This window comes from Bombina bombina, chromosome 3 (assembly GCF_027579735.1).
Source record: "Bombina bombina isolate aBomBom1 chromosome 3, aBomBom1.pri, whole genome shotgun sequence".
Taxonomy (NCBI): Eukaryota; Metazoa; Chordata; class Amphibia; order Anura; family Bombinatoridae; genus Bombina; species Bombina bombina.
The window spans coordinates 162,407,476-162,551,654 of NC_069501.1; positions in this window are offsets into that span (position 1 = coordinate 162,407,476).

A 144,179-nucleotide genomic window follows, 5' to 3' on the forward strand; every position below is an offset into this window, starting at 1 on the left:
AACAAATGGTTTCAGTATCCCTTTAAAAAGACAGTCTATTTAAAAATTGTTATTGTTTAAAAAGAAAAATGATCCTTTTATTACCCATTCCCCAGTTTTGCATAACCAACACTGCTATATTATTATACTTTTTACCTCTGTAATTACCTTGTATCTAAGCCTCTGCAGACTGCCCCCTTATTTCAGTGCTTTTTACAAACCTGCATTTTAGCCAAATAGTGCTCTTTCATGCATAAGTCCATGAGAGTGAGCACAATGTTATCTATACGGCACACATGGAACTAGCAGAGTCTGGCTGTGAAAAGGTAATAAAATACACTGAGATAAGAGGTGGCCTACAAGGGCTTAGAAACATAACAATCTTGGTTGTGCAGAGCTGTGGAATGGGTAGTAAAGGTGTTATCTGTATTTTTAAACAATAAAACAAATCAAGTAGATTGTCACTTTAACTAAAAATAAAACAGATTTGAATGTTTCTCATTTGCAATTGCTCTAATTGGAACTTCCTTTACAAATAAAGCTTGTTGTAAATGTTTAGCATAATTTGCATCTAAAATACTGATTAACACAATTGACAAACAGATTATGTATTATTAATTTATAGTCCATTATATACAATAAAGCTTGATGATTCTATTAAATGGTTCCTCAAAGAAATAGTCTTTTCTGTAAATTAAAATATACTGTAAGTATTGAGTGTCTTATTAAAGAGCAGTGGTTTCTGTACACTATAAATTGTAACTGACCTTATTTTAAATATATTATTTTTTTCCCAGTCAGTTTTGTATTATATTTTGAAACAACTTTACGAGTCTAACAATTTTGAAATAGATCTAAAAACCTGCATAGGTAAACGTTTTTATGAATAGGCTAAGAACTATAACAAAGCTTTAAATATGCTCAGGGAATATCTTTGATCAGCCCACTCGGTGACACTGTATAACCCATTAAACAAAGCATACTATAAAATGTTATATTCCTAGATGTACAACTAGACATAAAATATAAATGATTCCACCTAAAGTAAAAAAAAAATGGGCATTTCATTGGTTATTGTACCACATTGGTCTTTCTTACCACTAAAGAGACAGTGTACGCTGATTTTTTTTCCCCTTTTAATGTCTTCCTAATGATTAGTTTTACCTGCTGGAATGTATTAAATTATTTACAAATATTAATATAAAAAAGTTGTGTTAACAAGTCTCAGTGGGTGGTGGGAAAGAGAAATAATAAAATGTTAATTTTGCAATGTTCTCTCTAAGGCCCTATATTCAAAACATCGACAGACCAACAAGAATTTGTCTTTTTGGGTTTGCCAGGCATGCAGTCAATTGGTATATTCTAAAAAAGTGGGCTATTCTTTGATGTGCTGATGAGTGGCAATGTATCTCCCGTAGGATATAATGGGGATTGCCACTTCAGCAAAAGACCACCGACGTCGCCACTGAGCGGCGATGTAGGCACGTTGCGTGTTTACACAAAATAGACTGTGCATTCACAAATATACAAAAAAGGTTTCTGTGTAGTAACCCTTCAAATTATCCATATGTATATCAAATTTCACTGTACATTCCCTATATTTGTTGCACTGGGAAATATCGCCACTGAAAAGCAGGCAAGATTGATATGGCTGAAAAGGGATAGCTAAGCTGGAGGACAGTGCTTTGAATATTAGAAACCCACTGCAATGTTTACCCATTAACATACAGCTTACTCTCATGGAAAGAACAGTAAACTCCCATAGAAGACTTATATATTTATCATGCCCGTGATCCAAAAAATCCAAAAAACTTCCTATTAAAATCATAGGAGCTGGGTTATTGTATTTTATAATGTTCTTATATATATATATATATATATATATATATATATATATATATATATATATATATATATATATATATATATATATGTGTGTGTGTGTGTAAACTGTAAATGTGAATCTACTTATCTTCTATTGTGTCCAACTCCTTAGGCATATATTTTTACTTATTTTAAGATTGCTATTACGCATTCTCAATATTCATATTTACATTTTGAGAACGTGCATTTGCGATCACAATATCCCTATTTTATAATATTGCGATTGCGTTTTCGCATTTCCATACTTCATAATATTGTGATGTGATTGCACAATCGTGTTTTACTTATAATTTTGCTGTGGCGTTTGCGCAATAGTTTTACTGGTATTGTGATAGCACTGTAGCAAACGTGTTCTATAATAATATATTTTTATACCTATAGCTATAGATATATATTATTATTATTAATAAAATATTATAAGTAAAGCATAATTGCGTAATTGCCATTGCAATATTATGAAATATGAATATTACAAATGCAAAAACGCAATTGCAATATTGTGAAATATAAAAAAAACACTCACAATATTGCAAAATATGGATACTGAGATTGTTAGCGTGTGCTCTCAATATAATATAAATATGAATACTGTAAAAGCGCAATCACACCAGTAACTTAATGTTGGTGTTAACCACAATTGTTTTTCCCTCTGACTAGACGATATACAACATAATCGTTTAGTGGACTCTGATAAATATTTGAAAACTGATAACAATGCGTTAATTTATAATTATGGAAAAAATGCACAAAACTACAACACAGTTTAAAGCCAAAGTAAGTGTTTGCTTAAATGTGAAAAAATAGATACAATTCTAAATTAAGTGTTTTCTTAATGAAAAAAACAAGCTTAAAGGAACACGAAACCCACATTTTTATTTCATGATTTAGATAGAGAATACATTTTTAAACAACTTTTTAATTTACTTCTATTATCTAATTTTCTTCATTCTCGTGGTATCCTTCGTTGGAGAAATAGCAAAGCACATGGGTGAGGCAATAACATGAGCCTACCTAAGAATGATTTTCAGCAAAGGATACCAAGAGAACAAAACAAATTATATAATAGAAGTAAACTGGACAGTTGTGTAAAATGTAATGCTCATATCTGAATCATGAAAGAAGTAATTGGAGTTTCATGTCCCTTTAAGTTCAATGCACCCTCCCCCTCCACACAATAACATTTTAAATTAAAAAAATCTGTTTTTATTATAGGAATCCGGGAAAAGAGAAAGCATTTTTTTAAATTATACTTGCATACAGCTACCAAGCCAATATTTTACTTGCCAATATTAAAAAGGCTCAGGTCAATATACATAATAAGTCTATGGAAATCTAAAATGAAATAAATGATCATTTAAAGGTCAGCCCTACCAGCATTACTTTCTGAGTTATGCTGCTTAATTATTTATGCCAATCTATGATAATTAGTACTATGAAATATGATAAGCTTTTAAAAAAACGCTAGGATTTACCATCACTAAAAATAAAGTGGACTTTCAGTGATCACTTAGTGAAAAAAAAGGGTGTTAAACTTACCCCTTCTGTGCCACAGCTCCTCGCTAAAGTCAGTTGCTCTGGCCGCCCACGGCACAGTGCTCTTTAACAATGAGGTGACTTTTCCACCTCTAAACCAATAGCCGTGATAGCATGTAGAACATTGTCAGATGACTAGCATTGGCGTGGAGTAGTGGCACAGGAAGGGTGAGTTTAGCACCTTTTTTTTTACAAATCGATCACTGAAAGTCCATTTTATTTTTAGTGATGGTAAATCCTGGCTTTTATAAAATGAGCAGTCTTTGCATGACACAACTGTTATGTTAAAGTTGTTCATCCTGATTTTGACCTGGCATGAAGTACATAACAGTTTAAAGAAAAAACTTGATGGACTGCGATTCATTCCACACACATTATTTTTTATATATTTTTTTCTGTGCTGAAATATTCCGTAAAAAAAAAAAAAAGAAAAAATGGAAAACATTTTAAAATGCCCTTTTATAAATGCAACATCAATAAACGATGATTTTAGTATCCTTTAAAGATCAAAATAGACTTTCTGTCCCTTTAATGTGAGGCTGCTTTTTATGCTACATCAAATGACTTAGTAGCACGGAATATTTCTAAACAAACCTTTGCTACATTATTGGGCTAATTATCATATAATGCATAAACAAATAAAGAACACTGCACAATAACTTAATTTGTGTTGCGTGGGTATCAGATATGTACCCCACACACACATCTTTAAGTCATGTTTGAAGATATTAATGTTATTTAGATATTCAGTACAAAGAAAGAAAAAAAAATCTTGCAACATTTGAAGCTTGTCAGTTCAGAAATATATATCAAAGGATTTTCTTGTCAAGACACGTAAAACTTTCAGCTCTGATCTTGAGAGGAAAAAATGGTGTCACATGGGAATAAATAGCTGTCTAAGTTTGGGTTTAGCACCTGCCTCATCATTTTTATATTTTTAACACTTCACATGAAATGAGGTTTGAGAAATGGCAGACATTCTTAATAGAATATTCAATGGTTCATGCTGAAATGTGAAGTTAAAAGAACTGAATCATTGGTTAAGACCCCCAATATGTACATAATGTGAAATTCACTTAGAAAAACAACCTATACATTGTTTAATCACTGCTGAAATAAGCTTTGTGGAGAATGCAAGTTGGCAGTCATTAAAAATGCATTAACATAGTGATATAAGAAACTAAACAGTATGTCCTGTAACAACAAACTCTTACTATTAAAATAGATGTGAATTTCACACAACAGCACCACACAGGATATTGTAATTCTTCGTATATTGTAATTTGCCTGTTCATTTAAAGAAAAGCAGTTTATTTATAAAGCTCAGGCTACCTGCTGAGACTTTTAAATAAAGTTCTTATAAAATACGTGAGACAAAAAAATACTGAGTACAAAGATGTGACATAAATCGTCTGTAGTTCAACATAAATATTGAACAAAACTTCAGAGGTTCAGCTTGCTGAAGGGTCAATGTCAGATCAGTTTCCACTGGGATTAAATACAAGCGTGTATGGATGCTGTTTTTATTACCAAAACCTGACTCTGATTATGTTTCCCCTTAATAAAATGTTCTATGTTAAATGTAGTGTTGATGAGAAATATGATGTCACCAGTTTGCCTGTTTAACTTGATATTTGCTTTTTCTTTGATTTATCCATGGCGTTCTAAGTATTGGCAGCATAGTTCTGATGACATGACCTCTGCACAGAGAGATTCAAAAATCCCTTTCCCTAAAACAGAATATGCTATAACCTCACTCTCTCATGTGGAAACAACTTACCAATAACTGATTACAGATTCAAGTTTGTAGGAAATGTACTTTGCACTCATTTTATAAGTAAACAATATTTGAACTACTTTTTCAGAATTGTAGAAAAGAAGGGTGGTTAGAGATCTGTTTTTTTTAATATTTATTTTTTGAAAGTCATTGAAATAATCATACTAAATCCTTCATATAATTGATTTCTATGGGGACATGCTGAGAAACTCATGTCAGTTATCACTTGAGTTCTAAGCCAAAGGTCATATAATGGAATTTTTTCACTTAATTATAAACTATTGTTTTATATATATATATAACTGTCAGCATCATTACTTTTGCATTTTAGGGCCATTATTAAAGGGACAGTCTAGGCCAAAATAAACTTTCATGATTCAGATAGAGCATGTAATTTTAAACAATTTTCCAATTTACTTTTATCACCAATTTTGCTTTGTTCTCTTGGTATTCTTAGTTGAAAGCTTAACCTAGGCGGTTCATGTGCTAATTTCTTAGACCTTGAAGCCCACCTCTTTCAGATTGCATTTTAACAGTTTTTCAGCACTACAGGGTGTTAGTTCACGTATTTCATATAGATAACACTGTGCTTGTGCACGAGAAGTTATCTGGGAGCAGGCACTGATTGGCTAGACTGCAAGTCTATCAAAAGAACTGAAAAAGGGGCAGTTTGCAGAGGCTTAGATACAAGATAATCACAGATTATAACTGTGTTGGTTATGCAAAACTGGGAAATGGGTAATAAAGGGATTATCTATCTTTTAAAACAATAAAAATTCTGGTCTAGACTGTCCCTTTAAGCAAAATGAAGGGTTATTTTCACAACAACACTGCAATAACGTGGCAATTAATGTGGACAGCGAGAAGAGAAAGCTATAGGCTAACTAGATGCCAGTAAGGCAGACCATAGTGGGTACTTAGGATAAAGAGTAATGAGTCATGTATTTTCCATTTAATATTTTTGGGACGCAATATAAATCTGCAAATACAGGGGTTCTACTGTGTGTGTGTATATATATTATTATTATTATACTTTATTTATTAAGCGCCAACATATTCCGCAGCGCTGTCCATGGATACAAATCATTTAAATAAAACATTACAAGACTTGTAAGATACAGGACAACATTTACAAACACATACAGGAGGGATTGAAGGCCCTATTCCCGTGGGAACTGCCCTCTTCCTTTCGGAATCTTTTATATGGGAAATATTATTGGTTGAGTTATAGTCTTGTGCTGGATAATAGTGGTCTATTTTCTTTTAGTGCTATTTCCATATTTTACCACTACTGTTCACCATTACAGGTGTATCCCCATTTAAGGTAACACTGTGTTTTGTTATGACACTCAGAAAAATGAAACCAGTAGTGCTGATATATAATTAGTCTATATATATATATATATATATATATATATATATATATATATATATATATATATATATATAGTAAAGCAGTTATGGATCCCACGGACGGACTCCGTGTTGCAGCAGGAACCAAGAAAAGCAGGCACACAGGTTTTTTCATAAACACTCCGGTTTATTTGCAAAGTTGATTACCAAACGTTTGGTTTTGTACACCATTGACAAAGGCTTGTGTGTGAGCCGAAACGTTTGGTAATCAACTTTGCAAATAAACCGGAGTGTTTATGAAAAAACCTGTGTGCCTGCTTTTCTTGGTTCCTGCTGCAACACGGAGTCCGTCCGTGGGATCCATAACTGCTTTACTGTTTGTCTCTCCCTAGTGTGAGCACCAGGTAGCTGACATACTCGTGAGTGCCGTTCACCTCTGCAATTTTGTATATATATATATATATATAAATACATATATATATATACATATATATGTAAAGATGAAAGAGAAAATCAATAATAACAGATGGCGCACAGATAAGTATTGTCTCTATAACAAAGTCAGTAATACTTTGAACTGCTGTTGTCAGACAAATATTATAGTCTGTTTCTGGAAATAATCCTATTGTAGAAACCGTATGATAATAGAAATTTCTGCTTACCAGAACTAACCCCAATCTTATGAGGTAAGTATGTAGCTTTAAGGGGAAGTGATGGTAGAAAACTCCTCAGTCAATCTGTTCCAGAATAGATCTGTATTTGCTTGGATCAGAATCCCTCCCAATAAAGTCTGTGTAGTATGCTTGTATCGAATGGAATTGTTGGACTCTTTAATCTTTCATTCTGTGGTGAGAATCTGGCGGTGAAAATCTTGTCCACCTCCGGAGTATGGACAGTGGGGTGGATAGCCAAATCCAAACTCTATGTCCAAACAGTGATACCATTTCAGATGTGTCTGTAGGTGAGAACTTAGGATCCAGTGACCATCAATCTGTTTGGTTTAGTATTCATGTGCAGAAACTGTCCACCCAGACTCTAAAACAATGGGCACTTTTCCTTGCTTAGTATGTGCTAGTTGCAGCACAGTAATAAAGGGCAACAAATTCAAGCTAATTTGTTCTGTCTGGTCAGTCCTGTGGTCTCACCTGCATTCTCAAACTAAAGATCTGTCCGACACCAATATGACTGCACAGTAAAAGCTTGTTTTTGGAGGCGATGAATATTGTCTAACTTTTAGCAAAGAAAGGCACATTCCTTCTGTAAAAGTGTTTTCCAGCTCATATTCTTCATGGTGATGTTGGGCAATTTTATTGAATAATTGATCAAGAAGAGATTGAACAATGGAGAATTCCAGATCCTAATACTGTGCAAGAATTCCATGCCCTATATTACTGTGCTGCAACTAGCACATACTAAACAAGAAAAAGTACCCATTGTTTTAGAGTCTGGGTGGACAGTTTCTGCACATGAATACTAAACCAAACAGATTGATGGTCACTGAATCCTAAGTTCTCACCTACAGACACATCTGAAACGGTATCACTGTTTGGACATAGAGTTTGGATTTGGAACCTCAGTGGCCTGAGAGACGTTTCCACCCCACTCTCCATACTCCTGAGGTGAACAAGATTTTCACCGCCAGATTCTCACCATGGAATGAAAGATTAAAGAGTCCAACAATTCCATTTGATACAAGCATTCTACACAGACTTTATTGGGAGGGATTCTGATCCAAGCAAAGACAGATCTATTCTGGAACAGATTGACTGAGGAGTTTTCTTCCATCACTTCCCCTTAAAGCTTCATACTTACCTCATAAGATTGGGGTTATTTCTGGTAAGCAGACATTTCTATTATCATACGGTTTCTACAATAGGATTATTTCCAGAAACGGACTATAATATTTGTCTGATAACAGCAGTTCAAAGTATTACTGACTTTGTTATAGAGACATTACTTATCTGTGCGCCATCTGTTTATTATTGATTTTCTCTTTCATTTTTACATTTCTAATAGTGACACGGGTACACTACATCAATACTCAGGCAGCACGATTATGATCAAACTATATCATTATTACCATACCAACAAATCAATATATAAGTAGGTTTAGTGCTGGTGACGTTCTTTTATATATATATATATATATATATATATATATATATATATATATATATAGATAGATAGATAGATAGATAGATAGATAGATAGATAGATAGATAGATAGATAGATAGATAGTGAGATTCTATTAAGGGATGTTACTGTAAATAATAATGTGAGTAGTACTTTTCTTTTCACAGAGGAAGAGGTTTCAAGGGCTTTATCAAAAATAAAAGTTAATAAGTCTATGGGTTCAGATAATATTCATCCAAGGTTTCTAAGAGAACTTCGATCCGTAATAGCTACTCCATTAGCTGATTTATTTAATCAGTCACTTCTAACAGGAGTTGTTCCAAAAGACTGGAAAATTGCCAATGTAGTCCCTCTTCATAAAAAGGGTAGTAGGGAAGATTCTGCTAACTATAGGCCAGTCAGTTTGACCTCAATTGCAGGGAAATTAATGGAAACTCTTTTAAAGGAAAGACTTGTATCTTTCATTCAGACAAACAACTTAGAAGACAAAGGACAGCATGGTTTCACTGTTGGAAGATCATGCCTGACTAATCTAATTGATTTCTTTGACCATGTAATTAAAATAATAGACCAGGGAGGAGCCATAGATGTTGCATATCTAGACTTTAGCAAAGCATTTGACACCGCCCCACACAAAAAACTTATTCACAAAATGTATTGCCTTGGAATAGATGCTAAGATTGTTAAGAGGGTAGAATGCTGGCTTAAAGATAGACGACAGAGGGTTTCAATTAATGGAGTACATTCAAATGAGGCATCAGTTACTAGTGGTGTTTCCCAAGGGTCAGTTCTTGGGCCTGTTTTGTTTAACATGTTCATAAGTGATATTGGAAGTGGGCTTAAGGGGAAGGTTTGCTTGTTTGCTCATGATACAAAAATTTGGGTAGATGTTCCAGGAGGAGTTGATCAAATGAACTGTGATATTAATAAACTAGAGGACTGGTTAAATAAATGGGATCTAAAATGTAATATTACCAAGAGCAAAATTATGCATATAGGATCCAAAAACCCAAAGGCCAATTATAGTCTTAATTGTACACTACTGACTGTAATTAAAGAAGAAAGGGATTTGGGAATTATTATTTCAGATGATTTAAAATTTGGTACACAATGCCGCAGTGCAGCCAGCAAGGCCAGTCAAATGCTTGGTTGCATTGGAAGAGATTTTAGTAGCAGAAATAGCAAGGTTCTTATGCTACTTTACAGATCATTAGTAGACCAAATCTGGAATACTGTGCACAGTTCTGGATACCATATATTCAGAAAGATATAAATAAACTAGAAGCTGTCCAAAGGAGGGCTACTAAAATGGTACATGGTCTAAAATATAAAACATACAAAGAAAGACTCTATGATCTAAAGATGTATAGTTTAGAGGATAGAAGGGAAAGAGGTGACATGATAGAAACCTTCAAATATAGGACGGGACTTAATAAAACAGAAGCTGAAAGCATTTTTCACAAAAAAAATAAATGCCAAAACAAGGGGTCACAATCTAGTTAGAGGGTAGCAGATTCAGGAGAAATTTGAGGAAGCATTGTTTTTTATAGAAAGGGTGGTGGATTTATGGAATAAACTTCCATTTGAGGTGGTAAACACAAAGACTGTAAAGAAATTTAAAAATGCCTGGGACATGCATAAGGCTATCCTAAGGAAAAAGTAACATGTAATATGGGTAGACTTGATGGGCCTTTTTGGTTCTTATCTACCGTCAAATTCTATGTTTCTATGTTTTTATATATATATATATATATATATATATATATATATATATATATATATATATATATATATATATACTCAGATCTCTCTTTCACTCTTCACATCCAGTTTTATGCCATCTCCAGCTGTTTCCACCTTAAAAACATCACCAAAATGTGGCACTTCGTTACACAAGAAACAGCTAAGTTATTAATTTACTTTCTCATCATGTCCTGCCTTGACTATTGCAACTCCAACCTCTCTGGTCTCCCTAGCAGCTGCCTATCTTCTTTGCAATCCATAATGAGTGCATCTGCCAGGCTTATCTTCCTTAAACTTCATTCTGCTTCTGTTGCACCTCTCTGTCAACCCCTTCACTGGCTTCCTATAGCCTCCAGAATTAAATGCAAAATTCTGACATTTGACTACTCCCCCCTATATCTCAGTCCTTGTCTTTAGATACTCTCCCTCCCTCCCGTTCCCTTCACTCTACTCACAACCTTGTTCTCTTCTCTTATCATCTCCTGACATTCCCATCTACAGGACATCTCTAGACTGGCTCCTGTTTTGTGGAACTCTGCCTCGCTTCACAAAACTCTCCCCTAGTTTCAAAAGTTTCAGTCACTCTTTAAAGACTCAACTGTTCAGGGATGCATGCAACATACGCTAACCTTTTCTAACCTCAGTTCTTCCCCTCTTTTGTTATCACTGTGAACCCCCTTAGCAAGTAAGAGCTCAGCTGTTTGTAGATCATCTTTATGAGAGCTGATTAACAACAGTGCAAGCCTTGGAGGAGCCCCTACCCACTTCTTCCCTATAAATATTACCTTGCATATCATACCTTTGTTTATAGCGCTTATAGCGGAATCTGCTGGCGCTTTAGAAATAACTGATACTATATACAGTATATATATATATATATATACATATATATACACATACACACATACAAATAGACACACATACATATATACCTGTGAGCCCTTCCTGTCCAGAACCTGTTCAAATACCATATCTCTTTTAATCACTGTTAAAAAAAAAAATCAATAATAATCCTTGAAATTTAAATATAAGTGAAATACTTTATTTTCGTATATTTTTATGTGTTTTGTTATGCATGTATTCAAGTGTTAACATTTTTATCAGGTCTCCAAAAGTGCTACATTTTCCAGAGCGACTTTGTGTTGTAACACTAAACTCAACACTTGTAATATAAATGATAATTTCATACCAGTAGTTATCCATTTAAAGTAAAGGGTGTACTTAAAAAACTATTTTTTTAACTACTTATCATTAAACACTTTAGTATCAAAGTCTATGAATACCCTTAGGAATTGGTTGAGAGAACATTGTCTTGTGGGGGTCAATATGATTATATTTTTCAGTCTTTATTTTTTTTTGCAGTGAGGTGTGCTTCCTTACGTATTTCCCTTTAAATATGTGTATCTCTTGTATTTTTGTGTGACTATAATGTTTTTTTTTTAATAAAAATAATAGGCCCCATGTACTACTGTGTGGGGGACAATGTTCCTGACTTGCATCCTTTCTTTTCCCAGCGAATGGACAGCAGAAACCGTATGTCCGGTGCCTGCGCATACTATTGAACAACATTTGCTTTTACAGCTCCACCTCCTGCTTTTGCACAACATATCACTCACCCTAATGGGGCTGTATACCCCTGTTTCCACGTGAGCCTTTAGGCTCGCCGTAACCAGGAGTTAAGAAGCAACGGTCTTAAGAGCGCTGCTCCTTAACTCGTACACCTCCTCTGATGCAGCGGACAGCAATCCACCCGATCGAATAAGATCGGGTTTATTGACACCCCGTTGCAAGCAGCCGATTGGCCGCAAATCTGCAGGGGGCGGCATTGCACAAGCAGTTCACCAGAACTGCTTGTGCAATGATAAATGCCGACAGCTGTCAGCATTTATTGATGTCTGATGGACATGATCACTACAGCGGATCATGTCTGTCAGACACTTGATAAATCGACCCCATAGACTTTACAAAGCAGCAGTCGTTGTAACTTGTTACATGATCAAGATCGCACCTCAAGGGCTCCAAAGCAACAACAGCTGCTTAGCACACAAAGCCCTATGTGTACATTAATCAGATTAGAAGGAATTTGTGTAAATTAACCAGATTAGAAAGAATTACATTTTTATGGTGTTTTCAAACTTTTTACACAAAGAAGAATCTTATTTTTCTATTCCTGTCTCATACATATACTTTTAATATTAAAATGACTTTTATAATGCAAAAAAAACAACAACAAAAAACAAAAAATGATAATACTAGATTTCAAACTTCATTGATTACAATAAGGATTTAGACAATGTGAGGTCAGGAGGCACAAATCTAATAATAAGCACATTTTCTGAAAATTTGGGAGATTATAATTTAGAAAAATGCACACATCACCTTTTCCAGAGGACAAATATGTGCTCGTCTGCAGTGAAAATATATTTCTTGTTACTCTGCATAATACCAGTACCACCAATATTTTGGACCTGCATAAATCTAATCCATGAAGCTTGTTATAGAAAAATTCCATCCTATGCACATTTTTCAACACTATATAGCAACATAATTTAAAGGATTTACTTAAAATAACTGGCTATGGTTTTCACTCTTTCATTTCAGATCTTTCCAGAGAGGGTGGCATGATGTAAAATAGGATTAGATCAGTCAGCATTTGTAGACTGATTTTCTAGATATGTGAAGGAAATTTTATGGCAAAGGAAGAAATTACAGCTTCTCTAGCCTATAATTAAGAACAGATGTTTGAAAACATAAAACACATTCTTTATATCCCACTCTAGCTATGTTATAAATTGGTTTGTTATGGTTATTACTTTCATGTACTCTTTGCTTTATTCCTGTTAAAATAAATTAGTAGGTTTAATAATAGAAAAAAAGAACCTGAAAACAAAACACTAGAATTGTTAGATACTATAATGAAATATGGATGTAATATCTATCTATCTATCTATCTATCTATCTATCTATCTATCTATCTATCTATCTATCTATCTATCTGTCTGTCTGTCTGTCTGTCCGTCTGTCTGTCTGCCTGTCTATCTGCCTGTCTTTCTACCAGTCAGTCAGTTAGTCAGTCTGTCTGTCTGTCTGTCTGTCTGTTTGTCTGTCTATCTGTCTATCTATGTATCTCTCCATTTCTCTAGGTTTGCCTATCTCTCTTTCCATCTAAATTCAAATATACCAGGTTTGTTTTGGTTTATGTTGCTAAATGGATGAGATGTAAAAGCAAGAGAAGCTATAGCATGACTAAGGGTTAAGAGCCCGAAACGTTGCTGGATTTCTGTTGGATCTGTATTCTGCCAATAAACACTACGGTTTTTTTGCAACACTGTTGCTGTTATTGTGCTGTGAAGCTACTCTGAATGTTTGGATACTTTTGAGGCAAGCAGTGGGCCTCTGCTTCTATGTGCACGTTACATAAAAGGACATTGCTGATGCTTTATATTGATAAAAGCAAGAGAAAACATTTAACATTTGCACAGGTCAATACAAAAAAAATATTTAAAAATAGCTCAAGTACTGTTAAAGTAGGATCTATCTATCTATTCAAGTTTAAAATGCCACATGTTGCATGTTTTAGGATGATATATAATACAAATGGAAAACATTATTCTGCTGTTTGCCATCTGATTTCTTACTACAAATAAATCAAAATATAAATAAATAAATAAAAAAAAATAAGTCTGAAAATTTAAACAGAGTTCAAGTGCTATTAAACTGCAATTAGTAATGAAGTTTTTTTGTCATTATCAAACAAGTCTATCAAAGAAGCTATCTTGATTGTGTACTTATTAATTAGGTAACTGACAAAAGTAGGATCTTACACCTTCACAATTAGTCATAACATTCTAGATACAACATTAGATGTTTTCTATTTAAATGAACACATTTTTTTTAAAGTTATATATTTGCTTCCAGAGAATTTACAAAGGCCTAGTTTTCATTGAGGTGGTGAAATTTGGAAAGTTTGTTTTTTACTACAACAATGGAAACTAGGCCTAAGTAACTGCAACAAAACTTATAGGTTAACTGCTAACCTGAACATTAAAACAATGTAAAAAAAAGGATAATGTGCTTCATTTATCAAGCAGTGGCTGATGCTTTTGAGACCCATAAGACTGCTGCTCCTTAACCTGTTATTTTTTTTAAACTCTATTTGACGGTGACTTTAATGGTGACTTTGGCAGAAAAAAGCATATTTTTTGCTTTTTTTAAAAACATTTTTGAAAGCAATTGAATTGATTCCACAATGCTATATGGACAATAAATCTAAGCATTATGAAATACATTATAACCTGATGAAGGTATCTCTAATCCCCATATCAATAATGCCAAACACATCTTGGAATACAGATTATCATTTTGACACAAGACATCAGCCTAGTGGTATGACTAATTAAAAAATATTTGTGTCCCAAAATATTAGTTGCCCTCTTTTTAAAAAAAGTAGTCTGGACACTGTCTCATCCTCTTAGCCTTTCAGAATAGACTAAGATCTCTCAACTTAGTCAATAGATAGAAATCAGATATTTTAAATATATGAAAGGTGCTTTTGGAGCTGAGGGAAAAAATTGTTTTTTATCTCAAAATTAGGATTAAAATAGTCACAGATGAAATATTAGCTACCATGTATCGGTATATAAGATATATAAGGACCCTATATGTATAGGAGGCAAGCATTGTCCTTGCACGGCGGAAGTACTCACAGCCGCTTCACTGTCCGATGTAGCCAAGACTTTTCCTTGCTTCTTCAGTGTAGCTTGTCGATTTAGCTGAATAAGCCGTTCTTTAAACTGGATCCTCCTGTAGTCTTTCAACAGTTTTTGAAGGTAGGTGATGAGTGCAATAAATCAACAGGTTACTTCTACGCGTTTCAGCACTTAGCGTGCCTTTATCAAGATAGTTTCTGTGGATTAGGTTTCTCCTTTTTAGACGTTTCTAATGCCCGTATGTTGGACCCGTATGTATAAGATGGGTCTTAAAGGTAGTTCGCTATCGTCATGGTTTACTCTAAATTTCTAATTTGACAAACATATTGTTTGTAGCATAAAGATCTCTATTATTAGGACACAATATAAACACAATTAAAATTCAATATAAAATTCATGTTTTGAATTAAAAATTAATATAAACTATTGTATAGTATATATTTAAATATTAATTTATTATACATATTGCTAATTTAGTTTTGTTATACATTGATAACTAATAATTCATCTTATGTTCTATTTTATGAGCCTACTATATACAGCTTATGTGGGTCATAGATTTAAAAAATATATATTAATGGGATTTTCTATATTATTTACTGTTAATAATGGACAGGTTTATGAGGCTCAGAAAAAATTGTTCAGATGTAGAAGATTTTAAAACACAATCAATAGTACTAGAAAATAAATTTATTGAAAGGGGTTATGATACAGAATTGATAAAAAAAAATCACAGAATGTTGCATTATCAGTAAACAGAGAGGGTCTACTAACAAAAGAGAAAAAAATTTCCCCAGGACAACATACATCTTATGAAACAGCATTTATAACTCAATAATTCTGATTTTAAAATTGTGCAAATTTTGTATAAACATTGGCATTATATTCAAAAAGATCCACTATTAAGTGAAATTACACAGTCCAAGCCAAAAATTATTTATAGAAAATCAAAAAATCTTAAATCTATATTAGCCCCAAGTGAATACAACAAGAGAAAACATAACAGAGATGTATTAGGGAATACCCTTGAAGGCTATTATCCATGTTATAAATGCAAGGCATGCAAACACAGTAAGAGAAGTAAATTAGTCGAATCAACTAATTCAGAATTTAAACTAAGAATTAAAGAGACTATCAAATGTACTGATACCAATGTGGTCTATCTGATTCAATGTCCATGTAAGAGACAATACTTAGGTCAAACGGGACAACCCCTCAAAGATAGAATAAGACAACATTTAAACAATATTGAAAGAGGTTTTGAAGACCATCAATTATCTCTCCATTTCAAGAAAGAACATAATCAAGACACCAAAGGATTATTGTATTGGGGACTTAGAAAGATATCCTCAAAAAGAGGGGGTAACATAACACATAAACTATTACAAGTAGAAGCTGAACTTATAGTTAACTTTCCTCTCTGATCCCCGGAGGGCTTAATGCAGAATTGGACCTAAATCCCTTTCTATAGAATATATATTAATTTCCATTATAGTGTATATCATATATATTTAGATCCATTCCTCAAATCTAATATCCCAATAAATTGTCCTCTTTTACTATTCCAATTTTCCCATATAGGAACACAAATATATACTAACGTTAACTTACAGACTCTTGGTGTATAATTAAACCTGTCCATTATTAACAGTAAATAATATAGAAAATCCCATTAATATTTTTTAAATCTACGACCCACATAAGTTGTATATAGTAGGCTTATAAAATAGAACATAAGATGAATTATTAGTTATCAATGTATAACAAAACTAAATTAGCAATATGTATAATAAATTAATATTTAAATATATACTATACAATAGTTTATATTAATTTTTAATTCTAAACATGAATTTTATATTGAATTTTAATTGTGTTTATATTGTGTCCTAATAATAGAGATCTTTATGCTACAAACAATATGTTTGTCAAATTAGAATTTTAGAGTAAACCATGACGATAGCGAACTAACTTTAAGACCCATCATATACATACGGGTCCAACATACGGGCATTAGAAACATTTAAAAAGGAGAAACCTAATCCACAGAAACTATCTTGATAAAGGCACGCTAAGTGCTGAAACGCGTAGAAGTAACCTGTGGATTTATTGCACTCATCACCTACCTTCAAAAACTTTTGAAAGACTACAGGAGGATCCGGTTTAAAGAACGGCTTTTTCAGCTAAATCGACAAGCTACACTGAAGAAGCAAGGAAAAGACCGGGCTACATCGGACAGTGAATCGGCTGTGAGTACTTCCGCCGTGCAAGGGCAACGCCGGCCAGGGAGCGCAGCCAGGTAAGTCTGTCATTAAGCCAAAATATCACATACGAATTACAAGCCCATAAGGAATTACAGAGATAACCATCACTTACACCTGATGCACTAGTTCTAAATTCAGCAACGACTTTCTAACATAGCGATAAGCTGCAGAAATAACTGACATTTTATTCACACGAAAAAACGGATATAAAAATCTGCATCAATTTAACCGTTCACACAATTTTGGAATATGTTAAACGTAGCGAGAAGCTGCACAAATAACTGACTTTTTTATTCACACGAAAAAACGGATATAAAAATCTGCATTCATTCAACCACTCACACAGTCTTGGAATGTGTTAAAACTATCTTTGGGGACAGACTGCACTTTAACATCATCGTAACATTAAAGCATTGGCAAACAGCCAGATTTGGTTACTATCCTAATTCGTATCAGTGTTTAAAGAGACTTATGATGTATTGATACATTCACACCAATCAAAAAAATATACGGACATTTGTTTTAAGAGAATTTTAATTTCTTCACTATTAAGTGTTATTCTATCTGCATTTCTTCACTATTAGTGTTTTTTCTATCTGTATTCTCACAATATTGTTGGGATTATTTCACAAAAACTGAATTGAGTTACAATATGATCCTATAGATTAGGTCCATTAGTACAGTACAGTGTCTATATCGATATATTATGATCATATTTTAGAAGTTGTGGCCACAACATACTTTTTATTGAATTTTTGAACTTTTGTATTTTTATACTGATTAAAATCTATCTATTATTTCAACAAAAGTAGTATGATTTATTATACAAAGAAATTGTATGAAACAGTGAAGTGGAGCGCTGGACTCAACCCACGTAGCCAACCTCTTATACTACCTCCTTCCTAGGTAGTTTTGGTTAAAGGGAATTTGTGTTAGAGTGTAGGTGGCGCTAGAAGTAAATCAAGCAGTGGGTTAATAAACTAATTGTCTAAGCCTATTTCATTCAGCCTCCAACAATGGGTTTCGAATATAATATAAGTCTGGCTAATACCGTTTAGCAAACTAGGTAGTGCAGAAGGGAAATAAATTTCTAAAACTAGTTTCTAAAATCTCATAACAAATTTATTCAAAAAAATTCAAAGCATAAAAATCAACACACACAGTCATACATGTGGCCCATGCTAATCATCCAATCACCTTTCAAAAATCACAATGTCACAATATGTTCAATTAAAACAGTGAAAATACAACAGCATAAAATCACTTTGTATATACAAATAATTATGGCGATAAAAGTGTTAAGGCAATCAGGCTTAGAAAATATAGGCAATATAAAGTCTCTTATATTGATCCTTCCTCGATATAAGATTTTGCTTAGTCCATGGATATACTACTATGGCAATCAGGATCAGGTAACAGCTGTCTCAAATTGATTAGGGCAAAGCCCGGTAGTTCAAGCCGCTCTTAAAATGTGACCAGTAATAGAAGTGATTCCGCAATTACTTTTGTGTATTTTCGGCTCTCACTTTTTTTGTAAAAAGATTCACAGTTGGAACAACAGTTTGTTATGTTAAAAAGTAAGTCTATTTGGAAAAAAACCCCAACGGACTGCTGTGGTCCGGTGTAGAAGTAACTCAGCAGGGGGAACTGATAGCTGCACAGACACTCTCACCTGCTTCTCCTCCGGTGTAGATGTAACTAAGCAGGGGGAACTGATAGCAGCACAGACACTCTCACCTGCTTCTCCTCGTCTCGGTATATCCACTCCTGTATTGATATGCTGTTTGGATGTGTGTCACGGACCTCCGGGTCCTAATTAGTAACTGTCTTCACTTGCGCAAGCCTTACCTCAGTTACCTCCGTATCCAGACTTACAGCATGTAGCGAGTCCTCTGCTCTTTAAGTACTATGTACGCAGAGTTGGTTAGCACTGTGTGTCTTCTTTATAAATACCTTTCAACGCGTTTCACCCCTAAGGTGTGGGGCTTTTTCAAGATCCAGTGTGAGAGTAAAAAGTGCCTTATATCTCCCCTAGTTGTCTTTGATTCGTTGTTACTTTTTCACTTCTATAGAGGAAACACCTTAGCGCTTTACCACGGGAATCCCAGGTTCGATTCCTGAGGAGATATGTATTTTTATTGGTATTAAAAATTTTAGTTTAAAATTTCGATTTATAATATATATATTTGGTTCTACTAATTGTCTTAGAAAACTAATATTAAAATATGGCATAAAAGATGTTTTAGGCAAGCTCCTTTTAAGAGAACTAAGAATACTAACAAAGAAACGTTTGTCCATCTGAACATGAGGATCCCACCTTTCAAAGTTTAACTTCCAGAGTGATCAGAGGAAGTGAAAAAGTAACAAAGAATCAAAGACAACTAGGGGAGATATAAGGCACTTTTTACTCTCACACTGGATCTCGAAAAAGCCCCACACCTTAGGGGTGAAACGCGTAGAAAGGTATTTATAAAGAAGACACACAGCGCTAACCAACTCTGCGTACATAGTACTTAAAGAGCAGAGGACTCGCTACATGCTGTAAGTCTGGATACGGAGGTAACTGAGGTAAGGCTTGCGCAAGTGAAGACAGTTACTAATTAGGACCCGGAGGTCCGTGACACACATCCAAACAGCATATCAATACAGGAGTGGATATACCGAGATGAGGAGAAGCAGGTGAGAGTGTCTGTGCTGCTATCAGTTCCCCCTGCTTAGTTACATCTACACCGGAGGAGAAGCAGGTGAGAGTGTCTGTGCAGCTATCAGTTCCCCCTTCTGAGTTACTTCTACACCGGACCACGGCAGTCCGTTGGGGTTTTTTTCCAAATAGACTTACTTTTTAACATAACAAACTGTTGTTCCAACTGTGAATCTTTTTACAAAAAAAGTGAGAGCCGAAAATACACAAAAGTAATTGCGGAATCACTTCTATTACTGGTCACATTTTAAGAGCGGCTTGAACTACCGGGCTTTGCCCTAATCAATTTGAGACAGCTGTTACCTGATCCTGATTGCCATAGTAGTATATTCATGGACTAAGCAAAATCTTATATCGAGGAAGGATCAATATAAGAGACTTTATATTGCCTATATTTTCTAAGCCTGATTGCCTTAACACTTTTATCGCCATAATTATTTGCATACACAAAGTGATTTTATGCTGTTGTATTTTCACTGTTTTAATTGAACATATTGTGACATTGTGATTTTTGAAAGGTGATTGGATGATTAGCATGGGCCACATGTATGACTGTGTGTGTTGATTTTTATGCTTTGAATTTTTTTGAATAAATTTGTTATGAGATTTTAGAAACTAGTTTTAGAAATTTATTTCCCTTCTGCACTACCTAGTTTGCTAAACGGTATTAGCCAGACTTATATTATATTCGAAACCCATTGTTGGAGGCTGAATGAAATAGGCTTAGACAATTAGTTTATTAACCCACTGCTTGATTTACTTCTAGCGCCACCTACACTCTAACACAAATGATTTATTATACAAATTGCCTCCTATACATATAGGGTCCTTATATATCTTATATACCGATACATGGTAGCTAATATTTCATCTGTGACTATTTTAATCATAATTTTGAGATAAAAAACATTTTTTTTCCTCAGCTCCAAAAGCGCCTTTCATATATTTAAAATATCTGATTTCTATCTATTGATTAGTTGCCCTCTTATTACACAAAGGTTATGTATTGAGTCAGATTCTGTTTCTTTTGGACAGCATTAGCCATAAAACCCAGCCCAGTGATGGAAATATATTGCCCCAGATCTTGTTGTAAAAGAAACAGGCAATAAAAGTAATTCAAACCACAATTTTTAATTGCTCACCAGACCTTTACCGTAGAATGATATATCCACTTAAGCAATTTAGAGAAATTCCCTTGTTTAACCCACACTATCCCAAATACCAGTATCTTCAGGATATTATCATTACACTATATGTTACAGGACCTTTTGCAGACTTTTGAAAGATCAACATGTCTTCAGTTTGTTAAAGTATCCTAACATGATACATTTATAGCGCGTACAATTAACCCAACCTTCAATGAATTTCCAATTTAAAATTTTACAAATGTTCTAATGATCAGATGTCGGAACAAGTTTCAAGTAAAAGGGTAATGCAGTATTCCCTATTTTACATTTTAATACATCCATCATGACACGTTGTTGTTTTAAAGTAAACTAAGCAACTACAAGTATAGCAGCCAGTCGTCTGTGATAATACATGTTCTTTTATGCCATTAAAGATGCATAGAGAAGCAATAATAAAATACATTATATTATTGCACAACAGCTTGTTGAGAACTGTGGGGTTGTTTACAATTCTTTAGAAAAAGTTTCTAATGATTATCAACAGAAAAAACCCATTCATCTCTACGGATTTTTGTAGATAAATGATTATTTAAAAGTTTTTCTAAATTATTGTGATTACCCCTAAGGGCTAGATTACAAGTGGAGCAATATTTTGTGCTTTGGCTATAGCGAAAACTCAGCTAGGATTTTCATTTTTGCGCTAGTCGGATTGTGCCGGTATTTTAAAGTTGAAAGTAAACAGTTTTATTCTCTAGCGGTAATCAAAGTCACAAATAAAGTCGAAATCCGAAAATCGCAATCGTGTTTATGCATTCACCCATAACTTAACACCCCACTATCGCGCAAACACTATTGCATATTCACATTCCCCATAGAAGTCAATGGAGAAAAAAAAATGTTAAAAAAAACACCTCACCTGACTATAGCGCAAACAACAATATTTCATTTTTCATATTTTATTTTCCAATGTTCTGTATATAATGGATACAATACTTATAACATATTTCCCTACGTACAGAATGTGAAATATTTACATTAAATACATAGTTAAAACCTTTATTAAATATGAATATTGCATAAATATGTTTTAAGAAAGGGTGCATGACTAGGAAGCGGCCATGATCGGTCGCAAATTATGAAGCTCCCTGAACAATCCTAAAAATATGCCAGTTACTCTAAAGCATATATCTCATCCCATCTCACACTTACAACATTTAACTACTTCACAACTTGCTGGTTTGATCTATACCGAGATTACTTTATTTGAGCTCCTCTGACCTGAACTAGTCCGTTGTGATCCTAGGCTGCGGCCTTCACTCAAGCTCACAACCCCCACCACCACCACACAGTTACCTGGGTTAAGTAGCTTTTGCTCTGCTGTTGCTATCTTTGAACGTTCTTATATAGTTCTCTATCATACTTGTGCAATATGGAGGAACTTTACCCAGAACTGCATAAGCTGCTAGATCAGTTAGACCGTAAGATGGTTGACGGATATGTCAGCCTCCTAATGTCATTAAGAGCACCGTATATGGAGAAAGCTCACTGTGAATCTACTGTAATGGAGGAGATTGACCTACATATGCACCACATTCCCTCGCAGCTGAACCTGAGAGTCTGCTTCACTGAGACAGTCCCCACATGCTATATAAGAGCCCTGCTTGAGAAAGAGAAATGTCTACCCTCAACATCTACTCCAGCCAAGGAGGATGAGGCCAATTATTCAGAGCAGAGTATAAGAGACACACCAAAGCAAGAGGAGATTTTTCTTTCAGTCAATGCACGGAGAGTGCACACGAAGATTAGGGAAGTGCGGAGCATAGAGCAGTGGATTCAGTTTGGAACCCTGAATAGGTACTTCTCATCAGAGATACCTCCAATCTACTTGGGACAGAAACACAACTACAGTCCTCAGAATGCCTTGGAGCACAAGATAGGTCCTGAACTCTTACCTACCCAGACAGGTTAGAACCCCATGGAAACTAAGAGTGGGTTAAAATACTTAGAACCTGTTAAGGGTCAGGTAGCTCACAATATTAGTGACATACTGCGTTATAGCTGTATAGTACATGGCTATATGGCAGTTGCCTGACTGTAGGTCGACTTAAAAAAATACCCTGCAATGGTGACTTGCGACCTCTGTACTTACATTTTTTTTTATGTGACTTTACCACAGAAATGTAACCTTTCATGAGCACTGTAATATTTAACATTGCAGACTTATGGCTGAGTTCTCTGTTATCTTCTGTGCCAAGTTGATGTATACTTTTCTTTCCTATATAACTAATTATTCCCTCTAGCTTGAGTGTCACTAATTGGTACAAGCTAATCTCTATGACCTACAAGACTGCTCTTGAATTTAGATTGAAAACCCTTCTACACTGTATACATTGCAGAGATTTAGGAGCATGTTGTTTAGTTGTTTTAAAAGTTCACTGGAATGTTCAATATTCCTCAGAGGTATACCATGGCTGATCACAACTTACATTGTTACTCTGCCTCCTAGGAATAATCAGACCTACAATTAGATTCTATCTCATTTACAAGATCTACTCCCCTTGTTTCTGTATTGTATAGATAACCTGCCAGACCCAATACATAAATGCATATTTTAATTACGTTACTTAAGCAGCTTATAAATCCTTAGGAATGCATATTATATTGAAGCCTTTGCACCAACTACTAGTTGATATATATATTTTTAAATTGTGCCATGCATACATGCAGGGCCGTCTTTAATATTGACTGGACCCTGGGCAAAAAAATTCTTGCCCCCCCCCCCACCCCATGCAATTTCGTTCTCCACCCCAACATCCCAAAAAAACAACTAAATCAATTTATTTTATAATTGTTTTCAAAATTATTAGCCCAGTAGTGGATCATCCACTGCTGGGCTAATCATTTAAAAAAAATGAAATAAATTGCAATATGTGAAACTGTACCTAAGCAGTATTAATAAGTAAATAAATATATAAATTCCTCCACTGTGGATTTATTTAATATTCTTTTTAATGTGATTCTTGTGTGAGGTTAGCTGGTTAAAGATATTTAGGGCAGCCAACAGGAGCAAAGCAAGTTAAAGACTGAGGAGGAATCATGGAGGTGCAGACAAATATAAGTTTACTGACTGGAACAGCAGAACTGCTATGGGAAACTGTAAAATCTGAGACAGAGAGAAAACAAAAACTATAAAAATAAACCTTACATTAATGTGTGATGTATCAGCATGACACTATACATCAGCCATAGCAGCACATGTCACTTCTTTGCTAGGAACAAGTTCCCTCTCACCCTGCACTAGACAATGCTGCATAGGGAGGGGCGTGTGTGCACTCACTTATTCTTCCCACTGACACCTTTCTACAAAGCACTGTTCCCCTAACAAACTTCAGTTAGTTGATCTTAGGGCCACAGCAGAAAGAGCAGGGTTAAGGGGACCAGCAGACTGGATGCTGTCTTCCCAAGGCTGCATGGATACAGTGTGAGATGTGTCATACAGCCTCAAAACTGAAGAGAGCAGTGTGTGCAGCTGCACAGATGCTCAAATCCTCATGTGCCTGCCACTCCAGCTTTCTGCTGCACACGCCTGCAGTCAGCCCTACCCAGAAACAATCCCTACCACTAGAGCAGTTACCTGGTAAGAGTGGTAACCCCAGCAGGACCTTTTCTGATGCAGTGGGAATGGCTGGATGCCGAGTTAGGGCTTTGCATTCAGTGCTGCACAGTGCACATCTAAAACAGCACATGGCAATAGCTTGGCATGTCACCGGTCTTGCACAGTTTAAAAAAAAAAATATATAAGAAGAGTACTTTTGACTGTGATAGTATTATGACTGAATGTGTGTGTTCCCCATGTCACATCAGCAGTCTGGTATGAACCATAAAAAAAAAAAAAAAAAAAAATTTTTTTTTTTTTAGGACTCTTGGGCCCCTCAACAGAGACTGGGCCCTGGGCAGCTGCCCCTTTTGCCCTGTGTTAAAGATGGTCCTGCATACATGAGGTTGCTAATACATTATCTGTTTCTCAATGTAACCCTTTTCTGATCCAAAACAGCTTTTATATGATTCAAATATAAGACGGGCATATAACTCTCAATTAGGCTAGTCTGTATCTTAGTGGGTATTATAGGTTCTATTTTTTAGGACTCTTGGGCCCCTCAACAGAGACTGGGCCCTGGGCAGCTGCCCCTTTTGCCCTGTGTTAAAGATGGTCCTGCATACATGAGGTTGCTAATACATTATCTGTTTCTCAATGTAACCCTTTTCTGATCCAAAACAGCTTTTATATGATTCAAATATAAGACGGGCATATAACTCTCAATTAGGCTAGTCTGTATCTTAGTGGGTATTATAGGTTCTATTTCATGAGAAATAGATTCTTCCCCCTCAATTAAGCCCTCTTTCCTGCACATTCATAAAATATCCTGCAACTGCAAAACCCTCCTGTATGAGAACACATTGGAACTCAAACATAGTAATAGAAAACCACAGTGCATAGGCTTTTGTCAAATACCTGATAAAAAAACAAAATGTTTAATGGCTATAACTCAGAAAAACCACTGTTTAAAGGTCCAAGAGTGACCATATACTCCATTAGAATGGTATACGCCTCTTTCAATGTTATATAGTTTATCATAAAATTTATAGTATACCTTATTTATTTTATCAGTTGCTAAGTTCTTTTCAATTTAGTTAGGTCCAAAAGTGACCACTTCAAAAGCTAATATTCGTCTTTTCGATTATAAGGTTTGTTAGGTCCAAGAGTGACCTTCTGTGTTTTACGATTATTATTATTCTTTATTGATAAAGCGCCAACAGATTCCAATGTGCTGTCCAAGGGTACAAAGATATAAGTACAATGCTGAAACAATACAATATAAGACAACATTTTACAGACAAATACAGGGGGAATTGAGGGCCCTATTCCCATAGGAACTTACAATCTAGATGGATAGGAGGATGGGAAACAGGAGGTAGTGACTGCAAAGGTGAGAATGATGTTAGTGAGGAGTTAGTTGAGGGCAACTGTTGGTTAAGTGATAAGTTTCACTGAACAAAAAGGTCTTTAGGGAGTGTTTAAAAGAGGACAGGTTAGGGGAAATTCTGAAATCTCAAGGAAGTGTGTTACAGAGGGTCGGTGCCACACAAGAGAAGTCCTGTAGTCTAGCATGGGAGGGGGTAATGGTAGAGGCAATGAGCAGGTCAATGTTGAATCTTAGGGGGTGGGCTGGAGTATATTTGTTAATGAGGGAGGACAGGTAGGGTGGGGAAGCAATGGTGAGAGCTTTGTAGGTCAGGATGAGCATTTTGAATTTAATTCTGCTGTGAATAGGGAGCCGGTGAAGGGACTCACAGAGAGGTGCAGCAGATACAGAGCATCGGGAGAGGTGGATTAGCCTGGCAGAAGCATTTAGGATGGATTAAAGGGGGGAGAGGCAAGAGGGAGTTAGTATGTTATTACAGTAGTCAAGTCTAGAAATTACCAGGGAGTGAATTAGCTGTTTAGTAATTTCAGCGCTCAGAAACGGACACATTTTGGAGATATTGCATAGGTGGTTGCGGCAGGATGAAGAGAGCAATTGGATGTGGGGAATGAAGGACAGATTTAAGTCCAGTGTGATTTCAAGGCAGCGGACTTGGTGTGGTGGGGAGATAGTGGTGCCGTCAACAGTGATAGAAAAATTAGAATCTGGAGTAGAATTAGAGGGGGGATTTAGAAATAGTTCAGTCTTGGACATGTCTTAAGATAAGCAGTCACTGATGTGAAAATTGTCAGAAGGAGAGAGTGCAGGGGTGGATAGGTAGATCTGGGTTTCATAAGCATAGAGGTGATAGATAAAGCCATAGCTGTTGATACATTTACCCAGTGAAGAAGTGTAAATAGAGAAAAGTAGAGGACCCAGAACAGAGCCTTGAGGTACTCCAATAGACAGAGGCAATGGAGAGTAGGAGTCACCAGCAAAAGAGACAGAGAAGGATCTGTTAAAGAGATAAGAGTGAATCCAGGAGAGGGCAGTATCACAGAGCCCAAGAGAGTTGAGAGTCTGTAGGAGGAGGGGATGGTCAACAGTGTCAAAGGCAGCAGAGAGGTCAAGTAAGATGAGTATAGAGTAGTGGCCGTTGTTTTTAGCAGAAAGGAGATCGTTAGTAACCTTGGTGAGGGCGTTTTAGGGACAGAAGCCAGATTGCAGAGGGTCAAGCAATGAGTTGGAGGGCATGAAGTGGGCTAGGCGATTGAAAAATAGATTTTCAAGGACTTTTGAAGCTAGCAGAAGCAGGGATATGGTGCGGTAGTTTGCAGGAGAGTTAGGGTCGAGGGATATTTTTTTGAGGATGGGGGTGACCCATCTATCATATATAGATTTTAAAAAAAAGGGAGGTTTCAGTTATACCCACCTAATCACCACTTGGTTTACATATAAGTAAATTAATAGGTCATTGTTATATTGTGACAATTGTTCTTTTTTTGTTTGACTTGAGACATGGCAAACCCTACTTGAAATATCATTCTTTCTAAAAACCTCCATAAAAGAAATATGGTAATATATATATATATATATATATATATATATATATATATATATATATATATAAATATATATACACGTATATGTTTTAAGAAGCTCCAATGCACACACACATACACATATATATGTGTGTGTGTACATATGTATTTATGTGTTTATATGTGTATATATCTGTGCATATATATATACACATATAAATACATAAATACATATTTACCATATATAGACACACACACATATATATATATATATATATATATATATACAGTATATATATATATACAGTATATATATATATATATATATATATATATATATATATATATATACAAATCTTTATTTAAACATGTATATGTATCCCAATGTTAAAGCCGTTTTGCTGCTTTTTTCTTACACCTGAGATCTCATGTCTTTGAGCCCTTATAACTTTTTTGTGCAATATTTTTTTTAAATATTTTTTAGTAGACATGGTTAATATGAGTGTAAGTGTACGTTGTAATGTATTTTTGAAGTGCTTTGTGCAACTTTTTATTTTCAGAAAACAGTTAACCACAGACCTGAGATTGTAGTAAAGATTCTCGCGTAAATCAAGATTGTGCTCAACTTGTAATATCAGCACAATGAAAAGGGAGTGCAAACGATCATGATAACGCTAGCGCAATCATTTGGTGCGCCATTTGTAATCTAGCCCTAAATGTTTAGCTCTGCAATGGAGTAAAACACATAGTTAAAGGAACAGGAAACCCCAACATTTTCTTTTATGATATGAATAGAACATACATTTTCCAATTTATTTCTATTATCAAATTTGCTTCTTTCTCTTGTTATCTTTTGCTGAAGAAACAGCATTGCACTACTGGCAGCTAGATGAACGTTTCTAGGTAGCCAATTACAAGAGACAAATATGTGCAGGCACCAATCAGCAACTAGCTCCCACTAGTGTAGGATATGTGCATATTCTTTTTCAACAAGGGATACCAAGAGAACTAAGCACATTTGAAATAGATGTGAATTTAAAAATGTCTTAAAATTACATGCTCTATGTGAATCATGCAAGTTTAATTTTGACCTATCCCTTTAAAGTCAGCTCTAAATTAAGAATACACTGATGATCCAGATCAGAACACAGCCTGTGAAAGTCAGCTATCCATATATACCATCTGGACTGGCTGAGCAACTATGTTCCAGAACAGAAGTCTAGTCTGCAGCTAATGCAAGCAATAGTGCAATAATAAGATGCTCAAAAATGCCAGTCACCTTTAAAGTCACAAGTAAAGGCTTCAACAGATAAGAAAACAAATCCATCAACTGTATCCATCAATTTAAATGAATCCAAACAAGTATAAGTAGGTAATCTGAGACTTTCTTGAAACTTCTTAATAATCTATCATAATATTTTAATATTTACAACACATCAATATGTTATTTAACATTAGTTTGGAGAACACAAAACAAATGCTGAATCCTGCTATACAATCTATATTGATCTTCACTATAACTTGTTTAAATGTAGCTCTTTCTCTCTGTCACCTTGATATACATTTGACCCCTCTCTGCATGAAAGCATACTTATATAGGGCTAGGAACATGAAGGTGTTGTGAGCACTGTATGGCAGCAGTGTTTGCAGCAACATTGTACAAACAATCTCTAGACGGAGCTTTAGCTGCAACTGTGCTGGGTGACAGAAGATAACAACCACAGCTCTCTTTTCACTTACTCCACACACTGATTGGATATAACAAATCAATAAAATAGATGCAATGGGGCATATGTATCAAGCTCCGAATGGAGCTTGATGCCCCGTGTTTCTGGCGAGTCATCAGACTTGCCAGAAACAGCAGTTATGAAGCAGCGGTCACAAAGACATCACCGGAAATCAACCTGATCGAGTACGATCGGGTTGATTGACCCCCCCTGCTCGCGAGTTTGCAGGGGGCGGCGTTGCACCAGCAGCTCTTGTGAGCTGCTGGTGCAATGCTGAATACAGCGAGCATATTGCTCGCTGTATTCAGCAAGGTCTGGCGGACCTGATCCGCAGTGTCGGATCAAGTCCGCCAGACCTTGATAACTATGGGCCAATGTCAGTATGTGTTCAGTCTTCTTTTAAAAACAGTGGCTCTAGCCACTGCACTTTAAAGGGATAGTTTAGTCAAAATTAAACTTTAATGATTCAGATAGAGCATGCAATTTTAAACAACTTTCTAATTTGCTCCTATTATCAATTTTTCTTCGTTCTCTTGGTATCTTTATTTGAATGTAAGATTAGGAGCCGACCCATTTTTGGTTCAGAACCTGGGTAGCACTTGCTGATTTTTTGCTACATTTAGACACCAATCAGAAAGAGCTACCCCAGTGCTGAACCAAAAATGGGCCAGCTCCTAATCTTACATTCAAATAAAGATACCAAGAGAACGAAGAAAAATTGATAATAGGAGTCAATTAGAATGTTGCTTAAAATTGCATGCTCTATCTGAATAATTAAAGAATAATTTTGACTAAACTATTCCTTTAAAGCTCCCTCTACAGTTTACTTGTTTGATATTGTTACACAACGCTGCCATATTGCACAGAACATGTGCACAGTATGACCCCAAGAAAAGTGGATACTTTTCTACCAAGGAGACAAAAATAAACATTGTGTATATATATATAGGGAGACTGACCATCTTCAATTGGTTAAAGCATCCCAACCAAGTTCAGGTGTTCTTATGACAGTGTATTGGAATTGTGTATAAAGCCAGAGTCTCATTCTAATATAAAGAGTTAAAGCAGTAATGATTCAGCCCATAAAGGCAAATAATTGTAGTATTAGGACCAGTAAACATTGGGACAACTGGTAAGTTTGTAACTGGCTAAGCAGAATATGGCCATATTATGTGACTCAGACCCCAATTTCCATATTAAAGCATAGGTGTTTTTGCAGGCAATTTTGAAGCATTTAAAAATGTTTTCTATATTTGCAATACCCTCTGATTTGTATAGAGGCTAGAGGTAAGTCATTTTGGCGAGTCGGGTTGCTCTGGTATTACAAGTTGAAAGTAAAAAATTATTGCTCTAGTGCTAACCCGACTCGCGAAAATAACTTTCCGCTAGAACAATAACCTACTGCTTAAAATTCAAATCAGCCAATAGAAATGCAAGGGTACCCCCATAAAAGGGTTACCTCACATTCACTATTCAGTGTGTGGCTTGAGAACATATAAAGCCTCTATGTTGAATCTTGCAAGATGAGGAACACTGCTGCCACCTGGATGAAGATGGACCACCGCCTGGATGAAGAAGTTGGACCGTCACCTGGATGAAGATGGACTGCTGCTTGGATGAAGAAGATGGACCTCTGCCAGCATCATCATCGTTGACTACCTTTATGTGGTTAGTGTTAGGCTCTTCTTTTTTTTTTAGGGTGTTTTTTTTTGCAGGGCACTTTGTAGTTAATGTTTTTTAAGATTTTCTGAAAACAGCACTTTTTTTATTTTTTGGGGGGGGTTGTAATGTTAGAGGGATTAGTGGTTCTTATTTTTATTTTTTTTAAAGAGCTTGATCGCTTTAGGGCAATGCCCTACATAAGACCCTTTTAAGGGTTATTTGTAGTTTAGTTTTAGTATAGGGTTTTTTTTCATTTGGAGGTTATTTTTTGGATATTAGAATAGGATTACATTTTATATTTTTTGGTACTTTTTTATTTTCTGTAATGTAATAATGACTTTTTTTGTAATGTTAGGTTTTTATTTTTAGTAGTTAGTTTTTTTATTTTTAGTAATGTTAGTTTTTTATTTTCAGTTATGTTAGTTTTTCTTTTTTTAAAAAACGTAAGATAAGGTTTTTATTAAATTTTACAGGTAAGTTTTTTTTTAAAGGAAGTTTTTGTAAATTTAGGGGTATTTTAATGTGGGTTAAGTTAGGGGGTGTTAGGTTAGGGGTTTTAGATATTAGTTTATTAATTTGCGTTGTGGCCGATGACGGTTTAGAGGTTAATAGTTTAGTTTACTGTTTGAAATGTGGGGGTGGGGGTTTAGGAGTTGATAGTGTTAGTTTTTTTTTTAAAACATAAGATTAGGTTTTTATTAAATTTTCCAGGTAAGTTTTTTTTTTAAGGTAGTTTTTGTAAATTTAGGGGTATTTTAATGTGGTTTAAGTTAGGGGGTGTTAGGTTAGGGGTTTTAGATATTAGTTTAATAATTTGCGTTGTGGGGGGATGGCGGTTTAGAGGTTAATAATTTAGTTTACTGTTTGAGATGTGGGGGTGGTGGTTTAGGGGTTGATAGTGTACATAGGTTTTTTTCATTGTGGGTGGGATGGCGGTTTAGGGGTTAATATAGTAGTTTAGAATTTGCGATGTGGGGTGATGGTGGTTTAGGGGTTAATAGTTTATTTAGATAGTTTGCGATGTGGGGGATGTCGGTTTAGGGGTTAATAGTTTAGTTTACTGTTTGCAATGTGGGGGAATGGCCGTTTAAAGGGACACTGAACCCAAATTTGTTCTTTCGTGATTCGGATAGAACATGCAATTTTAAGCAACTTTCTAATTCACTCCTATTATCAATTTTTCTTTGTTATCTTGCTATCTTTATTTGAAAAAGAATGCATCTAATCTTTTTTTTTTTTTTTTTTTTTTGGTTTAGCACTCTGGACAGCACTTTTTTTTATTGGTGGATGAATTTATCCACCTATCAGCAAAAACAACCCAGGTTGTTAACCAAAAATGGGCCGGCATCTAAACTTACATTCTTGCATTTCAAATAAAGATAGCAAGATAATGAAGAAAATTTGATAATAAGAGTAAATTAGAAAGTTGCTTAAAATGTCATGCTCTATTTGAAAAAATTTGGGTTCAGTGTCCCTTTAAGAATGAATAGTATTTTTTGGTAGTTTGCGATGTGGGGGGGATGGCATTTAGGGGTTAAAGGGACACTGTACCCAAAAAATTTCTTTCGTGAATCAGATTGAGCATGAAATTTTAAGCAACTTTCTAATTTACTCCTATTATCAAATTTTCTTCATTCTCTTGGTATCTTTATTTGAAATGCAAAAATTTAAGTTTAGATGCCGGCCCATTTTTGGTGAACAACCTGGGTTGTCCTTGCTGATTGGTGGATAAATTCATCCACCAATGAAAAAGTGCTGTCCAGAGTACTGAAACCAAAAAAAAGCTTAGATGCCTTTTTCAAATAATGATAGCAAGAGAACAAAGAAAAATTGATAATAGGAGTAAATTAGAAGTTGCTTAAAATTGCATGCTCTTTCTGAATTACAAAAGAAAAAAAATTTGGGTTCAGTGTCCCTTTAATAGTGTGTTTAGTGTAAACTATTTCATCTGGACAAACTTTTTACACGACCATTAAAGTTGCATAAAAAGTTTTAATGGTAAATGCGTTTGCCCTTGCGCGATCGCATTTTCTTTCAACTTGTAATACAAGCGCAAATTACTGCTTTACGCTCCCCATACAAAATAAGGGGAGCTTAAATTACTGCAAGTTTGCGCAAACAAATTTGCGGTAATATTGATTGCGCTTCACTTGCAATATGGATTTGAGCATCATGAATACCGTTTTCTTTGTGATTTGTAAAATCTTACCAAGTTGACTAATTTTAACAATAAAGGCCTTATAGATTTTTCTTTATTATTTTTATTATTTTCACAGTTTAGTAATAGGGGATTATTAGGATTCAAATCAATCACGATTACACAGTTACTTCTCCTTATGTGACCCAAGGATTGTATATTTGTGCTGCCAGCATCTTATTCTGTTTATATTTCTGTAAACATGAATTTATTTTGATATTTGGTAATTGGAAATCCACCAATAAAAAAAATGAATGGTGCATGAGAAAATTACTTTTATACATTTAACTTAATTTTTACAGACGTGTGAACTGATCACATACTTAAGGTTTTCCTGTCCTCAGGCTGTTCTGCTTTTTCCTCTCTCTTTGTTTGTATAGGTGAAGCAATTTGGCAAAGTATGGAAGTTCCTGTGGCCTATTTTTTCCAAGACATTTTATGGGAGGTGATAGTAAATCTTTGTATGTGGCCTCAATTTACACTTTCTTAGGAAAAAATACTAAAATCACAACTGGCACTCATGTTCCATATAGGTCCGTAATAAATGTTTATTCTGTTTTCATTTTTTAAATCTTTTTTTTTTTTAAAAAAAATAAAGGGTCAAAACTCAGAAACAGAAATAATAGTGTATTTAGTCAGAGAATATGTGTTGTCACTTTGTATGAAAATACTTTTAAAATTGCTTGCACTATATATTCATTTTATATTTATTTTAAAAAAAATATATAAATGATCTCCTATTAAGTGATCCTTAATATTAAATATTTAATGTGTCTATCCATTGGTCTAATTTATTTGAAAGCCTCACATAAAATAGTTTTTAAAATAGGTAATATCAAATTAAACTGCAATGTTGCTTTGAGTTGGATTTATCATACTTTTAATCTAATTCCGCACAAATATAAATATGAATCATTGGAATAATAGAAACTATGTAAACATAGCAAAGTAATAATTAAGAGATGATAGGATTTCTGCAATGCATACAGAGTTGAAGAAATTGTGTGTATGTGTAGGTGTGTGTGTATACATACATATGTCTATAGGTGCACATATCTATGTGTCTGTGTATATATAAAGTATCCACTGGTTACTTTTATAACCTTAATTTATAATCTTCATCAATACAACGTCTTTGACTACTCAGCCTTAAATAGTTTTCTACAATCTATTCTTAAATCTCAACCTACCCCATGATATAGGTCAAATTTTAAATAGGGTTCCATATATTAAGCAGTGTAGTCTGTTTTGGTGCAATTGTGGTGTAGGCTAACTGATGTGTACCTACTTATTGCAAGTTCTTGCAAGTTCAGAAGCAATGGCCATACAACAACTTCTTGTTAACCTCTATTCCAGGGATCTAATTGACAGGTCATGTGGCAGCTGGTGGCAGCACTGCACAAGAATTATAAATGGGGCCGTAACAATGCATTGGCATTATTAATAAATTGCGCTTGAGTCTTGTTTTACAAGAGTTAAAGAGATTCATTGTTTGACATGGAGCTAAAGAGGAATTGAGCACTCACCACATAGAGCTGATATTATTTTTTTAGGGTTTTGAACAGCTGCTTGCACACTGAGAAGAACAGACAGGTTCCCTAGCTGGAAACTTTGTCCATCTGTCAATTGATAAATGTGGACTAAAGTGTGCTGATTTTACATGCTGTTAGTCCAAAATACCTAATTGTTAGCTTTAATAGATTGTATCTATAGTTACTGATGTAGATTTTTTTGTATAAAGTATATTCTAAATCACTTGTAGCATAATGAATGTAAACTAATAAATAAATGAATAAAATTAAATTAAAGTCAATTTACAACACAAATGCTTTGCTCTTTCTCTTAAAGGGACATAAAATAGTTTGAGATCTGTGCATATCCTAAAAGGGCTAGTTAAGTAAAAAATAGTTTAAAATTAAAAATTGTTTAAAAATTGCTGGCAAGTATTTTAAAATAATTTTCAAAAGTAAGCAAAATCAATTACATAGCTAAGCGGCCTGGCCAGCCGACTCCACCCTTCTTATCAGTGTTTAGACACAGGCATTGTATTTCAATGAGTTTACAGTTTCTAGGCATGGTCCAGCAGACAAACCCTATTCACTTTTGTATTCTACCAAAAGCAACCATAGATATAGATACAGCCATAAAAGGAATTGTATGGGGGGAGTTATAGCTTTACAATTCAGAAACTAAAAAGAAAGGGTTAATGGTGAAGCACTGCAGTATAAATTTGCAGGTAAAGTAATTAAAATACATATTATTACATTTTGTCTCTATCCCAACTTGTTTTATGTCCCTTTAAGTTCTGCCTACAACTCGGAGTAAAACATGAGTAGTCAAAAAAAATCTGCTATATGCATAAAAAATCGTTTGAATGTGGGTGCATGAGGTATACAGACATATGCTCCACATACATGCACAGCAAAGCTATCACTGTCACAGTAATATATTTTATTAGAGGTATTTGTGCTGATAGAAGTGTACAGTAAACATTCTATTAAAAACTAGAATGCACTCATTTAAATTTTGACTAGAATGCCACTTTAATATAAATGTAAGTAAAGTTTTCTGACTGACCCTTGGCCGATAATGACCAACTATAAACTCAAGACCTTTAACTTTCCCAACTATGTGTACTTTTGTGACAATTACAGTAATATACAGAGTCTTCTTTGACAGGGTGTATACAAACCATACAGATTACTGGTAATTTTCCAAAACACTGAAAATACTCAGTAAGATTGCATTTAACTTAATGTCATTGCACCCAGACAGTTATTGCAAACAATACAACTGGTATCTTATATTATCTTTGCTGTGATAAGGAAGCTTATGGAACGCCTTATGATTTTCTTTGACAAGCTATTACAGTACTTGTTCCCACTGAAAGAAGCAATTTCAGAAAATGAAAAAACAAAAGTCTCATTCCCATGCATTTTTCACGCTTTCACACCACTTTGTATTGTTTTCATGGCAGAAAGTTTAACTTTTAACATGAAAGTCAATATATTTCTTCACATCATTATAGCCAGCCTTAACATCATAACCTTTACTGAAACCTGGAATATGTTGGGTTTTTTGCTGCTGAGAAAATATCACAGGTTTCCTTTAAGTTTAATTTCTTGTTTTAGAGCACTGTTTGTAGATTCTTGCTTTTGAAACATTGACACGGTTCAAATGAAAGTTCAGCACCAACATTAAATGCTGAAATTAGTTACCAAAAATGACATAGTAACTTTTTAAGGGATAGAGAAGAACAAAAAAAATAATATTATAACATTTAAAGGGACAGTAAATTCAAAATTAAACTTTCATCATTCAGACAGCATACAATTTTAAACAACTTTCCAATTTACGTCTATTATCAAATTTGCTTTGTTTTCATGGTATCCTCTGTTGAAGACTAAATCTAGGTAGGCTAATAGGAATTTAGGAGGTTGCACCTTTCTATAGCAGTCTATGGCACCAGTGTCATTAGCCAGATGGCTAAAGACACATGCAAGCAATACTGAGTATTACTCTTTAAAAAAAGATACCAAGAGATCTATGCAAAATTGATCATTTAAGTAATTTACACCTAGTAAAGAGAGTTTGGCGTTAGCTGTCAAAAGCAGCGTTAAGGGGTCCTAACGCTGCTATTGGCCGCCCGCTGGTATTTAGAGTCAGGCAGGAAAGGGTCTAACGCTCACTTCCCTACCGCGATTCCAGGCTACCGCAGATCCCCTTATGCCAATTGCATATCCTATATTTTCAATGGGATCTGCCTAACGCCGGTATTTGGAGTCTTGGGAGAAGTGAGCGGTAGACCCTCTACCGACAAGATTCCTACCGACAAAAAAAGTCAGAAGTTAAGAGCTTTATGGGCTAAGGCGTGCATATAAAGCTCTTAAATACTGTGCTCTAAAGGGCACTAACACCCATAAACTACCTATGTACCCCTAAACTGAGGCCCCCCCACATCGCCGCCACTATAAAAAAAATGTTTAACCCCTAATCTGCGGACCGGACACCGCCGCCACCTACATTATCCCTATGGACCACTAATCTGCTGCCCCTAACACCGCCGACCCCTATATTATATTTATTAACCCCTAATCTGCCCCCCCAACGTCGCCGCTACCTTGCTACACTTATTAACCCCTAATCTGCCGAACGGACGTCGCCGCCACTATAATAAATGTATTAACCCCTAAACCGCCGCACTCCCGCCTCGCAAACACTATAATAAATTGTATTAACCCCTAATCTGCCCTCCCTAACATCACCGCCACCTACCTACAATTATTAACCCCTAATCTACCGCCCGCACCGTTGCTGCTACTATAATAGAGTTATTAACCCCTAAACCTAACTCTAACCCTAACCCTAACACCCCCTAACATAAATATAATTTAAAATAAACTAAATAATATTCCTAAAATTAACTAAATTAATCCTATTTAAAACTAAATACTTACCTATCAAATAAACCCTAATATAGCTACAATATAACTAATAATTACATTGTAGCTATTTTAGGATTTATATTTATTTTACAGGCAACTTTGTATTTATTTTAACTAGGTACAATAGCTATTAAATAGTTAATAACTATTTAATAGATACCTAGTTAAAATAAATACAAATATACCTGTAAAATAAATCCTAACCTAAGTTACAAATACACCTAACACTACATTATCATTAAATTAATTAACTAAATTACCTACAATTACCTAAAATAAAATACAATAAAATAAACTATTCTATAATACAAAAAACAAACAAACACTAAATTACAAAAAATAAAAAAGAATTACAAGCAGTTTAAACTAATTACACCTAATCTACGCCCCCTAATAAAATAAAAAAGCCCCCCAAAATAAAAAATTCCCTACCCTATTCTAAAATACAAAAGTAAGCAGCTCTTTTACCAGCCCTTAAAAGGGCTTTTTGCGGGGCATTGCCCCAAAGTAATCAGCTCTTTTACCTGAACTTGAGCATCCTACCTTGAGCCGTCTTCACTCAGCCAAGCCGAATTCTTCATCCCAGGTGCGCAGAGGAGGTCCTTCATCTGGTAGAAGTCTTCATCCAAGCGGGGCAAGAAGAGGTCCTCCATCCGGTAGAAGTGTTCATCCAGGCAGCGTCTTCAATCTTCATCCATCCGGAGCGAAGCGGAGCCATCTTCAAAGGAGCCGACGCGGAGCCATCCTCTTCAACCAACGGACTAACGACGAATGAAGGTTCCTTTAAGGGTTGTCATCCAAGATGGCGTCCCTTCAATTCCGATTGGCTGATAGAATCAGCCAATCGGAATTAAGGTAGAAAAAAATCTTATTGGCTGATGCAATCAGCGAATCAGATTGAAGTTCAATCCGATTGGCTGATCCAATCAGCCAATCTTATTGAGCTTGCATTCTATTGGCAGTTCCAATCAGATTTTTTCTACCTTAATTCCGATTGGCTGATAGAATTCTATCAGCCAATCGGAATTGAAGGCACGCCATCTTGGATGACGTCCCTTAAAGGAACCTTCATTCGTCGTTAGTCCGTCGGTTGAAGAGGATGGCTCTGCGTCGGCTCCTTTGAAGATGGCTCCGCTCCAGATGGATGAAGATTGAAAACGGCGCCTGGATGAACACTTGTACTGGATGGAGGACCTCTTCTTGCCCCGCTTGGATGAAGACTTCTACTGGATGAAGGACCTCCTCTGCGCACCTTGGATGAAGAATTCGGCTCGGTTGAGTGAAGACGACTCAAGGTAGGATGATCCTCAGGGGGTTAGGGATAGGTTTATTTAAGGGGGGTTTGGGTGGATTAGAGTAGGGGTATGTAGGTGGTGGGTTGTAATGTTTGGAGGGGTATTGTATTTTTATTTTCAGGTAAAAGAGCTGATTACTTTGGGGCAATGCCCCGCAAAAATAAAAGAGCTGATTACTTTTGTATTTTAGAATAGGGTAGGGAATTTTTTTATTTTGGGGGGCTTTTTTATTTTATTAGGGGGCTTAGATTAGGTGTAATTAGTTTAAACTGCTTGTAATTCTTTTTTATTTTTTGTAATTTAGTGTTTGTTTTTTTGTATTATAGAATAGTTTATTTTATTGTACTTTATTTTAGGTAATTGTAGGTAATTTAATTAATTTAATGATAGTATAGTGTTAGGTGTATTTGTAACTTAGGTTAGGATTTATTTTACAGGTAATTTTGTATTTATTTTAACTAGGTAGCTATTAAATAGTTATTAACAATTTAATAGCTATTGTACCTAGTTAAAATAAATACAAAGTTGCCTGTAAAATAAATATAAATCCTAAAATAGCTACAATCTAATTATTAGTTATATTGTAGTTATATTAGGGTTTATTTGATAGGTAAGTATTTAGTTTTAAATAGGAATAAATTAGATAATTTTAGGAATATTATTTTGTTTCATTTAAATTATATTTAACTTAGGGGGGTGTTAAGGTTAGGGTTAGACTTAGGTTTAGGGGTTAATAAATTTATTATAGTAGCAGCGACGTTGCGGGCGGGAGATTAGGGGTTAATAATTGTAGGTAGGTGGGGGCGATGTTAGGGAGGGCAGATTAGGAGTTAATACTATTTATTATAGTGTTTGCGAGGCGGGAGTGCAGCGGTTTAGGGGTTAATACATTTATTATAGTGGCGGCGAGGTCCGCTCGGCAGATTAGGGGTTAATAAGTGTAGGTAAGGTAGCGGCAATGTTGGGGGGGCAGATTAGGGGTTAATAAATATAATATAGGGGTCGGCGGTGTTAGGGGCAGCAGATTAGGGGTACATAGGGATAATGTAGGTTGCGGCGTTGTCCGGAGCGGCAGATTAGGGGTTAATAGTATAATGCAGGTGTCAGCGATAGCGGGGGCGACAGATTAGAGGTTAATAAGTGTAAGGTTAGGGGTGTTTAGACTCGGGGTACATGTTAGGGTGTTAGGTGGAGACTTAGAGAGTGTTTCCCCATAGGAAACAATGGGGCTGCGTTAGGAGCTGAACGCTGCTTTTTTGCAGGTGTTAGGGTTTTTTTCAGCCCAAACTGCCCCATTGTTTCCTATGGGGATATCGTGCACAAGCACGTTTTCCCAGCTTACCACTACCGTAAGCAACGCTGGTATTGAGGGTTGAAGTGGAGCTAAATTAGGCTCAACGCTCCCTTTTTTGAGCCTAACGCAGCCCCTCAGACAACTCTAAATACCAGCGTTGGAAAGGTGCGTTGGGAAAAAAAGCAGTGTTAGCTACGCAGGTCTTTACCGACAAAACTCTAAATCTAGCCGATAGAAAGTAATTTAAAATGTCATGCTTATCCAATCAATTTAAGTTTTATTTTGATATTACTCTCCCTTTAAGTTGCTTGTAGTCTTATTAACAATTGTAAATGTATATGCTATCAGATACTTGTAAAGATATACACATATGATTTGTTTACATAAAATACATGTTACATTTTGTAGTTAGATTCAAAACACCAGGAAAAACTATATATATGTCTTTCATTTTTTAGATCTAAATAATACGTACATTGTTTGAAATGTATATAATTTATGTCTTTATTTTGTTACAGGTAAAAAATATAATATTTTATATTAATTATTAATAGACTATCGGCTAGATTTAGAGTTCTGCTTTAGCCGTCCAAACCAGCGTTAAGGGCTCCTAACGCTGGTTTTGGCCGCCCGCTGGTATTTCGAGTCAGTAAGGAAAGGGTCTAACGCTCACTTTCAAGCCGCGACTTTTCCATACCGCAGATCCCCTTACGTCAATTGCGTATCCTATCTTTTCAATGGGATCTTTCTAACGCCGGTATTTAGAGTCTTGGCTGAAGTGAGCTTTAGAACTCTAACGACAAAACTCCAGCCGCAGAAAAAAGTAAGGAGTTAAGAGCCTTATGGGCTAATGCCGGTTCATAAAGCTCTTAACTAGTGTGCTCTAAAGTACACTAACACCCATAAACTACCTATGTACCCCTAAACCGAGGTCCCCCCACATCGCCGCCACTCTAACAAATTTTTTTAACCCCTAATCTGCCGACCGCACACCGCTGCGACCTACATTATCCCTATGTACCCCTAATCTGCTGCCCCTAACATCGCTGACACCTACATAATATTTATTAACCCCTAATCTGCCCCCCCAAAGTCGCCGCTACCTTACCTACACTTATTAACCCCTAATCTGCCGACCGGACCTCGCTGCTACTCTAATAAATGTATTAACCCCTAAAGCTAAGTCTAACCCTAACACTAACACCCCCCTAAGTTAAATATAATTTAAATCTAACTAAATAAAATAAATCTTATTAAATAAATTAATCCTATTTAAAGCTAAATACTTACCTGTAAAATAAACCCTAATATAGCTACAATATAACGAATAATTATATTGTAGCTATTTTAGCATTTATTTTTATTTTACAGGCAACTTTGTATTTATTTTAACTCTGTACAATAGCTATTAAATAGTTAATAACTATTTAATAGCTACCTAGTTAAAATAAGTACAAAATTACCTGGAAAATAAATCCTAACCTAAGTTACAATTAAACCTAACACTAAACTATCAATAAATTAATTAACTAAACTACCTACAATTATCTACAATTAAATCAACTAAACTAAATTACAAAAAAAACCCCACTAAATTACAAAAAATAAAAAAAGATTTAAGAGAATTTTAAACTAATTACACCTACTCTAAGCCACCTAAAAAAATAACAAAGTCCCCCAAAATAAAAAAAATGCCCTACCCTATTCTAAAATAAAAAGTTAACAGCTTTATTACCTTACCAGCCCTTAAAATGGCCTTTTGTGGGGCATGCCCCAAAGAAAACAGCTCTTTTGCATTAAAAAAACATACAATACCCCCCCAACATTACAACCCACCACCCACATACCCCTAATCTAACCCAAACACCCCTTAAAAAACCTAACACTAAGCCCATAGGAAACAATGGGGCTGCGTTAGGAGCTGAACGCTGCTTTTTTGCAGGTGTTAGGTTTTTTTCAGCTCAAACTGCCCCATTGTTTCCTATGGGGATATTGTGCACGAGCATGTTTTGGAAGCTGGCCGCGTCCGTAAGCAACGCTGGTATTTAGAGTTGCAGTGGCGGTAAATTATGCTTTACGCTCCCTTTTTGGAGCCTAACGCAGCCCTTCAGAGAACTCTAAAAACCAGCGTTGTTTAAAAGCTGCGGGGGGAAAAAAACACGCGTAGCTAACGCACCCCTTCTAACGCAAAACTCTAAATCTAGGTGTAGGTGTATGTTACTTTAAATAGACATGGAAGTCAAAATTAAACTTTAATGGTAAAGATAGAGCATGTAATTGTCATATACTTTACATTTACTTCTATAATCAACATTTATTTGTTCTCTTGATATTTATATTTAATTTCAAAACATACATTAAAACATTATACATTTTAATTGAAATTATGGTTAAAAAAGTGAATTTAAAAAATGGTTTTATAGTTCCTCATTCTAACCAAAAAAGGTATGTGTGTGCTCCATGAGAGATGGGGTGCTACAATGCATCATTAATATGAGCAAGGTATCTACACCTCACTTAGTCATGGAAATGAGGTTCACAATGGTTCTCTGTGGTTATGTTTGTTTGTTTGTTTGTTTGTTTGTTTGTTTGTTTGTTTGTTTTTTGTGCAAATTTTGAGCATTCTCTTCTATGGTGTGACCAATAAGAGATCAGATGTCAAGGAGAATTGTACACTGATCTATGCAATCATTAATAATGAATGTGCACTCCATTATTTATTTTTTTACGTTATAAATTAAGTATCTATGGAAGCTTAATTACGGGTTTAATATCCCTTGAAGCATATTAACCCTTTTTTACATAGACCCCCTTATGCATATGTGATGCTGTAAATGACAGCAAGCATTACCAAGGGCACTTTTGGAGAATCAGACAGATCGTTCAACCCAAATGAGACTCATCAGCATGACATTGGGTTCTGGCTGTTGCATAGCAAGGCCGGTAAATGTACTTGACAATTAATCAATCCATATTTTATGAAATTACAATATGCAATTTGAACAGCTGGTTGAAAGTACAAATCTGTACATAATTTATAGCTATAGGAAAAATCAATTGCAGTACAGAAAATATCAACAGCTATCACCATCTTCCTCTGACAGAAAGAATGAACAATATGCTGTCTGGGTCATAGCATAGGATAAGGGATCTTCTGCTAACAATGAGTCATAGATTCGGTCATTGAACAAAGACATATGATTATCTGACCAATCTCTGACTGTTGGATTTTTGTTCTACTTGCTTTAAATTGGCTGTACTGACTATACAAACTCAGCTAAACCAACGTTGTACTTTTGTTCCTTTGTCTTTATTTAAAATAGTTAACGTTAGTTGGTTTTGCTCATCACCTGCTGTTCTCAAGGACATGTGCTCCAGAGTCCAGCTTGCGCGTTACCTTTACTAGATGGAGGCTTTTTGTGTGCATAGGGTTGCGTTTGTATTATGAAAGTAAAAAGCGCGAAAGTGAAAACCTGACACATGCAAACAGTTAAATTTAGAATATCATGACTGCGTTAACGTTTTTCCCATAGACTTCAATTGGGCGTGTAAACTGTGAAAAAAAATTACACCCATACTCATGCAATAACCCGATTGCGTTTATTCAAGTGCACTAAACGCGACATTAATTATGAATATTTCACATTTCAATGTTCTTCACATTGAATAATATGTCCTAATTATCCTTGAATAAATATTTCTATAAAAATCTGATGATTTCTTGGTAAAATACATATATACCTTTTTTTTTTAAACGTAATTTTTATTAGGATTAAAAAAAAAGAAAGAAAATACAAAAAAGAAATAAAGCGTATAGAAAAAGTAAAAAAAAGACAATTACATCAGATTTTACAGATACCAACAATTAACATCACCTGGAGCATATATGAAATTAGAATCAAATTTGAGAATACAACTTATGACAAGAAAAACAGGTTTAATAATGATAATTATCACCATGGTTGGTAGCTCCAAAAATAAAAACAAACACACACCATCTTTCTGTACCAGCACTAATCTAGCTGTATATATCTCTTTGAATGGACAAACAAACAAAAGTAAAAACAAAATAAATAAATAAATAAATAGATAAATAAAAAAATAAGTAAATTAATGCGTTTTCTTCCTGCTCTCCACCCCTCAGCAGAGGTGCTGTCTCCAGAGCATAGGGTAGTTATCTGATAGTAACAATTGTAAAAAGGCTGGTGCCCTAGGAGCTGCAAATGGGCTTCTCTAGGTTGATCTAGAATTACTTTATCCCATTTTACCATGTAATTTTTTAATTTTATTTCTTCAAAAATTAATGGATCATTCTGATCCAAAACCATTTGATATATTATATTATGTACAAAGGAGGCTATGCTGGGGGTCTTCTTATCCTTCCAAGCTCTTAATATCATCTGTCTAGTTAATAATATTGCAGTATTGATCAGCAAATTATTCTGTATCTTTTCATGTGCCAAAAAGAAAATATGCATTGGCTCAAGGTATATCATAGATGGCAAAAATATATTCAGCCAAAATTCTACCTGCTTCCAAAGTTTAAGAATTTTAGGGCAGACATAAAAAACATGGTATAGGTCCGCTGATGGAAATTTACATCTATGCCAAGCCATGTCACCCTTCAATTTACTCATTCTCTTAGGTGTCAGGTATGCTCTATTCAGAAGTTTAAGGTGTGACTCTCTTATTGCCATATTAGAAGAATACTTTCTTACTCTTTTGGAAAATATCCAGATTAATTCCAGGGATATCCCGCTTCCATAGGAGGAAGAGATTATTTACTTTAAGTTCTGCCTCTTTAAGCACTAAGGTTTTGTAAATATATGATAGAGAGTGGTTACCTGAGGAAAATCTACTAATGATTGTATCCAGTGGACCCAGCGACCATGCATCTCCTTCCAAAGGTTTCTGACTGTAGAAAAAGTGTCTAATTTGGAGGTAGGCAAAGAAGGATCTATTATCTAGATTGAATTCTTTAGATAGGGAGTCGAAAGTTCTAATAGGTTTGTTTATTGGATCCATTAACTGAATTAGTAATGTCAGATTATTGTACAACCATTTTTTTTAAACGGTTGATGTATATCCACTTTCAAAATCTGGGTTTCCTCTAATAGGTAGATATTTGGAAAGTGAGATTGCATATCTTGTTCCATGCTAGAATTATGTTATGTATTGTATACTTTAAAGTACATTCCCGGGCATTTTTTAATTAATTTGCATGTAGAAGGGAGCAATTATAGCTTCCTCTATATCGTAATTTGTGACATAGTTGGCTTCCGTCAACCAATCCATTGTGATTTTAGCCATACATGCCAAGTTGTCATTTTTAATATTAGGGAATGCGAACCCCCCATATCCTTAGGATGCATTAATCTTGATTAAGAAATACACGGTTTTATTGGAGCCTAAAGAAAGCGAGAGCAACTAGAATTAAATTTTTGTATGTCCACCTTTTGTAGGAAGGAAGGGGTGTTCTGTAGTAGAAATACATTTTTTGAAAATGTTCGCATTTTTATTAAGGCTATTCTTGCCGAAAGTGTCAAAGGCAATTTACTCCATCTCTGTGTATAAGAGAGGCACTTTTTCCACATAGGGATATAGTTAGCATCATACCATTCTTCTGGATTTCTAGAAAGATTTATTCCCAGATATTTAATATTTTTTCCAGAGAGTTTAAAAGGATTCTGAACAAAACTTGTTTTTGATTACCCACAGAATCTCAGACTTTGAGAGGTTAATTTTATACCCAGCAAACTTGCTAAACTCCGCTATAATATTCAAGAGAATTGGGATGTTTTTACCTGAGTTCCTTATATAGAATAAAATATCATCTGCATATAATGACAGTATAGATTTATGTTGTTTTATCTTTATACCCTCTAATTCAACACAACTTTTTACCGCTAAAGGTTCAATAGCTATATTGAATAAGAGCGGAGATAAGGCACACCCCTGTCTTGTTCCTTTATATAGCTTTATAGCTGGAGAGAGAACATTATTTATACTGAGGTAAGAGACAGGGTTCTGATAAAGTAAAGATATATGATTATAGAAGTGACTTGAGAAACCAAAATTATTTAGGCTTGTAAGTAAATGATCCCATAGGACAGAGTCAAAGGCCTTTTCTGCGTCTATCGTTAACAAAACAAAGTCTTGTTTTGGTACTGACTCTGTCCTATGTGATGCCAGTGCAAATTCAATTAAAGTCATTGCCTTTCTTATATATTTTTTGAACTGTTCTACCCGGTATAAAACCGATTTGGTCTGGATGTATTATGTCTCCTTTAACCTTTTTTAGTCGGGTTGCTATTATATTTGCTAGGATTTTGTAATCATTGTATGAGATAGGCCTATATGAGTCCATTGAATTTGGATCCTTATCCTTCTTAAGAATGAGTGTGATATTTGATGCGGTGAAGCATTTAGAGGATTTATATTGATGTAAAAAATATAGATTCAATAAATTGGTCATAGTAGGGGCAACTGTATCTGAGAGCATTTTGTAGAATTCAGCCTGTAGTTGATCGGGCCCTGGTGCTTTACCCATGGCTGAATCCTTAATTGCCTTTACTGTTTCTTCTACAGTCTTTGTTAATTAATGCTAATTGATCTGCAGACATTTTCGGTACTTTGAGATTATTCCAGAAACAATCTTTCGCCTTTTTATTAATTTCTACTGGTGAATATAATTTTTGGAAGAATATTTGAAATTGCCTATTTATATCTTTCGGAGTATTGTATTTAACCCTCAGAAACAATTGTCCCAATATAGTTATTCTTCTTCATGCTTTTAGATATATTAGATAACATTCTGGCCGTTTTTGGGGAGAAACTACCAAAGATTGCTTTGTTTTTAAACTCCTCTTGGGTCTGATGTTGAGCTAGGAAGATCTCCCTCTCTGTTTTAGCCTTTTGGTAGCTATCCCAGTTATCTCTATTTGGGTTATCTATATATCTTATAAATTTATTTTTAAGTTGATTTGTCAACTGAAGTTCCCTCAGTCTAGACCTTCTTTTCCTTTTAACCATGTATGCCTTTATCTCCCCTCTGAGATAAGCCTTCGCTGCCTCAACAAATATTTCCATTTTAGACTGATATTCTTTATTCAAGGAGGCATACTCCCTCCATTTTTGTGTCATCCAATTTCTGAAGTTAGTACTAGAATACAGAAAAGAGGGGAAGAAGAATTTCCCACATTGGCTATCCCTTTTATACCCCAGCTGGAAAGATACTGAGATAATCGCATGGGCCGAAAGAATTATGCTCTGAATATCTGTATTGATTTCTAGATGTAATAACCTTTCACTTACCAAGAACATATCTATTCTTGAAAGGGTGTGATATGATTTGGACTGACACGTAAACAATCTTTCATCTGGAGTCTAGACCTTCTTTTCCTTTTAACCATGTATGCCTTTATCTCCCCTCTGAGATAAGCCTTCGCTGCCTCAACAAATATTTCCATTTTAGACTGATATTCTTTATTCAAGGAGGCATACTCCCTCCATTTTTGTGTCATCCAATTTCTGAAGTTAGTACTAGAATACAGAAAAGAGGGGAAGAAGAATTTCCCACATTGGCTATCCCTTTTATACCCCAGCTGGAAAGATACTGAGATAATCGCATGGGCCGAAAGAATTATGCTCTGAATATCTGTATTGATTTCTAGATGTAATAACCTTTCACTTACCAAGAACATATCTATTCTTGAAAGGGTGTGATATGATTTGGACTGACACGTAAACAATCTTTCATCTGGATGTTGTATTCTCCATATATCTCTTAGTTTAAGGCCTTTCAAAAAGGAGGCTAAAATTTTAGCTTCTTTTTTGGACCTATATGATATCCTAGTTTTAAGTCTATCCAGCTGGGGTGTAAATACACTATTAAAATCACCCCCAATAATCAGCTGGGTATCTATCAGATTAATTAGTTTGGCATATAACTTGTACCAAAATTCTGTCTGACATTCATTTGGTGCATATAGATTACATAGTGTATAGCAAGTCTCATTAATCTCTATTTCTAGAATCAAATATCTTCCCTCTATATCTTTATATTGTGATACCAGTCAAAAATCTAAGTTTTTGTTAAAGATACAAGTGACTCCCCTTTTATTCTTTATTGCGGGTGCCGCTATTACCTCCCCAATCCAACCTATTCTTAGTTTCTCCGCTTCTTGTAGACTCAGAGGCGTTTCCTGCAGGAAGACGATATCTGGTTTATGGCTTTTAAGATTATGAATTATCTTTTTTCTCTTGGCTGGAGAGGAAAATCCCCCCACATTCCAAGAGAGGAAATTAATATAATTTTTCATTTAAAATAGATATATATCTATATCTATATGATTATATATAGGTAAAGATATATGCGTGTGTATATATATATATATATATATATTTATATATATATATATGAATATCTATTTATAAATAAATATTAATATTGCATAAATATGTCTTTTTAAATGGCTCCAATGCACTTATTTATATCTCTTTAAATGTATACATATGTATGTATGTGTTTATATGTATATATATGTATGTAAATACATATATACATATATAAATACAAAAATACATATGTACAAACAAATAAAAAAACACACACACACACACACACATATATATATATATATATATATATATATATATATATATATACATACATATACACATTTAGACATGTGTATGTGTGTATCTCTATGTTAAATCCCTTTGCATTCCTTTTTTTAACAACTGAGACCTCATATCTTTGAGCCCTTATACCTTTTAAATATTTTTTATCAGTCAGTGTTATATGAGTGTAACTGTACTGGATATATTTGTGTGTATGCATGATTTTTTGTATAATATATACCTATGTCTATATATCTTTATGACTATATGCACACACACACGAATATATATATATATATATATATATATATATATATATATATATATATATATATATATATATATATATATATACACACACACACGTCTATAAATGTAAATACATGTATTTATATGTGTTTATATGTATGTATGTGTGCACATACATATTTATACATGTAAACACAAATACACAGTCATATATAGACATTTATACTCATATATACATACACACAAATATTTAGACATTTATATATAATTTGTAGCCCTTCCCAGTCAAACACCTTGACATATACCGTATGCTTTTTTAACCTTTGCAAACCTTTTTTCAATATTAAACTTAAATTTTTTTAATATTTTTTTTTACATGTGAGTGTAATACTTTTAATATTTTATTATGTTTTACATGTGTTTGTTAAACTTTTACTTTAACTCTTAGGGGTAGATTTATCATACCCCAGGCGGATATGATTCGCTATAGCGAATCATGTCCGCCCTGCATCGCTAAATGCCGATAGCATACACTGTCGGCATTTAGCATTGCACACGCAGTTCTGGTGAACTGCTTGTGCAATGCCGCCCTCTGCAGATTCATAGACAATCGGCCGCTAGCAGGGGTGTCAATCAACCCGATAGTATTTGATTGGGCAGATTGATGTCGGCAGCCTTAGAGGCAGCGGACGAGTTAAGGAGCAGCGGTCTTAAGACTAGGCACCATTCGTGGCATGTTAAATCGGCCCCATAAACTTTACTTCAGATCTTAGGTTAAAGGGATATAGAACCCAGATTTTTTCTTTCATGATTCAGATAGAGCATGCAATTTTAAGCAACTTTCTAATGTACTCCTATTATTAAATTTTCTTTGTTCTTTTGGTATCTTTATTTAAAAAGCAGGAATGTATGCTTAGGAGCAGGCCCATTTTGGTTCAGGACCTGGGTAGCACTTGCTGATTGGTGGTTAAATGTAGAATTTAGAAAATTCACAATTTTAAGAGATAAATTGCATGAGAAGGGGCAAAATAAATAAATTATATTGCAAAGTTGTTTTATTATGCATGACTAAACATTTTATATTAAAATCTCAAGGTTTTTACTGTCCCTTTAAAGAATAATCTGAAAGATGCTGTGAACATTTGCTTTATTGTGCAATAGAAACATATTTTAACATGCAATGTTTTCCAGTTGTTTAACAGCACTTAAAGGGATATGAAACACCATTTTTTCCTTTCAAGATTCAGATAAAGAATACAATTTTTTTTTAAATGTAATTCTATTATTTAATTTAATTCATTCTCTTGGTATCCCTTGTTGAAGTAGCAATGCACTACTGGGAGCTTGCAGTGATGCATTTTGTGAGCCAATAGCATGAGGCATATATGTGCAGCCACCATCAGCAGCTCTTGAGCCTACCTAGGTATCCTTTTCAACAAAGCATATCAAAAGAACAAAACAAATTACATAATAGAAGTAAAATGGAAAGTTGTATAAAATCACAAGCTCTATTTGAATCATGAAAGAAAAAAATGAGTTTCATGTCCCTTTAACAAATAATTGTAAAATATAGAACAGCTTTAAAATGTAAAACAAAAACTTTATTGTAATTGTATAGTTTAGTTTGAGTGTAGTGAAATGTGCTTTACCTAAGTCTCAGTTGGGAAACTAATGAGTTTATCAATTAAAAACAATGCCAGCTGACATATTTTTACTGTACTTAGCTCACTGTTTATATTTTGCATATGCATGATCAGCAAACAAGCTTAGTCATACTGTACAGACACAAACACTATGCTGACAATACCATTTATTATCACTGGCTTCACTGTTAATGCTTTATAATGCTGCAGAGGGACCTCATTATTTTTTGCAGAAAAAGCATCAAAGTCTTTGCCCATAGTTGATCCAGCTCAGTGTGATAAATATAGTTTTACATGACGCATTATTTCATTTTGTAAGATAAATAATTGTTATGATTTCTCTGCTTTTTCTTTAAAATGTTATCTGACACTTTATAAAGGGATATTACACTCAAAAACTTCCTATCACGCTTATTAAAGGGCACTATTAAAAGGGACGTTAATGTCAAAAGTAAACTTTCATGACTCATACGCACATGAAATTTTAAGAGACTTTCTAATTTTACTTCCATTTTCAAATTGTGCACAGTCTTTTTATATGCACACTTTCTGAGGCACCAGCAACTACTGAGTATGCGCAGCACATCACAGTGTACACATATATTTGTTTGTGATTGGCTAGTGGCTGTCACATGATATAGAGAGCTGGCAAATTAAAATCATTTTTAAATTTGTCAGAAAAAAAAATCTACAAGTAATTTAAAATTCAAAGTAAGTGCTATTGCATTGTATTTTTATCAGGCAATATTTGTTGCATGAAAATGGCTAAAAGGACATGAAACCCAATTTTTTTCTTTCAATATAGACAACTTTCCAATCTATTTCTATTATCAAATTTGTTTCATTCTCTTAAAATGCTTTGTTAAAGGAGCACCAATGAACTACTGAGAAGCTAGCTAAACCATCAAATGATCCAATGACAAGAAGCATACATGTTCAGCCACCAATTACCAGCTAGCCAAACAATGAAAGTATTAGCTTAAACAGCAGAAAAAAAATAACTTTCATCAGCTGCATTGTTAACATGACACAGAAAATTATACAATGGAGAATATCACAAAACATCATCCATAACATCAATGGTTACAAAACAAATTCACTAATATCCCAAAATAGTTTGTATTGCAATTTAGGTAGGTATTGTGTTGACTTTCTTTTATGATTTAGAAAGGGAATGCAATTTTAAACATCTTTCTAATTTACTTATATTATCTAATTTGTTTTATTCTCTTGATATTCTTTGATGAAAATCATATCTAGATATGCTCACTAGCTGCTGATTGGTTGCTGCACATAGAAGCCTCGTGTGATTGGCTCACCATGTGCATTGCTTTTTCTTCAACTAAGGATATTTAAAAAATGAAGCAAAATAAATAATGGAAGTAAACTGTAATGTTGTTTAAATTTCTATTCTCTATCTGAATCATGAAAGAAAGATTTTGGGTTTAGTGGCCCTTTAATTTGAAGCAGTGTCTGTCTTCAGCAAAGTTGTGTACAATGTATAAAATAATTAGACAAATGTATGAAGGTCATTTAAATATATCTGTTTTCATGTAGTTTTCAGTTAAATTTGTTTGATATTAGTCAATTAATATATTTTTGAATATATATATATATATATATATATATATATATATATATATATATATATATATATATATATATATATATTCATCTTAAGCCAGTTGTTAGAGAGAGCAACTGAAGATTAAAATGACAATACCTATCTCTCCCACCCCCACATGGAGGTTGATGTCTCCTGTTGTCTATTGTTTACATAGCTATTCTATAGAGAATACGGAAGTATTTGTATTTTTAGTGTAGGTGGAGGTTTCAGAAGGCAAAACAGCTACTTTAAATAACAAAATAAACACTGGACACATAATAAAGAAGAGACATTTTTAAAATACAATGCTGTAATTAGGGCACATTAGAAAGGCTCTGACTAAACCTGGGGCATAAAACTATTATGAAAGGTTACTATCAACAAGGATGCTTTCCAAAATTGTTGTATAGTATATCATACCACATGTCAATCACTTCCCATTTAAAGGACCAGTAAACATAGTAGATTTGCATAATCAACAAATGCAAGATAACAAGACAATACAATAGCATTTACTCTGAATTTCAAATGAGTAGTAGATTTTTTTCTAACAAATTTCAAAGTTAAGTATATTTCAACTCCCCCTGTACCATGTAATAGCAATCAGCCAATCACAAATGCATATACGTAGTCTGTGAATTCCTGCACATGCTCAGTAGGAGCTGGTGACTCAAAAAGTGTAAATATAAAAGACTGTGCACATTTTTTTTTAATGAAAGTAAATTGGAAAGTTGTTTAAAATTACATGCTCTATCTGAATCATGAAAATTTAATTTAACTTTTCTCATATATTTTAAGCATATACTTACTACCTACATTTCCTTTTGAGGCTCAGTGCCTGTACACTGGTCAGAGTTTCACAATGCCCCAAAAATATGGATAGGAGAAGGTGAATATTACTGGGGAACATACAAGCATTGATATACCCCAAGCTCACCAAATCACAAGTGACCCACAGGATACCAGGAAATTGTGAGTGACCCTATGATGCTAAAATAATAACTTAATAGAAAAAAGCATAAATAATAAGCATCTGGTATACAAACAGAGGAGAAGTGCAAGTAACTTAAATATATAAACTTCCCTTTGTATTAAAATATCACAAAGTTTGGGGTTATATATATATATATATATATATATATATATATATATATATATATATATATGTATGTATATCTTAGCTGAGAGCTTGTAAGTGAGTGTTGGACTTTCTCTGTGTGTTGTGTTAATTTGTTTTGTAATTCTCCCTATGGTTCTTGCACCCAGACCTGCCTGGGGTTAACCTCCTGTGACTCTGGGGACAGCACAGCTTCCTGTGAGTGCCAGTGAGCACCCAGGGCTGAGCATGTTGCGGGGTCATGGGATGTGTACCCAGTTCGATCTAATCCCCCTCCGTGTTTTGTATATGTCTAGGGTGATTACATAAGCCTGTGCATCCTTCACTTGTTCCCAGTTTGTTGGATTGAGAGCTTGCATTGTGTGGCTATTTTAGGGTCCCAGGTTTTGGAAGGGACCTTGTTGTGGTACCTGGGCTTGTCCAATTTGGCCAAATGCTGTAACTAACCCTTCCATTTTTGCTTTTAATCTTAGCTGAGAGCTTGTAAGTGAGTGCTAGACTTTCTCTGTGTGTTGTATTAATTTGTTTTGTCATTTTCCCTATGGTTCTTGCACCCAGACCTGTCTGGGGTTAACTGCCTGTGACTCTGGGGACAGCACAGCTTCCTGTGAGTGCCAGTGAGCACCCAGAGCTGGGTATGTTGTGGGGTCATGGGATGTGTACCCGGTCCGGTTTGAGAGTGCAGTCCCCTTCCATGTTTTGTATATCTATACAGTATATATATATATATATATATATATATATATATATATATATATATATATATATATATATATATATATATATATATTGTAATACAGGTAGGACTCCCAGCCTATATCTATCAGGAAAAGAGCTAATTCCCTTACTGAACTGCAGAAAAAGCTCATGAGCTCTCATCACATGCTTGCATCTGGCAATTACTTGCTGGTATACAATGAGTTAATTTCATGTTTATGACTTACTGTTGTCCTACTAAAAAAATGTAATTGCTACCTTAAAAAGGGTTTGCAAATTGGTAAATTAAAAATGACTCCAAATTAGTTAATTTAAAAAAAATTATATATATATATATATATATATATATATATATATATATATATATATATATATATATATATATATATATATTTTACTGCATAACAAGGATTGTCAATCTGTCATTTTAATCAAGCGCTTATAAATATTAGTTACTTTTTAAAAAAGGAATGCATTAATATTTACATTTTTTAAGATTTTTAAAATTCCATCAACATTTACGTGACATTAAATATTCATAAAAAAACAATTTATTGCTGAAATATTATTTCAAGTGAAACAGAGAACAAACATATAGGCTGTGTAAAATTATACATCACAATAGCCGAATATAATACAGAAGAAAATAATTAATTTCTTAATTTTTTGTTGTTTTTTTCTTTTTTTTTCTTTTTCTTACAATAAATAATTCATCCAGAAATATCATTTTTGCCAAATTATGCTTTTTTACGCAGCAACCATTTAATGTTTTTAAGAACAGCTCAAGAAATAGAAGATCAAATATTAGCACTTATTGTATTTAATTTCTCTGATTTTCAGTAAATCTCTGAGAAATAACAATATCAACAAAATACATTTCTGTATTACTCACGATTCTTTTCAACTCTCCACCTTGACCCTGGCTTCATTTTTCTATTGAGGTCCAGAGAAGCATCTATCCTTATCATCCATATTATTATTAGCAGCATTTGTAGTGACAACATGTCAAATTTGTGAAAACAAACAATTTCTACCTGTTTCCCAGATCAGGTAACTTCTCAACAACAACTAATTTATATATCAATGTATTTATATCAGATGAAGAATTTACATGACTGACATTGAATACTTATGTATAATATTTAGACTTTTATCTATACTGCGACATATCTCATAGATTCTTCCTTCTGTTAAGAAGCCAAAAAATGTTGCAAAAAAAAAAAAGAGCTGACAGTCAGTATTCTATGTTTTGTCACTGACAACAAGACAACAAGTCTATAAACTGTTTTCTCTTGTTGACTCAATATATCTGTAGTTGTCACATCACTGGAGGTGAGGACAAAGCAGATTCAAACATGCCCTTTCCTGACATATTTTATGGCAGATGCTGAGACCTAGTGACTAAAACATATAATTTTAACTTGAAAATAACAAAATGCTATGGCAGTATATAGACTGTAGATTATATATTAAAAAAAATACCATGAAAAAATATAAAAAAAAAATCAGATTACTAGTTTGACAGTGATCAAGAAATATAATGGTCATCATTTTTTTTTTTTTTTACATTTATAGTTGAACTGCCACAGAAATGTGATATATATAAGGTTGAATTATACATAATTAAAAAAATGGGGGGACTTCTGGGCTTTGAGAAACATCTTATAACTTGTTTTTGTGATATTGTAGAAATGAAAAGTGCCCTTTATCAGCTGAAAATCAACTAAACAAAAACAGCCAATAGATTGTGATCAATGCCTAGTAGCACTAACAAGTCTGTCATTTTTTCCATTTGAATGCCCCTTTAACAGGATCATGCCATATAAAATATGAACAGATACTATTACAGTTTTCCTGTTTTAGTATAGGTAAAATGTGTGAAAATGTTTGAAACATAAGCATACATGCCTCAAGTTGTTTTCTGAACGTTTAATGCTTTTTTAAGGATACAATTATAGATGCAATTTAAATAGAAACACAGCCACCCATAATTTTATATATTTTTAAGGAATTTGTGCAAATATTAAGCAGGTGATCATTGAGATTAAAATGTTTTTTACTAGCCATTAAAGCATCATATATACAGCAACATCAACAAAGGAGGAATTTGGCAGCTGTATTGCAAGATAACCTTAATCAGCAAGGCCTTGCACAAGACGTTGTTCAGTTGTATTTGACATTTTCTTAGAATATCTAAATTTGAAGTCAAAATAGATATAGTTTAATACAGGCACAACTTTCAACTTTTTTTCAAATATATTTACAAATTATGAATATATTTTGTGTGCTCCATATCTCAGTTGGAAATGTTCGACAAACCTATCAAATCCAGTTATTACTTTTCCATGTATTATGATGGTTCTTGCAGAGGTGACATTTATATAGTACAGTATTTGACATCAATGGAGCAAAGAGCTTACAAAATAATGGCAGAGCAAACTAAAACACAATATTAGTATTTCTTTCATGTAATTAGCAAGAGTCCATGAGCTAGTGACGTATGGGATATACATTCCTACCAGGAGGGGCAAAGTTTCCCAAACCTCAAAATGCCTATAAATACACCCCTCACCACACCCACAATTCAGTTTTACAAACTTTGCCTCCTATGGAGGTGGTGAAGTAAGTTTGTGCTAGATTCTACGTTGATATGCACTCCGCAGCAAGTTGGAGCCCGGTTTTCCTCTCAGCGTGCAGTGAATGTCAGAGGGATGTGAGGAGAGTATTGCCTATTTGAATGCAGTGATCTCCTTCTACGGGGTCTATTTCATAGGTTCTCTGTTATCGGTCATAGAGATTCATCTCTTACCTCCCTTTTCAGATCGACGATATACTCTTATTTATATACCATTACCTCTGCTGATTCTCGTTTCAGTACTGGTTTGGCTTTCTACAAACATGTAGATGAGTGTCCTGGGGTAAGTAAATCTTATTTTCTGTGACACTCTAAGCTATGGTTGGGCACTTTGTTTATAAAGTTCTAAATATATGTATTCAAACATTTATTTGCCTTGACTCAGAATGTTCAACATTCCTTATTTTCAGACAGTCAGTTTCATATTTGGGATAATGCATTTGAATCAAACATTTTTTCTTACCTTAAAAATTTGACTCTTTTTTCCCTGTGGGCTGTTAGGCTCGCGGGGGCTGAAAATGCTTCATTTTATTGCGTCATTCTTGGCGCGGACTTTTTTGGCGCAAAAAATCTTTTCAGTTTCCGGCGTCATACGTGTCACCGGAAGTTGCGTCATTTTTTGACGTTCTTTTGCGCCAAAAATGTCGGCGTTCCGGATGTGGCGTCATTTTTGGCGACAAAAGCATTTAGGCGCCAAATAATGTGGGCGTCTTATTTGGCGCTAAAAAATATGGGCGTCGCTTTTGTCTCCACATTATTTAAGTCTCATTTTTCATTGCTTCTGGTTGCTAGAAGCTTGTTCTTTGGCATTTTTTCCCATTCCTGAAACTGTCATTTAAGGAATTTGATCAATTTTGCTTTATATGTTGTTTTTTCTCTTACATATTGCAAGATGTCTCACGTTGCATCTGAGTCAGAAGATACTTCAGGAAAATCGCTGTCTAGTGCTGGAACTACCAAAGCTAAGTGTATCTGCTGTAAACTTTTGGTAGCTATTCCTCCTGCTGTTGTTTGTATTAATTGTCATGACAAACTTGTTAATGCAGATAATATTTCCTTTAGTAATGTACCATTGCCTGTTGCAGTTCCTTCAACATCTAAGGTGCAGAATGTTCCTGATAACATAAGAGATTTTGTTTCTGAATCCATCAAGAAGGCTATGTCTGTTATTTCTCCTTCTAGAAAACATAAAAAATCTTTTAAAACTTCTCTCCCTACAGATGAATTTTTAAATGAACATCATCATTCTGATTCTGATGACTCTTCTGGTTCAGAGGATTCTGTCTCAGAGATTGATGCTGATAAATCTTCATATTTATTTAAAATGGAATTTATTCGTTCTTTACTTAAAGAAGTACTAATTGCTTTAGAAATAGAGGATTCTGGTCCTCTTGATACTAATTCTAAACGTTTAGATAAGGTATTTAAATCTCCTGTGGTTATTCCAGAAGTTTTTCCTGTTCCTAATGCTATTTCTGAAGTAATTTCTAAAGAATGGGATAAATTGGGTAATTCATTTACTCCTTCTAAACGTTCTAAGCAATTATATCCTGTGCCGTCTGACAGATTAGAATTTTGGGACAAAATCCCTAGAGTTGATGGGGCTATTTCTACCCTTGCTAAACGTACTACTATTCCTACGTCAGATGGTACTTCGTTTAAGGATCCTTTAGATAGGAAAATTGTATCCTTTCTAAGAAAAGCTTATCTGTGTTCAGGTAATCTTCTTAGACCTGCTATATCATTGGCTGATGTTGCTGCAGCTTCAACTTTTTGGTTGGAAACTTTAGCGCAACAAGTAACGGATCATGATTCTCATAATATTATTATTCTTCTTCAGCATGCTAATAATTTTATCTGTGATGCCATTTTTGATATTATCAGAGTTGATGTCAGGTTTATGTCTCTAGCTATTTTAGCTAGAAGAGCTTTATGGCTTAAGACTTGGAATGCTGATATGGCTTCTAAATCAACTCTACTTTCCATTTCTTTCCAGGGTAACAAATTATTTGGTTCTCAATTGGATTCTATTATCTCAACTGTTACTGGTGGGAAAGGAACTTTTTTACCACAGGATAAAAAATCTAAGGGTAAAAACAGGGCTAATAATCGTTTTCGTTCCTTTCGTTTCAACAAAGAACAAAAGCCTGATCCTTCATCCTCAGGAGCAGTTTCAGTTTGGAAACCATCTCCAGTCTGGAATAAATCCAAGCCTTCTAGAAAGGCAAAGCCTGCTTCTAAGTCCACATGAAGGTGCGGCCCTCATTCCAGCTCAGCTGGTAGGGGGCAGGTTACGTTTTTTCAAAGAAATTTGGATCAATTCTGTTCACAATCTTTGGATTCAGAACATTGTTTCAGAAGGGTACAGAATTGGTTTCAAGATGAGACCTCCTGCAAAGAGATTTTTTCTTTCCCGTGTCCCAGTAAATCCAGTGAAAGCTTAAGCATTTCTGAATTGTGTTTCAGATCTAGAGTTGGCTGGAGTAATTATGCCAGTTCCAGTTTCGGAACAGGGGATGGGGTTTTATTCAAATCTCTTCATTGTACCAAAGAAGGAGAATTCCTTCAGACCAGTTCTGGATCTAAAAATATTGAATCGTTATGTAAGGATACCAACGTTCAAAATGGTAACTGTAAGGACTATCTTGCCTTTTGTTCAGCAAGGGCATTATATGTCCACAATAGATTTACAGGATGCATATCTGCATATTCCGATTCATCCAGATCATTATCAGTTCCTGAGATTCTCTTTTCTGGACAAGCATTACCAGTTTGTGGCTCTGCCGTTTGGCCTAGCTACAGCTCCAAGAATTTTTACAAAGGTTCTCGGTGCCCTTCTGTCTGTAATCAGAGAACAGGGTATTGTGGTATTTCCTTATTTGGACGATATCTTGGTACTTGCTCAGTCTTTACATTTAGCAGAATCTCATACGAATCGACTTGTGTTGTTTCTTCAAGATCATGGTTGGAGGATCAATTTACCAAAAAGTTAATTGATTCCTCAGACAAGGGTAACCTTTCTGGGTTTCCAGATAGATTCAGTGTCCATGACTCTGTCTTTAACAGACAAGAGACGTCTAAAATTGATTTCAGCTTGTCGAAATCTTCAGTCACAATCATTCCCTTCGGTAGCCTTATGCATGGAAATTCTAGGTCTTATGACTGCTGCATCGGACACGATCCCCTTTGCTCGTTTTCACATGCGACCTCTTCAGCTCTGTATGCTGAATCAATGGTGCAAGGATTACACAAAGATATCTCAATTAATATCTTTAAAACCGATTGTACGACACTCTCTAACGTGGTGGACAGATCACCATCGTTTAATTCAGGGGGCTTCTTTGTGCTTCCGACCTGGACTGTAATTTCAACAGATGCAAGTCTCACAGGTTGGGGAGCAGTGTGGGGATCTCTGATAGCACAAGGAGTTTGGGAATCTCAGGAGGTGAGATTACCGATCAATATTTTGGAACTCCGTGCAATTTTCAGAGCTCTTCAGTTTTGGCCTCTTCTGAAGAGAGAATCGTTCATTTGTTTTCAGACAGACAATGTCACAACTGTGGCATACATCAATCATCAAGGAGGGATTCACAGTCCTCTGGCTATGAAAGAAGTATCTTGAATTCTGGTTTGGGCGGAATCCAGCTCCTGTCTGGAGAATTCCTCCAGAACTGGTCTGAAGGAATTCTCCTTCTTTGGTACAATGAAGAGATTTGAATAAAACCCCATCCCCTGTTCCGAAACTGGAACTGGCATAGACAATTGGGAAGCGGATTATCTCAGTCGCCAAACGTTGCATCCGGGCGAATGGTCTCTTCACCCAGAGGTATTTCTTCAGATTGTTCAAATGTGGGAACTTCCAGAAATAGATCTGATGGCGTCTCATCTAAACAAGAAACTTCCCAGGTATCTATCCAGATCCCGGGATCCTCAGGCGGAGGCAGTGGATGCATTATAACTTCCTTGGAAGTATCATCCTGCCTATATCTTTCCGCCTCTAGTTCTTCTTCCAAGAGTAATCTCCAAGATTCTGAAGGAATGCTCGTTTGTTCTGCTGGTAGCTCCGGCATGGCCTCACAGGTTTTGGTATGCGGATCTTGTCCGGATGGCTTCTTGCCAACCGTGGACTCTTCCGTTAAGACCAGACCTTCTGTCGCAAGGTCCTTTTTTCCATCAGGATCTGAAATCCTTAAATTTAAAGGTATGGAGATTGAACGCTTGATTCTTGGTCAAAGAGGTTTCTCTGACTCTGTGATTAATACTATGTTACAGGCGCGTAAATCTGTATCTAGAGAGATATATTATAGAGTCTGGAAGACCTATATTTCTTGGTGTCTTTCTCATCATTTTTCTTGGCATTCTTTTAGAAAATCTATTGTGGACATATAATGCCCTTGCTGAACAAAAGGCAAGATAGTCCTTACAGTTACCATTTTGAACGTTGGTATCCTTACATAACGATTCAATATTTTTAGATCCAGAACTGGTCTGAAGGAATTCTCCTTCTTTGGTACAATGAAGAGATTTGAATAAAACCCCATCCCCTGTTCCGAAACTGGAACTGGCATAGACAATTGGGAAGCGGATTATCTCAGTCGCCAAACGTTGCATCCGGGCGAATGGTCTCTTCACCCAGAGGTATTTCTTCAGATTGTTCAAATGTGGGAACTTCCAGAAATAGATCTGATGGCGTCTCATCTAAACAAGAAACTTCCCAGGTATCTATCCAGATCCCGGGATCCTCAGGCGGAGGCAGTGGATGCATTATAACTTCCTTGGAAGTATCATCCTGCCTATATCTTTCCGCCTCTAGTTCTTCTTCCAAGAGTAATCTCCAAGATTCTGAAGGAATGCTCGTTTGTTCTGCTGGTAGCTCCGGCATGGCCTCACAGGTTTTGGTATGCGGATCTTGTCCGGATGGCTTCTTGCCAACCGTGGACTCTTCCGTTAAGACCAGACCTTCTGTCGCAAGGTCCTTTTTTCCATCAGGATCTGAAATCCTTAAATTTAAAGGTATGGAGATTGAACGCTTGATTCTTGGTCAAAGAGGTTTCGCTGACTCTGTGATTAATACTATGTTACAGGCGCGTAAATCTGTATCTAGAGAGATATATTATAGAGTCTGGAAGACCTATATTTCTTGGTGTCTTTCTCATCATTTTTCTTGGCATTCTTTTAGAATACCGAGAATTTTACAGTTTCTTCAGGATGGTTTAGATAAGGGTTTGTTCGCAAGTTCCTTGAAAGGTCAAATCTCTGCTCTTTCTGTTCTTTTTCACAGAAAGATTGCTATTCTTCCTGATATTCATTGTTTTGTACAAGCTTTGGTTCGTATAAAACCTGTTATTAAGTCAATTTCTCCTCCTTGGAGTTTGAATTTGGTTCTGGGGGCTCTTCAAGCTCCTCCGTTTGAACCTATGCATTCATTGGACATTAAATTACTTTCTTGGAAAGTTTTGTTCCTTTTGGCAATCTCTTCTGCCAGAAGAGTTTCTGAATTATCTGCTCTTTCTTGTGAGTCTCCTTTTCTGATTTTTCATCAGGATAAGGCGGTGTTGCGAACTTCTTTTGAATTTTTACCTAAAGTTGTGAATTCCAACAACATTAGTAGAGAAATTGTGGTTCCTTCATTATGTCCTAATCCTAAGAATTCTAAGGAGAAATTGTTGCATTCTTTGGATGTTGTTAGAGCTTTGAAATATTATGTTGAAGCTACTAAGTCTTTCCGAAAGACTTCTAGTTTATTTGTTATCTTTTCCGGTTCTAGAAAAGGCCAGAAAGCTTCTGCCATTTCTTTGGCATCTTGGTTGAAATCTTTAATTCATCTTGCCTATGTTGAGTCGGGTAAAACTCCGCCTCAGAGGATCACAGCTCATTCTACTAGGTCAGTTTCTACTTCCTGGGCGTTTAGGAATGAAGCTTCGATTGATCAGATTTGCAAAGCAGCAACTTGGTCCTCTTTGCATACTTTTACTAAATTCTACCATTTTGATGTATTTTCTTCTTCTGAAGCAGTTTTTGGTAGAAAAGTACTTCAGGCAGCGGTTTCAGTTTGAATCTTCTGCTTATGTTTTTCATTAAACTTTATTTTGGGTGTGGATTATTTTCAGCAGGAATTGGCTGTCTTTATTTTATCCCTCCCTCTCTAGTGACTCTTGTGTGGAAAGATCCACATCTTGGGTAGTCATTATCCCATACGTCACTAGCTCATGGACTCTTGCTAATTACATGAAAGAAAACATAATTTATGTAAGAACTTACCTGATAAATTCATTTCTTTCATATTAGCAAGAGTCCATGAGGCCCGCCCTTTTTTTGTGGTGGTTATGATTTTTGTATAAAGCACAATTATTCCAATTCCTTATTTTATATGCTTTCGCACTTTTTTATCACCCTACTTCTTGGCTATTCGTTAAACTGAATTGTGGGTGTGGTGAGGGGTGTATTTATAGGCATTTTGAGGTTTGGGAAACTTTGCCCCTCCTGGTAGGAATGTATATCCCATACGTCACTAGCTCATGGACTCTTGCTAATATGAAAGAAATGAATTTATCAGGTAAGTTCTTACGTAAATTATGTTTTCTCTTGTTAGGTGTATCCAGTCCACGGATCATCCATTACTTGTGGGATATTCTTCTTCCCAACAGGAAGTTGCAAGAGGATCACCCACAGCAGAGCTGCTATATAGCTCCTCCCCTAACTGCCATATCCAGTCATTCTCTTGCAAGCTCTCAACATAGCTGGAGGTAGTAAGAGGAAAGTGGTAAAATATAGTTAGTTTTTTCTTCAATCAAAAGTTTATTGTTTTTAAATGGTACCGGAGTGTACTATTTTATCTCAGGCAGCATTTAGAAGAAGAATCTGCCTGCGTTTTTCTATGATCTTAGCAGAAGTAACTAAGATCCACTGCTATTCTCACATATGTCTGAGGAGTGAGGTAACTTCAGAGGGAGAATGGGTTGCAGGGTATCCTGCAATAAGGTATGTGCAGTTAAGTTTTTCTAGGGATGGAATTTGCTAGAAAATGCTGCTGATACCGGATTAATGTAAGTTAAAGCCTAAATACAGTGATTTAATAGTGACTAGTATCAGGCTTGCTATCAGAGGTATATACTTTGATTAATGTGCAATATAAAACGTTTGCTGGCATGTTTAATCGTTTTTATATATGCTTTGGTGATAAAACTTTTTGGGGCCTAGTTTTTTTCACATGGCTGGCTTTATTTTTGCCTAGAAACAGTTTCCTGAGGCTTTCCACTGTTATAGTACAAAAGTTACAGTTGGTGCAGTTAAAATTACAAACTGTGACATTCAGCTTCCCTCAGCAGTCCCCTGCATGCTATAGGACATCTCTGAAGGGCTCAAAAGGCTTCAAAAGTAGGAGCTGTGGCAGTTGTTATGACTGTTTAAAAAACATATTTTTCGTTTTGTTAATCTGTTTTTTGTATTAAGGGGTTAATCATCCATTTGCAAGTGGGTGCAATGCTCTGCTAACTTGTTACATACACTGTAAAAATTTCATTAGTTTAACTGCCTTTTTTCACTGTTATTTCAAATTTTGACTGATAAATGGATCTTCCACTACTTTAGTGACCTGTTAGCTCACTGGCTGATTTCCCACTGCTATATTGGTGAACACTCACATGTGAGACAAACATAATCACAAAATATAAAACAAACTGTTTAAAATACCTCATTTAGATTGAACAAATAAAAAGAATGACTTTTATGTCATTTTAAAAAATGATAGTCATTCTTGGTGATATCGATGTGTCCCCAACTGATGTGTCACATTTTAACACTGCAGTACTACAAGAGTGCAGGGCTACACTTACCAGACTACTTAGTACAAATATAATATTCCTTTAATATAAAAAAATCTATCATCTATTTATCTATCATCTATCATATTTAAGTAATTCACATGGTTAAAACCAATACTTTAAAGAGAGGGAAATATTGCTTTTCAGTTCTGCTAAGCCTTATACATTTTGGTTAACACACATATATTTCATGTTATTTTATTTATCAGTATATATATAGATGTGTGTGTGTATGTTTTATCTATATATATATATATATATATATTATTTACACAGCTCTCTTTTTAAAGTTTTTTTTTGTTCAATATATCTTTATTTAACAATTAGTGTGGGCTAATTTGGACTTGTGGTGTAAACGTTGTGCTGATATTAGGAAATACCAAGCATTCTGGGGGCTGGAATTAATTACCTCCTTCATCGGGAAGGAAAAGAACACTAAAGAAATATAAATAAATCATTAGCACAAAACTTGGAATCAAATATGCAATATGTAGCTTCACCACAAGGAAACTTGGAGGGCTATTATATTACTAATGGAGTGGAGCCCAAACACTTATGCTAGAAAGTGGATTGATGACTTGACATATAATGGCTTTCATTTTAATCATTATTTTTGTTCTTTGAGTCAAGACATATTTATAATTTTAACTTGGTCTATTATTTATTATTCTTTTACCATTTGACCTGCACAATATAAAACCTTAATTTGATTATTTAAATCTAATGCAGAAAAGCTGCACATAATTTATTGAAATCAACATATAACAGATTTTTAAACAAATGTACTGTTGCAAAAAATCTTCAAGAGCTATTGGATAGTTTTATTCAAAACGTTACTAAACTAATGTTTGGCTCAAAATACATAATGCACTTGTTGCACCAATATAACGCTATCCACAACAACAGAAGCAAATGCAATGTGAAATATGTTAAAACATCATCATTTGATTTGTATGTGATTAAAAAAATGTTATCAGTGCTGGGGGCTTCATGTTATATTCATTCTCCCTGAAATTTGTATTTGTTTCAATGTGAGGCAGCATGCCATTACTAAATACAATTTTTTTAAGAGAGAATTTAATGAGTTCTTTTCATGCAGTTGAATCATATTGTACTCCATGCTAGTGAATTTTAGATAACCTGGCATTACATGTTTATAATATCCACAGAAGCAAGGCAGGCTCAGGGAACTGCACTGATAATGTGCTGCCTGGGAATAAAATGATGCCCACAACTCTTTCTAGTCTAAAACTCAATCATTGCATGGCATCATAAAGATAAAAGAGATACATAAATATATGCAAGAGGCTCTGGCACTTTTATATAATTTAAGTCAACCATACTCTCACAATTTGCTGCCCCTGTTAAGTGCTGGCTGGGTCATGTGGTCCCATCAGGACCCTTCTTAGCAGGGATAAGCAAAAATTGATTTTAAATCCCATTTATTTGTTCTGATTGAAATTTAGTGATAATTAGAAGGTCACTAATTGCAGCTGCGCACCACACTGAAATTCCTGGCAGTGAAGGAGTTAATAAGTCAGCTGGTAAGGCTAATATTATTGTAATGTATGGACTACCCTCCCACCTGAAACCTCTCTGATCCTCACAAACAGCTCTCCCCACCCACACTTCTTACCACCATCTTAGATACTGGAAGCCAGTCTGCCAGTGCCCATCCTATATAATAAAAGGCCAAGTGTGTTTGTCCAAAGCTGCCATGCACAGTAGAGACTGCACGTGAGGACAAACACACCTGGCCTTCCAACTAACCTCCTGGCTTTTTGTGTGGTGGAGGAGTGGGCGTGGCTGGATGGGTGCAATGTGGGCGTGACTGGCGATGTGACATGGGCGTGACTGGACATGTTGTGGGCGTGGCTGATGTGGCACGGGCGGGGTCGGGCGAGACATGGGCGGGGCCAGATGCCGGGGCTGCCGAGAGACAGAGAGCTCTAAAGAGGGGGGATAGAGAGAACAGAAGAGGGTGAATAGAGAGAGCAGAAGAGGGGGGATAGAGAAAGGGAGAGAGAGACAGCAAAAGAGAGGTGGAGAGAGACAGCAAAAGAGAGGGGGGAGAGAGACAGCGAAAGAGAGAGAGGGAGAGAGACAGCAAAAGAGAGAGGGGGAGAGAGCACAAAAGAGAGGGGGGAGAGAGACAGCAAAAAAGAGGGGGGAGAGAGACAGCAAAAGAGAGGGGGGAGAGAGACAGCAAAAGAGAGGGGGAAGAGAGCACAAAAGAGAGGGGGGAGAGAGACAGCAAAAGAGAGGGGGGAGAGACACAGCAAAAGAGAGGGGGGAGAGAGACAGCAAAAGAGAGAGGGGAGGGAGCACAAAAGAGAGGGGGGAGAGACAGCAAAAGAGAGGGGGGAGAGAGCACAAAAGAGGGGGAGAGAGCACAAAAGAGGGGGAGAGAGCACAAAAGAGAGGGGGGAGAGTGCACAAAAGAGAGTGGGAGAGTGCACAAAAGAGAGGGGGGAGAGAAACAGCAAAAGAGAGGGGGAAAGAGACAGCAAAAGAGAGAGGGGGAGAGATACAGCAAAAGAGAGAGGTGGAGAGAGACAGCAAAAGAGAGGGGGGAGAGAGACAGCAAAAGAGAGGGGGGAGAGAGACAGCAAAAGAGAGAGGGGAGAGAGACAGCAAAAGAGAGGGGGGGAGAGAGACAGCAAAAGAGAGGGGGGAGAGAGACAGCAAAAGAGAGAGGGGAGAGAGACAGCAAAAGAGAGGGGGGAGAGAGACAGCAAAAAAGAGGAAAGAGAGAGCCCAAAAGAGAGGGGGGAGAGAGACAGCAAAAGAGAGGGGGGAGAGAATAGCTCTGCGGAATCTGTTGGCGCTCTACAAATAACCGATAATAATAATAAGAGAGCACAAAAGAGAGGGGGGAGAGACAGCAAAAGAGAGGGGGGAGAGAGACAGCAAAAGAGAGGGGGAGAGAGACAGCAAAAAAGAGGAAAAAGAGAGCCCCAAAGAGAGGGGGAGAGAGACAGCAAAAGAGAGGGGGGAGAGAATAGCGCTGCGGAATCTGTTGGCGCTCTACAAATAACCGATAATAATAATAAGAGAGCACAAAAGAGAGGGGGGAGAGACAGCAAAAGAGAGGGGGGAGAGAGACAGTAAAAGAGAGGGGTGAGAGAGAGCACAAAAGAGAGGGTGAGAGAGCACAAAAGAGAGGAGGTAGAGAGCACAAAAGAGAGGGGGGAGAGTGCGCAAAAGAGAGGGGGAGAGTGCGCAAAAGAGAGGGGGAGAGTGCGCAAAATAGAGGGGGGAGAGTGCGCAAAAGAAAGAGGGGAGAGTGCACAAAAGAGAGGGGGGAGAGAGCACAAAAGACAGGGGGAGAGAGATCAAAAGAGAGGGGGAGAGAGCGCAAAAGAGGGGGAGAGAGCGCAAAAGAGAGGGGGGAGAGAGAGCAAAAGAGAGGGGGAGAGAGACAGCAAAAGAGAGGGGGAGAGAGACAGCAAAAGAGAGGGGGGGAGAGAGACAGCAAAAGAGAGGGGGGAGAGAGACAGCAAAAGAGAGGGGGGAGAGAGACAGCAAAAGAGAGGGGGGAGAGAGACAGCAAAAGAGAGGGGGAGAGAAAGCAAAAGAGAAGTGGGAGAGAGAAAGCAAAAGAGAGGGGGGAGAGAGCACAAAAGAGAGGGGGAGATTGCACAAAAAAGAGGGGGGAGAGTGCACAAAAGAGAGGGGGAGAGAGCGCAAAAGAGAGGGGGAAAGAGTGCAAAAGAGAGAGGGGAGAGAGCGCAAAAAAGAGGGGGAGAGAGCGCAATAGAGAGGGGGAGAGAGCGCAAAAGAGAGGGGGAAAAAGCACAAAAGAGAGGGGGGAAAGCGCAAAAGAGAGGGGTAGAGAGCGCAAAAGAGAGGGGGGAGAGAGCGCAAAAGAGAGGGGGGAGAGAGAGCAAAAGAGAGGGGGGAGAAAGCACAAAAGGGAGGGGGAGAGAGAGTAAAAGAGAAGGGGAGAGAGAGCAAAAGAGAGAGGGGATCGAGAACAAAAGAGAGGGGAGAGAGCGCAAAAAAGAGGGGGAGAGAGTGCAAAAGAGAGGGTGAAGAGAGCAAAAGAGAGGGAGAGAGAGACAGCAAAAGAGAGGGGGGAGAGAGACAGCAAAAGAGAGGGGGGAGAGAGACAGCAAAAGAGAGGGGCAAGAGAGACAGCAAAAGAGAGGGAGGAGAGAAAGCAAAAGAGATGGGGGAGAGAGAGAGCAATAGAGAGGGGGAGAGAGCACAAAAGAGAGGGGGGAGAGTGCACAAAAGAGAGGGGGAGAGTGCACAAAAGAGAGGGGGAGAGAGCGCAAAAGAGAGGGAGGGAGAGAGCGCAAAGGAGAAGGGGGAGAGAGCACAAAAGAGAGGGGGAGAGAGCGCAATAGAGAGCGGGAGAGAGCACAAAAGAGAGGGGGGAGAGAGTGCAAAAGAGAGTGGGGAGAGAGTACAAAAGAGAGGGGGGAGAGTGCAAAAGGGAGGGGGAAAGAGCGTAAAAGAGAGGGGGAAAGAGCGTAAAAGAGAGGGGGAGAGAGCAAAAGAGAGGGGGGAGAGAGCGCAAAAGAGAGGGGAGAGAGCACAAAAGAGAGGGGGAGAGAGCAAAAGAGAGAGCAAACGAGAGGAGAGAGAGAGCAAACGAGAGAGAGCAAACGAGAGGAGAGAGAGCAAAAGAGAGGGGGAGATAGAGCAAAAGAGAGGGAGAAAGACAGCAAAAGAGGGGGAGAGAGAGAGCAAAAGAGAGGGAGAGAGACAGCAAAAGAGGGAGAGAGAGCAAAAGAGAGGGGGAGAGAAAGAGCAAAAGAGAGGGGGAAGAGAGCAAAAGAGAGGGGGGAGAGAGAAAGCAAAAGAGGGGGGGGGAGAGAGAAAGCAAAAGAGAGGGGGGGAGAGGGGAAGAGTTGAATACGTCGATCGGAATGAGTGGTGGGGAGAGAGGAGCAGTATTTTTTTTTTTTCCCCCTTTTCTTTTTTCTTCTCTTTTTTTTTTTTATGTCTGGTGATGAAATGGGGAGGAGGGAGATAGGGTCTAGGAAATTTATTGTTATGTTAGTATATTCTCAATGTGGAATTTTTGTTTGGTACCGATAAAGTATTGATTAGCCATAATGTTAAAGGCAATTTTCAAGGTATTATTGTCATGCCCGGTATTTTCTTTTTGTTAAAATATATTCAAGGTGTAATCAGCTGTTGGCATTGATAAAGTAGGATCATGCACAGTATAAATGGCAATATTCGAGGTATAATTGTTATTTTTCCCATTTTGTTTTTATTTTGTATTTGTTCTTACTATTGCCACTGTTTTGCTCTTATGATGTAATATATTTTATTTTCTTATGAAATTTAATAAAATATGATTTTAAAAAAAAAAAGAGAGGGCGGGAAGAGACAGCAAAAGAGAGGGGGGAGAGAGACAGCAAAAGAGAGGGGGAGAGAGCACAAAAGAGAGGGGAGAGAGAGACAGCAAAAGAGAGGGGGAGAGAGACAGCAAAAGAGAGGGAGAGAGAGCACAAAATAGAGGGGGAGAGAGACAGCAAAAGAGAGTGGGTAGAGAGACAGCAAAAGAGAGGGGGAGAGAGCACAAAAGAGAGGGGGAGGGCACAAAAGAGAGGGGGGGAGAGACAGCAAAAGAGAGGGGGGAGAGAGACAGCAAAAGAGAGGTGGAGAGAGACAGTAAAAGAGAGGGGGGAGAGAGCACAAAAGAGAGGGGGGAGAGAGCACAAAAGAGAGGGGGAGAGTGCGCAAAAGAGAGGGGGGAGAGTGTGCAAAAGAGAGGGGGAGAGTTTGCAAAAGAGAGGGGGAGAGTGTGCAAAAGAGAGGGGGAGAGAGCACAAAAAAGAGGGGGGAGAAAGCACAAAAGAGAGGGGGGAGAGAGCACAAAAGAGAGGGTGGAGAGAGCGCAAAAGAGAGGGGGGAGAGAGTGCAAAAGAGAGGGGGAAAGAGCGCAAAAGAGAGATGGGATAGAGCGCAAAAGAGAGGGGAGAGAGCGCAAAAGAGAGGGGGAGAGAGACAGCAAAAGAGAGGGGGGAGAGAGACAGCAAAATAGAGGGGGGAGAGAGACAGCAAAAGAGAGGGGGAGAGAGACATTAAAAGAGAGGGGGAGAGAGACAGCAAAAGAGAGGGGGGAGAGAGACAGCAAAAGAGGGGGGGGAGAGAAAGCAATAGAGAGGGGGGAGAGAGATAGCAAAAGAGAGGGGGGAGAGTGCACAAAAGAGAGGGGGGGAGAGAGCGCAAAAGAGAGGGGGGGGAGAGAGTACAAAAGAGAGGGGGGGAGAGAGCACAAAAGAGAGGGGGAGAGAGTGCAATAGAGAGGGGGAGAGAGCGCAAAAGAGAGGGGGGAAAGCGCAAAAGAGAGGGGGAGAGAGCACAAAAGAGAGGGGGAGAGAGCACAAAAGAGAGGGGGGGGAGAGAGCAAAAAAGAGAGGGGGAAAGAGAGCAAAAGAGAGGGGGGAGAGAGACAGCAAAAGAGAGGGGGAGAGAGACAGCAAAATAGAGGGGGAGAGAGACAGCAAAAGAGAGGGGGAGAGAGACAGCAAAAGAGAGGGGGGAGAGAGCACAAAAGAGAGGGGGGAGAGAGACAGCAAAAGAGAGGGGGGAGAGAGACAGCAAAAGAGAGGGGGGAGAGAGACAGCAAAAGAGAGGGGGGAGAGAGCACGAAAGAGAGGGGGAGAGTGCACAAAAGAGAGGGGGGAGTGCACAAAAGAGAGGGGGAGAGAGCACAAAAGAGAGGGGGAGAGTGCGCAAAAGAGAGGGGGGTGAGAGCGCAAACGAGAGGGGGAGAGAGCACAAAAAAGAGGGGGAGAGAGCGCAAAAGAGTGGGGGAGAGAGCGCAAAAGAGAGGGGGGAAAATCGCAAAAGAGAGGGGGAAAAGCGCAAAAGAGAGAGGGGGAGAAAGAGCAAAAGAGAGGGGGAAAAAGCGCAAAAGAGAGGGGGAGAGAGCGCAAAAGAGAGAGGGGGGAGAGAGCGCAAAAGAGAGGGGGGAGAGCACAAAAGAGAGTGGGTAAAGAGCACAAAAGAGAGGGGGAAGAGAGTGCAAAAGAGAGGGGGTGAGCGCAAAAGAGAGGGGGAGAGAGTGCAAACAAGAGGAGAGAGAGAGCAAACGAGAGGAGAGAGAGCAAACAAGAGGGGGGAAGAGAGAGAGCAAAGGAGAGGGAGAGAGACAGTAAAAGAGGGGGAGAGAGAGAGAGAGCAAAAGAGAGGGAGAGAGAATGCAAAAGAGGGAGAGAGAGAGCAAAAGAGAGGGGGAGAGAGAGAGCAAAAGAGAGGGGGAAGAGAGCAAAAGAGAGGGGGATGATAAAGAGCAAAAGAGAGGGGGAGAGAGAGAGCAAAAGAGAGGGGGGGAGAGAGAGAGTAAAAGAGAGGGGGGAGAGAGAGAGAGTAAAAAAGTGGGGGAGAGAAAGAGAGAGTAAAAGAGAGGGTAGAGAGAGAGCAAGGGGTGGGACCGCTGTACTGCAAAAAATGGCCCGTGTACACGGGCATTAGGACTAGTGATTGTTATAAAGGACCCCCTCTGATTCCCAGTTTCCTGTATTGTAGCATCACATCCCTCCCTCTTTCTTCAAAATTTTCTGTAGTGTATCGTTCCTCTCCCGTCCCTTCCCTCCCTTTCCTCCCCTCCCATATATCCCATATATCCCACCAGAACCAACAGATGATCTTTACAGACAATTTTACAGACAGTGTCACTGTCTGTAATGATCAATTTACCATATGAAGACAGATACCTGCAGCCCTGGAACAGCAAGTTTTGTTGTCACTTGACATGGGCTGCCTGAAGGGCGGATGTAGATCTACGTTATGCGGTATGATGGCTATGTACCACATGATGTCGATCTACGTTATGCGGTATGATGGCTATGTACCATATGACGTAGATCTACATCTGCTTGGAGTGAAGTGTTAAGAAAACACTGAATTCAGTGGAAGTAAATGACGTAAACATTTTTATTATTTTTTTTTTTTTTCAAATAAGCTTTATTGGCAAAATGAGATAAAGAACATACAAACATTGCTTCAACCACTATTACATGAAACCATACGTATGTATACATTATCAAGGACATTTCGCAGTTTGTAATAAACTCTGTTCAAACAGCACAGAGAGTCTTGTCAAATTATAAAAAGTAAAAGACATTCTGGTCAATTTACACAAGTATCAGAGTTAGATCGCTCAATAACAAAAATCATTATATAACAAAAAGAAGAGTATAAGACATTGGGTATAGCTCTGTATGAGATATAGTGCTTCCACAGCTTACTTATTGCACACAGCTGTGGCTTAATATGTACCCAATGTACAGGTCCCTATCTAACAAGAGATTAAAATCAGAGTGACAAAGAGCAATAAGATCAGGAAAAGAAGGAAGAAAGGGGGGATTAGAGGGAAGAAGCATGTGGAGGGAGGAGAAAAAAAAGGGGGGGGGAGGATGGGGGGGACGATGGGAATGTGTTGGTACTATACCTCAGCCGCTGACACTGTCCTATCCAAGACTTAGAGTCCTCGCCCTTCCCATGTCAGTAGCATCATTTCGTGTGTACACAGTTTCCCTATTTTAAGGTAGTGATACCTCTCAAGCCTCAGTAGGTCAGCTATTTTATTTACCCATTCCTGGACACTGGGGACGTTCTGCTTTTTCCAGTATAAAGGAATCAATCCTTTCGCCCCATTAAGCATCAAAGAGAAGCAGGCACTTGTCTTCCCCAACAATCTTAGGTAATTGATGGTATAATAGGTAGCAAGGGTTGGGGGGGATGATGACCCCAAGGATTCTGCTCATCTCAATCATAATGCCACTCCAATAGGGCTGCAAAAGAGGACATGTCCACCAAATATGTAAAAGGGAACCTTCGCCACCACACCCTCTCCAGCATCCCCCACCTGTGTGTGAGTATATGTGTTTCAGTCTTTGAGTTAGGTACCACCTACTTAACAGTTTATATTGTGTTTCTTGAACCCTAGCAGACACCTATGCCCTCCTCATCTTATCAAAAATCTTGTTCCATTCCTTGCAATTTATCTCTATGCCCAACTCATCTTGCCAGGTCTGCGTATAAGCCGGGAGGGGACGTTCCCCTCCCAACATCAAAAGTTTATATAGCTGTGAGATTAAATGAGTTGGATGGTGAGTCATTGTACAGAGAGTTTCAAAGGGGGTCCTCTTTCTAGTCAAGTCAGGTCTTTCCTTGTGAGTGTAAAAATAGTGTCTGATTTGTGCCACTCTATACCATGAAGTGAATATTCCACTGTCCCACTCCACTAGTTCCGTTTGGGATTTCAATTTATCTTGTTGGAGTACATTGTAAATTGCCGAGTCCGCTAGGCTATAGGCCTTGTTCGGGTGACTAGAACCAGTGATAAACCCCAAGTCGGGATTTTCTCTAACGGGAGTGATTGGCGAGCTTGAAGTTGAAATGCATGGAGCCTTCTTAAACATTTTTATTATTTTTTTATTTTATTTTGCTATGACAAATATTGTTCCTTTAAATTCAGATATTACATTTAAAACCATTTTTCCAACTTTTGATTCAAGTGACAGCATTCAAAATAGAGAAAGTAGCATTTGTCACAGACTTGTATTTGTTTTGTAGAAAAAAAAAATCATGTCATTGGGGTCATTCCTTATACCATTCAAATGCTACATTTTTCACTTTTTTCCTGTTTACTGCAGTTACAGAAAGGAATTGTCTAGAAATAGCTATTGTGAACATGGAGCTAAGGCAGATTTAACAACTTTTAAACATATCTACTAAGTTTTGGTCAAATGTATGGTTCACATTAGATATACAATTATATATAAATAAATATAGTATAAAAACTAAACATATCTTTAATATTAGTTTGATTAAAGACACATTATACTTACTAATTACAAATTATTATATATTAATCATTCACCTAATTATTTATATTTCCCCAGCCATAAAGGTTTTTGGGGTAATGTTTTGTTTTCTGCTTATCTAGGTAATGAGATATTCCACAAAAATGAATATTTATTAATTAAAGGTCTATTTTTTCTTACACATCATCTGTATCATGTATACAGTTGGTAATGATGAGTTATCTGTTGGTATTAATACTATTATTATTATTATTAATAATAATAATACATTTATAAAGATGAATTCAATTATCAGCATAAAACATAACATAATATAAATATTAAAGCTCAATTGAAAGACAATGAGAAAGAGTGAGACAGGTCAGGTTTACAAGTTCAGGCTTCTCTTTGCTTCATCTTCATTGAGGATCTATAATTACTCTTAGCTACTCAATTGCCTTGAATGATTAATGAGAATCTTACAAACATCTTTTGAGCTCATTATAAACCAATGAACAAGATTTGTTGCCATGGTTACTATCAAAACATAACAGGTAGTTAGCCCTTACAACAAAAGAAAGAAGAACTAAACCTTTATTCAGGCAAAATGGGAGAGCTTTAGAATGAAAAAAAATATGTTTTACTAAACTATCTGTAGTTCTATGTTCACATATTCAGTATCTTAATAAGGTTTCTACATTCACATGAAAACCAATTATCTCATTTCTATTTATTGTATTAAAAGGTGTTTTAGGATATAAGCTCCTAACTTGCTGCAATGTCTTAAATGTCTTGCTTTGAATATAACTGAACCTGCTTCAATTTAATAAAAAAGAAAGAAATATTGTTAAAAAAATAACAGATGTTAAAAGCAGCTTGTGCGTTCACTCTCTGTTTTTTCAGCTGAGTTGACATTAACCCCTTCAATATGTTACAAAGGGCTGCAGTTCAACCTTGTCAGTTATTGTTCTTATTTTGTTGTTTTAGGTGATTGAATTACTGGCAAATGATAAAAAAAGACCTTTCAGTAATTGCCTTCCAGATCCTAAAATCTGATTTTAATTTCTTCTGCTAAGCTGCTAGGTGAAGACTTTGCAATATAGTGAGGCAAGTTACTACCACAAAACTTCAATGCAAATATTTTCCCACAAATTCATACAATTCTGTGGTAGGCAGGAAGTACTATAGCAGAGTTATTTTACCATGGAGGCTACAATTCTCGAACAGCTACAGGAAATGTCAGTTCATTACTTATCCGTGTGATTAATTTTATGCTTTCAACCCTGACACATGCATAACATATTGATATTCATTATGGGCCAGATTACAAGTGGAGAGTTAAACATGGCTTTCATGAAAGTGATATTTGCGCTCCACAGTGTAATACCAGCGCACACTAATGTTTGCTGGTATTACAAGTTAACAGCAATGGGAATGCAAGCTCGCGTTTGCATTGCTTGGAAGCATTGTGCTCACGAGTGTGCGCTTCCATAGGCTCCAGAGACAGCATCAGCATAGTGCAGTGATGGCAGCATATTTTTAAATATATATGTATATGACCATATACACAAATTAACACATAAATATATATGTATAAAGGCATATACATATATATTTACTGGGAACATACATTTCCCATAGACTGCAACGTAAAGGTACTTTTCAGTGCAGTTTTTTTTTTCTAACACTCCACTTCAACCAACTTTAGACCTCAAAAACTGCTGTTGTTATTTATTAAAAAATATATATTTTTTTTAATAAAAAATGATAATGCCCTCTATTTTGAGGGCATTTGGGGCACTTTTAGAAATATAACCAGAGATCTGATCTCTGGTTAATGTTCTGAGCGCTAATTGCAACCACAGCTGTATAATGGTTGATTATAATAATCGCGTGCCCGCAAATGGAAAAATTGCCATTTGTGTGAGCGTGATAATTTAGTGCTCCACTTGTAATCTAACACTATCTTTAAAAGCACATCCATTATTAACCTATAAAAGCTCCTTCAAAAAAATATCTGAAGGGTTATTTTTATTTCATGTTTTTTTTTTTTTTTTTTATCTCAACAAAATGAAATTAAGAAACGCTGTATAAAGATATATGCAAATGGAAACTAATTTTAAGATGTTGCCAGTTCCACATTGTTATTGTGATATATTAAACAACATTTACATATTTCAATAACAAGAAAGCATTTGAGTGCATTTTGAAAATGTTCTTACTGAGTTGCTTCTTCTGAAAAAAATGACATTGCTTCTTAAAACGTCTGGGGTTTGACACAAAATCAAAAAGGTTTACTTTACTAAAATGTAATTCTAATGCTATATACATTTGTTCTTAACCTCTCCATGCAAATTGACTTTTAGTTATTACGATCTATTCTGCTTTCAAATACATTTTTCCCTCCTACATATAACACCACTAGGGCATTGCTCACGTCAGTGTGCTCACTTATATCCTTTCCACTTCTATCCAGTATTGTCACATCACTTACAATAAAACTGTAATCACAAATGTATCTGGTTAAAGGGACAGTCTACCATAGAATTGTTATTGTTTTAAAAGATATATAATCCCTTTATTACCCATTCCCCAGTTTTGCATAACCAACACAGTTATATTAATATACTTTTTACCTCTGTGATTACCTTGTAGCTAGGAACCTTCTTCCAGCCCCCTGATCACATGACTATGACTGTTTATTATCTATTGTCTTAAATTTAGCATTGTTTTGTGCTAGATCTTAAATAACCCCCTGTGCCTGAACACAGTGTTATCTATATGGCCCACATGTACTTTCTGTCTCTTTGTGTTGAAAAGAGATTTAAAAAGCCTGTGATAAGAGGCAGCCCTCAAAGGCTTAGAAATTAGCATATGAGCCTACCTATGTTTAGTTTAAACTAAGAATACCAAGAGAAAAAAGCAAATTTGATGATAAAAGTAAATTGGAAAGTTGATTAAAATTAAAAGTCCTATCTGAATAATGAAAGTTTAATTTATACTAGACTGTCCCTTTAAAGTGACATAAAAATGCAAAAAGAAAATGCTCTAATGTATTTAAATATTTTATTATTATATTATTGCTTGCAAGGGTTAAAATCAGATCCAGTGCAGGAATGCACTACTGGGTGTTATCTGAACACATCTGGTGAGCCAACGACAACAGGCATATGTGTGTAGCTACCAATAGTGCTAGCTACCAGTAGTGCTTTGCTGCTCCTAAACCTACCTACATATGCTCTTCAACAAAGGATACCAAGAGAACTAAGAACATTAGATTATACAAGTAAAATGAAAAGTTGTTTAAAATTGTATGCTCTGTCTGAATCATGAAAATTTAACCCCTTAACGTTTGGGGCTCCGCTCCGGAGTCGTGACTATTACTCCAGAGAATTGAAAGGATAACGTCCTTCACAGACGCACCAGCAGAACTGAGGCCTTGGAACACAGGCAATCCAGAAGCAACAGATTGTCATTAAGGAGGCCCTGAGACTCACACTGTACCCAAACCACACTAGCCTGCATGGTCGGAGGAGAGCAGCCTGCAGTGAGACTTGAAAGATCCTGGCGCCAAGTGGAGTGGTGCAAATGGCCGACATCTTGCCCGCAGTTTCTGCAAGGAGAGCCCCGTTGGAATAGTGGGCCAGAGAGGAGAGCCTGCTGCACGTTTACAATCACCAGAGACCAGATTCACTGGTGAGGACAGCAACTAGACCTACTGACTGGCAGAGGATAGCAGGAGAAGACCCGCTTGACAGGAGGCTGCATCCCCACCTAATACACGTGGCGTGGCCACTTAAGGTAACAACACCTAACTATTATCTTAGCTCCTAAAACCTGGGCCTGAGCAACCACGGAAGCTTTCCCTCACACAACCAGAGTGACATAAAGACCCCACATTAGGCCTGGATACTGTAACTGGTCATTAGAGAGCAGAGACACGCTCTGCACAACTATCCTCATATATATAGCACATGTGGCACTCCTTTGCCCTGAAACACTTTCACCAAGCCCTACTAAAACTCTCCTGGCTTCTTATATATTTGGATCTGGCAGCAATCAAGGCGCCATTTTTCTGACTGACAACAGGTCTTACCTATAATCCCTAAACTGACTGAGGCACTGCAAAGTGTGTATAGACACACAATCACTGAAGGTCCACATTTCACAGCCTACAGGGATACAACTGCACAGACTCTCCCCTTCACCCAGCAGTCCACCTTATCGTTAGGGGCAACAAGCCCTTAGATTTACCACCTCTCAGCAATCTGTTACACGCTCTCCCCCTCCTTTACCCGCTGCTCACAGTGACAGCGGGTCATATCCTACATCCCCTGTCCCGTGATTGCCTTGTGAGGGCACTGTCCCTGGGGAGTAGTGTGTAGTGGAGGTCTCTTTGCACTAAGACACCACAGCAGTAGAGTGGGATTCATTAACAACGTACACTTAAGACGGGTGTCCCATTAAATGCAGGTGTTACACCCCTTCTTAGTCTATCAGATCTCTCAGCACAAACCCGTAGCCTGCTCACACCTTTCTCTCATTGTATGCACCTGGCCAGGGGCCTGAGTAGAGGTGGTTGCCCTGACTGTTGCCTGTTTGTACAGAAATAAAATGATGGTAGGCTAAAAAATGTTTTAAGGCTAGGGCCCACGGGGTGCTCCTGAGCAACTCTACAGCAATACAAGTGCATCAGCCCCTTCATACCATCCTTTACATTATATAACTGGTACACTCGTTGCTCACCACGCTGTCAAATTACAAACATAACCTTGGTGGAAGAATGGCGCAGGCCCAGAGGAGAAAATCCAAGGGTCCTACAGGCCCAAAAAGAACAGTGAAGGAACACTTCCAGCAGCCCAGGAGAGGTCTGGAGCACGGTTCAGAAGATGATCTCTATGACTCAACCTGCCTTTCAGAGCCAAGTAATGACCGAGACCTCAACGCCGCTTCTTTGCCGGCCAGTCTGGTGGATATAGCAGGAGCTAACAACAACATGATGGAACAGATAAAAACCATGCTGGCGTCTCATCACGAATCCATCTGCAAAAGGTTTGACAAGTCATGCTTAGAATTGAGGAGAGATATCGCTTCAATTGGAGAATATACTGATTCCCTAGAATGTAAGCAAGAAGATCTCTCAGTGGATCACGCAAACCTGATATCATATTCGGAATGCCTGGCAGGACAAATCACAACATTGGAATCTAAGTTTGCAGACCTGGAGGATCGCTCCAGGCGCAACATTGTACGCCTGAGAGGTGTCCCTGAGAGTGTTTTCCCCAAGGACTTACAACCAAGAAGTGTTTACAGCTGCCCTTGGTCCCCTACAGGACCCTGAATCTCTCATCGACAGGGCCCACAGGGCGATCAGACCGAGAGCTCTTTCAGACGACAAGCCAAGGGACGTAGTGGTGAGATTGCATTATTATACCTTTCGGGAGAAATTCCTGAGAGCAGTTAATTATGGATCCCTAAAAGCCACAAAGTTTGACAGTCTACTAATATTTTCAGACCTCTCCCCACATACATTACAGTAGAGAAAGGCCTATCAAGACTTCACAAGGATCCTCAGGAGTAAAGAAATAAAGTGCAGGTGGGGCTTTCCGGTCCAACTATTTGTCATCAAGGATGACATCCAACATATTATAACATCGCCAGAGCAAGCCAGAAATATTCTCTCTAAATGGGTTTGCTCCCTGACCAACCTTCCCCTATGATCTCCAAGGCCCTTGCCGGGGAGATGAGGGCTGAAGCCCCACCTTGGAGACAACTTCCCCCCGGGAGAAAAACAGAAGCTCCTCGCAAGCTTCCACATAAAACACTATACCCTCTGCTCAGGAAATTGAATGATGAGGACGGATTCACCTGAACTCTCTCACTAAACCATCATTGGGACTGTACACCATAACTTGTGGGACTGCGAAATGGACTCTTGGCCTCTCGGATCTGAGGGGTCCTGAATACAAATCTTTGTATCCTTTTTGAATGGTTGCCAAGCTATTTTTAATGTTTAAGTTAACAATGCTAGAACAGATAATAATGTTTTGGGGATTTGGGTTTTTGTGGTTTTGTACCTGTTTTCTCTCCCCAGATACACAGTTCCGGAGCAATGATGGATTTTCCAGTGAGCTGTCTGACTATTGTTCCAGTTTCCAGAGAGCAAGAGGAGAAGACTACTGAACTCAGTACCACCTTTCGAAAACTTTGTTAGAATATGTTTAAGTTGCATGGTTAAAAGTGTCAACACTGTTGTGGGGTTGTGGAGGGGGACCCTTTGGCTCTCCATCTACTTACCCTTCTATAGTCTACAGGTTTGTAGCTGAGACACAGATATTGGCTGGTTGGTTTGCCCCCGCCCCTGTTTAGTGAACCCTACTTAAAGGCCCTGAATTGGAGATTACCCAGTTTTATGCCCAGATTAATAGTTACATTCCCATCTGGTCTTATCTTCTCTAGCCTGTAAACCCCTGTATAGAGAGGATCTATTTGCTAGGTAGCACTCCCTACCTAGACCCACCCAACCAACATCAGTTGACACATAGCAGGCTCCCCCGAGGAAGGTTCAAAGGAAGGTTTATTTATAGTGGTCCAGCTTTATGCCTTAGGACCCCCTTTTTATCTTATATAGCAACTAAATGGTAATTTCAGGATACCCCAAACCCTTCTTCTCCTAATCCTCCCTCCCCTATCATTTATTAGGTAGTTCCAACCTCACCCCTATGTGCCTTCATCCCCTCTGTCCTGTCCCCTTTCCTGATGAGGCGGCCTCTTACTCTAAAATGTTGTGTCATCCCGGTTCATTAGAACATTACCACAAAGGGTAGGATGATGCCACATTGGGGAAACCATTGCCTCTACCCTCTGTTTAGTCTCACTCTCCCAAAAAGGGTATCATTGCCTTATTGTTTTGTATTAACTGGTTATACTCATGGTAACCCAGGATTACTTGTATTCTATTATGTATTAAGATTTTATATGTAACTAAGGTCATACACTAGCAGAAAACTTGTAGTTTCAAAAATAGACATTGAAAGCTGTAATAATTGTCAATTACCAAGGCCCACTCCACCACTTGGGTTCACCCCATTTGGGCCCACATGACCTATTATTTGTAGAAATTGACTCTACCTAATATATTTCTTGTGCCCTCGGCACTCCCCCCCCCCCCCCCTCATTATTGGATCTGCTCTGTTCTTCCTTTTCTGGGAAGTATAGCGCAGATATTGGCTGTGTTTATTCTATCACAGACCTTACCTACTCAGGGAATACTCAGGGATTGAACTCACCAACAAAGAGAAGTTTACCTCATGGCGCCTCGTTTATGCAGAACTCCAAACTTTTCCCAATGTGTCTGTCGGCCTCTCACCCAACTAAAAAGAGAGGTGTCGCCATCTTGGTCCATAAGTCAGTGGCGTGTGAGATTCAACATGTGGAGAGGGATCCGGAGGGCAGGTACCTGTTACTGGTTTGCACTCTGGACTGTGTCCAATACACACTGGTTTCATTATATGTCCTGAATTCAGGCCAACTTCCCTTTCTGAGATCGGTACTGCCCCTGATAGACCAACTATGCAGAGGCACCTTGATGATCGAGGGGGACTTGAATATAGTATGGGACCCGACCTTAGATAGGAGACCTTCTAAACATAAACCTCCAGATGCAACAACCAATCGGGTCTCTAATCAATTTAAATCCCTAATGTACCAGTATAATTTGTATGATTTGTGGAGATGCCTGTCCCCCTCTGAGAGGAACTTCACTTTCTATTCTAACCCCCATCAACGCTACTCCCGGATTGATTACCTATTGTGTCATTCCCCCCTCCTGCACAGACTCTCCCACCCTTCGATTGAGATATGCCCATTGTCAGACCATGATATGGTCTCAATAGATCTCATCAACACTCATCAGAGGTCCCCCTCCTCCAGCTGGAAACTACATACCTCTTTCATCTCCGGGCGCTCTGGAGTAGATACCTCCAAAGTTCTCTCTGATTTTCTCAACACCAATGACAACGCGATGACCGATGATCCCATATTATGGGCGACCTTGAAGGCCTTAATGCGGGGTCACTTTATACAACAAGCATCAAAAAAACGCAAACTTATGGGCAAGCCCCTTGCCCAATTATACTCTGAGCTACGCTCACTAGAGAGGCACAATAGAGATGACCCCTCAAGATTAATGGCCAAGCAGATTACAGTCATCAGAACTAAAATTAATTTAATCAAAGAAAAGAGGGTGCAATCAAACCTCTTGGCTCTCAAAAAAGTGTACTATTATAAATGCAATAGGGCGGACCGACTTCTTGACCACAAACTCCGGATCCGTACTCAGCAAAGGCAAATTCCGTCGATCAAAACACAGAGGGGAGTGGTCCATTCCCCAAAAGACATCGTAAGCGCATTTGCCCACTACTATAATACATTATATAACCTGGACTCCTCCTTGGGAACGCTAAAGCTTCAGCCCTACAAATCGAACAGTTCCTTTCCTCCCTCGGTCTCCCGGCCTTGTCTGTGGAGTACACGGATCCGGAAGATTCTCTTCCCGCACTATTTGACCTAATGGACAGGTTTGGAAGTATTTCCTATTGCAAGCTAAATCTTGGAAAAACAGAAACCTATCCCCTAAACTTACCCGAATCATCATTGCAATCCCTTAGGAGGAAATATAAATTCCAATGGTCTATATTAGGCCTAAAACACTTAGGGTGTTCCTCTCTTATGATACTGGAATAGTTCTTTCTAAAAAATTTTTTTTTATAATACATTTTTTATTGAGGCTATTTAAGGCAGAAAATACATTTTCAAGAGTCAAAAATCAAAATGAACATTCAAAATTTGTAAGTTAATATATATAACAAAACTTAAGCCTCTCGTTTTCTGTTGTATTTCTAGTTCCTTCAGGTTATTTAATAATTGTACATCGTGATTAATTTAGCGAGGAAAGGAGAAAGAGGAGGAGGAGAGACAAAGGAAAAAAAAAGGGGGATTCCTTCCACCCCCCAAAGATAAAATGAGGTATGCAATTTTATAGGATGATGACAAGATTATACAGGCCTCTGTTACCAGCATCCTAATAAAACTAATTCTGAGTGTCTGAAAGGGTAAATTAATTGGGCCACTTCTCCTGGCGGGAAGATCTTAATAAATGCCGACCATTTTTTTAAAAATGTAGACACCTCTCTTTCAGATGATAAAGATACATTCATTTGTTCAATAATGCATTGCTTTTTCATATGATTTTTAATTTCTTGGATTTTAGGTGTCGAAGGGTCTCTCCAGCTCCCAAAGATCAAATTTCTTGTTACCAAAATTACCATATTTCTGGTCTTTTTGAATTCAGAATTTGTAGAGAGTTCTCTAAGAAAGACCACCTCTGCCAAGGAGAGGGGGAGCATAGGGAGCTTTAATACATTAGTCATCCAAAATTCTAATTTCCGCCATAATTGTTTAACACGTGGGCATGACCATATCATATGGACTAGATCAGCTGCAGGGTAAGAGCATCTAGGGCATGTGTTGAATCCATAGTTGTGCCATTTAAAACCCTTAAGAGGAGTATAATAGGTTCTATACAATAGTTTAATGTGTGATTCTCTCCAGCTTGAGTATAGTGTGGTTTTGGCTACAATGTCTATAGATTCTTTCACCTGCTCTAATTCGATATCAGGTTCTGAAGCTAGGAGGTTCCATTTTTGTGTTATCTGTTGAAGATTATTGTCTCCTCCTTGGGAGATCAGTAAGTCATACCATTTTGATATAGACGCTAAATCATTGTTGGCTAGTATGGGCCAGCTATCTAATTTCCCCCATGACCAAATCCATCCGAATTTCTCTGCAAGTGTAAAAAGATAATGTCTGGCCTGGAGGTAGGCAAAGAAATCTCTATTGCTCATATCAAATTCCTGTTTCAGTTTTTCAAATGTTTTAACCGAAAAAGTACCTTGGTCTATAAGCTGAGTCATAGCAAAGAGGCCCTTTTCTTGCCATATCTGAAAGACTCATGACTGGGTGCCTTCTTGAAATTCTGGATTGCCACATAAAACTTGGAATTTTGGGATGGTTAAATCAATGTTTAATTTCTGCCCAAGTTTTTTCCAGGCTAGGATTACCATATATATTGAGTGGAACTGTTTTACTTTCTTTGGGATTAGGTGAGCTGGGCAATGAATAAGAGCTATAGGGTTAAAAGGAGATATAATGTTCCTCTCTAGGTTGTTATTTGTAAAATAGTTCTTATTCGCTATCCAATCTATTGCGATACACGATAAAAAGACCAAGCTGTATTTGCTAAGATCTGGGAGAGCCATTCCCCCGTATCTTTTTGGGAGATAAAGTTTATTTAGAGAAATTCACGGTCTTTTACATTTCCATATAAAGTATCTAAGCGCCCTGTTTAAACTTTTCCAGTCTTTGGCTTTCAGACTCAACGGGATGTTTTGTAAGGGATATAAAATCTTAGGAAGGAGAGTCATCTTAAATAAGGCAATACGTCCTGAGAGAGATAACGGAAAATTCTGCCAGCTGATCATGTAATCTTTTATTTTAGAGAGAATAGGGGAGATATTGAGGCTATACCATTCTTTTGGATTAGTTGAAATATTGATACCTAGGTATTTAAAGTGGGTCAAGACCTCTTTAAAGGGTATCGTAGCATGCGAGAGCTCACTTTTCTTGACCCATAGTAATTCCGACTTAGAAACATTAAGTTTATAGCCTGTGAAGGTTCCGTAAGAATTAGTTATCGAGATCAATTTTGGGATATTGACCGATGTATTAGACATATAAATTAATACGTTGTCCGCATATAGAGCTATTTTTTGCTCCAGCGTGCCAATTTTTATCCCCTGCAAAGACTGTCGAATTTTAGGGGCTAAAGGTTCAATTGCTAAATTAAATAATAGGGGAGACAGTGGACACCCTTGTCTTGTACCCCTCTGGAGGTTAATTAGTTTAGATTCTAGTTTATTAACAATTAATTTGCTTGAGGAATTTCTGCAAAGATTAGAAGTAAAGGAAATAAAATTATCCTTAGATCCAAATTGAAGCAAGGAGTTCAGGATGTGTTGGTGATAAACTGAATCAAACGCTTTTTCGGCGTCAAGTGTGATGATCGCTATGTCTGATTGATCTTGAGAGGGGTCTTCACTGGAATTATGGAAATATTCAAGCACTAAAAATAATTCTCTAATCTTAGCTGCCAGGTTACGTCTGCGAAGGAAGCCCGCCTGATCTTTATTAATGAGATCACCTATAACTTTTTGAAATTTTTTAGCTAAGATAGATGTTAATATCTTATAATAAGAGTTAAGTAGTGCGATGGGTCTGTAAGACTCTTTTTTCCATGGATCTTTCCCTGGTTTCAGTATTAATGATGTAGTGGAAGCTGCAAAAGACATGGAAACAGGCTTATTGTTTATGTAGAAATGATTAAACATTTCTTTTAAATAGGGGGTTATGATTGGAGTCAGAATCTTATAAAACTCGTTGGGAAGAGAATCCGGGCCCGGGGCTTTGTCAAGAGGCAGCTCTTTAATTGTTGAAGTAATCTCTTGATCAGAGATAGGGGCATTAATATTGCTTGCTGCTTCTTCTCTCAGAACTGGATGCTCGAGCCCTTTCCAGAAAAGCTCAGAGGCCTCTTCATCGGAGTCTTTTTTGTCATAAAGATCTTTATAGTAAGTGAAGAAGGCTTCAGTTATCTCTTTTGTATTTTGTAGTAACGTTCCTTGTTCCAGGAGAGAGTCAATTGAGGGATTTCCTTGTACATTTTTGACTAAATTTGCCAGCAATTTCCCTGCCTTATCTCCAAATCTATAGAACTTAGATTTAATTTTAAGATCAGCTTGGACTGAATTGCGCATTAAGAGGGTATCTCTCTCTCTCTTCGCCGAAGTATATTTCTTCCAGTTAAGTGATGTTGGTTGGGTTAGGTATTTATTATAGCTATTAGTGATGGATCTCAATGATTCGCTTTCTCTCAAGGCTACCTTTCGGTTAAGGTCTGCCATATAGGCAATTATGTGCCCCCTCATTACCGCCTTGCCAGCTTCCCAAAGTATACTTGGGTCATTAACCGTACCGGCATTTACATTAAAATAGTCAGTCATTCTGGTTGTCAGCCAGTTCTTAAATTTGAAGTCTTTCAGCAAAAATTTGGGCGTGGAGTGTAAATTTTATCTCTTATTGGGATTTTCAATACTATTGCGGCATGATCTGAGATTGTCACTTGTAGTATTTTTGCTGTGGGACCACACTTTAATAAATTCTTATTGACTAGAAACAGGTCAATTCTGGAGAGAGACCTTACGTTTTTAGCCTTGCATGTGAATTCTCTTTGATCCGGGTTCTGAAGCCTCCATACATCTTTGAGAGCTAGATTCTTAGCTAAGATTTTAAACATTTTACCTTCTAGCTTATCCCTCTTAGACAACCCAATTTTGGAAATTTGCCTAAATCTGTCTAAAGAAGTCTGTGGAACCATGTTAAAATCCCCTGCCACAATTATGTTCCCTTCACCTATTTGTAAAATTTTTGTTTGAAGAAACTCCCAGAAGTTCCTCTCAAATTTGTTAGGGGCATAGAGGTTACAGAGTGTAAAAAATAGATTTTGCTAATCTAATCTTTAAGATCAGAATTCTACTATTGGGATCCTTGTATTCTAATAAAACTTTGTATGGGTTTTTCTTCCCTATAAGGATGGCTACCCCTCTTTTCCTCTCACTGCTTGGTGTAAAAAACACCTCACTTACCCAGGAATATTTCAATTTAGCTGATTCTTGTGCATTTAAATGTGTCTCCTGGATAAATGCGATGTCTGAATTGAGCTTTCTCAAATGTGAGATTATTAATTTGCGTTTTATCGGAGTCGATATTCCTCCGACATTCCAAGAAGAAAAAATTTAATTTTTTACATTAGTCATCAATTAAGAGAGGGAAGGGTGGAGAGAAAGAGAAAAAACAAACAAAACAAAAAAAAAAAAAAGACTAAGGTTAAATACATAGATAGTGTACAACCACCCAAGGTCCTTGATAATTAGCAGCTCATTTTGATGCTAAGTATAATAGATCAGAATAAATTTAGGTTAAATACACTTAAAATAGTAAATAAGAATTCACTACCTATGTAAGATACCTATTACTAATAAGCACATAGTTAAAGCATAAACACACTTGGCCCTTTATATAGTGCATTTATTTATTTACTTGAAGTGTGGTTCTTAAAAGTACATTATAACAAAGGTGACACTCTTTAAATTTAAATTTAATAAGTTGCTCATTTTGATGCTAAGTTTAATAGATCAGAATAAATTTAGGTTAAATACACTTAAAATAGCAAATAAGAATTCACTACTTATTTAAGATATCTACTACAAATAAGCACATAGTTAAAGCATAAACATTCTTGGCCCTCTATATCAGTGTTTTTCAACCAGTGTGCCGTGGCACACTAGTGTGCCGTGAGAGATCCTCAGGTGTGCCACGGCAGACTGACAACAGTGTGACATCTTTTTTAAACTTTGCTTGTTTTTTACTCCCAGTGCAGGGGTAGTTTGTAGGAGGCATGGCATAACAGCACAATGCATACAGTATGTGTGTGTTTGTGTGTATATATATATATGCTGTATTAGGCTACAATGTGTGATTTTTTTTAAATTTTGGGATGGTGGTGTGCCACAGGATTTTTTAATGTAAAAAAGTGTGCCACAGCAAAAAAAAGGTTAAAAATCACTGCTCTATATAGTGTATTTATTTATTAACTTGAATTGTGGTTCTTAAAGTACATTATAACAAAGGTGATATTTTTTGAATTTAAATATAAGAAAATTTTCCCCCAACTTTAGCCCATCCGGCTCTAACGACTTTAATATAAGTGGGGATTCACACCCTAACTGATAAGCACGCTCACAATATACAAATACATTCCATTATTCACGAGTCATGAACACATAGTAATAATAACATGATAGAGCAGAGACTGAACATCTGACGTTTGACAGCGATGTGGTGTTGTGACAGGCTACGTTTTGATTGGCGCATACACACGATATTCGACCAATCAGGATCCAGTAAGCAGAGACCTATAGCTACCTTCTAGACTCCTTGCAATGCACTGGGGTTTGGTAGACCGCACCGGATTGGCTGACATACACATTACTGACCAATAGGGATTTGTAAATAGCATCTAGTAGTAAACAGTAATTACGAACGAATACAGATTTTGAAGCACAAGACACTTCTTCCCACAATATCATAGGCGGTCTAAGATGAATATAAAGAAACAGGAACCGCTTTGAGGTAGGAGATGTGAGAGCTGTTTAATAAGACAGGATAATCACTAAAATATACAATACTAATGTCTATGCATATGTCTATATATAAAGCGGTTCAAGCTCTAAGACAGTTTTCTTACACAGTGATGTAAAATGCATGTTTAATAGACTCATACAATAGTTTCCTCCATGTTTCCACTGTTTGGCTCCTATTGAATATTGAATATTAGTGACAAATAGAAGGTTAGAAATATAGTCTTAGTAATCAAATTTGTTATGTTGAGCAACTAGACAAGTACAGCTGTGTTGAAAAGGAGGGTTAATTGATCCAAGCTGAAGGGAGTTACAATGAGGGGTGTGGATTTTTGAACCAATAGGATTTCAGATGATGGTTTTTAAATCAGAGAACTGCTAGACAGTTTTAAGCAGGCTAGGAGTAAGGCAACAGCCGAAACCGGTCAGCCTTTTTCATCTGTTTGACTACTATACATGTATGTTCTTACCCAGGGGTTAAGATACCCTTTATGTTCTAAATAAAGTTTGATTTTGTATCCATATACTTGGTGCTCCTGTTATACATTTTCTCTGAAAAAAAAAAGACCCCCGGGCTCTCCCCCACCCAGCGCCCCCATCCCCGCTCCACCGCCCCTTATCATCCTTAAAACCTGAAGGAAGCATTGAAAAGTACAAAAAAAAAGAAAAATATCAACCATGTGTGACTCCTGTACATTAGTAACGCCATAAACTAAATTAAACCATCATATTGTAAAAACTAATAACTTATTTCGTATTACTTTACACATTTTTCATCATAAAATGTTTCTGCCTTTGAGGCATCATCGAAGAAATATATCTGACCCTGGACTTTTACTTTGAGTCTAGCTGGGTATACAACTGTGGCTGAGAATCCCTCTATAATCATCTTACCACAGATTGGAGAGAGCTCCCTCCTTTTTAGAGAGGTTTCGTATGTGAAATCCTGGAATACCAGGACCCTGTGCCCATCTAATATAATGGGTGCATTTTTGCGTGAAAATTGCATAATCTTAGTTTTATCCTGAAAATTCAGGTATCTCACTATTATAGGTCTAGATCTCAAATTGTCCCCATCTGAGGGGGGAGGTCTCCCCAATCTGTGAGCTCTCTCTACTGCCAGGGGTAGGTCTTCTTTAGGAATATTCAACAGTTGTGGAAAAGTCTCGGCTGTAAATTTCAAAAGATCAGTAAATTGTGTAGTTTCAGGAACCCCGATTATTCTAACATTATTTCTCCTGGACCGATTCTCTAAGTCCTCGATCTTACTCTGGAGTTCCTTCAAGGTTAAGGAGTGTGCCTGCAATTTAGTAATCTGTGTAGCTGAATTATCCTCGAGGTCAGACACTCTTTGTTCGACCTCTTGGATCCTGGTTGCAAACTGCTTAACCTCCAAAGATAGAGCGTGTAGGTCTTGTTTTATTTCTGTTCTAAGGGACTCAAACTTAGGGTTCAGGGCTTCTATGATGTCATTAACAATTGTTTGGCAGTTAATAGTTTCTTTTGACTTCACAGCCAAGCCTGCTTCGGCATGTGGCTCCGCTACAGGCTCGGCCATGGTTTTGTTCCTCTTGTCTCTGGGCTTAGAGGCCATGGTTGGTGAACAGCTTTTAGAGTGACTTGGTGAATTTAAAAATGTATCCATAGGGGACGTGACATGCACTTAAAAAAGATTGTGTAGTGCGAGAGAAAGGGGTGTCCCGTGTCGTGAAAAATTAATTTACAGAATTGAGTGATGTGTGAGGAGAAGAAGAGAGAAGAAGAAAAAAAAGGAAAGGAAGTAGTGATGAAGTGAAGTGTGAATGTGAGGAAAAAAATTAATGTGAAGGTGAGCGAAAAATAATAAAGGTGATTATTCAAGGCATGGTGTAGTGGTATGGTACAGTGTTTTAGACCACAGATTCTCAAGCCCAAGAGGCAGGAGATTATCTTCTTAACTATTAGGGCCTCCTGTGGGGAGGTTATAGGGCCAGTATGGAGGCAGGTAAAGATACCTGTTTTCAGTAAATGAATGGGTTCCTCTATTTAGATTTATTTACTATTATACACAATTAAAATAAGTTCCCAAAAAAATCCAGATAGAGAGGAGAGCCCAAGATACAACAATTAACACTTCTATAATACGCAGGGTAATCTTGAGTAGAGGAGAAAAATGCAGCAATGGGCAAAAATACCTAAGAAAGAATGAAAATTATAGTTTTGTAATTTTTAACCACTACAGTGATTCTGTATCACTCAAGAGCTGCTGTAATTTTACCACCTATATTGTGAGCAGCTTTATGATACCCTGTTATCTTAGATTTCTAAAGATAGAAGGTGTCCTAATCAAAACAGAGTCTACAGAGGTGCTCCTTTATAGCTTAAGAGCCAGGGAGCGCCTGTTTCTTACAAAAAAAGGGATCTCAGTTACCTATGCAAATAGTCACTAGGGTAGTTAAAGAATATCTATGTTCTGCAAATAAGCAGACTTCTCTATACAGATATATTTACTGTCAACATCTGTTATTTAGGGACATAAAGACATTAAGTTCAAGGAGGGAGCTAAGTTTTTCTTTCTTTTTTTTTTTCCCTTTTTTCTTCCTTTCTTTTTTGTAGGGTAATCGTGAGTGGAGGAAACTCAGCAGTAGGGTGGGGGGGAAATTTGTAGCTCTCTGTCAGCACAGTAATTTTGTGTTGCCCAAAATCCACAATACCTTAACCTCTTAATGTGTAAAAGATTTTTTACCTTTTTTTCTCCTTCCTCCCCCTTCTCTTTCCCCTCTTTTCTCTTTTTCTTCTTTTAATTATACTCTGTTATCTGAGGTTTCTAAAAAGTATCACTGAGAGAGGAAGAATAAAGAACAAATTAATTTCAGAAGATAAGAAAGAGAAACCAAGTTTCCCTTAATGTATTATAACCCTAGGCATACATGTCTGGAAAGGGAGAGTCAATGTAACTTCTTAATGCTACAATATTTTTGAGCAGTTTGGCAAATTAACCTCCTAGAAGAATAAAGTTTAATAAGAATTACTTTAAACATGCAAAGAATTTAGTTCAATTAAATTCAAACATAAAGAAGAACTTTCTTCATAGAGTGTAGTTTTCATGTCTTCTTAACTTAATCAATTTTAGTAGGACCGTCTTCTTTAAATGTATGTAACATGTAAGTCCTCTTCCTTTCTCTCTTTCTCCCCTTTTTTCTCCTTTCCTCAGGTATTTTTCTTCTCCCTTTTCTCTTTCTCTTTTCTTCCTCCTTTCCCACAAGATGAAAGGGAATTAGCGTTTTTTCCTTTTTCCCTCTCTTCCCCCTTCTCTTTTTGATAGTTCCACACTCTTAGGGGTTATCCTTAATGAGGCGGCAGTATTACATAAATTTATCTGTTGTCTTCCCTTAGATAATACTTAAAGCGATGAGTTGTTTTTACCCTTTTTTCTCCTTTTCCTCTTCCCCTCCTCTCTCTATTTGGTTTAGTATGGCTTTAGGGATTTATCAGATAAGCTACAGCCCTTCTATTTTCTAGAGCATTTTTAAGGAGTCCTCTTTGTGTCAACGCTGTGTATACCCATGCTGGTTTTCCCTTCTTGCTGGGTAACCCACTTCAACTGCTCCCCTTCTCACCCTTATATTATATTTCCTTCATAAAACATGTGTATGCAGTCATGGAAGAAAACTCACCTCCTCCCTTATCAGATGCCGGGGTATAGTTATCATCAACGAGCGGTCAGCAGCGCCTCTTGCAAGGGCAGCCCGAAGATCCCAGAGGAGTAGGAAACCTCCTGTCGCCGGCACCCGTGCTCTGATGCTCCAGTCACTCCAACAGTCCCGCCTCCTCCCGCGCAAAAAAGGTGGGAGAGGAGGGAGATGAAATCAGGTCAAGATTCTCCGGTGTCAGGGCTCTCCGTAGTCGCGATCTACCAAGCCTCCAGAGGACCGGGTCCAGTGCCCATCCCCTCCTGCAAAACACCAGAAGGAGAGGGGGAAGGCCATTCCCCGCAAATGAGGACCGACCAGGCATGAGTCCTGCAGGAGTGCCCCACGCTCTTCTCGGGTCCCGTCCGCCACCACTTCGGGAGGTAAGAGAAATCCCTTTTTGATAGGTAATTTCTTCCAGGCAGGTGGAAACCGGATCCAATACCCGTCCCCTCTCGTGCAACACCGGTGGGAGAGGGGGAAGGCTAACGTTTAGCAGGTAAGGATGTCTCAGCAGAGCGACAGGGGGGGTGCATTCAGCAGCGGCAGGTAAGGGCAAATGATCATGCGGAGGAATCCTCAGCAGGTGTATTGGAGGTTCAGGAAAGTAAGAGCTTACTGCAGGTCCGGAGTTAGGAGGGTGAGTTTATCTTCGGTAAGGTGTGAAGGGAGCAGGTGTATTTTCCAATTTGAAACAGGGTTTTTTTTGTTGTTTTTTTTTTTATTCTTCTTGTAGCTCCTCTCCCGCTTCTGCCGCGGAGGGTAGGAGATGCCCAGCTAGCAACAGATCTTTTTCCAGGCAGGTTATATTATTTTCTGCAGGTGTCAAGTCCTCTGTTATAGAAAGTTTTTATTTTGTTTCTTTCTTCTTATCGATTTAAGGGACCTTCTAATTTGGCAGAAAACAGCGGATGTAGTGCCGCTGTTTGATTCCGGTAGCTTTGACTCTAGCTATCCAGGTAGCATCCCCAGAGGTTGGGGTATGGCGCGAAGGAACCGCCAGCAGCTTAGGACTGGAGCAGGGAGCTCAGCTACACAACTTTGCTCCTCCTCCACCGGAATCCTTCCTCTTTCTAAAAATTTTAATGACCTTCTATCCCAACTCCAAAGGGACCTGTGCTTCGGAGATATGATGAAATCTCCTGGTTTGGGAGAATCGCTGTCAAAATGATGCAGCTTTACTATGAAGCCGCCCTTTTATTTCACATTTCGGAATGGAATGTTAAAGCGACTGGTCCTCAATGGTTAGAGATCGAACAGGCATCCTTGCCGGCTCATATGACCTTGCTGGATCTCATATGGAATTCATCATTGACCAATGACACCATGGGAGACCTGATTATCCGCAGGCTCCCAACATATCTCCCCTTTATCCTCCCATTATCAGATACTTCTTAACGCTTCAAAACTGACCAAAACTAGGCAGATGATGGAATGGGAAAAGAGATTGGAGAGTAGACTTAACTGTAGATGACTGAGCTGATGCAATCCTACATACCAAAATGTTGATTCACTGCATGACAATGTATGAATTGTTCTACAAGCTCCTGACCAGGTGGCACTATGTGTCTTCAAACCTACATAAAATGTTTCCGGACTGCTCTCCCCTCTGCTGTAGGGGATGTAAGTTGGTGGGTGACCCCCACCACATCTGGTGGGCCTGTCCTGCCATTGCACCCCTGTGGAGTAGATTGGGTGTCTTGTGCTATCGACTAGGGTTGGTAGTGTCCCTGTCTCCGGAGACAGCTCTGATCCATACTGGCTTCCAGTCTCTCTCTGCGCCCAGACACATTCTGCTGATAACTATACTGATGGCTGTGAAACTACTTATTGCACGAAATTGGAAGAAACCTAATCCCCCCAATTGGCAGGCCTTGATTCAACTTATCTCCTACTTTAGGTCTATGGAGAGTTATGTATATAATTCACACCAACAAACAGATCTGTATGCCCTGGCATGGGAGCCCTGGGACTCTCTCGGGGAAAGCACAATTCATTCTCTATAAGTGGAGTATCCCTGATAGAGACTGGTGACCGCAATGGCAGAGAGGGGAATGTACCATATCCCCCCTCCAGGCAGCTGATGGGTCTTTTTTTTTTTCACCTTACCCCCCTCTTTTTCCTTCTCTTCTCTGATGGAAAGTCTGATAAACAGACTCTCATTTATCCCCTGGGCCTTCATTGCTCAATTGGGACTTAAGTACACTACACTAAGTTTACTGTTCTAGTCTCTGTATTATTATAACTTTTTCGTAACAATTATGTTTTTAACAGATGTTTGCTAAAATATAAAAATTTGAACCTTGAAGGACAAAAAGGCTTTTCTTCTTATGTATTCATACATCCTTTGAGATATCACATGTATGTTGTATTTTGAATTTTGGCTTTTCTTTTTCTTTTCGCTTACAATTGCATGCTCTGTCTGAAGCATGACACTTAAAGGGGATGTTAAACACTCTGAGCTAGTAATATAAATGTTTAACTATGCATAAAAAAACATATTCAATATAATTTATTTTGTCCCCTTTTCCTTTAATTTAAAGTGATGGTAAACTCTCCTTTTTATAAACTGATCCGGAATGTTAGTGATATTTTAGATAGAGTTTAAACTGTTCTCCAATCAGTGCTCTAGCCATACGGCACTCACACAAATTTTTTTTGTAGCTAGAGAGCTGATTGAAGAACAGTTCAAACCATTAACCCCCGCAAAAAAAAAAAATACTTTTGAAGTGAGCAGCCAGAGTGAGGGTTATTTGAATTTCAGTGCTACATTAAATAGTAAGTTAAAGCGTATCTTCATTAGAATGGATGAATTAAACTCCATCTAAAACATTCTTAACATTCCGGATCTGTTTATACAAAGGGGGAAATTTGCCATCCCTTCAAATCTCTATTTAAATTGGAAGTGCAAACTACAGAATTCAGAAGTCTAACCTTGTTACATTCTAGACAGTGATTGCTTGATTAATGAAGTAATTACTGTTTATCTGTCACTAATTGTTTATCTGTCACTAATTGCCAGTAGAGGCTTTTAAAAGAATATGTCCTATACTATAAAAAAGCAAATTTGCTAAAAAAGGGCCAGATTACAAAAGGTGCAATACTTAACGCTCCCACTCAAGGTTTAAAGTTTTTGATCACACACTAACCCGACGCGTGTAAACAACCGAATGTATTCCCCCATAGAAGTCAATTGAGCAAAGAAAAAGTGGAAGAAAAAAAATGTGTGCAAACACAAGTGCATATTGTCAAGTGGGCTAACCCGACATGAAAATATGAATATTTCACATTTCAATGTTCTTCACATAGCAGAATATGTTATATTTAGTTATAAATACATATTTCTACATATATCTGATGGTATTTTGATATGTTATATCTATCTATTCTATATATATATATATATATATATATATATATATATATACAGTATATCTGTATATAGCAATACCTTTATATAATTATATATATATATATATATATATATATATATATATATATATATATATATATATATATATCTCAGTTTCTCTCTCTCTTTCTCTCTCTCTCTCTATAAAAATAAAATTATATAAAGGTATAGATATATACAGATATATATATAGATATATAGATAGATAGGAATATCTATTTAAAAAACACATAGAACATATTCTACTATGTGCAGAACATTGGATTGTGAAATATTTACAGTAAATACACAGTATAACACTTTATTAATTATGAATATTACATAAATATGCTTTTAAATGTTTTCATCTACTTGACAGCAAAGGGCTCCAATACACTTATATATAAGTCTATATATGTGTACATATGTATTTATGTGTTTAAATGTGTTTATATATCTGTAAATACATATATACATAAATACATATGTACACACATATAAACATATATACAGTGAGGAAGGGGATACGGTCCCCGAAACGTCACACAATAAAATATACATTTAAAGGACCAGTGAGTGCTGCCATCTGTTCATTGCTATATATATATATATATATATATATATATATATATATATATATATATATATATATATATATATATATATATATATACGTATACACCCATACATATACATATTTAGACATGTACAGTATATGTATGTATCGCTATGTTAAAGCCCTTTGCTTTCCTTCTTTTTTCTAACTTTGAGCCCTTGCAATTTTTTGGCATATTTTTTATTAGATAGTGTTATTATGAGTGTATCCACATTGTAATGTTTTTATGTGTTTTGTGACACTTTATTTTTTGCGAAAACAGTTAACCAGAGCTCTGAGGATGCAGTAATCATTCTAACGCAAATCACACTTGCGTTCAAGTGATTTTGTTTACTTTCAATTAGTAATATGAGTGGTACGACGTGTGCAAACACTCACGATAAACTCCTTTTAACTCGCGTGTAACGGTTAACGCGCCACTCGTAATCTGGCCCAAAAATAGTTACTTTTAAATAATTTATTTTTGATGTCCACCATTGGAAGGATATAGATCTGAACATTTCATGGATGTCTTTTACAACTGGGAGGTTTAAGCAGTGTGAGCAGTGCTGTGGGGTTTCTTTGGGTAGTGCTGTGGCCTCAATAGCAGGTGTACTGCACAGTGGATGGAGTTGGGTTGGTGATGGGTGGGGTTAGAGCAGATTCTGGGCAGTGTTGAAGGCTTTGGTTTTAGTCTTGGCATTACATTGGTACACCAGGATATTTTGTACTGAAGGGCAGAGGTTTCAAATATGTGTCAATACCGCAATATGCAGAAAATTGGGAGATCTACAATTGTTCTGCAATTACAAGAGCAAAACATTTCAAATCAAAATGCACAGTGATATGTAATTGTAAACATGTAGCCTGAAGGAGTTGTTACTAGTTTTAAGATAGAATTTACTATGCATATGACCCATCTAGCAAAAGTCAGACATTTTATGCACCACTGATAGCACCTGAAGAATGAGGGAAATAGAAATGCCTGTGCATAGTCCCATCCTCAAGAAATTTCAGTGAAATCTAGCAAGATTTCATAATAAATGTCCTCAAATTGAGGTGGGAAATAAAGTGACTGTGCTTGCACATGCCACATGCAGGCACCCTCGCAAGTCCCAGCACAACCATCCTGCTTGGATGTTTAAAGTCCATATACAGTGGGACGGGGTTATTAAGGTAAAATACCTTCATTTTAGTTACATAAAGACAAATATAGATGCTCATGTGATACTTTCTAGTCAGCCTTTTAAATATATGTTGCCTCACTTTCAAGTTATTCAAGATTTGGGTATCACGTCTTTTTAAGAATTACCACAAACCTTTGTTAACTTCTATTGCAAAATAGCTTCAATGCAAGTTTGAAATGTACTTCTGTGTATTTCATATGTATCTTAATCTGCACCCAAGAGCACAAGATGCATTTTTAAAAATGTACACAGTACATAAGTGTTTATTTTGGAATCGGACATTTAGGACTGTACCTAGGGCAGGGGAATGTGGGAGGGCAGCTGCGTCAATGATCTGTGGTTGCAGTGAATGACCTATATACTACCCTGGTCTCTGGTTGTCTGAAAATATATAAAAGAATCATGAGTTAAAAATTTGGGGGCTGGCAGGTTCAGGGAACTGCAGATTTGCCAGAGCCTAGGGCAAAAACTAAATATACCACTGCAAATAAGCAATGATATCATTTTCTTCTGCATTTATTTTAATTTCCAGATTCTTTGAATATCTCTTAAAGATATTTGATATAACCACACATATTTCCAGTTTGGTTTATGGTCCAGTAAAACATAAGCAATTGTTTAAAATGTTGTTTTTGGCTAATAACACTGAATTTTTATATTCTGCAAATTGCAGTAAAAAATCTGAAATGTACTAAATTTATTTGAATAATATATGAAAATGTTGTTACCATTGTTAACAGAGATGGCTCATTCATTTTCTTGCAGGTTGTAAACTGGTAATATAGATATTAAAACTCTTCGTAACTTATAATTCTCATGAAAAAAAACATAGCACTTAAAGGTACAATAAAGACAAAATTAAACTTTCACGATTCAGGTGGAACATGCAGTTTTAAACAACTTTCATATTTACTTCTATGATTTAATTTGCCTAATTATTTTTTGGTATTCTTTGTGAAAAAGTAAACCTAGGTATGTCCATGAGCAGCAATGCATTACTGGTAGCTAGCTGCTGATTGGTGGCTTTTGTCATTAGCTCACTCAGCGTGTTCAGCTAGCTCCCAGTAGTGCTTTGCAGCTCCTTTAATAAAGGATACTAAGAGTATAAAGCAAATATGATAATAGAAGCAAATTAGAAAGTTGTTTAAAATTGTATTCTGTATCTGAAGTACAACATTTTTTTTAGGTTTCACGTCCCTTTAAAGGGATACTAAACCCAATTTTTTTTCTTTCATGATTCAGATAGAGCATGCAATTTTAAGCAACTTTCTAATTTACTCCTGATATCAATTTTTCTTTGTTCTCTTGCTATCTTTATTTAAAAAGCAGCAATGTAAAGCTTAGGATACCATTTTAATGAAGAAAAGGTAGTATAAAAGAAGTATTTTAACAAAACCTGTGAAATGTAAAGATTGATGAATGAAAGTGCCCCTGTTTTTAATAGGATTATTAAAAAGCAGGCACTGGTTCATCGAAATTTACATTCACTTTAAGCTTACATAAAGATAGACATGAGGTGGAAAACAGATAGTGATAAATAACATCCCATGAAAGCTGACAATCTATTAATCAGAAAAGAGGAGTTAATTAAGACATAGGCTAAGGGCTTGATCACAATCTTTTATGATTTTTTTACAAAATTAACCATTAAATGATATGGGTATTTTGTAGATAAATCTTTTGATAAGCTATTCTAAAGGATTTGGATTGACCCCTAAATTCCTCAAAGAGACATTAAGCATCTCATGCTTTTGTGTAAAAGGATTGTGCTTGCCCTACACTCCCTAGAGAAAAAAAAAAAATTCTGTAACTTGAATTTTCAAAATATTAAAGATGCCTAACTCAGCTCTTTGATTTGTAACATGAAAAAAATCTAGGATATTGAATTTGCTTTTAGGACTTTTTTTGTAGGGAGTGTGGGACAAGCACATCTGTTACACAAAGCAAGATATGTGTACTGTATATTTTTCTCCCCTTTAAAGGTCTAGATTACAAGTGCGACGCTAATGCTTTTGTGCTAGCGCAATGGCGATTTTGCGATCCATTTTCAATCTGCTGATATTAAAAGTTCAATGACATTGCGATTGCACTAGCACAATCGCCTCTTCTGCTTCAATCCTTACTGCAATCTAAGAGTTGTGTTAAACTGTTTTCCGAAATTAAAAAGTGTCACTAAAAACACATCAAAATACATTACAAAGTACACTTACACCACTAAATAAACTATTAACCTCTAAACCGCCATACCCCCACATCACAAATTACCTAAATAAACTGTTAACCCCTAAACTGCCATCCCCCACATTGCAGTACCTAAATAAACTATTAACCCCTAAACCACCATCATACCTAAATAAACTATTAACCCCTAAACCGCCACCCCCCGCATAACAAAGTTATAAACTAATATCTAAAACTTCTAATCTAACACCTCCTAACTTAACCCAAATTAAAATACCACTAAATTAACTAAATAAATATCCTAACTACCTTAAAATAAAAAAAACTTACCTGTAAAATTAAAACTTACCTGTTGTAATAATCTTACCTTTAATAATAATCTTACCTTTAAAACGAAACCTAACATTACACAAAAACTACCATTAAAAAAATAAAAAAATAACATTACAGAAAATAAAAAAACGAAATTACCAAAAAATAAAAATAAATAAATAATCCTATTCTAATACTCCTAAAAAACAAACAAAGAAAACCCTATTCTAAAAATAAACTGCCCATAGCCCTTAAAGGGACAGTCTACAATAGAATTTGTATTGTTTTAAAAGATACATAATCCCTTTATTACCAATTCCCCAGTTTTGCATAACCAACACAGTTATATTAATATACTTTTTACCTCTGTGATTACCTTGTATCTAACAACCTTCTGACAGCCCCCTGATCACATGACTGTGACTATATAAAACCTATTGAGTTGCATTTAGTATTGTATTGTGCTAAATCTTAAATAACTTCCCGGGCGTTAACACAGTGTTATCTATATTGCCCACATGAACTTATCAGTCTCTTGTTGTGAAAAGCAATTTCAAAAGCATGTGATAAGAGGCAGCCCTCAATGGTAGAAATTAGCATATGAGCCTACCTAGGTTTAGTTTCAACTAAGAACACCAAGAGAACAAAGACAATTTGATGATAAAAGTAAATTGGAAAGTTGACTAAAATTACATGCCCTATCTGAATAATGAAAGTTTAATTTTCACTAGACTGTCCCTTTTAAAGGGCCTTTTGTAGGACATTGCCCTAAAGCAATCGGCTCTTTTGCTTTAAAAAACACTAACCCTCTAACATTACAACCCCCCCACCCCACCAATCCCCCAAAATAAAGAAAAACCTAGCTAAAAAACCTAAATTACCCATTCCCCCTAAAAGGGTATTTGGATGGGCATTGCCCTTAAATGGACATATAGCTCTTTTGCTACCCCCTAAAAAAAAAACCTAATCTAATAAAAAAAATACAACCCCAAGAAAAAAACTAACACTAACCCCAAAGTTGATACTCACCAATGATGATGGAACAATGCTCCATCTTCATCCGGGCGGTGCTCCATCTTCATCATGGGTTCATCTTTATCCCAGAGGAGGTTCATCTTCTAACTTCGGTGTCAGCAGCGAGGTCAGTGGCGATGGAAGAGGCGACGACCATTGCATTCCTATTGGCTGATTTGAATCTTCAAATTCAAATTACCCAATGGGAACAAAAATTAATTCTATTGACTGATTTTAATTTGAAGATTCAAATCAGCCAATAGCAACGCAAGGGTACCCCTTTATAAAAGGGGTACCTTGCATTCCCTATTCAGTGTGTGGCTTGAGACCGCATGAAGAGGGAGCTCCGTGTTGTAGATCTGAAGAGGACCACCAATGTCGCAGTTGCCATCGTCGCTGACTTCGCCATCGACACTGAAGTTAGAAGATGGACCTCCGCCGGGATGAAGATGGATGAAGATAGAGCACTGCTGTTATAAAGATGGAGTACCAACTTTGGGGTTAGTGTTAGTTATTTTTTTTTTTATAGATTAGGGTTTGTTTGTTTTTGGGCAGTAAAAGGGCTAAATGCCCTTTTAAGGGCAATGCCCATCCAAATGCCCTTTTTGGGGCAATGAGTAATTTAGTTTTTTTTTATCAAACAAACATCGGTTTCCAGTAGAGCACACACATATTACCCTGATCAATCCTCTTCCAGCACAATGGAGAGTGGGATGCTGTCAATTGCTGAGTGAAAAGCGTCAACAAACCCACAAAGTAACATATATCCAAAATGTTGCAACACTAGCAACACAACACAACAGTAGTATAAAGTATTGCAAGTTAATACAGGTAATCCAATAGCAGGAAATGTAGCCCAGGCTCCCTTGCAGACGTTTTCTGCACCTGTGCACTTGTTCACTGCTTGCTTGCAATACTTTTTGCTACTGTTTGCTTTTTGAAATTTTCAATAATGATGGACTTTTAACTTTTTTACTTACACAAGCTGCATGGAGTGTTGCCTGCTACATTTGGAATATTATTTATTTTTTTAGTTAGGTTTTTTTTTGGGGGGGGGCGGGTTGGGGGGTTGTAATGTTAGGGGTTTAGTGTTGTTTAAAACAAAAAGCTGATAGCTTTAAGGCAATGCCCTACAAAAGGCCCTTTTAAAGGGCTATTGTTAGTTTTTTTAGTGTAATGCTAGTTTGTTTTTTTTAAACCTAAGATTAGGTTTTTGTTTAATTTTACAGGTAAGTTTTTTTATTTTAAGATTAGGATTTTTTTTAGTTAATTTATGGGTATTTTACTTTGGGTTGTTAGGGAGTGTTAGGTTAGGGGTTTAAATATTAGTTTATAACTTTGCTTTGTGTGAGGATGGTTGTTTAGGGGATAATAGTTTAGTTACTTTGCAATGTGGGGGGATTAGGGGTCATTAGCCTAGGGGCTTATGGTAGGATGTTAGGGGTTTTTTTCTCATTGATTTCTATGGGTAAGGGCGAAAATGCAAGGTCGTTTGCGCAAGTAGGTAATTTTTTTTCAACTTTTTTTTTCTCCATTTATTTTTATGGGGGACCACATGCACGACAAAACTCATTTTAGGATTTTTGCGCTTTTCTGGTACCACTAGCTCAAAATACGTTTTTTTTTCAACTTGTAGTACCAGCTAAACCCGAGAAGCCCAAAAAACACACTTGTAATCTAGCCCTATGTGTTTCCAGTGACCATTTATATTTGCTGGAGTATATTCATTTGCTTACAAATTACTTTTTTGCCTCTCTTTTGTTAATTGAAATAGCTGATGTTTCCTGTTGAATCTGCTACCTATACTCAAAATGTCAGTATTTAAGTATTGGCTATAGAAAAGCTATGCAAACTAAAACCAGTAGAACTAAATGTTAATTTTTAATTGTTCTCTCTATGCTTTAATCTACAGAGATAAGATAAACAAGCATTTCTGTGTGTAAAAAAGTGATACAATAAGGTTGTCTTATATCCCCAGAAGTTCAGCCCATTTTAATGGGTTGTGGTTCGAAAGAGCAAACACAACTATTTCATATACAAAAATAAAACTAAATAAACCTTTTTCAATTATATTTTGTATCTGCAACTGGTATACCAAATCAATGGAAAACCAATTGTACAGCAAACTGTCCCTTAAATTTCCCTTTACAAATAATTAGGCATAGGTGAATGTTTTTGGTATATTTATGAAAAGTAAGAAAATTGGGTCAAAATCTGTTTTCTCTAAATGAATGCCAAATGTTTGCTAAAAATGTAGCATTAATTTAAAAATAATATATATTTTATCAATGTCTATATAATCAATAAAGTATTTCTATTAATTTGAAAACAGTGCAAACTAGCACCACGATAGGACTGAATGGGGAATAGAAGTTATATTATTACCCAACTTGCAGCAATGAGTTATAATCTCAATGAGATTTAGTGAGTGTAATGAATAGACATATATATTTGTTTAATTACAAATGCATACTTGTAATGGAAATATGGATATTCATTTTGTTATCACAAAACAAATACCTGAACAAATGCACATAATTTAAAAAAAATGAATATATACTAACAAAAATCATTAGTATATATTTGTTTCTTAAATTAGCTTTAAATGGTAAAATACCTACCTATAATGTGCTGCGGAACCGCGCTAACCCTGACCCTTCTCCTTTAGCACAGCTCCTCTAAGCCTCCTCTCAGTGCAGCTCTACACTCTGTTAAGAAGTGTTGGGATTAGCGCAGTTCCCCAGTGCGCTATAGGTAAGTATAAAACTAAAGGTGACACTTTTTCACCTGCAGCAAAGGAACATTTATATTTGTTTTAATGTAAATATTATTGAATATTCAATATTCGTTTTCTTTTAAATGAAATAAACGCGGAATAGTGCAGAAAACAAATATTATGAAAAGTGTTTTCTTCTGAAAAATTGTTACAAATGGTTTGTCCAACACAAATTATTCACTGCTACACAATTCTAATAATTATTACAGACCTGTGGAAATTAGTTGAAGCCCGCCCAACCAGGGCCAGACTGGGCCCAAAAATAGTACCAGGCATTTTAAGGAAGAGTAGCCTACTCCTCTGCCCCATTTGTGCTATTTAACAATACACCAACACTGCAAGTGTAATGTAATAAATAACAGAAGCTTTTAATAAGTAATAATTACCTAGTTTTCATCAGCCTCCGTAGTCACAGTTACTCAAACTTACAGTCACCTAAGCGCTGATCTGGCTCTCAGACACAGCAAAGTAATGAGAGGCTGAGCAGGGCTGGCCCTGCATTTTGCACAAATAATAATGCTGGTGATGGTGAACAGGACTCTCACTCAACTGGTAGATGCCTACTAGGCAAGATCCCCGTATGCTCCAGTACCAGCCTTAGGCCTAGATTTGGAGTTTGGCGTTAGCCGTGAAAACCAGCGTTAGAGGCTCCTAACGCTGGTTTTAGGCTACCTCCGGTATTTGGAGTCACTCAAAAAAGGGTCTAACGCTCACTTTTCAGCCGCGACTTTTCCATACCGCAGATCCCCTTACGTCAATTGCGTATCCTATCTTTTCAATGGGATTTTTCTAACTCCGGTATTTAGAGTCGTGTCTGAAGTGAGCGTTAGACATCTAACGACAAAACTCCAGCCGCAGGAAAAAAGTCAGTAGTTAAGAGCTTTCTGGGCTAACGCCGGTTTATAAAGCTCTTAACTACTGTGCTCTAAAGTACACTAACACCCATAAACTACCTATGTACCCCTAAACCGAGGTCCCCCCACATCGCCGCCACTCGATTATATTTTTTTAACCCCTAATCTGCCGACCGCCACCTACGTTATACTTATGTACCCCTAATCTGCTGCCCCTAACACCGCCGACCCCTATATTATATTTATTAACCCCTAACCTGCCCCCCACAACGTCACAGCCAGCTACCTACAATAATTAACCCCTAATCTGCCGACCGCAAAGCGCCGCCACCTACGTTATCCTTATGTACCCCTAATCTGCTGCCCCTAACACCGCCGACCCCTATATTATATTTATTAACCCCTAATCTGCCCCCCTCAACGTCGCCTACACCTGCCTACACTTATTAACCCCTAATCTGCCGAGCGGACCGCACCGCTACTATAATAAAGTTATTAACCCCTAATCCGCCTCACTAACCCTATAATAAATAGTATTAACCCCTAATCTGCCCTCCCTAACATCGCCGACACCTAACTTCAATTATTAACCCCTAATCTGCCGACCGGAGCTCACCGCTATTCTAATAAATGTATTAACCCCTAAAGCTAAGTCTAACCCTAACACTAACACCCACCTAAGTTAAATATAATTTTAATCTAACAAAATTAATTAACTCTTATTAAATCAATTATTCCTATTTAAAGCTAAATACTTACCTGTAAAATAAATCCTAATATAGCTACAATATAAATTATAATTACATTGTAGCTATTTTAGGATTAATATTTATTTTACAGGCAACTTTGTAATTATTTTAACCAGGTACAATAGCTATTAAATAGTTAAGAACTATTTAATAGCTACCTAGTTAAAATAATTACAAAATTACCTGTAAAATAAATCCTAACCTAAGTTACAATTAAACCTAACACTATACTATCATTAAATTAATTAAATAAAATACCTATAATTACCTACAATTAAACCTATCAAACCTAACACTACACTATCAATACATTAATTAAATACAATATCTACAAATAACTACAATGAAATAGGCATTTTATTTAATTAATTTAATGATAGTATAGTGTTAGGTTTAATTGTAACTTAGGTTAGGATTTATTTTACAGGTAATTTTGTAATTATTTTAACTAGGTAACTATTAAATAGTTCTTAACTATTTAATAGCTATTGTACATGGTTAAAATAATTACAAAGTTGCCTGTCAAATAAATATAAATCCTAAAATAGCTATAATATAATTATAATTTAGTGTTAGGGTTAGACTTAGCTTTAGGGGTTAATACATTTATTAGAATAGCGGTGAGCTCCAGTCGGCAGATTAGGGGTTAATAATTGAAGTTAGGTGTCGGCGATGTTAGGGAGGGCAGATTAGGGGTTAATACTATTTATTATAGGGTTAGTGAGGCGGATTAGGGGTTAATAACTTTATTATAGTAGCGCTCAGGTCCGCTCGGCAGATTAGGGGTTAATAAGTGTAGGCAGGTGGAGGCGACGTTGTGGGGGGCAGATTAGGGGTTAATAAATATAATATTGGGGTCGGCGATGTTAGGGCAGCAGATTAGGGGTACATAGGGATAATGTAAGTAGCGGCGGTTTACGGAGCGGCAGATTAGGGGTTAATAATAATATGCAGGGGTCAGTGATAGCGGGGGCGGCAGATTAGGGGTTAATAAGTGTAAGGTTAGGGGTGTTTTGACTCGGGGTACATGTTAGGGTGTTAGGTGCAGACATAGGAAGTGTTTCCGCATAGCAAACAATGGGGCTGCGTTAGGAGCTGAACGCGGCTTTTTTGCAAGTGTTAGGTTTTTTTTCAGCTCAAACAGCCCCATTGTTTTCTATGGGAGAATCGTGCACGAGCACGTTTTTGAGGCTGGCCGCTTGCGTAAGCAACTCTGGTATCGAGAGTTGAAGCTCCGTTAAATATGCTCTACACTCCTTTTTTGGAGCCTAACGCAGCCTTTATGTGGACTCTCAATACCAGAGTTATTTTTATGGTGCGGCTAGAAAAAAGCCGGCGTTAGATTTTCGGGTCGTTACCGACAAAACTCCAAATCTAGCCGTATGTATATAAAGCTAGGAAATTCGCCACATGCATCAAGCATATGAAAGAAATACAGCAGGTATAATTCATCATCTGAATAAAGGATTTTTCATGTAAGTATTTGGAGACAACAGTATCATGAAGTTTTGTGATTGGTTAGAGTTTAAGGAAAATCCAGTGATTTCACAAGTGTAAAAATAAAACAACAGACATAAAATCTGGTATTTCCTCAAAGTAACCTGAAAAAAGCCAAGGATCCATTATTGAAAACCGTAAGGCCATTGGCTACAGCATTTCTTTTTTCCTGCACAGCTGAACAAATATTCACAGCATAAAGGATCATACTGTTATTTAGGGAACAAGACAGAACTTTATTTTAGATAACGATCAAAAACAAGCAAGGGAAATGAGTGATTTCCTCATTCTTAAAGGGTCAGTCTAGTCAAAATTAAACATGATTCAGATAGGGCATGTCATTTTAAACAATTTTCTCATTTTCAGGGCTAGTTCATATGTGCCATATAGATAACATTGTGCTCACTCCTGTGGAGTTATTTATGAGTCAGCACTGGTTGGCTAAAATGCAAGTTTGTCAAAAGAACTGAAATAAGCGGGCAGTCTGCTGAAGCTTAGATACAAGGTAATCACAGAGATAAAAAGTAAATAAATATAACAGTGTAGGTTATGCAAAACTGGGGAATGGGTCACAAAGGGATTATTTATCTTTTTAAACAATAACAATTCTGTAGTAGTCTGTCCCTTTAATATGGATTCATATAAAATGTATTATACTCTTTGTTTTGTCCCTCTGTCCTACCTATACTTTAGAATGGCAAATTCTCTTGTTATACAGTTAAGCTATACATGGATATAGGGGATTAAAACTCTACAGTTTAGCACATTAATATGACAGTAAATATTGGACCATACACCTGCCTCTTTTTGTGTCTATGTTGGGATAATGGTGATTACTGAATCTTCTTTATTTTCCTACAGGCAGCTCTTTCAGACATTTGATTGTTTGCACTTTACTTTGGTGATATCTGAAACCCATTGTTTGGGATAAACGTCCTTTGATTTCCAGTGATAAAGTTGATTTTTCATTGACACTTAAAAAAAATGCAAATAACTACAGCCCTGAGCTAATCATCCCACAAGCTTCTTATATTCTGATCCCTTAATCAGTCAACCAATAAAACCACAAAACACATATAAAAAGTTCTAAAAACAGCAGAGGGTTAAACCCCTATAAACTATAAATCTTACAAATTATTCACATCTGAAATGTTGGGAAATGTGACTGGTCAAGTACAAGAATTAAGGTTTTAGCTGTCTATAGTATAGTTCAATAATAACACCACTTCCCACTCAGTTCAAGTAATATTCACAGCGCACATTTAGCTACCTTTATTGGGGCTGGTAGTCCCTTTTATCATGAATCCACAAATGTGCTCAGTCCTTAATAGGTGTAACCTTATCCTGATTCCTGAATATTCACACATTGAAATACTCTGATCCGCTCCGTGTCTTGTCTTTCAGTACTATACGACGGTCACTTAAACTGCCAGTCACTTCTTACTGTTTCCAGTGGCAGTGGATTCAAATGATTACTATTCTGCTTTTCATCGATTATTGACTATTATACATGGTGATTTTGTCATTATTACTCATACCTGATTATGAAGATATTGGAAACCACAAGCAAGTGTCTTTAAATGTTTATACCTGTCTTGCTCCAACACACACTGGGACAGTGAACAACACTTGATGGTGAAAAGTGTTTGGGAAAAAGATGGTGTGGGAGTTGGGGAAAACTGAGTGGGGTTTACCATTGAATATTAGTCAGCTGGAAGACTGGCAATTACTACAGTATACACATTAAGCATTACAATTGTTGTTATTTACTTGTGTGACAATTTATAATAATTTGTATTTTAGGACTGTACACACCTTAATTAAAGGGTTCCCTTAGGGACATTCCCAAATGGTTTAAATGAATACTGCAGTATGTGCTTTTTTTTTTCTTCCCATAAATCTTTACGGGCTGAGACTACCACCTCTGTTGGAGAGGGACACACCTCTACAAGTAGGTTTGTTTTTTTTAAAACAGGAATATGAGTTTCATTTTTTTTTCTATTTTAGAAGAAACAAAGAAAAAAGTATACTACAATGTCTCTTCAATGCAATTACCTGTGTTGTCAAATTAACGTAGTCCAGGATAAACTATCTAATACATGTTTGCTGTTAATTTGGTATGTTTTAAACAGCATAATACTGCACATACTTTTTAGCATGATAAAATGGGTCTTCTGTTTGAAAAACTTTAAAAAAAGCTGTAATTAGCCAATTAGGTATACATCTAATTCTGATCCTATATTTGAATATGCAAAGTAACATCTAGTATATATAATATAGCCCTAAACAATGTGAGTTCAAGCCCTACGCTTCCTAGGTCAGTGTGGAGAGGATTAATATTGGCATTTCATACTAACATCCAGAAGTCTAAGGAGTTCAGGCTTATCTTCCTATATAAAATATATCAAATAGATAAATTAGTTTTGGACATAACATATATTTTTTTCTCCATTCTCTTGCTATCTTTATTTGAAAAAAAGCATCTAAGGTAAGGAGCCAGCTAATTTTTGTTTCAGACCCTGGACACCAATCAGTAAGAGGAACCCAGGTTGTGGACCAAAAATGGGCTGGCTTCTAAACTTACATTCTTGCTTTTCAAATAAAGATAGCAAGAGACTGATGAAAAATTGATAATAGGAGTAAATTAGAAAGTTGATTAAAATTGCATGCTCTATCTGAATCATGAAAGAAAGGGGGAAAAAATGGGTTCAGTATCCCTTTAAATAAAAGTAAAACCAATATCTAACATTTTTTAATAGCTGAATCAAACATGTTTGTATGTAACTTTATAGACTTTACAGAATGTAATCTCGTTCAACATATTTCAGAGATATTATTTTCTATTTAAGTCATAGGGCAGTAGCACAAACATTTGTGGACAAAGGACATTCTCACTAAGGAAATGTAGGTCTAGTATCATAGCACAGCCCTATATGTCAGACAGAAAGAAAGAACAGACAGATCAACAGACAGCCACCAATCTAGACAGGCAGATCAGGCATACAGTAAAAAATATGGAGAAAAACAGACAGACAGACAAACATAGATAGATAGATAGATAGATAGATAGATAGATAGATAGATAGATGATAGATAGATAGATAGAGATATGTTTTCATATAAATGACAGGATTTAGTTAGTTTGTGGAGCATAAAAATGATTGGACTGTTTATAGTGAATTCTAGAACCCTTTATGGCATTAATTTGATGACATAGTATATGAGCACATTTGTTTCATGCGTGACATTTAGGGGAAGCTAAAGTAATAAGCTATAAGGAATGTCTTTCCATCTGTGATTCACGTTTAGATGCTCTGAAGCTAAACTATAAGCTGATGTTGATCTGGTTCTTTAGTTTAACCATTACAAAGTAAGCAACAGATGTTACATAAGCCTCCCCATAAGCCATCTGCACCATATGTGAATAGGAAGCCCTGGAGCCATTCGTTTGAGAATGACTGTGGGTCCCAATGACCTGCCGCCAGGACAAAATAGATTGTGTTTCAAGGGAAATAAATTATGTATCAGATATGCATGAAGAAGTGTGATGCATGGGTTAAACAAACATTTTGGAAAGACTGGAATACAATCAAGAAATATGAGAAAGAGTAATACATTTTTATATTGCTGTATCTTTGTGGGTATCTCCAAATTCCCTTAAAATAATCATTTAGGAATAGTATGTAAATGTTACATCTGTATCTTTTAATCTGAGAATATAATAAACATAAAAAGGCTATGTATATTCAGTAATTCTGAATAAACTGCACTGTCACAGTGACAGGTAAACAGTAAAATCTCTCATAGAAACTTAAGTCCTTTAATGTGAATCTCAGTCACTTAGCAGTTGTGAGATGTTCAGAATGCAGTTGGCAACTATTCTTAGATCTGTCTCGGAAAAGTCAGGATATTATTATGAAAGCACACAGGATGCAGCATATTTGCATGATACATCATGTTCTCGTCACTAAAGGAACAGAAGGGCACATAAAGGACATGTCTTCAGGTGCCAGGTAAAGTTATAGAAATTCATCTTGTAAGAGGGAACAGCTATGAATAACCAGGATGCAAGCCTAAGAGGCTGAAGGACAAAAACCGGTTCACTGGACTTTAAACAAAAATTAAGAGTTACTTAAATTATTAACATTATTATTATTTCTTTAAGGTCTTTATTATTTCCAGTAACTGTGTTGTTTAAATGGGGGGGGGGGTAGATGTTAGAAGGGTACTTGCAGACTGGGTGGGTGGGAATCATGTAAGGTCTATCAATCAGTAGATACATAACAGGGTTTTTCACATGGGGGATGAGTCATGTAGAGGGGTATTGTATATGGGGTGGGCTGTAATGTGTGTGGGGTCACATGGGTGAGTTATTTGGGTTTTGAAGGATCACTGAGTTGGAGATTGGTTCATGCATAGGATTAACAGTGCTGCTACAGTTAGGGTTAATTGTGGGGGTGGTGGCCAGATGCAGTTAGAGTTAATAGCAATATGACAGAGTCGGGGTTAGAGATAAATGCAGTGCGGGTGAAGCAGTGGTAAATAAGGTTTATTACAGTTACTTTTATTTGAAATGAAGAGTTAAAGAGACACTAAATAACTTGTAATTGCCAGACATTTCTGTTGTCTTCTTTTAGAATAACATATCTGTGTAAACTGGTGATAGCAACAAGTATCTTCATTCAAGTCTAAAGAGATGTTTTATGTTACCACCAGCTTCCACAACAGCAATGGAAACTAGGCCAAGGCTCTAACTGTCCCATTATCTAAATAATAACAAAAGTCATGTTTTTTCATTAGTATTTATTTTGGGCATTTTTCATGTAATTGTGTTTTTTCTACACTCTCTAGGGAGGCTGGAGTGCATCCTGCATACATAAGTATGCTGTTAGGCTCATCATACTAAGGGCCAGATTACAAGTAGATCGCTAATGCTTGCACGTGAGCGATAAGGGGTTTATCGCAGGTGGTTGCGCTTGTCAGGTTTACTGCTAATATTACGAGTTGAAAGTAAACGTGATCGTATGAGTGCAATTGCGTTTTATGTTAGAATGATTACCACATCTTCAGAGCTTTAATTAACTGTTTTGTGAAACAAAAAAGTGTAACAAGACACATCAAAAATACATTACAAAGTACACTTAGGGGCCGATTTATCGTTTGTTGCACAGACATGATCCACTGTAGCGGATCATGTCCACCCAACATCGATAAATGCTGACAGCATACGCTGTCTGCATTTAGCATTGCACAAGCATTTCTCATAAAATGCTTGTTCAATACAGCTCCCTGCACATTCACGGCCAATTCGCGGTCGCTAGCAGGAGGTGTCAATCAGCCCGATCGTATCTAATCGGGCTGATTGCTGTCTGCCGCCTCAGAGGTGGCGGACAAGTTAAGGAGCAGCGGTCTTATAACCGCTGCTTCTTAACTTATGTTTTCAGCGAGCCTAAAGGCTTGTGCGGAAACCGGTGCATTTGCAGCATAACAAATTGGCCCCTTACACTTATAATAACACCATCTAATAAAAATTATTTAAAAAAAAATTGCACACAAAAGTTATGAGTCAAAGATATGAGATCTCAGGTGTTATATATATAAATATAGTCATGGCCAAAAATATTGGCACTCCTGCATTTCTGTCAGATAATTCACCACTTCACCCAGAAAATTGTTGCAATAACAAATGTTTAGGCATTCTCATGTTTTTTTCTTTTGTTTTTATTGGTATGACACAAAAAAGTGGAGAAAAAAAGCCAAAACTGACACATTCCACGCAAAACTCCAAAAATGGATACATATATTTATACAGGTAGCCCTCAGTTTACGCCGGGGTTAGGTTCCAGAAGGAATGGTTGTAAATCGAAACCGTTGTAAATTGAAACCCAGTTTATAATGTAAGTCAATGGGAAGTGAGGGAGTTAGGTTCCAGGCCCCTCTTAAAATTGTCATAAGTAACACCTAATACATTATTTTTAAAGCTTTGAAATGAAGACTTTAAATGCTAAACAGCATTATAAACCTAATAAAATAATCACACAACACAGAATATATAATTAAACTAAGTTAAATGAACAAAAACATTTGCTAAACAACATTATAAACCTAATAAAATAATCACACAACACAGACTTCACTTCCATTTTTCTGCAAACAGTTCTCTCTATGCATTCCAATCTGGACCGATTTATAGACAGGAAGATCTTGTTCCTTTGAAATCTGCTTGATAGCTCAGGTCTGGTTAAACGGATTAATTTCTGCTTGCTTGGCTTTGCTGCAACACAAGCAGACAGCTCCACCTACTGGCTATTTTACTCAATGCACTGCTTCTCAATGCTTTACAATAGCAGTCACATGACTGGAAAAAAAGGTTGTTATTCTGAAACGGTGTAAATTGAACCGTTGTAAATCGAGGGCAACCTGTATATATATTCATGTATATATGTATAAATATTGTACCAAAATATCGGGTTAGCACACATGACAATAAGAGATTAGGTTTGCGCATGAGTAGAGAGTTAGTTTTTTTCCACTTTTTTTTGCTTCATTGACTTCTATGGGGAAATACGTGAATGCACACGAAATTTTCTAACTTCGGCTTTTTGCGCTCGTCAGGTTAGCGCACAAGGGAAAACATTTTACTTTCAACTTATTATACGAGCAAAAAAAGCCGAAATTCTAGCGCAGTTAATGCTCGAGCATTAAATAGCACTCCACTTGTAATCTGGCCCTAAATAGTGAATGCTTAGATCAGTGTGATTACTTATGATTCTAACTACTAATTTCCAAAAGGAGCATGTCTATAATGATATGAAAGGCAAATTTACAGTTTTAAATGCTTTATAAAACATATATTTTTTTCATGCAGACCTTTTTCAATGCTATTGCTTAGTAGATAATACATATTCATACTTTTCCTTTTTTTCAGTAATTCCTTAGTGCATTACCAGATGCTCTATTGTATTCACTTAGCAAAACTATTCAGCATATATTACCTGGGCAAAACCCATAGGCAGTTTATAGATTATTTATTTTAATAGCTTTTATATCAGATCTATTTCTAAGCAATTCTTTGTGAGTCTTATTTGTTTTTGTCATGCATTCAGTGGTCCTAAAATACATAGGATAGGTTTACTTATGCAGGTTAATACTAAGCATAATAAATAGACAGTCTACACTAGAATTTGATTTGTTTTAAAAGATAGATAATCCCTTTATTACCCATTCCCCAGTTTTGCATAACCAACACTGTTATATTAATATACTTTTTCCCTCTGTGATTACCTTGTATCTAAGCATCTTCTGACAGCCCCCTGATCACATGACTATTTATTATCTATTGACTTGCATTTTAGCCAATTAGTGCTATGTTGTGCTAACTCTTAAAGGGACAGTCAAGTAAAAAAAACTTTCATGTTTCAAATAGGGCATGTCATTTTAAACAACTTTCCAGTTTACTTTTATCAGTAATTTTGCTTTGTTCTCTTAGTATTCTTAGTTGAAAGCTAAACCTAGGAAGTTTCATATGATAATTTCTAAGCCCTTGAAGGCCGCCTCTTATCACATGCTTTTTTTATTTGCTTTTCACAACAGGGGAGAGCTAGTTCATGTAAACCATATAGATAACATTGTGATCACGCTCGTGGATTGTGGCAGACACTGCACTAATTGGCTAGAATGAAAGTCAATAGATAATAAATAAAATGTCATGTGATCAGGGGGCTGTCATAAGATGCTTAGATACAAGGTAATCACAGCGGTAAAAAGTATATTAACATATTTATGCAAAACTGGAGAATGGGTAATAAAGGGATTATCTATCTTTTAAAACAATAACAATTCTGGTGTTGACGGTCCCTTTAAATAACTCCCCGAGCACAATGTTATCTTTATGGCTCACATGAACTAGCTCTACCCTTTTGTGAAAAGCAAATAAAAAAGCATGTGATAAGAGGCAGCCTTCAAGGGCTTATAAATTAGCATATGAGACTACCTAGGTCTAGCTTTCAACTAAGAATACCAAGAGAACAAAGCACATTTGATGATAAAAGTAAATTGGAAAGTTGTTTAAAATTACACGTTCTATCTGAATAATGGAAGTTTAATTTTGACTAGACTGTCCCTTTAACCAAATATGGTTAAAAAAACTTAATGAAACTTAATAAACAAATATTTAATTAATTATACAATTGAAACTTTTTTGTTTTTAATAACTGTAGCTTTAGATAAGGCTAAAACTGGCATAAAATATCTGTTTTCCATGGTGTGAAGAAAAGATGGTCATAGACAAGAAGTTGAAAGTGAAGGAATTATAAAGTCATAATTATTATATATTTAGAGACTTCTCTAGCAAGTAAAAGCTATTACTATTAATTGTGTGCTGTCATTGGGTTTGTATATAACTTAACTGACTACAGGATTTTTACTATGTGCTAAATTGCATCTCAGTTGCCAGAATTTAAAAGTCCTATTCCAAATAATTTTGACAGGGATCTTTGCTGACTATAAAATTAGAATTAGCCAGTGTATATATTGTAATAAATAGAACCGGTATATGTGAACTCAATCCTAAATGATATGAGGATGTTTTCTTCTTTAATGTAGGATATATTTACTACTATATTCCAGGAAATCCAACAAGGACATTTTTTCATCACACTTCCAGGTATATATTTCCATTTACAATATCTTTAAAGCAGCAATGATGAATACAGAAACTTTTATTATATGCAATTCAGATACAAAATGCATTGATTTTGTCTAGATTTTATCTATACTTCCATTCTAGTCATATATTTTCCTATAACATATGTATAATAATACAATTCCATCTGCTTTATGCACTGGACTATTGTGCAACAAAGGAAAAGTGTTTATACACTTCTAAAATGTTATGTTATGGATTTTTTTTTGTTGGAATTGCAGTTTATTTCATGGTATCTGTATTTTACATGAAACACAAGAGTGATTAAACAAACTCAACTCTGCACTTTAAAAATATGTTGACAAATACTTATTTAAAATAATAGATACAATTGCCCTGCCTGAAATATACTCCTAAATGTATTGAGAAATACTCAAGAAATCATACCAGAATATCTAAAACTGTCTAAGTGGAAACTGGAAGATTAAGCCACGAGGTTACGGATCGTCTGATACTCTCAAATAGGATAATATTGAAATTCAAATCATCCATCCTTTTCTAGAATACTTCAGTTAGGATCTACACTATTAATTTATTTGTTCAGGTTTATGAAATCCATGTGCCACCATACCAGCAACTCAAAACTGTGTGTGGACCCTACATGGAGTGAGGGTTACATTTATAAGCATGTACAACCAGATGACTATTAAATCAACTAATGTTTGCAAAAAATAAAACAGTCTACTAATTTTCAAATTTTATATGATATACAGGTAGGCATACATGGAAAATGAATAGACAAAAGAGTGCATTCAGTCTGAGATGGTCTTACAGCTTCTTCATTATTTTGGCCGGTAATATTTGATTTTCAGTTTACTGAATAATTTGTTTATATCTGAAATGCATATTTACATAAAATTGTAAATGTTACATTGAACTGAAAGTTCTCAAATGAAACTACTTTAAATCCAATTATTACATAAAAAAAAATTTAATTAAATATTTGCTACCTGTTTTTAAGAAATATCTCCACTGGTTAATTTAATTTTACAGTTTAAAGGGACAGTCTACCATAGAATTGTTATTGTTTTAAAAGATAGATAATCCCTTTATTACCCATTCCCCAGTTTTGCATAACCAACGCAGTTATATTAATATACTTTATACCTCTGTGATTACCTTGTATCTAGGAACCTTCTTCCAGCCCCCTGATCACATGACTATGACTGTTTATTATCTATTGTCTTAAATTTAGCATTGTTTTGTGCTAAATCTTAAATAACCCCTGTGCCTGAACACAGTGTTATCTATATGGCCCATATGTACTTTCTGTCTCTTTGTGTTGAAAAGAGATTTAAAAATCATGTGATAAGAGGCAGCCCTCAAAGGCTTAGAAATTAGCACATGAGCCTACCTAAGTTTAGTTTAAACTAAGAATACCAAGAGAAAAAAGCAAATTTGATGATAAAAGTAAATTGGAAAGTTGATTCATATTAAAAGTCCTATCTGAATAATGAAAGTTTAATTTATACTAGACTGTCCCTTTAAAGATGCATTAAATGTAATGGTTTTATTGTGATCCCAACCAAAAAACAGTCATTTAACATAATAAAATAAACACAAAAAAAGGTTAAGTGAAAGCATTAATGTGTCAATTTTAGCACATTCATTTTAGGCTCATAGATGTAACCTCCCTCTATTTGTGGACAAGGAAAACCTTCACAAACACACGCACTCAGACACACACGCACTCAGACACACACGCACTCAGACACACACACACTCAGACACACACACGCACTCACACACACACGCACTCACACACACACGCACTCAGACACACACACACTCAGACACACACACACACTCAGACACACTCACAATCTCAAATATTTGTGAAGTAGGCCAAAAATCGCAACAAGCTTTATTTTACAGAACCGTATGTTACACAAAGAAAAATGTATATATATAAATGAAGAGTGCTGGGTGAAATTCAGCGCTATTTCAGAGTCCACTAAAAATTATTGTTAAAATAGATGCATGTACATAGAGTATACATATACAGGGTCTATGATAGTTTCCAATTCTGCTGTATAATAGTATGAATTCTATATAAAAAAACACACATAAAGTTCCAAATGATAGGAAGAATGAATGAATATTGAGAGAAACTTCATACAGTCAATGAAAATCTGATATCCAAAAGAGTTCTAGTATTGTACTTACTAGACACCCCCTCAATCATATGAGGTAAGTGTGATGCGAGGTAGAAGATGCTGCTTGCATATGCTGTGATTGTTCAGTATTTGATTGCACGATATGAAAATCTTCCCCTCTGTGCCAGTAGAAAACCTAACAATAATTTCCGGTATATGTCTACACCGGTCTGCAGGATGTCTATATACACACGCAATCCCCTCAAAAGTGATGGATGTCCATTTGATGTGATATGAATAAAAAGAGGAAATAGCAAAAAATAGCGTAATCCTGTTTATTATTACGGGAACAAATAATAACAGCAAATTTCACACTTACATTTATAGACCTCAATGACAATGAGATAACTGTGAATCATAAAATAAGTATAAAGCTTATACGGATCTGTAATGTTCTTTCCTTCACTGTATGGAAAACAATTGGGCTGGAAAAATTAGGCTTGTAGTTTCAAAGTACTGCAGCGGCCGGTTGCAGTTATACTGCGTAATGGTTCTTGAAGCAGAGAGTCAATTCCGACAAAAAAGTGTGTGCCCGGTATATAAGCACCAATACCTGACACGTTTCAAAGGATATGCTGTATTAGCTCCTTCTTCATCAGAGGTTTAATTGCGTGTGTATATACACATCCTGCAGACCGGTGTAGACATATACTGGATATTGGTGGAAGGTTTTCTACTGGCACAGAGGGGAAGGTTTTCATATTGTGCAATCAAATACTGAACAATCACAGCATATGCAGGCAGCATCTACTACCACGCATCACACTTACCTCATATGATTGAGGGGGTGTCTAGTAAGTACAATACTAGAACTCTTTTGGATATCAGATTTTCATTGACTGTATGAAGTTTCTCTCAATATTCATTCATTCTTCATATCATTTGGAACTTTATGTGTGTTTTTTTTATATAGAATTCATACTATTATACTGCAGAATTGGAAACTATCATACACCCTGTATATGTATATGTACATGCATCTATTTTAACAATAATTTTTAGTGGACTCTGAAATAGCGCTGAATTTCACCCGGCACTCTTCATTTTTATTTCTTCATTTTAGGGATTACTAAGAAAAGGTTTTCCCGCACACGGGATGTTTTATTCATAGCAGCTATTTTTATGTCCTTTTGTATTTAGGTGTATATGTGTATGTATATATAGATATATATTTATCTCCTTATATCTTTATTCACTCTATACCCTCAGAACATACGCACATTTATTCTCTTATATGTGCACACTTCATTTTGTGTATATATTAATACATACATTCATACTTATAATTAAATTGTGAATGCACATTTACATGCATTGTGCTTAGACTTTGCGCACCCTATACCAAAAAGCTTACAGCTACACTAGTTGTAGAGGTATTCTACTTTATAATATATATATATATAGACAAAACATTTTTTTTTTGGACTAGAATTCTGTATCATGTAGACTGTTTAAGGAAGGTAAAAAGATAAATTAAAATAAGCATAAGCATGTTATTTCTAAAGAAATGATTAGTTTAGTAATTGAGCTTCTCAAGTTGATTATGCCAAAGTAAATACAGTCTAAGTGAAGCAAAAACTACACATCCTTCAGTATGAGATGACAAGTCCCTAAATTCCAAATTAGTAAATTTCCTTGACGATTACAGAACACTGACCTATTTTATAAAGGATATTTTGCTACAATATATATATATAAATATAAATATATATATATATATATATATATATACATACACACAGAGAGAAAGAGAAGAGCTCAGGAACAAACACCAGCTTAATAACTTGTTAGCTTGTTCTATTGCTGATGTACCACCTGGGAGCAGTTTCTATTGGTCCAATAATGTTTTTCACAGAGATTAACTTTCTAGAAGTATATCAGTCTGATCCCGCCAAACAAGGTAAATCCAGACCGAAAATGCCAGGCAATCCATCTCTTAATAAGAAATGTAGCAACCAGAGACAATAGTTTTGGCCTTCATTGGGCCTTGTCAGTGAGGTGTAACCATATTTCTCTAATCACATTTGGGAAGGAGTCCATATCTGGGTTACAAATGTGTGCAAATTATGGAACATTATCCTAGCAACACCTTAAAAAACATAAGAGATTTTAGAGATTTACACCCCACAGGTTTACTTACCTTCCATTCCTCACCATCCTCTTATGACTTTTTTTTTCTTTTCAAAAGTGCCTCACGGGTGCACTGTATAATCAAAGTGCACGCTGGGTAAAGTTTTAGGCTTCTTTACCCAGCGCGGGAGCCCATTGAATACAGTGTGGTCATTACTCACCTTTGGAAAAATAAATCACATGGGGGGGGAGGCAAATCTCTCAAATCTCTTGTTTTTGAAGGTATCGCTAGTATAATGCTACAAAAGTTTGCAGAATTATTTAACGTTATGTTTTACATTTACTGTCCCTTTAATCAGGTCCTTTTGAAAGCTGGTAATATTTCAAACGAAGAGGTGTTTATGAGAACATGCCAGGCAGGGAGATTTGCCCTTTAAAAATTGATTTTCTCTCTAAGTGAGACAATTGCAAGGTGTGCGGTGGCATTTTAGTGGAGAATAATTATTTTATTTATTTATTCATTCAATGTTAATTTATAAATATTCCAAATTAATTTGTAATATTTATACAGTATTTGAACATAAGGTTGAGGTCACTTTGCTATAATATGCACAGATGCCCTGTACATTTGGTAAATATTTAAATTGTTAAAATCTGACTCATGTCAAGGAGACATGCATTTTCTAACTGGACTGAATGCATAAAAGATTAACCAAAATGTGGCTTTGATTTTAAACTCATCCAGTTCTTTAATGGTACAGATTTGGCTACTGACTGCACATATACAATTATATGAGAAATTTATTCTGTGCATGTTTAGTTTCAAAGTAATGAAGTGAATGTTACTTTATGAAATTTATTAATGCCACATGTAACTGTTACATTTTTACAAAGCAAGTAAGACTAACTAATGAGCAGTAATAAGTTGTCAGAAGTAGTCATTCAACCTATTTTTATTAGTCAAAATAAGTTTTGTTCTAAATTCGAATTAGCAAAATTATTGCCGGGTCATTTTTTTCCCTATTTTTCTGTGGCCTAAACCAGTCTGTAAGACGTGTCTTGCATGAAATAATTTAAAATAAAGGGACACTAAAACCGTGTTATCTTGCTATAAAATAACATTTTAGTTCAGTATTTGCAAATTATTATTTTTTTTAAAATAACCCTTTATTTGCTTCATTATTTTCCCATACCAAAACTGCATTCACACTTTACCCTAGTTCAGGAACAAGCCTGAATTTTTTATTAAATACCTCTGCTGAAGCTATTTATAGAGAGATATGTAACACGGTTTGGCTTATGAAGTCATTGTATACTTCCAGTTCTGAGAATTAGAAAACTCACCATTTTCAGTGTTAAACTACATGACAAAGGGGGCAAAATAAATAATGAATTTAAATTGAAATGTTGTTTTACTATGCATAATTAAACATTTTATATTACAATGTTAAGATGTTTACTGTCCCTTTAATTACATGGTTTTGCAGCATATTATCTAGAGCAGTGGTCTCAAAGTACAGGCCCTGGGGCCAAATGTGGCCCTCAAAATAGTGTAATCTGGCCCTCCATTGCTCATTAGGTAAATTATTAATTTGACCCCATCATATTTTTTTTTAGGGTTCTAAGAGGTGTAACACGCTGATGTTCTAATTAGACAAACAAAAGATAAATATAAAAACAAGCATTGCATTGTCCAGTGTAGACTCCCATTATGCACTGCTTGGTTCCTTTTTTTCAGTTCCAGAATGATCACTTCACTTGGCTCTCAGAAGATAAACATACTCTGTGTATGTCTATTGTGGACTACAGCTCCTGCCATGCACTACATCTTGGGTAAATGTCACTTCCAGTTCCTAGTATATCCAGTTCTAAAGCACTCACTCTGTTCAAGTGGCCCCCATGGGAAAAGAACACTTGGCCACTTTGGCCCCGGGATACAATGAGTTTGATACCTCTGATCTAGAGCAATTCTTTGCTTTGAGCAGTAGCTTTCCAAATTATCAAGCACATTTTCCCATTATTTTTTTAATCACTCTAATGCAACAGGCTTGACTTCTTTAAAACCCATTTTGCCCTCTTCTGACAGGTATATCTTGGCTGGTTAGACAATTTTTTAGTATCAACATTTTTGTGCATACTGAGTTTGTGTTTGAGTATAATGTTATTTATTATCAGATATAAAAGTACCTAAATTTGCCAAACAAATGCTGAATATGGTCAAAGGCAGTTATATTAAGTTAGTTCTGTCATAAAATATATTAGTGTGAAAGAGCAACACACAAACATCTTGATTTGTGATGTTCGCTGAATTTACAGATTTCAGCTCAAGTAACTAACTGGTCTTCACACCACTAGAAAGCAGGCTGTTGAATTACGCTGTTATTACGCTGTTATGCTCATAGGCGGGCAACATATACAGTACTAAGTCATTGCCATGGTAACAAAGTAAGGCTTATAGACAGTGTTACAAACATTATGGGCCAGCTTGTGACAATAGCAGTGTGTTTATGGGAATATTTATACCTATACTAACAATGCTCATTCCTCAAACCCTTATACACATGGCTTAAACTTAAACAAAAATGCTAAATGCAAAAAATAGCACAGAATATTGATTCATATCTATGTAAACATTGAACACCCCATCAAGTCATATAAAAAAAAGTGGAACCCCCATGACATTAATAGAATAAGTGAGAGATATTCACTTATTACAAAATATTAACCACACAAGAATATACATATATAATGAAGTATAGAGCCAGTGTATGCTCACACCTAAATGCTCATAAGTACAATATAAAAATGATTCACTATTAAGTAAATAGATAGCACATAACATTGTGCCAGATTAATAACAAGTAGGTTATGAGGACTTAATTAGAGGAATAATCTCTATCTAAGGGAAAAAAATGTAGATGCATAACAATACTAAATAGCATTATCTGCAGCATAAACCAACAGATAGACAATGATATAAATATAATGTGTAACAAACATATTCCACTTGATAACAATACACAAATATATACCATTAGCTGTAGCATCAATTAACCATAGTACATTAAGTTACCAAAAGGGGGAAACATTGGTGCCCTGGTTTGTGGCTAATGAATTGTATTAATAAAATCTGTACATAATTTTATGATGTTAATTGTGATTGGTCTGATTCTAGCAGAACAACAATAGTGTCTGTGGGTAAATACATAAGGTGTATAGGTAGTAGAGATAGCAGTATCCATTATTAATGGGCAAGGGTCAGGGCCAACTGACCCTTGTAAGTACCAAACAATTTATGTACAGATGTATGGCTAACTAGAGCATATATATGATCATTATATGTTATAGAAACACATACATCTTATGTAGCTACCCACAGACCAGGGCACTATTCTTTCTCCATCACTGTATTGCTCAAACAATGGCTTTTAAACCAACAAACAAATAACAGCAACTATTTAATTCTATTATCTAAATTGCTTCATTCTCTTGGTAACCATGAATAAATAAACAGCAATTAACATGGGTGAGCCAATAACATGAGGCATAAATAGGCAGCCAGCAATCAGCAGCTCCTGAGCCTACTTAGGTATGCTTTTCAACAAAGAATACAAAGAGAACAAAACAAATAAGCTAAAAAAAAAAAAAGTTTGAAAAGTTGGTTACAATTTAATGCTCTATCTGAATCATGAAAAAAAAAAATTGGCTTTCATGTCCGTTTAAAGGGGGTATTATAGGCCTAGTTTCCATTGGTGTGGTAAATTTTGGAAACTGGCGATAAAAGTATTTATCTACATTAACATTTATGGAAAATTTTTATGTTACCACCAGTTTCTAAACTTTATTACCTCAATGAAAACTAGACAATAGTCAGACATGCTCTAATTATGTCATTTTCAGACTAGGGGCCCTTAAAGGTATGTGTTTAATCCTGCATAGGGTTAAACACATACAAATAAGTGATAATAATAATAATAATAATAATAATAATGATAATAATAATGATAGTAATGCTCTGTACCACACAGAGCACTGCTGGTCCAAAGCAGAAACTGTAGCTGATCCAATTATCAGTGCTAGTTATGTGACTAGCCCTGCCGAGCGGTTCTTCTACTATGTGTTTCACCCTTTTGCGGGAGTTAAACACATATAATAAGAGCATGTCATTTTTTTATTGTTTAAAAAGATAGATAATCCCTTTATTGCCCATGCCCCAGTTTTGCATAACCAACACAGTTATATTAATATGCTTTTAACCTCTGTGATTACCTTGTATCTAAGCCTCTGCAGACTGCCCCCTTATTTCAGTTATTTTGACAGACTTGCATTTTATCAAACCAGTGCTGACTCTTAGGTAACTCCACGTGTGTGAGCACAATGTTTTCTATATGGCACACATGAACTTACGCCCTCTAGTGGAGAAAAATATCAAAATGCATTCAGATAAGAGGCGGCCTTCAAGGGCTTAGAAATTAGCATATGAGCCTACCTAGGTTTAGCTTTCAAGTAAGAATACCAAGAAAACAAAGCAAATTTGATAATAAAAGTTAAATGGAATGTTGTTTAAAATTACATGTCCTATCTGAATCATGAAAGTTTATTTTTGACTAGACTGTCCTTTTATTTTTTTTGCTTTCACATATGAATGCATTTATTTGCAGATTTATTTGACATAGCTTTAGTCAATCTGTATATACTAAATATTACTTTACAATGACAAAATTCTTATTCCAGTTGTCTGCAGTATCATACACTTGCAGAAATAAAAATGCTGCAGAATTCCCAAAATACAGCTTATATGGCTCAATTTAAATGATCATTCATTGCTGGATAGACTCAAAAACAGTCAGAAGCAATTTCCCCAAAACAGAACATTTATTTATACACTTATTCTGTATTTACTATATTGCCCTAAACATAAATACTAGGCTTGTGCATTTGTTTCATTACGAATGCAGTTTTGTAACAAATATAAAATGAATATCCACACTAATGCACTAATTTAAAGGAAATGAAGAAACACTGATGAAATTTGTCACTATTCATTAGTTTCCTTTAAATTAGCTGTGAAGCGTTAAATAATTACCTCTTGAGCGCTGGAGAGCCACACGGATCCTGACCCTTCTTTATAGAGCAGGTAGAAGACCAAGGGCTAGATTATGTGTGGAGCGCAAACATTTGCCCTTGAATGATAAGGGGTTTGTCGTGAGAGTTTATGTTCGTAGGGCTTACCGCTCGTATTACGAGTTGAAAGTAAATGGAATCGCTTGAGCTCAATCGCGATTAAGGCTAGAATCATTACTGCGACTTAGAGCTCTGGTTAACTGTTTTGCGAAACATAAAAGTTGTACAAAACACATCAAAAACACATTACAAAATACAGTTACACTCACAATAACACTATCTAATAAAAATGATTTAAAGATAATATTGCACACAAAATGTTAAATATGAGATCTCTAAAGATACAGACATACATACGCATATAAAGACAAATACATATGTACACATTTATAGACATATATATATATGTGTGTGTATGTATGTGCATTGGAGCACTTTGCAGTTTAGTAGATGAAAACCTGTAAAAGCATATTTATGCAATATTCATTCTTAATAAATATGTATTTTCTGTAAATATTTCACATTCCAATGTCCTGCACATAGCGGGATATGTTCTATGTATTTTTAAAAAGATATTCCTATATATATATATCTGTATATATATATATATATATATATATATATATATATATATATATATATATATACCTATATAATTATGTATATATTTATAGGTATAAATGTATTGTACCAGAAAAAAATCAGATATATGTAGAAATATTTATTTACTAATAAATAGAACTTTTTCTGTTATATGTAGAACATTGGAATAGGAAATATTCATATTTTCATGTTGGGTTAGCGCAAATGAGAATATACTATCGGGATTGCACGGGAAAGGGGTGTTAGTTTTTCTTTCCGATTTTTTCTCTCCATTAACCTATTGGGGAATACATGAACACGCAAGTGATATTCTAACTTTGGATTTTTGCGTTAGTCGGAAAACAGCTAGAACGAAAACAGTTTACTTTCAACTCATAATACGAGGGCAACCTGATGAGCACAAAAAGCTTACTTCTGGTGCAATAAATGCCCAAGCAGGAGTGTTAATTTGCGCTCCACTCATAATCTAGCTCTAAGTGAGCCTGTGTTAAAATAGAGGGGCCTTTAGCGCAGGCCCTGGGTTCCTCTCTGCTAAACCTCCTATTAGTGTTGCCCGAGGGCTCTATGAAGAAGGGTCGGGATTAGAACGACTCTCCAGTGTGCTAGAGGTTAGTATAGGATACAGATAAACTTTTTTAACGGTAGCAAAGGAATATTTACATTTGTTTAACGAAAACTAATATAAATGTTTCACGAATATTCAGTATTTGTTTCATTTTAAACAAAACAAATAATGAATAGTGCAGCAGACAAATACCTCGGGAAAACACATTTTTCGAAATATTGGTTCAGACATATTTATAAAAACTGAATTTTCCAAGGCTGCACATGCCTGTAAATTTCTGGATGTAAGGTAAAAAATATATTCACTTTTTGCAGCAAGTCACACTAAGAGATATGGGGTGTATTCAAACCCATTAGAAATAAACTTTTCACATGATGTATCTAATTAAACTTATTTAGCATTTAATGGTTAATTTTGCAGAATAGTTATAATCTTAAATAAACCATTAGAAGGAAGTCAGTAGATTTTTAAAACAAAACATACTAAAATGGTATTTTCATACCTTAATCAAGTAGTCATTATATCATTCACTGAAGTTATTGAAGAAACAGTAACTTTTTACTAAATGCTACCATAAACTAGGTCCTGTATATATTTTGGAAAGAAATGAATGCTTACAATAGGACAAATCCATTTACACTTTTTTGAATGATACTGCACTCTTGTGGATTTCTTGAAGCATTACATGTGTTAAAATTAAATTCTGAACTGCAGAATGGGCAAAAATCATTCCAACGGCTCTATCTTCACAACTCTCTCCAGCTTTACCATTTCTTATGTTATTCTTTATATATCTCAAAACATATATAGAAATGCATAAAATAATATAGGAGCTGGTAAATCTGTGAATCTGAATATGTTGGTGAAGGTGGAAAGGTTGAAGAGGGAATTTTGCCTGCTGTGTTAAAGGGACAGTTTACTCAAAAATTGTCTCCCCTTTAATTTGTTCCCAATGATACACTTTACCTGCTGAAGTGTATTCAATTGTTTACAAGTATTTCCATTACCCTTATGTTGGCATTTGAATTAATTTATTTAGCCTGTGGTATCCCCACCCATCCTGAAAGTTTTTGGCCACAAGGCCAAGCTGTATTAACACAGCCAGTAGAAGAAATTACACTCCCAGTGGGTTATAGAAGAGATACGTTAATAAAATGTTATTTTTTCATAGTTTTCTCCAAGTATTGGATGGACAGATATAAGATAAAGAAGCAGGTATATTTGCACATTGTGATAAAGTAATGAGATCTGATTATACCTACAAGCTCAACCCATTTGTGGTTTCAAAACACAAAATCAGCTAACTCATTTACACAAATAAGCCTTGAAAAAGCAAATCTCATACATTTTATACCCTGCAGCTGGTAAAAAAGTAATTGGAAACACATTTAGGGTAAAAACAATTTTATAGTATACTGTCCCTTTAACAAAGAACTAATTGCTGTATCACTTGTAAAGAAATTATCTTGGTTGTAGATATAAATAACATTTAGAGGACCAAAATAATATCTTTCTCAAATGTTTAAAATTATTTGCAAAATCATAGATTTTTTTTTGCCAATTTTACAAATATTTACATTTTATTTTAGTCATGTTGCACTCATTGCATTTAAACATCAGTTTCAGGGCCTTTTTTTGAGACACACACACAACTTATACTTTTTTTCCCCCCAACAGACCAAGCACTTTTAGAAAAGAACTTTAGTTTGCAGAAATAACAAGGAAAAAAAATGTGTAATTTTCTATAGTGTATATGGTAAATAAAATAATTTCTTCCTAAATATTTCAAACAAAATGTTGCATTAGTTCATCTTCCTAAACATCAGAATTTAGAATATTATTCCTGCATTGATCAATAAATAAAACTAATGGAAAATCACATACTATTTTGTCATTTTGTGCAATCTTGCAATGTATTTACGCAAATGTATGTAAAAATGCTATAGCTAACAAAAAAATTATTATATATACTGTACATACATTTTAAAATAACACAAGTTCTACTACTTTTCAAACTCAAAAATACTTTCATCAAAAATATCCTACACAGAATTTCACAAAATGTAATTTATTTTTTAAATTCACTGTGCACCCTGGCTTATTTCGATTTCTGCAATTGTTTTATTAGGTCAGAGAATTAACGATATATGTCGTGGCACAACACAATAAAATTATTAACACTACACTAACACCAAACCACTCATATAAAAGAGAAGGCTTGGTGCTTTCAAAAAATTAATCTCATGACCTTCTTTGTACTGTGGGAGACCACAAAGGAAAGACCCCACCACTCTGATTTTCTTTAAGTTAGCTATGGCTTTGTCAAGGAATAACTTTTGCCACTGTGGTCAGCAGATAGCAAATGGGCATGTGACCCTTTTGAATGAGGGACTTCTCATATTTCAAAACAGGGGTATTTTGCCACATTTTAGTGCTCATTTTAGGATGGAATATAGGGGTCCTTTATTAGAGTAATCTAGTAGACAAGTTAATGAAATTTGATGCCAAAAACATTCTATCAAGAAAAAGCATAATACCCCCTTATTTTAAAGAGCGGGATGGACATGTGTCTATGATGTGTGCTTTCTTTTGGAGTTAAAGGGACTGTACACTGTAAAATTGATTTTATATAAATGTATTTTCAATTACTTGTTCTACCAGCTGCAGAGTATAAAATTTATGAGAAATTACATTTTGTGGTTTATTTCTGTATATGAAGTAGCTGGTTTTGTGCTTTTAAACCACAGCCTATTACAATGGGTTGAACTTCAGGTAATATCAGATCTCATTATGTTATCACTTTGATGTACACAGACTTGCTTCCTTATCTTATATTTGTATAGAAAACCAAAGCTCAATACTTAGAGAGAACAATGGAAAATTATAATTGTATTACTTAACTATCATGCCCCCCACTGAGAGTGTAATCTCGTCTGCTGGCTCTGTTTACTTAGGCTATTCAATAGAATATACTCCAGTATAGAAACTTTCAGTATAGGTTGGGATACCACAGGCTAAATCAGCTATTTCAAATGCCAAAATAGGGGTAAAGGAGCTACTTGTAAACAATTTAAAACACTTCAGCAGGTAAAATGAATAATTGGTAAAAATTTAAAGGGGAGAAAATTTTTGGGTGAACTGTCCCTTTAAGGAGTAATTTGGACCCATGACCCTCATACAGTAATCATACTAAGTAGGCATTTTACTATAATCATCTAATATTGTCAGAGATCCCAGAGACCCCTCATTTGGAAAGAAGGAACTCTCCTATTTACAAATGGAATCTCATGCCCCACTATTCTTTATGGATAGTTTAAAGGGGCTCTAAATATCCCCTCCCCCTCATAAAACAGTACCTTGTTGCTTAGTTGGGCAGGTGATGATCACCTAACAGTTAGAGGGGCATGTGGCCCCTCATTCAAAAGTCTGTGATCTCTCATGAATTAAAGGATCTGATCCCCTTTAATTAAATCAGAGGGGTAGAGAAGGCTCTCCAATTCCCCATCCCTTCATTATAATCCACCCAATGTCCATCTAAGTAGGTGATCACTGTTCATCATAGTGCTTATCCTAGGTGAATAAGTGATTCCTCACTTGAAAGAAAAGATTCTCTCTTTCAAATAAGGATTCACTTCTCTATTTATCACCATCTAGGTTAAACTGTTTAACTGTAGTCTAACTGTTCCTACAAGCGATCACCATTTGTATGATGGTCACTTATCTCATATAGAGAAATTAAATCCTTGTTTGAAGTGACAGAATAACCTCTAGCAAATGAGATTTTTCTTGTACCTGTAAGTGGTTGGGGCTGGGTTATGGAATCAGAGGTCCTTCCTCACTCCACCCTAACACACAAAATGATCAAATACCACTGTGCAGGATGATGATGCACTGTCATTTTTTGCAATGGGGTGATCATCAAAATATCCTCAGCATATTTAATGACGATAAATGTAAATGTTCCACAAATGGTCGGTATTTGTTTAGTTTTAAATGAGATGAATACCAACTAGCATCGGGCACTGAATATTCGAAAAACAAACGGCTAGATTACGAGTTTTGCGCTAGGGTAAAAAAGCAGCGTTAAGATTAAGAGGTCCTAACGCTGCTTTTTTACTACCGCTGGTATTACGAATCTTGAAGGTTTAGGGGCACCGCACACTTCTTTGGCCTTACCGCAAAATGACTTACGTAAACTTTGTAAAGTATTTTTTCTATGGGACTTACATAGCGCCGGTATTACGAGTCTGTCCTGGGAGGCCAAAAAGTGAGCGGTAGACCCTCTCCTGTCAAGAGTCCTAACGCATTTAAAAGTCAGTAGTTATGAGTTTTATGGTACAACGCCGTAGCATATAACTCATAACTAAACTGCTAAAAAGTACACTAACACCCATAAACGACCTATTAACCCCTAAACCGAGGCCCTCCTGCATCGCAAACACTAAAATAAAAATGTTAACCCCTATCCTGCCGCTCCGGACACCGCCACCACCTACATTATATTTATGAACCCCTAATCTGCTGCCCCCAACATCCCTGACACCTACATTATATTTATTAACTCCTAATCTGCCGCCCCCAATGTCGCCGCCACCTACCTACACTTATTAACCCCTAATCTTCCTCCCCCAACGTCGCCACCACTATAATAAACATATTAATCCCTAAACCGCTACACTCCCGCCTCGCAAACATTAGTTAAATATTACTAAACCCTAATCTGCCGTCCCTAACATCGTCGCCACCTACCTACATTTATTAACCCCTAATCTGCCGCCCCCAACGTCGCCCCAACTATATTAAAGCCATTAACCCCTAAACCTAAGTCTAACCCTAAACCTAACACCCACTAACTTAAATATAATTTAAATAAATCTAAATAAATATTACTATTATTAACTAAATTATTCCTATTTAAAGCTAAATACTTACCTGTAAAATAAACCCTAAACTAGCTACAATATAACTAATAGTTACATTGTAGTTAGCTTAGGGTTTATTTTTATTTTACAGGCAAGTTTGTATTTATTTTAACTAGGTAGAACTACCTAGCTAAAATAAATACAAATTTACCTGTAAAATAAAACTTAACCTAAGATACAATAACACCTAACACTACACTACAATTAAATACAATTACCTAAATTAAATTAAATTAGCTAAAGTACAAAAAAAAACACAATCAATTACAGAAAATAATAAAAAAATAAAGATATTTAAACTAATTACACCTAATCTAATAGCCCTATTAAAATAACCCCCCCCCCAAAAAAAAAAAAAAAAAACTAGCCTAAATAATAGTTACATTGTACCTAGCTAAGGGTTTATTTTTATTTTACAGGCAAGTTTGTATTTATTTTAACTAGGTATAATAGTTATTAAATAGTTATTAACTATTTAATAACTACCTAGCTAAAATAAATACAAATTTACCTGTAAAATAAAACCTAACCTAAGTTACAATAACACCTAACACTACAGTATAATTAAATAAATTAACTAAATTAAATACAATTACCTAAATTAAATTAGCTAAAGTACAAAAAAAAGACTAAATTACAGAAAATAATAAAACAATTACAGAAATTTAAACTAATTACACCTAATCTAATAGCCCTATTAAAATAAAAAGCCCCCCCCAAAAAAAACCCCTATCCTAAACTAAACTACCAATATCCCTTAAAAGGGCCTTTTGCGGGGCAATGCCCCAAAGTAATCAGCTCTTTTACCTGTAAAAAAAATAGAAACAACCCCCTTAACAGTAAAACTCACAACCCACACAACCAACCCCCAAAATAAAATACTAGCTAAAAAAACCTAAGCTCCCCATTGCCCTGAAAAGGGCATTTGGACGGACATTGCCCTTAAAAGGGCAGTTAGCTCTTTTGCGGCCCAAAGTCCCTAACCTAAAAAATAAAGCCCACCCAATACACCCTTAAAAAACACTAACCCCCTGAAGATCGACTTACCGGGAGATGTCTTCATCCAAGCCAGGCGAAGTGGTCCTTCAGACGGGCAGAAGTTTTCATCCAAGCCGGGCAGAAGTGGTCCTCCAGACGGGCAGAAGTCTTCATCCAGACAGCATCTTCTATCTTCATCCATCCAGCGCGGAGCAGGTCCATCTTCAAGACATCCGACGAGGAGCATCCTCTTCATCCGACGACTAAAACAGAATGAAGGTACCTTTAAGTGATGTCATCCAAGATGGTGTCCCTTAGATTCCGATTGGCTGAACAGCCAACAGAATGCAAGCTCAATACTATTGGCTGATTGGATCAGCCAATAGGATTGAACTTCAATCCTATTGGCTGATTGGATCAGCCAATAGGATTTTTTCTACCTTAATTCCAATTGGCTGATAGAATTCTATCAGCCAATCAGAATCTAAGGGACGCCTTACTTAAAGGTACCTTCATTCTGTTTTAGTCGTCGGATGAAGCGGATGCTCCGCGTCGGATGTCTTGAAGATGGACCCGCTCTGCGCCGGATGGATGAAGATAGAAGATGCCATCTGGATGAAGACTTCTGCCTGTCTGGAAGACCACTTCTGCCTGGCTTGGATGAAGACTTCTGCCCGTCTGGAGGACCACTTCGCCCTTGGATGAAGACTTCTCCCGGTAAGTCGATCTTCAGGGGGTTAGTGTTAGGTTTTTTTAAGGGTGTATTGGGTGGGTTTTATTTTTTTGGTTAGGGACTTTGGGCCGCAAAAGAGCTAACTGCCCTTTTAAGGGCAATGCCCATCAAAATGCCCTTTTCAGGGCAATGGGGAGCTTAGGTTTATTTAGCTAGTATTTTATTTTGGGGGTTGGTTGTGTGGGTGGTGGGTTTTACTGTTGGGGGGGTTGATTGTATTTTTTTTTACAGGTAAAAGAGCTAATTACTTTGGGGCAATGCCCCGCAAAAGGCCCTTTTAAGGGCTATTGGTAGTTTAGTTTAGGATAGGGTTTTTTTTTGGGGGGGGGGCTTTTTTATTTTAATAGGGCTATTAGATTAGGTGTAATTAGTTTAAATTTCTGTAATTGTTTTATTATTTTCTGTAATTTAGTGTTTTTTTGTACTTTAGCTAATTTAATCTAGGTAATTGTATTTAATTTTGTTAATTTATTTAATTATAGTGTAGTGTTAGGTGTTATTGTAACTTAGGTTAGGTTTTATTTTACAGGTAAATTTGTATTTATTTTAGCTAGGTAGTTATTAAATAGTTAATAACTATTTAATAACTATTCTACCTATTTAAAATAAATACAAACTTGCCTGTAAAATAAAAATAAACCCTTAGCTAGGTGCAATGTAACTATTAGTTATATTGTAGCTATCTTAGGGTTTATTTTACAGGTATTTAGTTTTAAATAGGAATAATTTATTTAATTATGTTAAATTAATTTTGTTTAATTTAAATTATATTTACGTTGGGGGGGTTAGACTTAGGGTTAGACTTAGGTTTAGGGGTTAATAAATTTATTATAGTAGCGGCAACGTTGGGGTCAGAATATTAGGGGTTAATAATTGTAGGTAGGTGGTGGCGGCGACATTGGTGGGGTCAGATTAGGGGTTAATAAAATGTAACTAGTGTTTGCGAGGCGGGAGTGCGGCGGTTTAGGGGTTAATACATTTATTAAAGTGGTGACGATGTCCGGTCGGCAGATTAGGGGTTAATAATTGTAGGTTGGTGGTGGCGACATTGGGGGCGGCAGATTAGGGGTTTATAAGTATAATGTAGGTGGCGGAGATGTTGGGGGCAGTATATTAGGGGTTCATAGGGATATTGTAGGTGGCGGCGGTGTCCGGAGCGGCAGGTTAGGGGTTAATTATATAATGTAGGTGGCGACGATGTCGGGGCAGCAGATTAGGGGTTAATAAGTGTAAGATTAGGGGTGTTTAGACTCGGGGTTCATGTTAGGGTGTTAGGTGTAGACATATTTTTTATATTCCCATAGGAAACAATGGGGCTGCGTTAGGAGCTGGACGCTGCTTTTTTGCAGGTGTTAGGTTTTTTTCCAGCCAGCTCAGCCTCATTGTTTCCTATGGGGAAATCGTGCACAAGCACGATTAGCCAGTTTACCGCTACCGTAAGCAACGCTGGTATTGAGGTGAGATGTGGAGCTAAATTTTGCTCTACGCTCACCTTTTTGCGGCTAACGGCAGGTTTAAAAAAACCTGTAATGGGGGGCGGAGCCATCAACCAAGTATGGAGGACGTGTTTCAAAAAGCTCCAGAAGAAATTTATTTAAGATAACGATTAATTGGAGATACACTTCTTCAACTTTCTCTAAAAATAACCCTGAAAGCAGGATCACTTTTATAATGTCAGTAGACCTCCACACTTCGTTTTCATGCCAGTCTGTATCCCTGACTATCATCGCAGATTAGGAAATACCCAGGCTTCTTAGGCCTACTGCAGTTATGACTTCCGATATGGGGGAAGCCTCGCCATCCGTATATGAGGCTCTGCAGGAGCTTGCCTTGCAAATTTCTGCTTGATATAGTGACATTTCTGCCTGTTTAAGGACCGCTATGGCGCAACAGCCGTATCCCATACAAGACGGACTATATAATGTAAACCCTCTGGCTTGTAAAGAAAACCCTACTTTGTGTGAGGTACGGACAATGGAGACTGCTGCCAATATACCCAGTGATCCTGCGTGTCCTACCTTACTTTACACTGAACCTGAACTGGAAGATATGGCTGGCACTATAGAACAGAAGAGTAACCTATTACTCACGCAGAGGGAACCCCCCAAAGAAATTCGCCATCTGACCGCCTTCCTTATTTCAAGAAACTCGAAGGAGCCTGTTCCGTCAGACTGCAGTGTTGTATTCAGTACCATCGACTATGTGGCAGCGAGAGTAATCTCTGAAGAGTCCTCACATTGCACTGAGACCCTGCGGAGCTACAACTGCTGCATTGGCTCTGAAATATTTGCCCCAAGAAGCCGGGATGTTTCTGGACACCTGCCCCAGTGTTGCGGTAGTCTGGAGTTGTGTTTCCCCACACCAACTTTGCATACTCAGAGAGCGGGGGCATCTAGATTCTGCGAGTTGTTTCCCTTGAGCCGCATCTTTATGCTGTGGGGCCCCTTTGACCCGGGAGGATGCACTGAACCGCTTACCACATCTCAGTTAGCTTCGGAGTGTTGATGTGGAACTCTGGGTCTAGCTGACTACGGACTATTTACATTTAACCCAAGCAACAGAAGGCTCACTACTGATAGAACGCCATACTCTCCTATAAGCTGGTCAGTGCTACCCTCACAATAACGATCTTTAGCTTTTGTATACTCTCAGCCTTGAGTCAGTAACTGGACCCTCGGGAAACTGAGAACTTGATGCTGGTGCCAAAGTTGGGGACTTGTTTTTATTGATAGGATACCGAACATTGGACATGCTTGGCAATTATAGGTGACGTGATGCAGTTTAAGTTCGGACTCTGAATATCTGCCTGAACCCTTACTTTACGAAGCTGGGCAAATGACTGGTACAATTTCTTTTTACAGAGTCCACTGAACTTTTATTTGTTTTTCTTAGTTGATACAGCTTTTCCCTTAACCGTAATCTATGTTTGCCTGCTCTTACTCTTCATAACTAATGGTGGCAGATATGTTAGATGTTGCTTTAGCAGTGTTTGGGCTAACATAATCTAGTTTTAGTTAAGCGAGTCCTGTTAATTATCTTGTTGAGGTTAGAGAGCTGCGAGGTAGACTCATTTCACAAATGCACTAATTTATTTACTGTAATGTGTATTAATGCTCCAGTTCATTATGTGCATTTGCATATCTTCATTTATATTTAGAGTGTAGACGTTGGTGTATTATTTGCGATTAGAGTTCTTAGTTGTGTAGGTCTAAAATATTAAGTTACATGCCCCTTTGTATCTGTATAGATCTCCATATATTGCCACATCACTGGTTATGTATATTGTGATAACTCCATATCTCCTAGTAGCTTCAAACTCAGCTTATATGGTCTGACAATTTATGATATTATTAAGAGTTACACTACTGCTATCTGTAATGTTCACCATGTATATAAGTATCAAAATAAGTATGTCTGTTCAGAGGAATTTTTTTGCGGGAAAGGGTCATGCTATGCCTCTGAAATCTGTATAGTTTTTTACCTATATCTTGACAGTTCTATTTATGTATGCTTTGTACTTTGATATTACCTAGCACTGCTTATTTCACTCTACTCTACTAACTATAGGTCCTAATAATATATTCTGATACCCTTAACATAGTGATGTATGCTGCTATATTCGTTGTGAGCACGAGTCGACCTGCCTATTGATTCTCATTTCTATAAAAATGCCAGTGTTGTAGACCCTTGCTCATGAAACCTATATCTAGATCTAGATCTTTTCTAAAGACATCCTAGCTGTTTAGATGCAAATCCGGTATATACTTTCAAATTATTCTGAGTCAGAAAGTCCACTATAGACACACTAATTGGATGTCAGGATGCTGCTGTGTGTATGGATACTGTATGTTTACTTAGAAGGGTTCTGTATGCTAATCTAAGCATGTTCTACTGGTTGCGGCCGGGCCAGCGGAATTGGCATTATTCCCAAGGAACCCGCCCGGGGCTCCTCTCCTCCCTTTCCCGCCGGTACTTGTTGCCTGCGGGTCATACCCCTATTCCCCTTTCCCTTGTCGTCGGTAGATGGCATCTCCCTAGGAGAGGAGCTCCTCTGGAAGCCCCTTATATCTTATCTTATACCATGTTTCATATCATCTATCTTATATCTCATGTTACATACATCCTGATACCCTGCTGTGAGAATAATTGCTCCAGAATGTAATCTGCTCCATATTATACATAAAAGTCTAGGGACTTTGGGCAAGTTTCTACTTAAGTATATGTATAGAGTTCAGCTATAATGATGACAGCCTGGGAAACTTGTAAATTCCAATGGGACCTATGGCTCCGTCCCCCACCCTCACCTTTAGCTACTGTCCACCCTTATTTTAGGTGGACAAATAAGCGGTATTAACCCGCCATAGATATCACTTTGTTATAAGTTGCTCTCAGCCTTCTGTCTATAAAGAAAATGAGGCATTTTGCCCTCCGTTCACGTGTATCTAATAGGAGCAACTTGTTATGACTCCCTATAATTTGTCAATCTTCAAATAATAAATACACTTATTTTATAATTAATATACCATTCTATAGGAAGTATAACTTTCTCGGGTTGTTTAAATTCTATCATTTTCTTATGTGTTTATATAGAAAACAAAAGGAAAAAAGAGGTAATGCTTGATTATATGTATTTGACTTTGTACTTGCATACAATGTTTTCTATATTTTTTATGTTCTTTTATTGAGATACATATATAATACTTGAATTAAGATCTTTTTATTTTCTTATATGTAAAGGTTCCAGTGTCCAATGGATAAACAATGTCTTGTATGCAAAAATTACCAAAGTGATGCAAAATGTACATTATGTTCATGTTCTTTCTTTTTCTTGCACTGCCTCAATAAAAACCTTTGATCAAAAAAAAAAAAAAACCTGTAATACCAGCGTTGGCTTAAGGTAGCGTTAGAATAAAAAGCCCTTTTTGAAACGCACCCCTGTTAATGCCAAACTTGTAATCTCGCCATTTGTTAACGATAGGAATATTTATTTTGATTTATTTAAATTATATTTAAGTTAGTGGGTGTTAGGTTTAGGGTTAGACTTAGGTTTAGGGGTTAATAACTTTAATATAGTGGCAGCGACGTTGGGGGCGGCAAATTAGGGGTTAATAAGTGTAGGTAGGTGGCGGCGACATTGGGGACGGCAGATTAGGGGTTAATAAATATAATGTAGGTGTCGGCGATGTTGGGGGCAGCAGATTAGGGGTTAATAAGTGTAAGATTAGGAGTGTTTAGACTCTGGGTTCATGTTAGGGTGTTAGGTGTAAACATTATTTTTATTTCCCCATAGGAATAAAAGGGGCTGCGTTAGTGAGTTATACGCTGCTTTTTTTTAGGTGTTAGACTTTTTTTCAGCCGGCTCTCCCCGTTGATTCATATAAGGAAATTGTGCACGAGCACGTTACACCAGCTCACCGCTGACTTAAGCAGCGCTGGTATTGGAGTGAGATTTGGAGCAAAATTTTGCTCAACGCTCACTTTTTGTCTTTTACCGACGGGTTTCTGAAAACTCGTAATACCAGCGTTGTATGTAAGTGAGCGGTGAGAGAAAACTGCTCGTTAGCACCACACAGCTTCTAACGCAAAACTCATAATCTCGCTGAAAGTATTTTGAATATCTGGAATAAAAGAAAATATATGATAACTTTAAAGGGATACTCAAGTCAAAATAAAGTTTTATGATTCAGAAGGAGCAGCAGTTTTAAGACACTTTTCAATTTACTTCCATTATCAAACTTTGCACAACTCTTTTTAAATGCACAATTTATGGGGAACAAGATCCTACTGGGCAGGTGCACAAGCTCACAGGATATAAATATACTAGTCTGTGATTGGGTGATGTCTGTCACATGATACAAGGAGCCAGAAAATGGGAAAAAATTAATTTGTCCAAAAACAAATCTACTGCTAATTTGAAATTCAGAGTAGGTGTTAAATCACTGTCTTTTTAATATTTACTTGTTAATTATGTAATTCTACTTCATTGAGGGGTCCTTTATGGTGCAAGAGACAAATCAATATATTTAGGATTTTAGCTTGTTAGTTCTCCATTAACTTTACAATGTAAATAAAATAACAATCAAAGGGACATGCATTACCACAACATTTGCTTTATCCATGCCCAGTGCACATACCAGATGCATAAATGCAATCTCTTTTTCATAGGTATAATTACCAAACAATGGCATTACATGCAAAGTGCCAATGTTGGCATTAGGAGAAGGTTAAACTAGTCCTTTTGTGTTATAGAAGCTACTTCATAGTAGTATGCAAGTAGTGCACAGCCCCAGCAAACTGCTGTTCTTTTTATCTTAAATCTTATGATTTACTATTCATCTGGATTTCTACAACTTGCTTTTTATTTTGTTCTATCTGTCGTATACCTCTGCCTAAGGGCTGTCACTAAATGAGTGTTTAGCAACAGATGTATATGTATGATTCTCGCAAAAGAAGATAAAAATGAGATGCTTGTAAGAATTATTCTTAATATGGCTTAATTTCGCCTTCGTTAGACAAAACCCTAACCATAGACAAATATTTAATCTGGGTTATCTAACAGATTAAATTAATACTCATATTTATCAAATATTAGTTGACATAAACTATTTATTAATCACAGCAAGATTAATTACATACCTCGAGATCTGAAGGCAGAAGATAACAATAGCCTCATACAAAGGCAAAGCTTATATACACATTTTAAGCCAATTAAATCAAAGCATACCATAAATGAAAAGGCTATCTTTGTATATTTAAACTTCCTTAAAAGACTTTATAATTTTGGCTGACATATAGAAAATACTATTTTAACTTGTTCATGCGCAGTGTATTAGAGTGTTAATAATACTTTGTTTAGCTAGCAGTATAGGTGTTTTGATTGACAACAGCAACTGAATGTAAATGTCACAGTTTTAAATACATTGTCTTTAAAACACTATTTAACCCATTACTAACTAAACTGACTAATCCTATCTAAGTTAATTTAATTTATAACTCTTCCATATTCTATATCTTAATTTATATCTAAATGTTTTATCTATGAATAACATATTTAATGTGTAATACTTCTTTGAAATTGTATATTTTTCTAATCATGATTTTATAATTTATTCTAATCATGATATAACTCCACACTATCAACAATAAGTAGAGCCTGAAGGGCAATACTGCAGTGTTGATAAAGAGTAATGAGTGTGCACTGACAGCGTGGAAGCATTGCATTCTAGTTTATATATTGTTATTTGAAAGATTATCAGGGTATTGTTTATACAAGATGAGGTTAATAAATATAAACAATGAACTGCTTTTGGTCTAGTGTTGAATTTTCATACATATACAGTTTTAGCAATTTTATCATAAGTGATATTATAAATAGTAAGAAAATTGATATCCAATGCCAGGGTGAGACTGGGACTAAAATAGGCCCTGACATTTGAAAGCAGAGCAGCCCACTCCCCCCCCCCCCCTATTTTGCTATTTAACCACTGAAATTGACAAATATAATGTACTAGTTTGATTTACAAAAAAGATTTAGAGCCAGATTAGAAGTGGAGCACTTCTAATCTATCGCTTTAGTGAAAGTGATATTTGCGCTCCACTGTGTAATACCAGTATACACATATGAACACATACATATATATATATATATGTATATAAACACATACAGTTCCCATAGACTGCAATGTATAGGCACTTTTCAGTGCAGTTTGTTTTTTCTAACACCCCACTCCAGCCAACTTTACTTCCAAAATACAGCCAAGTGCAGATATTTTATTAAAATTCTTAGATTAGATTCTGCTATCTTCATTTTTTTATAAGATACACTACACTGTATTCTGGGGACATTTGGGGCACATTTATAAAATGAACTATATAATTTTATAAGCGCTAATTGCTACCCGTTTAAGGGCTCACAATAATTTAGCGCTCTACTTGTAATCTAGCCCTTAACATTTATAACATCATTCTGCTATTGTATTGTTTTTAATGGTTGTCATAAAATCATAAAAAAAGTGAAATACAATTTAAAAATAAAAAAACACTATTGAAGTTCATATTTAAATAAATAACTGCTTATTAGAATCCATGGGCACCTAATGCACACACAAAGCACCTAAACAATCCACAATAACACACAAACAAGCACCCATAGACATCAACAGGCACCATTAATAAGAGCTGCTTCTCTGTGACTGTCTTATTGCCCTCTTGTTAGCCCATGGCAGAGAACATTCACTTGCACAGCCTTCCTGTACAAATATGGTGGCAACACTGTGGTGAAAATACTGCCACCATAAAGGCAAAAGTATACACTTTACATATAATGGAAGCACTATTTTGCTGGGCGGCAGAAGGGAAGGGTGCACACAGTGGTGCGAGAGATGAAGCAGACTGACGGGCCAGAAGAGCTCCCTATATGTAGGGGGCAGAGTCTCAATTAAAACTAAATGAGATTGTTCATCTTGCCAAGTTTCTATGACTGCAAATATCTCAACACTATTCAATCTTTTGTTACTAATTTGAACAAAAATCTTTTGTTCGAACCACATTCATGAAACAAATATTGAAAAAAATGTTAAGGTCTAGTTTGATTTGTTGGTTGAAAATGCTGTTCTACACTTTATTCGAAAGGGATTGGCTAAGATTAAAAGTCAAACCAACCAATACTCTTTGGAGGAGGTACTTTCACGATTCAACCCCTTAACCCCTAAAATCTGCTCATTGGTGATATCATTGAAAAAAATCTATTATTTTTTGTTTTCCGATATATCTGCTCATCCAAGAAATTAACATGTTTCAATAAAACTGAATGAGATTGTTCATTTTGCCAAGTTTCTATGACTGCAAATATCTCAACACTATTCAATCTTTTGTTGCTAAATTGAACAAAAATCTTTTGTTCGAACAACATTCATGAAACAATAAATATTGAAAAAAATGTTGAGATATAGTTTGGTTTGTTGGTTGAAAATGCTGTACTACACTTTATTCAAAAGGGATTGGCTAAGATTAAAAGGCAAACCAACCAATACTCTTTGGAGGAGGTACCCCTTTAACTCCTTCTACACATATTTTCTAATACTACAAATGAAGACTTGCATAGATTTTGTATATTTTTTTCAATATTAAACCATACTAATCCAATTGAAGACCCAAAAAGTTTTCAAATTCAACCTTCATGTCTTGCATGGGCACAATTTGACAGCTATTCAAACCCATCAGAAAACAAATTCCAGAAGCTTTCTGCATGATTTTTGTTTGTTGCATCGGGATTCGCTCTCATGCTAACTTTTTACCTTCAACTTGTAATATGTGGGATATCCTGCATGCTTTACAAGTTTACTTTCAGCTGTATTAGCGCTCATGATTGAAATTCCGCTCCCCTTGTAATCTAGCCCTATATGGACATAGTTCAACAGCTGTTCTACTTTTCCCAATGTTTAAAGGGACATTAAACCCACATTTTTTCTTTCATGATTCAGATAGAGAATACCATTTTAAACAACTTTCTAATTTACTTCTATTATCTAATTTTCTTCATTCTCTTGATATTCTTTCCTAAAAAGTATATCTAGATAGGCTCAGTAGCTTCTGATTGGCGGCTGCACATAGATGCCTCATGTGATTGGCTCACCCGTGTGCATTGCTATTTCTTTTACTGAGGATATCTAAAGAATAAAGCAAATTAGATAACAGAAGTAAATTGAAATGTTTAAAATTGTATTCTCTGTCTGAATTATGAAAGAATATGTCCCTTTAAGATTTTGTGCATACTCATTTTATATAATAAAAGATTATGGCTGGAAAAGCCAAACCGAGTCAGACTTTAAGTGACACATTATCTGACCAGCCATGCCACATTTTCCATGTGGATATTTTAAATATCATTGAATAAAACATATTTTTTTACTAATATGGAATGAAGGTTTGTTGTCTAATACGGATATTTTAAATTTCGAGTTTGTACTGCAACGGAAAATCATGTACAATAGTTCAGTGAGTTGGTCCGACGACTGCATTCACAAGGGAACAGTAAGAAGGACAAGTAGGAGTCTGTTTACAGCACTGCTGTGTAAAAACTGTTATCATAAAGCTTCTGTTAATGTCATTGGAAGATTGCATACTCCAAGCTGAGGAACTCTCATGGGAGTTGTGCCTGTAGAGTTCACTATAACCATTGTTTCAAGTTTTGCTGATGTTTTACATTGTGAACCAGATTAATATGAATGATTGTTTCAGCTTTACTTGCGAGATACACTACAGCCAGGACCTAAGATTGTTTGGAATTTATTTTTCTCTACAGAAAAAGTTAAAAACATTGCTTACAGCACACTTTCAAAGTGCAAAGCATGAATTCAAATGAAATATGTATGTTTAAACATGTTAATTGCAAAATGATTCAAAGCTATATCAATTATTAATTGCCCATGTCATGAACTGATATTACTGATTAGGTGAAATAAAAACATTTAATTGTCATTTCACTTTTTTCTTTGAAAATCTTTGACAAAATCCTCTTGAAAAGCCTGATATGTCTGCTATTAGTATTTCTTTACATTTGTTTTTCAAATGTCTTGCTATTTTTATAATATTTTATTTTAAGCAGTTTTACTCATTTATACTAAGGGCAATATTTATCAATTTGCAAGTGAAACTATTCGCACTTGATCGGAATTTGTGTGGCGGATATGTTCGGCATATTTATCATTGCAAGGCCACCCCTCTACTCTCACAAAACCTTTTGCGTGAGAGTAGGGCTTGTCAATCACCCCTGTTGAATAAATCTGGGGTGATTTTTATCCGCCAACTCCAGTTTGGTGGAGTTTATAAAGCAGCGGTTTAAACCGCTGCTTCATAAATATCAGTTGCAGGTTTAAATAAACAAGCCTTCAAATGATCAAGGCATTTATCATCATACATCTTGCCCTAAGGCTCTTTGAATAGTTTGGAATTGCTTTGAAAAGAAAAAAAAAAGGAATAAACCCCCCAAACAATGTTTTCATATGTGTATTCTATTGGATTGGAATGAGGTCATTTCAACGTTTGCATTACTGAAGCTTTTATTTAAACAGAAATAAATAACTCATATCTGTAATATTAAAGGGCCATGAAACCCACATTTTTTCTTTCATGATTTAGAAAGAGAATGCAATTTTAAACATCTTTCTAATTTACTTATATTATCTAATTTGTTTTATTCTCTTGATATTCTTTGCTGAAAAGCATATCTAGATATGCTCAGTAGCTGCTGATTGGTTGCTGCAC